General features: G+C 37.5%; 3 protein-coding genes across 5 annotated transcripts; 1 reads left to right on the forward strand and 2 right to left on the reverse strand.

The window, feature by feature from the left end:
- Positions 1-19,360: 19,360 nt before the first annotated feature.
- Positions 19,361-75,842, reverse strand: jakmip3 (Janus kinase and microtubule interacting protein 3). Its single transcript, XM_007896234.1, has 13 exons — positions 75,664-75,842; positions 57,537-57,780; positions 50,037-50,534; positions 35,716-35,943; positions 33,994-34,107; positions 29,177-29,323; positions 25,378-25,509; positions 22,916-22,975; positions 21,840-21,959; positions 21,278-21,406; positions 20,698-20,781; positions 19,641-19,703; positions 19,361-19,468 (listed from the first exon to the last, which is right to left on the reverse strand). The coding sequence occupies exons 2-13, from the start codon at positions 57,669-57,671 to the stop codon at positions 19,361-19,363; spliced, it is 1,818 nt and encodes a 605-aa protein (XP_007894425.1). The 5' UTR covers positions 57,672-57,780; positions 75,664-75,842.
- Positions 75,843-84,260: 8,418 nt separating this feature from the next.
- bnip3 (BCL2 interacting protein 3) lies at positions 84,261-99,890 on the forward strand. Its single transcript, XM_042336968.1, has 6 exons — positions 84,261-84,326; positions 94,711-94,891; positions 96,202-96,286; positions 96,676-96,782; positions 96,879-97,028; positions 98,481-99,890. The coding sequence occupies exons 1-6, from the start codon at positions 84,284-84,286 to the stop codon at positions 98,524-98,526; spliced, it is 612 nt and encodes a 203-aa protein (XP_042192902.1). The 5' UTR covers positions 84,261-84,283; the 3' UTR covers positions 98,527-99,890.
- Positions 99,891-110,391: 10,501 nt separating this feature from the next.
- On the reverse strand, positions 110,392-135,751 carry ppp2r2d (protein phosphatase 2, regulatory subunit B, delta). Of its 3 annotated transcripts, none has more exons than XM_042336887.1 (10): positions 135,727-135,751; positions 135,425-135,502; positions 119,569-119,666; positions 118,958-119,123; positions 118,184-118,296; positions 116,885-117,062; positions 116,319-116,483; positions 115,273-115,442; positions 115,048-115,139; positions 110,392-113,897 (listed from the first exon to the last, which is right to left on the reverse strand). In XM_042336887.1, the coding sequence occupies exons 1-10, from the start codon at positions 135,731-135,733 to the stop codon at positions 113,618-113,620; spliced, it is 1,347 nt and encodes a 448-aa protein (XP_042192821.1). In that variant the 5' UTR covers positions 135,734-135,751; the 3' UTR covers positions 110,392-113,617. The 3 variants fall into 3 exon arrangements, with proteins under 3 accessions (XP_042192821.1, XP_042192822.1, XP_007894401.2); XM_042336888.1 differs by lacking the exon at positions 135,727-135,751 and adding an exon at positions 125,225-125,285; XM_007896210.2 differs by lacking the exons at positions 135,425-135,502; positions 135,727-135,751 and adding an exon at positions 125,225-125,315.
- Between the last annotated feature and the right edge of the window lie 8,428 nt (positions 135,752-144,179).

A 144,179-nucleotide genomic window follows, 5' to 3' on the forward strand; every position in this document is an offset into this window, starting at 1 on the left:
AAGATCAAATAGTGGATTTGATTGTATTTGTTGTGTTAATTAATGGCATGCACTATGCAGGTTTTTGCATCTGCAACATGATGCATTTATAACATTGTACTCCCTGTGGATGGCAACCTGTTTTATATTGAGACTCTAAATTGGGTGCAAATGACATTGTAGTTAATGGATTACATGAAGCCTGCAGCTTCCGCAGCATGATACATTTAAAAAATAATGTCAGTAGGTGGCAGCATCGGCTCCAACAGCACCAAGCCATGAAGAAGCTCATGTGCAGTGAGTGGAATTGTCCAAAAGATAACATGCTATTGAAAACCTGCCCAGAGATTGGCCTTCACATTGGATGTCAACTGAATGTGAAGAGGATGATAATGAATCAAGTGCTCCGGGACGCCACCCTGCATGAGGGGCACTATATAAATGCAACTTATTGTTGTTGGATATAGTGGATTGGAGGTTAATGCAACAACAACTTGCCCTTACACAGCGCCCTCCATGCAGGGTAGCATCTCAGAGTGCTTAACAGTGTCGGAGCCTGACTTCGATCTGCGGGGGCAGAGGTGGTCATGTTCAAAGAGCAAGGTTTTCAGGCGGGACTTGAAAAAGGGAAGAGATGGGGCAAGGCAGAGGGATTGAGGAGAGTGTTCCAGAGTTTTGGGGCATAGTGGCTGAAAGCGCGACCTCTGATGGTGGGGCGGAGGGTGCGAGGGACGAGCAGGAGGCTGGTGCTAATCGAGAGGAAGCCCTGGGTGGTGGATTGGGGAGTGAAGAAGTCGGAGAGTTAGGGAGGTGCCAGAGAATGAAGGGATTTCAACACAGCTGAGTGTGAGGATCCTGAAGTCGATCTGTTCGGTGATGGGAAGCCAGTTGAGCCTGGCCAGAACTGGTGAGATGTGGGTATGGAGTTTGGTCCAGGTAAGTATGCGAGCGGCAGAGTTCCGAATAAGGAATATTCACCAAGAAGGCTCTTAGAGAAAGCCTAGTTGGGACAAGAGATTGACTCTTTCCAAACCTTGTGGAAACTATCCCCTTGTTTATCTCTCAATAACTTCAGGGTTCACCAGAAACAGTTCAAATAATGCATTTTGTATAATGTTTGAACAGCACTATTTTTGGTATTGTTCAAATCCCTGACTGTTCATCGCCTTGAGACACTCTCCCAACATGAAAGGCGCTATACAAGTGTAATTTTGTATTGTGTAGTGTAATACATTTGTTCTGTCTTTTGGTGTTTGTAGAATTTCAGAACAAAATGTACCTTGGGGGATTGAGTTTTGATGCACCGTGACCTTTTCATAAAAACAAGCGATTATGAATGGCACTGATTTTTCTTAAAAAAAGGGACAAACCAAAGATACTGGTGTCTTACATAACTATATTAAGAATTATTAAGTATATATAATAGCTCAAAATATGAAACTGTGAAATACATTCAGGTACAGAATATAGTGGAACATTTTGGTCTTTGACTTTAAATGTTAAGTTTCAATTAGTTTACAATGTTGGAGATACTCCTGGATATTATACTCTTTAATCTAGAAGACTGTCTAGCAAACTATGAATTGCACCAACTACTACAAAATTACATTTGTAAAGTGCCTTTCACGTCGGGAGGACGTCCCAAGAGATATTGTATTTTATATGCTCGTCAAAATCTATTGCAAATTCTTCACATGTCTGATCAATCATCACTAGATATGGATACACTAATGATATCAGTGTGCATTCAAATCTTCCAGATTGAATGGATATTACTAGCCAGAAAACTATAATCCTCAGCAGCTCATTGTCTTTTATAATTGTAATAGTATACTAATATTTATACTAATATAATACTAATACTAATAGTGACTAGCAATGTCACTATTGCATCAAAAGCAATGTTTATTTCAGAAAGACTATGAATTATAATTAACAATGTTGCTTGGTATTAGACATAGAGGTGTTTTTCCCTGTCTTCTACTTCCTCTGTCACACTGTCTGATTTGTTCCATCTTCAGTTATCTGTGTTGCTTAACACAGGTATAAATACCCAACTTTTCTGCCAATTTCTGAGCAGAAGAAGGCTTAGTAATTCAATGCTGCCTGATGCATGAATGGTCTTGTGATAGAGTCAGTAAAAACCCTGGGGATAATCACATTCAGTTCAACATACCCTGATGTGACCTCGGTGTAGTTTCTACAGGCTTATAGGATAAAATAAAGAACCTGTTTCTAAAGGTGCAATCCTATTAAAACATTTCCAGTAAATGCTCACTCACCCTTATTTCATCTAAAAAGCTTTTAAAATTCAGTGAATTAATTAAGTCCAGCACAAATGTATTTAGTACAGCGCAATGTTCATCAGTTCTGTGAAGCTCCAGAATCTGTGTCAGCCTATTATGTTTGATACTGAGAGAACACTAGGAATGAGGAGTTAGGCTGCAAGGAGAAAGAGAGAGACACACACACAAGGATGACCACATTTTACTAGAATGGAAAGTTGAGGTTGCAGCTGATTTTTCTGGATTGCTCAACCTTCCCTAATCTTCGAAAGAGCACAGTGTACTCCCCCTCCAGCAAGGAAATATGTAAGATTACTGGATTGAAAGGGAACATAGATGCATGAACAGTAATAAAACACCAGAAATTTAAGAAGTACTTGATAATAATAATAATCCTTGCATTTGATAAAGCGCCTTATCACGTCTTCGAGACGTCTCAAAGCGCTTCACAGAATATACTGTAAAGTGAATTGACTGTATATATTGTGGGCGAAATGTGGCAGCCAATTGCGCACATCAGTGTCCCACAAACAATTGTGGATTGAGTGACCAAATTATTATTATTATTTTTTTTGAAGGATTTATTACCCCCGTAAAAGCGATCCGCCAATCAACTAACAACCGTTTTCCTACTTACTAAACAGAGGCATGTGGAGTAAGGAAACTTGGCCAATGTTTGCCCCGTCAGAAATCAAACCCAGGTCTCTCACTTGTGAGGTACCAGAACTCCATAATTAATTACAAATAAATAAGAAGGACCACGTGCAGACTCTATCAACAGACCATAAAACAAATACATATTAAAAAANTATTTTACTTAATAGAATAATAATAATAATCCTGTATTTCTAGAGGCTAATCAAGCGCCATAGAAAAAAATTCGTAGAACACCAACCAGCCATGTAGGAAAAGATATTTTACCCTATATAACCAGGCACTTGTGTAATGCAATATGTGGAATACATTGGCACGTCACAATTTTTGATTTAAGGAGCAATTGCAGCTAAATCCTTTCAGTATTGGGCTGAATTCAAATTTTGGTGAATAGCATTCAGATCATTGCTTGCTTTTCATTTGTTTTCCTACTTATCCTCTATCTCACATCAGATTACAAACACTGGAAACTAAAATGCAAACGTTACAATCCAGATTCTTGGTGTGAGTTGCTCTTTTGGTTTGCAAATATTAGATTGAGAGATATGCAAAAGAGTCAATCGTCAATCCCTGAACCTTCAGTTTAAAATTAGCACATATTTGATCCCACAGTAACTAATGTGGAAATTCACCCTATTTCTCACTGAGATTATTTTGTAATGTATGTCTGCAGTAGATGACAGCATCCAGAGGGACAATTCAGTTACAAATTGTTGTTCATTAGTAGGTTATTATAGCAAAATAATCAAGCCAGAGATATAACATTTCATGAGTCTTAACTACCCCCATCTGGTCTTAACTGTGTCTGAAAGTTTTATTGTGGCTAGACAGCCCCAAAGAAAGAGAAATGCACAGTCTTTTGTGCATGTTTTGCTCTCACCAAAAGGTGAACTGTGCTCCTATGAAGATGTATTGATTTTATTTTCGCAATCATCAGTATTGGTAAGTTATGTTCTTCCAAGCCAGAACACAGCAGTTTTTATAATTGAATAAAACAGATCTGTTGAGCTCTGTGATCTATCAACATGTAATATCATTAGCTGAAAGATGTGCATTTCTCCTCTTTTTACAATTTATCTAATGTTCCCATTTCATGTTAACCTGTCTTCAGGACAGATAATCAATGAAACAACAATTTAGATTTTTCTGATTGCAGATTAGAAAACAATTTATTTCTACATGTTAGTTAAAGACATTCCTAAGGGGGGGAAAAACTCTGCTAGCATAGAATACAGCAATTTGTAATGGGATTTTTTAATAAGGAATATGAGTGGGGTTCATCATAGAATCACGAGTGGTTTGGATAAAGAAGGACCTTTGACTCATTTGATCTCAACCTTCCTGAACACCCACTTTACCATTCTCTCATTGGCCGAAGGGCCTTCTTCATCCAAACCTATCTTCCTGCCCCATATTATCTACTGCTTGAAGTAGCACTCTCTTTGCAAAGAGAAAACAGTCTCACATTTGCTGACTATTTCTGTCCTCTTATAATTTTCTTCTTAGCATCCAGACATTGATTTTTCAATGGTTAGGGCTTCAAAACAGGAACTTGTAACAGGATTTTTCTATAGCTGTATCTTAAACAGATTTGCTAACTGCAGCCTATTTTTATTCTGAGGCTTGCTTTTCCTTTATTGCCTGGCAGAGGCTTGAAAGCCTTGCAGAAAAAAAGAACCCAGCAAATCAAAAGGCTGTAGTCGCATGTAACATTTCAAAAAGCATTTTTCTTAGTAATATCAGAATTCTGTGAAAACGCCAGGAGGCTGTTTTAACTTTTGAAAGGAGTGTATAGAAACTAGCAATTAAGGGAACAATGTTCTTCAGAATGACAGGGCAAACTGATAGGTGAAGGTGTGATATTCCTGAGGGGAGGGAATATTATCACAGCAGGATCACATCTAACTCATTACATTTCCATCATACAAACCCCACTGTAGTTTGATTCCATACTTATGACAGAAACCCCACAAATAAATTCAGTGATTTATCTCATGGGTTTTTCTGGGATAATATTTGGTGCAAAATGGCTGTAATATTTGTTTACAGTTACTACACCTCACAGTAGAAAAATCCTGTGAAGTACTTTGAAATATATCAATGACATGATAAGGCACTATATTATGTGCAAGGCTTATTATTATAGTAACAGTGAAGCAAACCTGAGGGTCTCTCGCCACTGCGAGAAACTTGCTGTCTGTTCCCCTTTCATTTATTGTGTAGGCAATAAATGAGGGCTAGGAATAGATTGCAAAGAAATGTTCATGTGGTGACATGTTAAACTGTGGCAGTGCAGTTCGACAATCATCTGAGGTGCATTAAAGCAGTGAACACATTTTTGAAAGTTAATTGGAGATTCAATAGAGTTTGGTACTTCATTATGGCTACCACATTTTGGGTGGAGTTCCATGTTATACAGTGGTAGGAGGGACATTCTGATATTGGAGGCTTGCTGAGTGAAGAACAAACATGCGCTCTCTTTTAGGCATGACATCTATTGTGAGACATTCAATGAATATAACTCCAGGAGTACAATATCTGTATGTATTTTCGATTATTGTATTCACAACTCGCATTCAAACATGATTAACTGTACTGGAAGAGGCTAAAATTATAATAGAATGTCTGTGTTTTTATATCAAGTATATCACAAAATGTATTCTTGATTACAAAATATGTCTCAGCTATAAAACATGCTCAATGACCTTAAATTACCCAGGATGTAATGCAGTTAAAACATATTTAAAGATCAATAGCATATTTATCCAGTGAAATAGAATTACAGCAGAGATTGAAGGACGATAAATCTATTTTATGACCATTTATAATTTCATCTGCCAAGCAGTTATATGATAAAAAGATTAAGAAATTGATATAGTCTGTAATGTTTTCCTTGCAGAATCTTAATCTACAGAAACAGCTAAAACAAGTTACTAAACTGGAAGGTTTCATTGCAGAGGGAGAATGATACCTCTTACAAAATAGATTCCAAATTGTGAGAGTTATTTTACCCTCATTTTGCAAAATATTTTGAAGGTAAAATATTTTGAAAAACATCAGTTGTTGAATGCAGTTATCTTGACTGATATATGTATAAATCTTTTATAAAATATCTAAACTTCTTGTAGACAAAAGGGAGTGATAAGCTATGCTGTTATAAATAATACATTAAAAATGCAAGAGGAAATTGCACAGTTTGATGTGTTCATTAATATCATTGGTGCTAATTAACACATAAATTTAAATTGGCGACGACCTAATGCTAATTAACACATTGACTGACATCTCCTTGCATCCGCCTTACCACCAAAACGCTTCTCAATTGTTGCGTGAGAGAAGCCAACCTGTTAATGTATTAATTATCTTAAGGTTACTGTTGTCAATGCATGTATTAATGTGGGTGATAATTAATATGTCACAGGTTTCAGCTTTGTATATCAATCAATCAAATATTTATTTCTGTAATCTAATACACTTTTAATATGTTAATTCTATAATGTAGAAACAGGGTTTAGATGATTGTACGTGGATAATTTCCACAATTTTTATGTATGGACAGAGTAAATGGGGATGAGTGTTGACCTCAGGGTAACCTCTCCAATATGTTTCAATCTGTTAATGTCGTCTTCAGGGTATGTAATAGACTCTGTATTAGCTTTTGTTGGATTTCTTTTAGTCTGCAGCAGATTGATATGGTCAGTATCCATTCCTCTACCAAATCCTCATTATTTGCATCAGCTTCTCACTCTCATTCCTGTTCCTATTCTTGATGTTAGAAATAGAAACGAGTAACAATAAGAACAACAACTTGCATTTGTGTAGCGCTCTTCACATAATGTAATGGGTTGAAGAGTGTAAAAGTTGCATATTTAAAAAATAATTTAATTTTGTTTTTGTGTTTTCACATTTTTAGCATTATTGAATTGAGTTCTGAATGTATTTATAAATGGATTTCGCAAAAGGTTGGAAACCTATGGTGGACTGGGAGGCCTAGTAAAATAGATATCAAGGTTTTCTCTTTTCTTGAACTTGGATTCAAATCCAAAGCAATTTTGTGCTGGTCCAGCCTATTTCGATCTGAGTTGAGATTGCTTCATATCATTTCCTAAATGTCCCTAATAGAGACCAAAAGTAAAACACCAGGGCAAACCTAACTGAAATCACTCAGTATCTCAAAAATGTTACCAAATCTGATTTATCTTCCAAGGAAAGAGGTAGCTTTGTGTTGACCAGTGACAGGTAACAAATTTGAGGTATTTATGTCCTATTTCTGAAATTTACATTTTCTTCCTTCAGAATCATGCATAGCTTTATCTTACAAATTCACAACTTTTCATTTTTGAATTTAGCTCAAAATGGCAGAATTTTATGCAGAGCCTTTATATAACTTCTGAAGTCCATTTCCTTCGACCAGATGTCCTCGTCCATCTGTGTGAACTTTGTTAGAGGAATATCTGATGAACTGTCACAGTTTGCCTGCCAGTTTTAATCATATATATTTTCTAATATACTTGCTTCTGTGTAACAGAATGTCAGCATTTGATTTATTCATCTTTGTTCTGATTTGTGCTTCAGGGAGTGGAGCGACAAAAGTCTATCTATAGCTCTGCAATCTGAGATTTTAAATCTTCTTTCAATTCAAGAAGCTGCTTTCACCAATTTTATCCTGTTTTGGAGAGATCTGCAATCATTTTAGTCTTGTTTACCTCAATCAATCACATTTCAATCTTATATTTTAAAGGGAAAATAATAAAATTATTTTAAAAACAAAAAATTTCCCAGCTTCCCATATTCAAAATTATGGGTAATAATGCAATATACATACACCTTGACTGCATTAGGCAACTTTGTTAACTCACGGGAACTCCTGGATAACGCAAAGAACAGTCTATTTATGAATCAAGCTGATTGGTGGCAGGAAATCAGAGTAAAGAGAAGCAGAGAGAATGAGGCAATCTGGTAGGAACTAGGAACCACCATAGACTAGTTCAGGAAACCAGTTAGATTAATCAATTGTTAATAACAAGTGGAAGGTCTGTAAACCTGATGCTGCAATGAAAGCAGGTGAGAACTTTTGACAGTGCCATACAATGGATTGTTCAAAGAGGGTGGAAGTCAAGGAATATGAAGAGGGGGAGTGAGTGAAGAGGGTTCCTGAAGTGGATTGGAAATTGCCTAGATCCTGGGAAGTACCTTGAAGTGTGCTACAGGCATCAGTGTTAGAGACAATGTTATTGACATTGAACATACATGAGAAATGAAGTCAGCTTACTGTTTTTATTGTTTTTACTTCAATTTTGTTTTGCAAAGAATGTCTCTTCTGAGCTCCAGTCTTTCACTTGGGAATGTTCTAAGAAAGCGATCTGGTAGAAGTTTACCACAAAAGTGCAAGCCATTTACATTGCATTTCTCCTTCTGTTATCTCTAATAATAAAAAATAATTGTTACATTTGATATAGTGCCTTTCACATCTGGAAGACACCTCAAACACTTCCCAGGATTTATTGTAATGTGTAGTTACTGTGCGCTTTTTGTAAGCGAAAACAGCACAACAATGTCCCACAAACAACAGTCTATCTTGTACAACAATTGCCTTGTTATATTGACATAAAAAATCACTTTCCACAACACTGAAAACGATTGTGTCGCACTTGTCACTTCTGAAAAGAATCAGGGTTTTTAGAAAGGTTTTGATGAAGCTACTGGTTTTGTGTGCTTATATAAAACCAAGTTCAGGATGTTTACTTCAAATAGCTGCCTTAGGTTTAAGCAACAGTAATAATAGTCACTCAAATATATCACCAACATAAGTCGTGTCGTTTCATAGATGACAGAGTCTTAGCTGCAAGGACATGGTCTCCTCTATCTACTCTTAACACCTGAGCCCTGTTAGCCAAGCCTAGTTTAATGCCCCAACTAAGGCCAGTTAACTCAGCATGAAAAAGGCATTGAACGCAGGACCTTGTGATCTTTGCATCAGTATCACTCCATACAAAAGATTTAGCTAATGATCCATTTGCGGGATGTCATTTTACAGTTATTTTAAATCAGCAAGAAACTAAATTGAAGTGCAATCATGCTGAAGGAATACAGCGGAAATAGACATTTTTAAAAATCATTGAAGCATTTACACAGAACAAGCAAGAATAAATAAAAATGTGTATTAAAGTCTTGTGTGTGTGACTGTTGCATATGTTAATGCATGTCTGAGTTGTGGCTCAGATATAGCAGAAAGGAGGGGAGGAGAGAATATTTCACTATTCTGCCCTTGGTATGTTCCTAATTTTGGCAATATTATCAGGAAGGGTAGATGTCCCCCTGGGCTGTTCCAAGCTACATTGCTCGCACCAGTTTAAGCTTGATAATACGGCCAAACGAGAGGAGATTAAGTTGTGTTATCATGGGATGGAAGAGAGAAGTGGCAAGCACCTAAAATCACACACAAGAAATGAGGCAATGTAATATTTTTTAAAAAGGTTTAAAAAAAATCAAATGAATATGTAGGCCAGCAGGGGCTACTGATCTTTTTAATGGTAAAATAGAAAAAAGATTGCAATGCAGTTCTGAAAAATAAATGAAGTGAATCTTTACTCAATAAACAAACACATTAACTTAGTAGGAAAATGAATATTCTCTGAACTGATGCACATGATGGTTAAATATTAAAATGTGATTTGTGTCAGTAAAGAGTTTACAAATCCATAAGCCTCTTCCTTCACATCAGCATTTCATCCATGCTCCAGAGACAAAACTACAACTTGGAAAACAGAAAATAACACTGAACTTGTAATTTTCCCAATAATTGTAACAAATAATACAGTACATATTCTTTAACAAACTAACATTGTATTTCTTACCTGTTCCATATAAGGATGATTGTTTGCAAAATCCATCAAAGTTAAATATATCTCTATGACTCAATGATCTCACTGTAGTCCAATATCACTCAGTTTTTCTGTAATTCCTTACCAAAGGAATGCTTGGCACAACTTCTTGTCATTTGAATCCCGATAGAAATATCAATTTGTTTCTTTTCTTCCCTACGGTCAGTGTTTGAGTGTCAACCTCAGGGTCTCTGCAATTCATTTGTTTTCAAATGCTGAATTTTTCCTCTGAGTGTAATTTATCATGGTCCTGTATGGAAAATCTTTTTTTCGGTTGAGTTTTTGAAAAGGAAACTGTATAAGTTGGTTGGTTTTGTGACTGGTCACCTTGCCCATAACTGAGAACTTCACCACTGCAGTTTACCTCATTTTTCTCTCATTGGCAATACTTTTCTAACCTCTTTGTTGCCCCACAGTTTATGTGAAAAGCACCACTGGTCTTTGTTTGCATTTTTCTTTACTCTTGAACTATTTGCCAGTCTTCTGATGTTCTCACAGTGTTAAGTTTTGGTTTTCTGACTAAGCTGACGGCATCACTGGAAATTGTGGAATCACATGGTTCTTTCTTTGGAGAATGCAAAATGAATTTAGATCCCAATAGCCGACTGGAATCATTCCTTACAAGCGCTCAAAAAGTCTTCCAATTATACACTCAAATGCCTATGTTTGTACACGTTCCCAAATAATTTTGTTAATCTCAAATATTTTAAGTTGCTGCAACACAAATTCACTTTTTTGTGCCATCTCGGAGTTCAACATTTTGCTTGGGATTGCATCTGTTTTTGCTGGAGAGTGTTTTAGTTGTAAAGTTACCAATGTGGGCTGGGTAACCCACACGCTAACTATGTGTCTGGAGTGAAATGTACCTGGTTCTGATTCAGAACCCCTTCGGTTGATCGATACGAGTTTCTTCATTGATTCGGGAGACGTCTTGCCACCCACGTTTCACAATCTCTGGAAATACGGCAAATTCCAGACGTAAAGCATATGAAATAGAAATAAATCTGAAGTGGATATCATGCTTCTGTACAGAAGCAGTTGTCTTTGCCTCCTGCACAGCAGGAAAGTTTAAAGCCATTCCTTCCTTCATCCACGAACACATTGTACTGTTCTTTCACTACTTTGTGGATTCTTTCTTGTTTGGTGTCATCCTTGGAGTTTGATGTCACAAATCCTCAAGCTTTTGCTTGTTGACAATATGATTTTGTGCTGACATAAGTTCTCTGTGTGGCTATGGTTTCCTGTAGTGGTTTTATTAAATTTTTACAGAACATGTTTTTCAAAACAACGTTACGGTTCTCCAAGGTTTCTTTTGAATAATGAATTACTGCAAGGCAAGTTTGCCCAGTGGCTTCTGAACCCTGAACATTCTCCATGCATTTCATATTCTCAGAGAACTGTGAGGTTTTTCTTTATATACTTAATGTCTTGCTGCAGTATTGGGCTCTCTTGAAATAACTCTGTAATTTGATCATTTAATACAGTGCCTGGTTTTCTTTCCTTTCCTGCAGCCTGTGAAGAACAACCTCATTTTAAATGACTGTAGAATAATCAATTATAAAGAAGACAGGTCACATCACAGTAGCATCACTTAACTGGCATTTCTTTAAACTTCAGCTTGAATAACGACAAACTTTAAAAACAAAAGAAATGTTGGCAACAAAAACTAGCTGCTTTCTTTAAAATAAGCATTGACACGCAAGCTTCATATACAAGTTCCAAGGATAATAACTTCAACATTGTGCAAGCATTGTGTGCAAATTCCAATTCTAGCAAAGGTATGATCAAATGCATTCAAAATAAAGAAGATACCGATTTATCACTGGTGTCTATCAAGAACAAGTTGCCGAAAAGATAATTTTCCATCCCATTAGGATAAACACACAATGAAACGATTACTACTTTTCTTTTTTTTACAAGTGTTTACTTTTAAATGTTTTCAATACTATTTTTAAGAAAATCCTTAGTTGAAGAATTCTTGTCCATAACCCAGGAGACGTTTATTTAAATGAAGAGTAAGCAAGCACAGATATCCCAGTGACATCAGCCAGAGTGTATCCACCACGAGCTATTGATTTGTTTGCTGTCAGTGTGTTTGGGAATTGATTTGAAGACCTCTTTTTTAACACAGCAAAAACATGGTGGGACACAAAGAACAATTACACTCAAATCAATGCTCAGTAATGGATACTCTCCACAGAGTCATCCATGTTTGTTATCAATGTGTCACGTCTTCTTTATCGAAATGGAAGACTCCTGGGGTCTATAGCGAAGTGCTTCAATTAAGGGAAATGAAAGAAAACTCATGCACGATTTGCTCCCAAATTACACTGCTTAGACCGCTAAGTTTGTACAGACATAAAAAATGCAGTACGACTGCAGCACAAATTAGATATCTCATCAAGTGAACAAATCACCCAAATCAATATCCAGAAATATCTTCTCTTTTGATTCCCAGTCATGGTTATTTATTCTTTTCTATTTATTACAATATTTACGTGTACAATGCTCATAAATACAATGACTGTGGTTTTGGGAAGAGTTGGGAGTTAAGAGAAACTGCACATTCACCTCTGTGTCACTAATAATTAGTCAGCGAACAAAACAAAACCTAAAAATCACTAAAATTATTGTTTGTACATAGAAATGTCTTAGTCTGTCACACATTAATCAAGAACTTTTGCCTTGACTTGAAAGCATCGATAAATTAACAAGGCAATTATTACGAGCTTCAGCATTGTATACTAAAGTGAAGGTCTTTAAACGTTAGAGTTACAGTAACACCAAAGTAGATGATAAACAGTAAAGCACAGCATCATTCAATTTGTTTATTTTCCCACCCACCCCATTTACTTTTGTAAATTTCCCATGAAATTTCCTGATGTCCCATTTATGAAACCTATTCTGTCAAAGTAAGAAACCTTACCTTCTTTGTTGACTGCCTGGGAGTATTACGACCAAAGAATGAAAGCTAAAGAAAAAAATAAAAACAAAAACAAAAACTGAAAATGAACAGGAAAGGAAGAAATAGGGAAGAACAGACAGAAAACAAGAATTTAAGCGGTGTGAAGTGTGACAGAAGTAAAATAACTGAAAAAAAAGCCATCTGGTGTATCAAGCATAGAGAAAAAACAGCAACACACGTGAAGAGGACTAATTTATAATTTTATATTAAACTAGATCATGCAACATTTTTATACCAACTTTTACCAAAGAAACATTGATAGGATATTAAAAGATAAGCAGACACACTAGATTTGTCAAATACACTAACTTTATTTTCTAAAATCATAACTAAATAACTGCAGAATTGTTTCGCACTTCATATTCTATTTTACGAAAGTCACATTTTACTAAAATTAGCCAAATAAATTTTTAACCAAATATTGCATATAACATTAAAAAAATGAATCAATTGGAGTACTTTAGAATGTGCATTTTAAATAATTTGTATTACCTTTTCCTCAAGCTCTTTTATCTGTCTTCTCTGTGCTTCAATCTTTTCTTCTAATTCTTTGATTCTCTGTAAAATTGGAATCGGGATTGAAGTTAGAATGACCAATATTTTAATTATGTACATTTTCCTAATTTATAAGTCGACAAAGGTACAATTTGCTTATGGTGAAATGTTTTGGTGGTACATCCATAAGTCAGAAGAATAATCTCTAAATTCGACTAAAAAATGAATCTTGAATGAATCTAAAAAAATCTGAAATAAAACAGAAAAATGCTGCAATTTTACATGCGGATTGTCAGCAACTAAAAGGGGAGATAGGTTAAGGCTTCTGATGTGACCATTTTAAATAAGACGATTCATTTAACGTTTGATTTCAAATACTCATTTCAGTATTTTTCTTTAATTATCATGTTGTTTTCCTATTATTTATAGAAATGTTTTTTTAAAAAAGCCTGAACTCTAATATATGATTCTGATATAGCCATATAAGACTAAGACAAACAGAAATCCTGAGAGAATATGGTGGGACTGAAGGAAATCCGGTTTCCATAGCAACAACCACACTTGAGCAAGAAATGTAATTGGTCTCTTTATGGCACCTGGAGATTTTGCTAATTTAATTCCTTTACAATATACATTTTGCTCAATAGACACCTTTATTGCTCACCAGTTTTAGTTGGCAAATAGGTACCACTGGCAATTAGTTAAAACCCACTAAATTACAGGCTTATTCGTTTAATACCTTAGGCTCTGCAAGTAGACAGAAATCCTCAATTACCGACAATGCAAACCCAGTGAATCAACTGTGATCCCAGAATTAAGACCAAGCGGGTTTAATATGAATTGCTGTCGTCAAAACAAATCCGCAAACATTGAAGAGATTTTCAAATAGTACTGCACTGACTTTAAATTCGATAACTTTTTTTTAAAACTCACCACAATGCTGCTCTGTAAAGGATTATTCAATTGTACCTTAAATATGTAATATATTCATAGTCTGTAAAATTTATTGTAGTAAATATTTGGATTCGACCTTTATACAATATCTTAATATATCGAATCTGTACATAAAGGAACACATGTACACCAAAATATACTAATATACAGGTACTTGGGTGCATATAGCAGTTATTGTAAGTTTGCTGAAACTGTGGGGAATATGCCTAGGTCTTCTGGGCATTCACTGAGACCTGTGAACTCCAATTGCTGATGTCCTTATTTCTAATATTTCAGGAAAATTGTTGATTTGGCTCAGAGAAGAGAATCATTGCTGCTTGTAGTTAGGCAGCCTTGGAGTGAAAGGTTTGGAACATGATAATTGTGTTTTAGTGACCCAAAATAAAATATATTCTAGCCTTTTCAATATCCATGCCACAAGTATTAAACTAATGCCCAATGCTAAATTTATCTTGTTTGAGACAAGATCCTTTTGTCTGGTAAGGAATTAATAAGAGTATTGAAGTAGGTTACTAAATTGAGAGCTATGGTACTCTGGACAAATGCCTGACAAGCCCTCTGTGACACTGCCCTGCGTGAGGGGTGCTGTATAAATGCAAATTGTTGTTGTTGTTATTGTTGTAATGCATTAAGGGTAACAATCTTTCACCTGATGTGCATGGTGAACCAGTTCCTTTCTCTCTCTCATTATTTGAGCATCACGTTCTCGGAGTTCACTCAGCACCTGCCGCTTCCACTGTTCCACTGCCACTTTCAGCTTCTCCCTCTCCTCTTCAGATAGAAGTTCAGTCATCTTTGCACCAGCTTCTTGTTGCAAGGCATCATAGAGCATGGCTTCCAGCTCCAAAATCCGCTGTCATAAAAATTAACCTTCAAAATGTTCTTGTTTATTGCATCTTACAACCTACAGGTTTCTGAGTTTTTTTTCTTCAATCTAATGTTGGGAAATGTTATCTTAAAAAAAAGCCTGATTAAAGAACTCAAAGCGAAAGATTTTTAAGAGTCATTATAAAGTTAAATATATGGAATCTTATATAAAGCACATCAGTTCAAAGTCACATTGGTTTGTTTTTTGAATCCATTTTATTCAGGCACCCATTCACAAGTTTTTCATGAGATAGGACATGTTTTTAACAAATAAATTTAAGACTGGCTTTCAGCCATTTAGTCCATCTCGCCCCCTCCCTCCTCACTTGCAAAATCTGTCTCAACATTTACCTCTTTGATTGCACTTTCAATCATCTTTCCCCTCCCTACCCTTTTCGGTTCTGACTCTCCTCCACTCCTGATTTGGATGCCTAGCCAGTAATAATAATAATAATCCTTGCATTTGATATAGCGCTTTTCACGTCGGGAGGACGTCCCAAAGCGCTTCACAGAATATACTGTAAAGTGAATTGACTATATTTGTGGGCGAACGCGGCAGCCAATTGCACACAGCTGTGTCCCACAAACAGTCATGGATTGAAAATGACCAATTTATTATTGTTTTTTTTTGAGGGATTATTATTAGGCGTGTGGAGTTAGGAAACTTACCCAAGGTTTCGCCCTGCCTGGAATTGAACTCAGGTCTCTCGCTTGCAAAGCGAGTGCTCTAACCACTGAGCTACAGGACTCCACAGTAAAGTGCTTCTAGATGTCTCCTGATGTGAAAGGCATTATACAAATATGAATTGTATCAAAAAGGGAACATCATCAGAAAAAGGAATTTTACCTTGTGAGCTTGATCCATGGCCTGTTTCCTGTAGTCTAACTCTTCATCCAAGTAACCCTTCTGTTTACTGAAGAGTTCCTGAAAACAGAAGGATCAATGATAAATGGGAAATGAACAATGAACACATCAGTTTCGATATTGTTGATGTTTCTTGCGGGTACCTTTTCATTTTCCAGATCATTCATTTTTTGCTGCAGTGCAGATTCTGTCACTTCAATTTGTTGGAGCCACTACAGGTTGAAGGAAAATCAAAGAAATTTAATTAGAATTCAACAATTAACACTCATTTCTTTTTAATATTTAAACTGCCCAAGTACAGGGCTCCACGATCAATCTGCCTTCAAAACATGGTTTGCTCTTTGAATATCCATAAGGGCTTGCCTCAAATGGGTTTGTATAGTAACTTACATCATGAAAGATAATATTGTTACCTTTTCTGCCAGGGTTAACACTGTTCGGGCCTGAATAACAACCACTTGCTCCTCATTGGTCAAGTTCTATTAAGTAAATAAAATAAGTTTCAATTAAATGTATTTCACTATTTCCTTCATCTTTTTGAACATCACAGTGCTGTTTATTTTAATCCTAATTTTACCCCCTCTCCTGTTGAGACAACAATAGATGGCTACCACCCACCTTCAACTGTACTTCACCCGCTCCATCCTCGGTGGCCGTGCCTTCAGCCACTATGCCCGAGGCTCTGGAACTCCCTTCCTCACTCCCTTTGTCTCACCCCTTCTCTTCCTATTTTCAGGTCTCTGCTGAAGACCTTTCTTTTTAATCGGCCTTTGGTCACCTTCCCCCCGCTCCCCCTGGCTTGGCCCCGGGATCCGTCACTGTGAAGCGCTCTGAGACGCTTTCCGGCGTGGAGGGCGCTATATAAATCCAAGTTGTTGTTGTTGACTCAAATTTGTCATGTCTGAACTTGGAACTGGAACTAACTCAGCATGGGAATATGATCAAACTGGAAACCATCCTGATATCCTGCACCGCCTGTTCCAATACCAAGCCATAAATACCAGGATGGTTTCCGGTTTGATCGTATTCTTATGCTGAGTTAATTAATTTCAGTCAGAGTGGTGGATGGGAAGGGCACATTATTGACCTAACCAACCCTGGAATACAGTGGGGAGGAAATGTTCCAGTGATCCATGTTGGACATGCCTAATGTATGAAGACCAGACAAGGATAAGATTGTGTGTTCTCCATGGCTGAATAGATTGTTGACCTTCACTGCGTAAACTCGGAAATTACAAATGGCTACACTTGTTAGTTTTAAGGTTATTGATTCTCCAAGCCCAAACTGTGTGAAGCAGCAATAAATAGAGCAAACAGGATCCTAATCTACATTGCCAAAGAGGTTGTGCACAGATCCCCAGAAGTCACCTTCAAACTGTACAGTGCTCTGACCAGGGCACACCTGGCCACTGTGTACAGGTGATTATCTCAGCCCAAGAGGTAATGGAAAGTACAGTATTAAGACTGGTCCCCAGTTTTAGATAGTTGAGCTACTATGAAAGCTACAGCTCATCAATAGAGATATCTGAAAAGTGCACGAGTTTGTAAAATACTTAATGAGAGGCAAAAAAAGTTTTAGATTGGTCAAGGCAGCAGAGATGAGTGTCGAAAATGAACCCGTTTTGAAATTCATTGTATTCTTTTCTAAACGGGAACAATATAGCATAACACTTTTGGAAATTGATGCAAAAGAGTGTCCAAAGGCCCACCCGCCAATGGTGGGGCGGGCGAGGTGGGGTACGTGAAGCAGGCCGGAGCCTGCTGAGCGGAATTAGAGAGCAGATTGGTAGGGGGTTATTAGGTCGCAGAAGTAGGGGGAGCAAAACCATGAATGGCTTTGAAGCTCAGGACCAGGATCTTGAACTGTATCCTCTGTGTGATGGGAAGCCAGTGGAGTCGGACAAGGGTGGGGGTGAGAGGGTTGCTCAGCTTGGTGTGGGAGAGGACACTGTCTGCAGAGTTCTGGATGATCTGCAGCATATGGAGGGAACAGTTGGGGATGCCCACAAGCAGGGAGTTTGCAATAGTCAAGCCTGGATGTTATGAAAGCGTGTATGAGGGTCTCGGCGGCCTGTGGTGTGAGACGGTGGTGGAGCCGGGGGATGTTGTGGAGGTGGGGGAAGGCAGAGTGGATCATGGCACAGATGTGGGGTAGAAAGGATAGTTGAGAGTCAAACAAGGTGCCAAGGTTCCGGACTGACTCAGTGAGGTGGAGTGTGCATCCTTGGATGGTGATGCTGTCAGGGCCTGAGGTGTGGAGGTGTTGCTGGGAGACAATCAGGAGAGCCTCGGTCTTATTGACGGTCAACTGAAGAAAGTTAGCTCTCATCCAGGATGTGGTTACAATAGGCCTAAATATAGTGGTATTTCTTGCGCATAGCATGCAGGAAGTGACGTCAGTGGTGACCTAGCTCCTGGCTATTGTTTTGCTTGCATGTATTTGCACGAGCAATTAATGGGATCGGCCTGAAGTGCGGCTATAGCAAATTAACGATTATGCTACAAATAAATATTAGAAGTCCAACAGAATATACAGTATTGGTACTAGTTTGAGATTTACCCTGAGGTTACATAGTGACAGCTTTACAAACAGAACAGATACATGCATGATTAGAAAAGCAACATACACTTACGGCGTTATCTCCTAAAATATCCAGCTTTTTCATGAGATCTGCTACTGAAATGTCCTGACAAATCGGAAAGGGGGTAAAGGTTTGAAAGTTACCGTTTAATGAACATAATTAAACACAAGTAAGTAATACACTGTGCCCTTTATGAAACTTGGAGTTATGGACAATCACTTACTGTTACACCTTCTGCCTCACAGTAGACTTGAAGAGGACTCACACCCTCTGGGAATGGAATGTGATGAAAATTTATGGCCGGTGATCGTCGTTCACGCTCCTGAAATAAAAGCGATTGATTTTAGAAAAAAGGACTGAAGCTTTTTACTTATTTGCACATTAATCTTTGCTATTTCTTAATGACGTTCCTTAATAAGGAATCCTATTAGAAATTCCCACCCATCCACTGGTTGCAAACATAGATTGCTTTGGAATAAAGTTCTCTTTGGCTCTATGACTAGTTGTCAGAAGAAGTATCGTTTTTATAACTTTGATTGCTTACTGTTAAGAAATATTGCAAATAAGTCCCCATTGTGCACATTAACAATCTGTATTGTATATATTTAAAGTGTACAATATGAGTATTATGCAGCGATTTCCCACTGGAACTTTGTTTCTGCAGAATTTACATTCAGAGCAGAGATTCCCTACGTTGCTGATACCTGCATAAATTACTAACAGGTACCAGAAGGAATCCTTATAAATCACTGCTTATTAGTCTCCGATTTCCAGAAAATCTGGATTAGAATAGAATTACTATAAATAGAAATGAATTGGGATTTCCAGCTTTATCTTACTTCAAGTTCCAAAATACGAAATTCCAAAAGCTCATTTTGATCTTTGACGTCCTGTACGTCATGTCTAAGGCGGTTTTCTTCATTCTGCGTTTGTTGGATCTGTAAAATGAAACATAAAGTTTGGCCTTTGATGTTTATTCTGCTGTTTTAATAGGGTTACTTTGAAATTTGAATGATGGTGTCAGAAAACTGGAAAATCCTAAATAAAAAAAATAGTGGTAATATGATGTCTTTAAGTTCTATTTACCCTCAATTGTCTGAGAATCATTACCTTTTCTAGTAGCTCTTGATTCCGATGATATAATGCTTGTTTCTCCTCAATCCACTTCATGTCCTAAAAAAGCAAATGAGAATGAAGTCTTGAAAAGCTTTAATCTGATCTTCACATAAATATTACTTAATAGAGTGGTTTACAACCACATTTCTATGTAATTATAGACTGTTTGTGTACTGCTTTCAAGCATCAAAATATAACATTTACAATGGATTGTTCCATTATTCCTGATTTCTCTTTGCTTTCTGTTGCATGTCCTAGCTTCCTGATCCATTTTCTTGTCTTGATCCTCTCATCTTCCCTTGTCCACCTTCACATGTACTCTTCCCATTTTTACTGGCCTCTGAGAGAGTCAGAATTAGATTATTGATCATTGAGCAAAAATTGTAATTATAATACGGTCAAGGGAACAGCTTTTCTTTTTTTTCTAAAAACAATATAGCTGGTAATGTGATAAACACATTTGTCTTGATTACCCTGGCCTCAAATCAGTTAAGAGTTTGTAATTCCACCCTATTATGCCCAGGTGGATTGTAAATTATTACTATCTGTATCTGGACATTGCTCATACCTGATACTCATTATTGCACTGCGGGTAATTTAATAACATAGAAAAATCTGGCCAATGTCACATCAAGATGATATCAATCAAAAATCCAGCATTACTTCCATTCTAAAGATCAAATGCTCCAACAAATAATCAAATAATCAATTAGTGCTGGAGGCAATAGGAGACAACGTTAGCTGGATATAGAGAGGTTGCTGCCCAGATGGATGTCGATAATTAATAGAGTTACTTTCTTCTGTATTTTTAGCTTTATATTCTCCATTTTAAAGAACATAGGCTGAAAAATGGTTCTGAATGTGTTGAAGGGCTTGACCGCTGAAGATTATCATTGTCCTGTGCTTGAATGTGCCCAAGTCTATCTTTAATGCAAATCTTAGATAAGTTATTGCCCCACTACTACTGATAACATTATTGCACCAGAACAAGATTGATTCTCCACACCTTGAGTCTTTGGAGCCTGATGTATGTTACACATGTAATTATTACCTGGCCCTGTTCTGCAAGAGCCTTCTCCAAATCTTCAATCTTGGTTTGATATCTATGGTTTTCTACTTGTAGCTGTTCACGAGTCTAAAATGCAGGGAGGAAAAATAAAAGTAAATAATGTTTCTCCCTTCAATTAGCTTTTTACCTCCAAGCTGTCATTCTGGACTATAGGAGTAAATGTTCCCCCTAGAGAATTGCTTTATTGGTCTTACTGACAAGAGCAGCACTAAGAAGTTGTGGCAAGATAAATAACTAAAAGCCCAAACAATGAAAACGTTTAGAAAGCTTTCGTGATTATCGAAAGAAACAGATTTCACCAAAACCCGTTCATTTTCGTCTTTTAGGTAAAACGGTCAGATGAAAAAATGTAATATAGTAATTCTGACGATTGAACCAAATCTGTAACGCAATTTTCTAAGTTTCAAATAACACCACTGACATAGATTTAGAGTTTATGCTATGCTAGTTTGTGTGATATTCAAAATGCAGTAATTGATATTTGATTTAAAGAGAATAGAAAAGAGTGGTAAAGGACATCTTTCCTTCATTGTGATTATAAAGGGATTATTTCTAACCATACCTTGACTTCTCGTTCAGCATCTAAGGTTCCGCCAACTTGCTCCTGTAGCAAAGCATATGCCCTTTGTAAGGCCTGGTACTCCATGGTCAACTGGCGAAATCGCAGTTCAGTCTCCTCTTTCGCCATTCCCTAAATAGAGGAACCAGTGAATACATTCTACCAGCTCAGTTAAAGTACAGAATCTCACCTACAGTTTAACTGTATTTTTCCGAACACAGATTTAATACAATATTGTAAAAGGTTACTCAGAAGAGTGACTTGAGGCTGGCAGAGATGAATCATTTAAGAAACAGCTTGATGCCACAATGGGAAAATAGTAGGATAGCTGTTCTGTAAAAATGAGATAAAATGGACCAAAAGGCCTTCTTCATCCAATACTCTCTTATCTCTTAATAAGCTATGCCAATAAATGTACAATAAATCCAAAGTCTATAATGTAAGCTTAAATACACACTGTCCATCTCAATGGCGATTGAAATATTTTAAAAGACATCCTAATTGAATCGCGTAAAATTATACCAGAAAACCACTGTTTTCTGAATGCTATTGTTTTTTCTTTCACCTCATCCAGATCATCGTCGGGGGTGCACGGGGTCCTGTCAGTTTGGTACGAAATTGACGAACCATCAGAATCAACCGAGGTTTCTTCATCATATCCAAAAAATGTCTCCACAACTGGTTTCTGTGAGTATCAAAATAAGATGAATATATGTAAATATGTCTAAGAGAGAGTATCCATAAAGCCTTTGCAAATTCAAATTTCAAGGAAACAAAAACGCTGTTGCAGATAATGACCCTGAAATTTCTATTTAAAATATTTGAATTAAGATAATTTTCTACTACAACGTTAAGGACAACTGCCTGGAGTGATTTTTTTTCAGTACATCTAGGGGAATCTTGCTCTTCTCCTGAGATCCTCCTTGGTATAGAATACTGCAAACACTTGGACCAAATCATCTCCTAGTTATACTTGTGAATGTTTGTGAATACCATTATGTTTAACGTAGGACTTTATGGTTCAACAACTTTAGAATTGAGTTATAGATTGCCCTACAATTTTTATATTTTTTCCAAGGTGAGCAGCCATGATCCAGCTTGACTGTGGTCTTATGAATATGTCTGATTCTTTATTTACTACAAGTAGCACTGGAAAATGTAAGATTGTTGTAACACCATCAAATGAATTATTAACCGTAGCAGCATTTTTTAAAAAACAATATTATTTTCCAATTGAACTAAATACATTGCTCCCATATTTACCTATCTGACCATTTTATTGTTTTCATCTAAAAAGATCTACTCTTTCAACATTCCTCATTTGACGAATAGGATTGTATATTGTAAAGATAAAATATTAATGATCAATACCACTTTTTATCAAGCAAAAAAGGACCATGCATTTTACTCTCAAAATTATGGCATTTTAAAGTTAAAGTGTAATTCAAATGTAATTGAAACAGATGTCAGGATTATGTTTTAATGGATATATTTTGCTTCTTAATATATTTGTCTAAGAAGCCCAAGAATTTATTTTTAAGTTTGTCTTGTAAATTTAACTAAGTTGCTCACGATTGCTTTTTGTGTGGGTTGAATCATAATTACATCCATTACAAAGTAAACTGCTGCTTTTGGATTTACCTTGCTGGGCTTTGTAACTTTTTTCTTTGGTTTTCTGTAATGCAGAAGCTTGTCCCGATCCTATTATATAAACACATGAGAGGCTTTCAGAATTAAAATATTTGCAAAATGTTGTGTTGTAAAGTAAAATGGCTTTGGTATTAAGGAAGGAAGATTAGATATCACAAAGATTCAGATTTATTAACTGTCTTGCAATTCAACAGTGATCAATTTGCTAAGCTTATGTTTGCAGAAATGCTGAACCCATTGCGTTATAATTACTCGGGTTCTAGATAATGAGAGAGTCTATTTGAGTATGTCACAAAACACTTGATTTGCTCCAAAGCCAAATTAGCAATTAGATAGCAGATCTTCTGAAATATTGCATCAGCTTCTCATTCGCTTTGATTTCCATCAGTTTTGACACAGTTGGAAGCAGGAACACTGCTCTGTTCTTATTAAAGGTATGAATTTGATTATTTTTTGTGGATAAGCATGATAATTCAGATAGGATCATGCTAATTAAATAGGAAGAGCCAAAGAAGTAAACAGTTTGTTTGATATGGCTTTTGTGCATATTCTTTCCATTTGGCACACTTTTTTTTTGGAATTAGGTAGAGAATAGGTATGGTGGAGTTGTTACTCTTTGTGGGAACTTGATATCTGATTCTGGATTGCAGTTGACCTTTCAGCAAATAATAGGGTAGCATTTTACTCATCATTTTCATGGTAAAATACTGGGCTTACATTCACAATTAGAAACAAATTTTTACTACCCTTCCATCAGTCCTTGTGAGAGTCATTTAATTTGGGGCTGAACTTTGATTTGATCTTCTGCTGAGCTGATGATAGAATGTTGTTGTATAGGGACCTAGTGTGTTAATATTTCTCTCTTACAGTATTACTTGCTTGTTGATGGTCCAACCCACCTTTCATTAAATCACTCTCTAATTGAATCTCAATGGGTAGTTTCTTGGATATGATGTAGCGCCAAACTGCACTTAACAAGATTCATTTTGTTTCAACCCAGAGGTCAGATTATTTGGATCAAGGTGCCAGTGTCCGGTGGTAATTTCCTTGCCTAGACTGCTCCAATTAACTTGTCATGTGGGCAAAGCTCTTACTTATTATTGCTTCTAAAGTATTGCTTCTTGGTTATAGGCCAAATGATGGTCAGATATGTAGCATGATGCTTTAAGTGCTTTGAAGTGATTTAGAAGATATTGAACTTTTTTGGACTTTCAGTGTAGCAGCTGAATAGATCAATAGTAATTGCATAGTGGATGATCAAATTCTGCAAGTGGCCTTGGACACAGAGGCAAAATTGGCATTAACAGGAAATTCTGGATGGTACATAATAGCTGAAAGGTCACGCTCTCCCAAATTTGAAGCTACACGATTTGGATAGTTGCCTGTGAGAATACAGGGCAACTTTCAGCTTGTGTGCACGGTCCTCCCAAAATACCTTTGTGTATACTTTCCACATTAAGAGCATTTCCCTGGATAGCTAATCTGTCAGAAGCTGCAACATCAATATGATGATGTGCACTTCTAACTTCTTTTCAGGCAAATCAAATCTGGATTGCAATACTTACAATAACACTCTTGACATAGCCAGCTGTCTCCAATGCCTGATAAAAGTAAAGAATTGATGTAAGAATCACAAAGCATACAACTGGAATTGGACAAAAGATTGGTTGCAAATATTCAATTAGAAACTTGGGGAAGCATCATACTTTAATAGACTGGTTAAATGCTTATTGTGTTTTGTTGTGATACATTCCAACAGTTAAAAGATTGAAGTTGTATTCCAAAAAGTAATAAACAACGAGCCTCATTTTATCTTGTGTCTGTGTCTCTGTGTCATGTTAGCCTTTGTTAGGCTGAAATTGAACTTTTTCAAGTTTGTAAGCTTTTTTGGGGGGNTCAGCCAGGTGTCTGACACATGTGGAAATCTATTACGATGTTTAAGGGTATCCAAACCAAGATGAGAATTCCATGCATCCCACCTACACAATTCCAGAGGTAGATTGTTGGAATGGAATACAAACTCTCTCCCCGGAGGGATGCATCCTGACCTAATTTGCTACAGGAGCTAAGCCAAGGAGGCAGAGTGTCTGTTGGGGAACTGGGGTCAACTCTGGAACTCTCCCTCATTCCCTCCGCCTTGCCCTCTCTCTCCCCTTTTTCAAGTCCCACCTGAAAACCTTCCTCTTCGACTGTGTTTACAGCCACCTCTCCCCACCCTACTCTTCCCCCCGCCGCCCCCACCGGCTTGGAGTCACACTCCGCCAATGTTAATCGCTCTGAGACACTACCCTGTGTGGAGAGCGCTATATAAGTGCGCATTGTTGTTGTTGTTGCTAGAGTCTAACCAGCTAAATCAACATAGCTTGCCATTAATATTGTTGTCTGGCAAGCTTTTCTGTGGCTTGTCCAGCTAGGACCACCCTACCTGTTAACAGAAGGAAATAGTGCATTACCTTGCTGAGATCATCAATGATGCTTTGCTGTTCAATAAGTTGTAGGCGAAGAAATTCAATTTCTCTTGCTTCATGAGTCCGGTCAAGATCGTTTAAGGAGCTTGGCCGGCGTATGATTCCCACTCTTTCCTTCTATACAGAGATTGAAAACAATGTAGACTAAAATTAAACCAAATTTGAAAACGTTAGAAAATTTGTACAGTAACCATTCTCCATTGGGTATTAATGGCCGTTATAGTAAGAGAATTGTTTGCTTTTAAAAATCAAAATTAAATGTGTGACTTATTCATAAACCAAATCCTACTGAAAGGTCTATAAAGAAAATACACTACCAGGATGTGCTCAGTTTTTGGTCTACCCCAGGAACCCATGTAAGAAACGGAAGGATGGAGTCACTTGAAAACTAGATTGTTTCAAGGTACTGCATGCCACAACACAACAGGAACATTATTTAAATAGGAAGTACAAGATGATGGTGTTGGGCAAATTATTATAATTGGCCAGTTTCCTTCCTAATAGCCAGTATGGTTGAATTCCCCTATTTAGTGCTAATCTGTGATGAATTATGGACAGTTTTTATTATGGATCTGTGACCGCTGTGAACAGGGTTAAGAATGTGTCCTGCTAATGAGCGTTTCCAAAATTATAAATGGGTTTCAGTAAGAAAAACTGATTTATTTTTCAACTGCATTCAACTTTGAGCATTGCCAGAAGAACGGATTGGATTTTTTTAAATGCATTTTCCTTGGAGATTTTGCCTTAATTTTATTTTAATGTGTTTTAAATTCTGGTTTAAAAATTGAAATCTTTTGTTTGAAACAAATCCAAAATGTCTTGGGTTGTAACAGTTGGAAATATGGCAAGTGAACTGCTATATATAAATTTTGGAAGACCAGATACTGGAATAACCAGTTCAAATCTGACGTTTGATTTACAGTCAAATCTACTTAAAGGCAATTTAATTTAAATTTCTGGATTCACACAAAGGATTTTAAAAAGGGTTACTGTTCTCCAATTATTTGAGTGAAAATCAGCTTTATTTTTATGTGAGTCTCGGTATTCAAGGCATAAAAAAGATTAGCCCATATTCATAGGTAATGTGCCGTTAAATGGCTTCAATGACCCGTGAAAATTAGGCAGGACTAAAGTTTTGAATTTACTGAGCTAGTGAGAAACAAACAATTTCACTACTGCTGCTCACATCATTTGCCAGGGTGCATTTATTGTGCAAAGTTCTTTGTGATGGGGTAGAAGCTATTTTGTTGATGATAATGCAGCATACCTGATGCAACTGCTGATCAGCACAATCCTCCACTCTAACGTGGAGCATTTACAGTGCGTGAAATGAAAAGAAAAATTGCAATTATCTGACCCCAAATTATCCAATTAAAAAGACTGCAAAAAAGAAAAAGAAATGTTTTGCCTTTGAGATTTGTTGTTTGTGCTGCATTATTTAAGGCTATTGCTTCAATCCAAATACCCGTGTCAGAAAAAANTCAGTCTGTAGCCACATAAAAATGATAGATTTGATAATAAAACAGAGGCCTGAAATTTCACTCAGTCAGCCTGAAAATTTAAGATGGCACAAAATTGTGGAAAATTCTTAACTTCAATCTTCAGTTGGTTGCTGGGTGACTGCATGATTTTAAATTTTACGGCAAAATGGTTTTAAAAACTAAGATCAGGTGGAGGTTTGGGTCTCATAGGTTTTGGACAAAGTCAAATGTTTCAAATTAATGCACCAGTGAGCACAAAGGGCATGTATATGAATTTGATTCATTATAAAATGTTCTTTCGGTTGACAATCAAACTACGTCAGTCCTACAGCATACACAAAGTAAAACATGGGAATTCACTCACATGTCGTACTGTTTGTCTCCTGTATGTCTTAGCATCAGCTCCTGTAAATCTATGCTGTAAACAGGATAAATTGTCAGCCTAATGAAGGAACAGATATTTGAGAACAGGACAAGCAATGTTAGTGATGGAAGGGCTGGCATTATTTCTCCACCATTTTCAGAGATGCACAGTTGCTATATAAATAGCACACATTTCATTCAACTCCAAAAAGGGAAAATGTTCCATCCTGTATAAGCGTTTGTCAATTTTTTTTCAAAATTTAATCAAAAAAGTAGAGAGAAGGTTACAGCTTTAAGGAATAATATATATATTTTCCTGGTTCTGCATTGATTGTAGCTTTTTTAAAAAAATCAAACATGCCTTTTACATGTTACTTTGTCAAATTCTGTTTAAATAATGTTCCACAGACAACATACAACATGGCAACATTTTTATCTATAAATTATGTTCCACTAACCATGCCCAAAATGGGAAAAAATTAGTATCAATGAAGGGTGTATTGCTTCTCAATAAACATGCAGTATTTGCCTCCATATCATTAATCCTCTCTTGGTACCAAACATTAACAATCGGGTGCGGGGATGCTAAGGAAGCCACTGCCAGCATCAAAATAAGTTGAAAGCAAAATGTAATAAAAATGCTGAACACTATCACGTGATTTCAAGACTACAAAAATAGTTGGAATTCAGATTTCATTTATAAACTTCTTGATCGTCGCTCTTATCAATAAGTGATGAAGGATACTTCCACTTGTTCAATTATTCTTGAATTTTCCTTTTGACACATAAAACCACACAGTCGATTTCAAGAGTGATAATTGTCATGACAGCAATGAGTCTGGAATCACTTACATTAGTTAAATGCACATGCTAATGTTAGTTACAGTGAAGTTATTTATAGCCAACTCTTACCTTCTGCTGGCTAGTTATTAATAAGTAACTTATTCATCATCACTACAGTTATAATGCAAATCTTTCACTTGGATACCAAGACATTGATTCATGTACAATCTACACTACTTGCTTATAATTCCTGTTACACTGCCTGTGTAACAATATCATGGGAGGAATGTGAAAGTAGAGACATGTACTATCACCAGATTTCCAACAATAACTTAGTATATATTGATTACAATCTTGCTTAAACACCTAAAGAATATTTGTTATGCTCACAGAGATAACAGAAATTGTAATTAAATTTCAAATAGAAATTATTAATTAGTAGCTAGATTTTTTCTATAACAAAATATAACTAAATTTGCGTAGCGATTGAATATTTGTGCCATTATTTGTTGTATCTTAGTTCCATTGACAATGGGCAAACCAAAGCCCATAATACAATCAAACCTGTTCAAGCAACCACCTCCATTCAGCAATCACCCCTGTTAACAACTACATAGAGAGCGGGGACCCTCAAGCAAGGAGGAAAGGGGGAGGAAATTTAAGTGTGTTGTCCAAAGCCTAGTTCAACAAAAGGTTTTAATAGGAATTTGAAGGTGGGGAGAGAGAACCCAAGGTGAAGGGATTTTGGTAGAGAGTGGGGGCAAAGTGAATCGAGGCTCAGTCACTGATCGAGGGAAGGAGAAAGGGAGAAATGAGGCACAGACCAGAGTTAGAAGAGAAGAGCACAGGCAGGAGAATAGGGCTGGATGAGATTGCAGCTGTGTTCTAGAGCAGAAAAGATTTGCAAAAAGAAAAATAATCAGTGGTAGAAAAAATGAGGGCTATTTTAATTTGACTCGTCACCATTGACTAGTAAAAGAATAATCAGGCACAGGAAAGTAATCATACTCACCTACTCTTTCTCCCTTTTTGTCCGCATAGTAGGTAGCCAGCACTATATATCTGCTGCAAAATCCCAGCATTGCTGCAAAATCCCAGCATTGCTGCTTAGCTTAATTGCTGAAATATACAATGGAAGTGTTTCTGTGGCCACATACCATTTTTATGTTTTCTTGTGTAAGAAATTTGAGTTTGTTCTGCAACCGCCGTAGCGAGTGGCTCATTTCTTCGTTCTTCCTGCTGAGGCGTCTGTTTTTGTCCAAGAGTGGTTTATACTGACTCTCGGCTTCACGCAAGCGCTTGAGCTAAAAACAGAAATGTAGAATTGAAAGTAACTGAGCCAACCTTTCACACTATGGTGATCCTAGATAAAAGTCTCCTGACATGGAAAGATAGAGGTAATAACACATTTAACTCTTATTTCTCTGTGCTAAGGGTAACTTTTCAAGCCTGATTCATGTTTAAGTAAATGACAATTTTGATGTTACCTTATAAAATGGCCTAAATCTTTAATTATAATGCTTAGTCTCAGTATCAAGTACAGCAGTGCTTCAGGTTTAAAGGAATGAGCTACAAACAATGATTAGACAAACTAGATCTCTTATTCCTGAAAGGAGCCATCTCAGAGGGGACCTTATAGAAGTACATCACATATTAAACAGAATTGATAAAATAAACCAAGAACAGTGCTTTAGGATGCACCAAGACAGTAGATCAAGAGATTTAGAGTTGTAAAGGGCAATTTTAGGACAGACACTGGGAATTTTTTCTTTACTCAAACAGCAATTAATGACTGGTTGCCACAAAGGGCTGTTGAGGCCAGCAAACTGGATTCTTAAAAAAAATTGTTTGATGCTGTGATGTGAAGATGGTAGGGCAGGTGATCTTCATCCAATCAAATTTTAGGATAAACGTAACCCCTTGTATCATTTACTTCTGAGGTCATTTTTACTCAGTATAATTTTAAATTAGGAATGTAATATAATGTAAAGAGAGTAATGTGATTACAATGCCTTAAGAAAGATCAGATTAAACAGTGATTTGCAGTACTAATTTCCTCATTTCTTAGTTCACCATATTTCTGAACTAAGTACTAGGAATCTAAATCCACTTTATTTAAGATTCTGTTTGGAAGTCTATTCTATGTTCTGTATGATAAGCATGGGTAAAGTTCATTTTTCTAACTTCTTCCCACATTTTTATTAAACAACAACAACAAAACCCCTTTGATGTTCAATTTTGCTCAATTTTGCCTGACAGTTTGTAAGTATGCCAGGTTTAAATAAAATGATAACAGAAATTAGGTGAAATATTCAATTTCTAGCATTTTTCAATGACCTCATAGTTTATGCCAAACAGACTACAAAAGGGCCTGTATATCAGCCAGGGAAAGAACAGAGATCAAAGCTAAACAATAGCATTCTCATCTGGAACACTGGCATTCTTCCAACTCTACATTATTTAAACTCACTTGTCAAAGGCTTAAACAATGTGCAGAATTGCCCCTATTACTACTTAATGGGTTTCAACAGGCCTTAACAAGCTGAATTGCGTTTAATCAATCACTTGCACAGCATTCTGGTGACGGGATTGGCAGTAGCAATGAATTTGTTGTTGCTATTGAACCATTTTCTACTATTGTACTCAATTCTATATACAATGCATACAATATGTCGATTACAAGGAAATTGACAAGAAAATGGAGCATCAGCTGCTTAACCATTTGGCATTCTCTCTCCCCTTATCCTCCTTCCTTCCCTGCAATCTGTTCTAGCACGTCCGTTATATACATGCCCCTGTCGCTTTAAAATGAGTTTTGCAGAAAATGCTTCAGGATAACTTAAGAATAGCTAAACCAATATAATTAAATACCAGCATATATAAATAATTTGGCTGAATTTTCATGGGATTTATAAAGTGAAGTGTGACTAACTAATATTATAGATAGTCATTTATTGCTATGATTGCACTTGAAGCAACATGATGTAAATTGTCATAATCCTTGGAAAATACATTGTGTGATCGTCCAACTAATTTGGTTTTAGTGTCTGAATGAATGAAACCTTCTGGATTAACATTATAAGTAAATGTGTTTTGTGGTTTATTGCAGTGTTACAAGATGAATGTCGAACACTATCAACTCACCAGTGAAGCTTTAAGTGAGAGTATAATTCTGTTAGCAATGAAATAGTCTATTAATTCTACAGATATCAGCATTGTTGTTTTGGAGGTTTGTATTTTCTGCCCTGGTTATAAATTAGCCCATGGGGCTCTAGAGCTTCATACATTGTAATAAGATGAATGTGAGCAGGAATATCGCAAAACACAATATAAAATATAACATAAGGTGCACTAATGTGAATATTGGGTGAAGTTGTGGCTTAGTTGTGATGCTTACATGGTTAAATAATCTGCTGACATTCACTGTCAAGGCTCAAACATGGCAACTTGGTTCAGGTACGGGATACTGCCTAGCACCCATGGAAATCTCCCATTAGGAGGAAAAAGAAATCAGATGTTTTTAGGAAAGGAGGATGTGAAAAAATGGAAACTAAAAATGGGAAAATATCTTTAATCATTAAAAAAGGCATAGCCCATTAACCATACAAAAGGCAGCAGATGATAGAAAGGCTTACAATGAGAATGGTGTTTATCTTTAAAATTTATTTTCTACCGTTATCTGAAGTCTGCAACTAATTAATTTGTAAATCCATCAAATCAGCACATTTGCTGATGTGCTGTCTGACTATGTGTTCAAAATAAAATTTTAGTGTACTATTATCCTAATATACAATGCTATTATGTTGGTGTTGATGGTAAAGGAACCCAATTTAAACTGGATATACTATGTGAAAGGAGAGATTAGTCCATGATTACTGATATAGGTATTCTATGGGAACAGTCCATGTTTTTTTTGGAGATGGATGCTGTGAGATAAAACATTTTATACAGATATATTGTACTTAGTGCAGATATTAGATAAGTGAAAATTTGTTTCTGACACAATCACCACAGCTTGCATGGTTTCAGATATCATCTCCCAACAGAAACAGGTGTACAAGTGAAAATGGACATGTATTAGTGAGCTGTACATAAGGCCATAAGTTAGTAGATGAGAGTGAATTGTTAGCTTTTACCCAATAGGTCCTGGAAGTTGACAATACGTTGCAAATAACTCTTGGCATAACCTATTTAAGTATATCTATGTTCTTTCCAAGCCGGACATGAGAGTGAAAGGCTAACAAAACACTCCTATTGTTAACAAATGCTTTAATTAAGCCCCAAAATATGAGGTATTCATGGTATTCTGCAACAAAGCAGTGACAGAGGAAATCACACAGCCTTCTGGAGCGATATATTGGGAGAGGGTCAGAAAGGAGGGAAGAGAGTGGTGAAACAAACTCAATGCTACATTTTTTAAATTAAATCTCTCTTTGCCCCCCCCACCAAAAAAAAATATGCTGAGCTCCAGAATCTCTCGAGGATGGAGGTGAGAGAGGGTTTTTTTTAGGGAGGGAGCATGGAAAGGGAAAAGGTTATATGAAGGTGTGTGTGTGTGAGTGAGTGTGTCAGGAGGGAAGGAGTAGGAGAGAGGGTTATAATGAAGCCTGAGCCCTGCTCAGACTGACTAAGCACCAGGAGCCGAGAGAGAGAGAGATCCCAGCACAGTTCATGCATCGCACATGTGTCTGTCCGCCAATAATGCAATAACCGATTGACATTATATACCTCATATATACCTCATCGGAAAGGTCTTGCAAGGGGGAGTGTCATGGGCATATTTTTTGATGGGGGATCTCCTATCATTGATGAGCTACGACCTCATCACACATGTATGGCCGTTTGGCTTAAGGTGTACAAACAGTGTTTATGGCATATTAAATGGTTTGTGAGTGGTATCACTGAAATCTACATTCCATATTGGATTCCTCTGGTTGCAATCATAACTGCAACGGGTATAGTTAGTACTATATAATACTATATATATTGTGGAGTCATGTAGCTCAGTGTTTAGAGCACTCGCAAGCGAGAGAACTGGATTCGATTCCCAGCAGAGTGAAATGTTGGGTGAGTTTCTGTACTCCACATGCCTGTTTACCGAGGTGGATAGTCAATTGCTGGATTGCTTTTCTGGGAATAATAAATCCTTCAAAAAAGATAATAAATTGGTCATTTCAGTCCACGACTGTTTGTGGGACACTGCTGTGCGCAATTGTCTGCCACGTTACGCCCATAAAATATTCAGTCAATTTGCTTTATAGTATATTCTGTGTATCTACAGTGCTGTGAAGTGCTTTGGGATGTCTCGAAGACCTATTACGGGTCTATATCAAATACAAGGATTATTATTATATCATTATAATGCCTACTACTTTACTTTCATTTCTTATTCAAGCATACTTTTGAAAAGATTGGTACAAGGTGGTGGTTGTTGCATTACATACATTGTAAAGCACAGGAGGAGGAAAACAAAAGGTCCATTTGCATCATTTATGTGACAGAATTTGTTCTGCTGCCCAACTCATATTTGTATAAGGAAATAAAATGTGAACAAAATATTCTGAAATCCTTTTATGCAGGTCCACCCTCATAAAAATGAAATACAGGATAGGTTGCAATAGAAATATTCCTTTAGGGTTTCATCACATTGCAAGCTAAGTGCTTTATAGCTACTTAAAAGTGCTTTGGATGCAGAATTCATAAACTTCTACAGAGTTGAGGAAATGTCAGAACGATTTTATTGTGCATATATAATATACACAGTTTGTAAAACTTCTTAACATTCTTCATATAAGAGTTATGGTTACTGTTTCTGCCTCTGTTGATGCTAATCCTGGTACAAATACAGTATCATTAGACTTTCTGTAATAGAACCACCTGATTAACAAAAAATTTTATTTGTAAATACTTCAGTAAAGAAGATGCATCCATCAGGACAAAACGATAAACACGTGAAAAGATCAGCATTACTTACAAGTTCATTTCTTTCCTCGGACAGCAATGAATTACGATCCTCTAACTTCCTGATGATTGCACTTAATTCAGCGATTTTAAGCTGGAATCGACGTGTGTCTTTTTCATCAAGCTGCTGTTCCTAAAACAAAGATCAACTGCAGATAACTGGACATCAGTGTAAATATGTCTCTCTGCTGGACCAAGATCAAAGAGACTGAAGAGTTTGCCAAAATAATAGAATTTATTTTCCCCTCTACTGTAAAATGTAAACTATGCCCTTATGTGGCAGAATGAACAATGAACACATGAGACATAGAAAGACAATGCATAAATCACACATACACAGAAACATAATCTTAGCTTTGGCAATGTTCAGTGATTTCTACAGACAAACTTATTTCAGTTCACTTATTTATTCAAATGAAATGCTCAATATGTGAAATTATAGGGTTGAAGTGAACTAATTATGCGGTTACATTTATAAAGAACATAAATGTAGAGAAACTGCAGACAATATGGGGTTTGAACAAATTTGAGTTAATGTTACAAAATAATTGTCTTTGGCCAATTTACTCCCATCCTCTGCTCCTGCATGGCTTAGTGCTAAACAACACAGTGCCTTTACCACTAGACCATCGAGTGAACAAAATAACACTTTTAATACTTTCTCTACAACAACAGAAAGAAAATATTGAAATAAAGTATGTGTATTGGAAGAGCAATTCACTGCTTCACCAATGAACCAGTGGACTTTGTTGTTTATTGTAATTCACAGTGCTTGTTTGAATAGGTGCACTCAAATGCCAATTGTTTGCTATATTGCTATTAATTAGACACTGCAGCACACTAAGAAGGAAAACGCTACTGAGAACATGCCGATGAATGACTTTGCAAACTGGAAAACCTATTTAGAAAGTGCACAGATTCCTCATTCAACAGGTGCAGGAGAGGCTTTTGCATCATAGAAAAAGTACACTGTGCTTCCAGGACTTTTCATTCCATGTGCTAAGAAAACCAAGAACTAGTGCAAAAAGAATCTTGATGAGAGTCAACAATGGGAAAGGTTAATAACATATGCTTAAAACATGAGATCTGTTTTATAATTAAGCAGCAGTTTGTGCTATTAGCAAATTAAGAGAGAAGCATCAAAGTGACATAGTTACATATAATCCCAGCAGAAAACTATTAAAATACTGCCAATGGTTTATTGCTAATGTTTTAATAACTACAGAATCTCGCAAACTTGGTGGACTAACATTGCTGTCTAGGACTAGATTCCCTTGACTATTTTAGATGTTAGTCGGTGAAAGACATTTAAGCAAACCTGGGGCCTGGACGATATGCACCTAAATTCAGTACACATCTTTCCCACGTGTTTAACCAGGGCAGTGAGCCTTTCATGTATTTGAGTTTATCAGAAGAACAAGTAAACTATTTGAAAAGTCAGTGTCCTCAAAAAACAAGTATTAGAAATAGCCTCAACCTTACTATATAATCTATGGCAACTATAAATCCAATAGATATTTTCGGTAAATGCTTAAGTCACAAAATTACTTCTTTATTGAAACAGAACACATTTGGCTACAATGTAAATATATTTTTCTAAAAAAAGTTGTATTCAAAAATGCTTTAGTGTGATAATATTGCATAAGTATTAAAGAGTAAAGCAGAATGCATCAAAATGCCCCTCATCAAGATTTTGTTACAGAATTTGTTGAACAGACCGTGTGAAAGTGCTTACAGGGCTTCCTGAATGATCTGAGGCGTCTCCTGCACCACTTGCGCAAGGAAGTTCCCTTTTCGGGCTACTCAGATGTCGTTTTTCCCACGCTTCAGCCTCTTTGACCTGGGTAAGTTGTTCATCTAAAGCCTCTTTTTGGAGCTGGAGTCTCTGAGAATGCCCAGCCTGAACCCCCAGCTCTTTTTCCAGCACGTAGACTGCTCTGTCTTTTAATTTTATCTCATCCATCTACAATGAGAACAAAACACAATCACACATGCGTGCATTGTATGAAGTCGGTTGTTACTAGTCAATCCTTTTGTAACAGTAAGACTCCAGTCAAAGGAAGGAATACCTAATATTCAGATGTCACTGTTTTGTGTTGATGTGGACGGGTTATGTGAACGATGGCACCGCATTTGCATCTTCTGATGGTACTAATTCATAATTTGCATGTTCTTTTTGACCATCCCAAACCCTATCCTGACCAGCACTAATCTATATAACGGTAGCACCATTCACAGCACATTTATATCTTACAAGACATCATTGCAAATCAATACAAAATAGCAAACATTTGATGAGCAATAATGCAAAAAGTGCTCCCATGAGTTCACTTACCAGTTGAATCCTGTGTTCGATTCCTAACTAACAACAACAACAACATTCCATTTATAGAGCGCCTTTCACATCAGGAGGACGTCCCAAGGCGCTGTACAGTTGAGTCAGGACCCGAGCAAGGGAGAAATGGTCAGGGTGAGGGGAGGGAAGGGAGGGAGCGAGGAGGGGGTAGAGAGTCGAGAGGGGAGCTGAAGGCACGGTCAAAGAGAAAGGTCTTGAGACCGGCCTTGAAGGAGGAAAGGGAGGAAGCAGCGAAGGCACTGGGGGATAGAGTTCCAGAGCCTAGGGGCTGAGAGGCTGAAGGCCTGGCCACCAATGGTAGGGCGGTTGGGGCGGGGGATGTGGAGCAGACCGAAGCCAGAGGAACGGAGGGTACGGGCAGATAAGTAGGGGGATAGTAGGTCAGAGAGGTAGGAGGGAGCAAGGCCGTAAATGGCCTTGTAGGTGAGGATGAGGATCTTGAATTTGATCCTCTGGGGGATGGGAAGCCAGTGGAGGCGAGCGAGGGTGGGAGTGATGTGGTCACGAAGCCTGGTGCGGGACAGTACACGAGCTGCAGAGTTCTGAATGACCTGCAGCTTGTGGAGAGAGGTGCCGGGAAGGCCGGCGAGGAGAGAGTACCCATAGTCCAGTCTTGAGGTGATAAAGGCGTGGACCAGAGTTTAAGCAGCGTGAGGGGTGAGGCAGTGGCGTAGTCTGGCGATGTTCCAGAGGTGATGGAAGGCGTGGATATGAGAGAGAAAGGACAGCTCAGGGTCGAACAGAACACCGAGGTTCCTGACTGGCTTTGAGAGGTGGAGAGTGCAGCCTTGGATGTTGATGCTCTCAGCGCCAGAGGTGCGGAGGCGCTAACGTGAGCCAATCAGGAGGGCCTCAGTTTTACGCACGTTGAGCTGAAGAAAGTTGTCTCTCGTCCAGGACTCAACGTCAGACAGGCAGGCTGTCAGGGCATCGGTGGTCGTGGAGTTGAGGGTAGAGGAGGAAAGGTAGAGTTGGGTGTCATCCGCATACATGTGGAAGTTAACCCCATGTCTGCGGATGATGTCGCCAAGGGGGAGCATATAGAGGGTGAAGAGGAAGGGACCGAGGACAGAGCCTTGAGGGACACCGCACGAGACAGTGCGGGGGCTGGAGGGAAAGCCGTTCGTGGAAACAAAGTGAAGACGGTGGGAGAGGTACGACCTAAACCACTCAAGGACAGGGCCTTGAAGGTTGAGGTGGGAGGACAAGCGGTGGGGGAGGATAGCGTAGTCGACCGTATCGAATGCTGCCGATAGGTCGAGGAGGACGAGGAGGCAGAGGGAGCCCTGGTCGCAGATGGTCAGGATGTCATTGGTGACCTTGACCAGGGCAGTTTCTGTGCTATGGGCAGCATGGAAACCCGACTGAAGGGGTTTGAATAATGAATGGGTGGAGGGGAAAGAGCGCAGCTGGGAGGCGACAACTCTTTCAAGGACCTTGGACAGGAAGGGGAGGTTGGAGATGCATTGAGACGCATCAATGGAGGGTTTTTTCAAGGTGGGAATGACGGTGGCAGTTTTTAAGGGAATGGGAACAGAGCCAGAGGAGAAGGACAGGTTGACGATGTCTGTGATATGTGGGGCAAGGATATGGAGCTGGGAGATAAGGAGTGGAGTGGGGATGGGGTCAAGGGAGCAGGTGGTGGGCTTCAGGGATAGGATGAGTTTGGTGACAGAGGGTGGGGAAACGGGTACAAAAGTGTGTAAGGGAGGATGGGTAGGAATCGGAGTGTGGGAGAGACGTGATGGGGGGTGGGTGGAGGTTGGAGGGGAAGTGACCGCGGAGCGGATTCCCTTGATTTTGGATTCAAGGAAATCCAGCATCTCCTCACAGTGAAGGTTGGAGGAGATGACCTGCGCGGGGTGGCGGGGGGGACTGAGGAGTCGGGATGTGGTAGAAAACAGAAGCCTGGGGTTGTTCTGCGCCTCCAGGATGCATTTGTAGTTAACATTCTTCTTCTGTTATACTGTTATACAATGTCCATCTGTTTTTCCCTTTCCTCCTGTCTGGTTGACTTTTCCTCCTCTCTATCCTAGGAATGGTGATGTCAATTGTAGTACCCCAGCTAGTGCTTTAGGCAAGACCAATAACCCAGTGCAGACTACAATGGCTTAGTGTAGCTATATGGCTTAGTGCAGTATTAAACTGTGTTTTTACTCACTAAATCATTCCACAAAGTCTGTTAAATTACATTTTGGAAGGAACACTGACAAAATTGCTTGCTGCTACTACTTCAAATTCTCCCTCTTCATTATTCTTACTGATGCCAGATCAAACCTAGCAAATCTGGTAATTCCTCACTTCTCACCAGTACGATGCTGCAAGATTTCCTCCTTTACATCCTCATCAAACCTTTATAATAAATGCCTTTTGTTTCTGCAAAACCATCTTTCCTTTCACTATAAGATTTTCATAATAGTTTCTGAGGGGTAAGAATGCTGGAGTGCTAAATATTTATAAATATTATTGAATTATCCCGATGCTGCGATCTCTCTCAAGATTCCAGCCCTGTCCACGCATCCTAAAGCTGGATGTAATATGCAGCAATTTCGAATAGGACTCCTTAATAAGGAAACTGGATTTAGATTGTGCAACTCACAGGAACTTGGCTCCAATGCAATCTACTTTTGGGGCAGAGCTGCCATGCTCTGCCATGAAGTGCATTATGCTCTCTGGTTATCATTCATTCAAATGAAGGAATTCCCATTGGAAATAATCCATATTACACCCCATTTGTCACACTCAAGTTTTATTTGGAGTCCAGAAAGCAGCATTTGCAGCAAGGATACCAACCCCCCTTCCCACTCAGTTTATTGGAAAGTATTCCAATGAATCAAAGTGCTCCTTTCTCAATTCTGTCTGACAGAAGTTCTGTGTGTTAAAACCAATTCCCACTCACACCATTATACACGGCTCCTGTGAAGTATTTTCTTGCCAAGATTCAATTCAATCATTTCATATCCATTCATGAGACATTGTTGGGTGCAAATTGGCTGCCATGTTCGCCTTCAAAATACACAATCACTCTGTTTTACAGTGAAATCTGTGAAGCGCTTTGAGTTGTCTTGACCAAGTGATCAGGCGCTATATCAAATGCAAGGATTATAAATAAGATCGGAATATAAAAGGCAACTATTGTATCAATTTGTTTCATGCAGGAAAAAAATATGATTTGGAGCTTTTACATCAAATATGAAAGTAAAAAAATAGCATCATGACAAATTCATGTACTACTTAGTGTGATTGGAGTCCTATAAATAAAGAACAGTTAATGATGTATATTGTACATTGGCTAAATTGTACATTCTTGGGTGCAAGAAATAAGATATAATGTTGGAAAAAACATAACGTTAATATTAAAGAACGTTTCAGAACTTGAAGGTTATTTTAGATTATCATCCTGTTTTGAAGTATATTTTTGAATCAATCTTATCAATATCTGAGGATTCATATCAGCTGTTTCCATGTTATAGAATGAGGCAGTCACATCCTGATGACTTTATATCATCCTGCATGAACTTGATATAACATGTCTGTTCCACTAACTAAACATAGTGAATGAAATATTTTAATTTATCAGTCAATATCAATTAAAAAAAACGATCACCATTAGCTAGAATAATGCAACTTGCAATCTTCTGGTTCCACTCTAAAGCTTCAAGAAGTTTTCATCCATTGTGAATTCAATTACGTTATGACTTGCATTTGCTTTTTTTCTAATTTATTAAAAAAANTTAAAGTGCATTCTATGTCATAATGTTCTTAGATAGTACTATGAAGCGACTAGGGCACCCAAATTAACTGTTCCAAAGGATTGGAATAGATGACCAAGCAAATGCTTTGTACAAGCATGGAAATGTCCTTCAAGTTAAATCTCTTCCTATGACCAGAAGGAAAATGGGAATTTTTTACTTAGCTTCACCGTAATGGCTAACACAGGGCACACAAAATCTTGGCAGCACAATATTGGACAAATGCCATCAGGCTTATTCTGTATTAAAAGGAATAATAGGCTTAAATTTGTGAACACAGATGTGTTGCGCAAGTTTTTTTTTGCATTAATGGAGCTAGGCTTGGGGGATATGCAAATCCTAAACTGATCTAACAGAGTTAAAAGGTACAAAAAGGGAAACAGACATGTCTGTTCCATTCAATAGATTCTGTTTTCCCTTCATTGAATAATCTGTCCAAGAAGACTGTATTATGGATGAAGTTTAATTGATCCTTGTAGACCATGACCATCTGTTGTCCACCCAGTTTATTTAAGAATTCAGAAAAGAATGGGTCCAAATCACTTGAGTCCTCCCTAATTATTAGGGATTGCCTTCTGGAAGGCTGCATTATGATTTAGAAAAAAAATGTTTAGCATGTTTTAATAATAATAATAATCCTTGCATTTGATATAGCGCTTTTCACGTCGGGAGGACATCCCAAAGCGCTTCACAGAACACACTGTAAAGTGAATAGACTGTATATTTGTGGGCGAACGCGGCAGTCAATTGCGCACAGCAATGTCCTACAAACAGTCTTAGATTGAAAATGACCAATTTATTATTGTTTTTTGTTTTGGAGGGATTATTATTAGGCTCTGTGTGGAGTAAGGAAACTTGCCCAAGGTTTCGCTCTGACCTGCCTGGAATTGAACTCAGGTCTCTCACTTGCAAAGCGAGTGCTCTAACCGCTGAGCTACAGGACTCCATGTTAGCAATATATCACTATATAACTTGAACTTAAGCTTTGGAATAAGATGCAGCACAGGGAAAGTCAGGGAGATGGGCATCTGGGATATGAGGAGAGGCTGAGGAAACTAGAATTTTCCATATGAAAGGAGCTCAGGGCGATCTTTTGGCGGTACTCAGGAGGGTATAAATAAGATGAATCCTAATTATGTTTAATGTGGTCAGGCATCTAAAACAAATTGACCTCAGAAGAGGGAGCGTGAAGAGACAGTGCAGATTTACTTTGTTTAAGTGGAGAGCGGTGAATATTTTGAATCGTCTTCCCAGGGAGATGACTGAGGCAGATTGATTCAATAAACCCAAGAGCAATTAAGTAGGAGGAATAGTATTTGATAATTTATTATTTTTTGTATTTTTAAAAAATGTTGGTCACAACCAAATGATCTTTTCTTCAAAGATAACTGAATTCAACAATTTGCCAAATTCTGCACACTCTGAAACATTACAATGGAGCAAATCTAGGCTCAGGTGGAAGTTCTACTTGTAAATTGCGCAACAAAGTTCCCTTTAGCACTCCACTATTCTGAATGCTGTGCATTATACCCCATTATATCCCTTTATTTATAAACGTATATTATATATATACACATATGTAGAGAGAGAGAAATATGAAATATATAAACACAGTAGGCACCCCCATGATTTTGTCTCCAGTTGACAGTACCCATCCTTCCACCAAAAGGCTCAGAACATTTAAACTTCTAAAGTGAATTATTTTTGCTTTTGAAGGTCAAGTATATATTATTTTATGAAACCTTTAAATTATCTACAGGAAACCAAACAATTTTCATCACTGTCCCCCTCTTGGGCCAGATTAGAAAAACTAGCAATATTTCTTTGACAGAGCAGTCTAACAAAATCTTCATCACTCACTGACTTCAAGGACATGCTGTGGAAGCTATACTGCACATGTAAGGGAAATTTTGGAAATGTTCAAAAACATTTAAACTTCAACCTCTTCAAAATTGTACTAAAAATGCTTTTACTTCTTATAAAAATAGAATAAGATTGTGGGTTTAAGCCCCAAGTCAGTCCAAACTGATACTCCAATACAGTGTTGGAGGATTGCTACATTGTTGGAGGTGCCGTCCTTCGGAAGAGATCCTATCTGCCTTTTCAGGTGGATGTTAAAGATCCCATGGTAATAATAATAATCCTTGCATTTGATATAGCACCTTAACATGTCTTTCAAGATGTCTCAAACCGCTTCACAGAATATACTGTAAGGTGAATTGACTGTATATTTTGTGGGCGAAAGGCGGCAGCTAATTGTGCACAGCAGTGTCCCACAAACAGTTGCGGATTGAAGTGACCAATTTATTAATTATTATTATTATATGGCACTATTCAAAAAGAGTAAGGGTGTTTCTCCTGGTGTCCTGGCCAACAATCCTCCAAATAAAATTGGTTATTCACTTAATGTACAAATTGGTTGCCACATTTATCTGAAAAAATACAGTCACTCCACTTTACAGTTTATCCTGTGAAGCGCTTTGAGACAACTGGCGACATGATTAGGTACTCTATCAATTGCAAGGCTTATTATTATGATAAACCAGAAGATGGAAGTTCCTGTCACCTGAATCTGAAAATGATCACTTTTGGATGAGAGATTTGGATAAAAGGGACCTATCAGCGCATTTGATTCCATCCTTCAGGAGCACACGACTTGACCTCATGGCTGTGTGTAAATTGGCTGCCGTATTTGCTTACAAAATATACAGTCACTGCAGATTACAGTAAAAAAAATTACTGTGAAGTACTTTGAGACGTCCTCCCAAATGTGAAGGACGCTCTATCAAAAGCAAGGAATATTTTTACTATCTTCAAATCACTCCTGTATTGTTCTTGTTTAAAAAAATATATCCTGCTGGAGTTCATAGAGGCATTATATTGTTTTGCTCTGTTGTTCTGGTGGGAATGACTGTACTGTGCATTATTATTGTCTAGACAGTAAAACAAAATTGCTTTGGCACATTTCAACAACATGATAGGTGCTACACCACATACAAAGTATTATTATTATTAAATGAACAAGTTGCAAAATAGAAACATGTATCACAAATTGGGCAAAATAATACGGCTTTTTCATAGGTGTCAATCATACAGAGGGTTCATATATGATTGATAGCCATCGGTTATCTTTAAAGTTGTGATACGAGTCCAAATATCTTGAAACCCATGACATTTCAATCATTTTTAATACTGCATGAGTTCAACTTGACTCGTACCACTCAGTAATGCTTTGAAAATACCATTCTAACAATGAAAGCTCATGTTGTTAGATATTAGGAGTTGACCTTCATTATCTATCTTTCATTTACTGCCATTGATTTCTCAGACTAACTGAAAATTCAGAATAATTTAAAAGTGCTTTTTTTGTTGATGGACGGATGTATTCACAAGGTTAGACGATGTGTATCCTGTTGAGTTAATCCAACCTTTCAATTCACTGCTTGGCTCAATTGAGGTGACAAAGGACAGACTGAATTATTTCTGACTATTGAGAATCGTAGGTCAAGACAATTTGACTGCGTTTTAAATGTCCCCTAATTTGTTTCACAGTTGTTGTATTCTCTATGACCATTGAGTCAGAAATGCCACAAAACAACATTTTATTGCCTTGTTCTGAAGTGCATTCCAGTATGGTGAGGTAGAATTGATGCAAACCACTGGAATCAGAAGCATGTCAATGAAGACCTATTGCTCTGCCACAACTTGGGTGGGCTATTTAAGAAACAAGATTCCTTTAATTTTTATATACTCTCTTTAAAATCAATAATTTTTTTTACATTAAATATAAAACCAAGGGCAACAGAAACCTTGGTTCTCCAGCACTGAAATAAAAGTGTCAAGAATAGACAACAACAACTTGCATTTACATAGTGTCCCTCATGCAGGTAGCGTCCCAGAGCGCATGACAGTGGTGGAGCACAACCCTGAGCCAGGGGGAGGTGACTGTAGTCACAGTTGAAGAGGATAGTCTTCAGGTGCGATCTGAAGATGGGGAAGGAAGAGGCAAGGCCGAAGGATAGAGGAAGAGTGTTCCAGAGGGTTAGGGCATAGTGGCTGAATGTAGGCCACGAGGGGCATACAGGGCCTGAGTCATGTTGTTTAGCCACCCAATATACAAAGAAAAACTTATATAATTGAACAGAGCTTACTTTATGCCTTTGTTTGTAAAAACCTGAAAGATCCAAATACATTGAATATCCTGAGTGTCCATAGTGACAAGTAGAGAATAAGAATTACTTTAGTAAAACATAATTTGTATATATATGTATATGTATAATATACGGCTGATTAATAAATGTCAATGGTAACTATTCAGATCATTTTGGAATTTATATGAATTTTGAGTTCCTCACACAACCATCTAATCTGCAACTTGCTTAGGTAATGAAGGAATAATATATTTGATAACAATTACGCATCTTTTACCCAACACTTCAATGGAAGTAATTACGTATTATGGATTATAAACTGTAAAGCACATTATTTTTTGATGAGATCAATTATTAATTGCATTTAAAATTCATTTATTGAACTTTTTAATGTGAGATGTAAAACCAATTTTATATTTTAGTTCCTTTGTTTACTTTAATGCCCAGTTATAAAAACAATTATACCCATTATCAAGTCGTAGCAGAGAGAGGATCTCCTTCCACCCTGTTAATTCAAGTCTATCAATCTCTAAAAGTCAACAGCATAACTGATACACTGAAAATTCTGCACCACATTTCACTAGGGTTGTTGCGACTGTTTGTAGAACAGTAGATCTTGACCTTCAAACCAATTGCATTTGTGAACCTTTCTGAGAGAAACAAATCAAAATATGAACGTTAATAAAATGCAGATTTGGGAAATGCAAGGAATGGTGGATAAGATGCTAATATATTATCTACCTCATAAATACTTCATGAAGTTTGCTTCAGATAAAGGAAATACATAGTTTTGTATCATGCCACATTTGTTTTTTCCTACATTACCAAGATTATCTTTGACTTTACAGAATTCCTTTCTGAGCATATGTACTTTGATATTCAGTTTTAAAATTCATAAATATGGGCATTTATGAGGCTGTATCCAAAGATCTAATCTCAACAGCCGGTGAATGAACATGTTTCCACTCTGTCTCTATGGAAACACTTTAAGATGTTTTCCTATGTGACAGCATTATATGTATAAGTCTCAGTTATTATTGTTTCTCGACTATCTGGAAATATCACTTGCACTCTAACAAGAGGGAAAGTGGATGGCATACTCCACATTATTACATTACTGACCTTTGAATTTTGATCACTTTTCTGTCTCTCTTGTTGATCACAAGGAAACCAATAACCTTGATTGTTTTGAAGTAAAAACAAATAAAACGGATGTTTTGTTGACCACAGTAGTTCCTCTGTTAGACTGCAGATTTGGATGTGCTGGAGTTCCACAGAAGGTGGCACATGTTTGCATATAGGAAATGGCAACACACAAAAATACATTTGGTACTGTTTTGGTCTGAGGGTATTTTCTCTCTGTCTTTTTCCATGTGCCAGGTAGTATCACACTCAAGGGGACAATTGGTTGACCTGCAACCAACCCTGTTGTGAACCAGTCTGCTAGAGGGCGTATAATAGTGGCCTGAGGAGATTTCATTTACAATCTTGCTCTCAGTGGAAAAGGATTTGGCCTCAATTTGGAGAATGAGAACTCACTGCATATAGCAGTCCAAGCGCAAACTACAACAAGTGCTTAGGCCTCCAGCGCACTTTGGGATGCAGCACTTATGTACCTCATAGAAATGTAGGAATTTACAGCACAGAAGCAGGTAATTTGGTCCATCGTGTTTGCACCATCTCTCAAACAAGGTGCTCATTCAATCCCATGAACCTTCCTTATACCCTATATGTTATGTTTTGATATAAACCAATCCAAACTATAAATTATTTCAACAGATTAAAATTCAAGTACTCTATTTACAATTTGATCTAATGTGACAATTATACCAAATATTTGTTGTGCAGATTTGACAAGATTTTCATGCTTCTGTATTAAGTATGGTTTGTATCAGACCGAGGCTCTCCTGATTGGCTCCCGACAGCGCCTCCTCACCTCAGGCGCTGACACCATCACCATCCATGGTTGCAAACTCCACCTTGCTAAGCCAGCCCGGAACCTTTGGGTCTTATTTGACCCTCAACTATCCTTTCTACCCCACATCTGCGCCATAACCCGCTCTGCCTTTCCCCACCTCCGCAACATCGCCCGGCTCCGACACTGTCTCACACCGAGGCCGCCGAGACCCTCATACACGCCTTCTTTACATCGAGGCTTGACTATGCAAACTCACTGCTTGTTGGCCTCCCCAACTCCTCCCTCCACGGGCTGCAGGTCATCCAGAACTCTGCAGCCCGCATTTTCTCCTGCACTGGGCTCCGCGACCCTATCAGCCTCATCCTCGTCCAACTCCACTGGCTTCCCATCACACAGAGGATACAGTTCAAAATCCTGGTCCTCACCTTCAATGTCCTCCATGATCTTGCTCCCCCCTACCTCTGCGATCTCTTAACCCCCTACCACCCTGTTCGCTCCCTCTGCTCAGCGAGCTCCGGCCTACTTCACGTCCCCCGCCTTGCTCGCCCCACTATCGGTGGGCTGGCCTTCGACCACTGAGCACCCACCCTCTGGAACGCCATCCTGCAGTCTCTCCATCTCGCCCCCTCACCATCTTCAAGACCCCCTCAAGCCCCTCCTCTTTGACCGTGATTCCGATCTTCCTGCTTCCTCCCCTGCCCTCCACCACCCCGATCCTCATCTCGGGTCCGTAACTCTGTCTGTCCAGCACCTTGTGAAAGGCACTATACACATGTAATATTGTTGTTGTTATAAAATAGAGACTGATGCAGAGAAGCTTGTTGCACCCCAAACACACAGTGAATCATCACTCCGTTACAAGTACTAGTCTGACATTGGTACCTTCAGTTAACTGGGTTATGAAATCGGTTAATTCAGGTGATATCAATTACTAAGGTTGGGTGGACCTACAGCCTAGCAATTTTACATTGGGTTACAACAAAACAATACATTATTTTGTTTGAGCTAATGTAGTTTGCTGGCTTTTTCATTTTTAATCAAGATAAATCATCTTAGAAAAGATAACTCTTATTACATCTGCATCTAGTGCTCTGTGATAAGTTATTTCTTCAGCTTCCGAAACAGCAGGGATCACAGCCAGCTTGCCAGTTCACATGTTTTAATATAAGAATATCTATCCTGACATTTCACACAAAGCCTTGTTATGAAATGTCAGATTTTTCAAAATGTGAAATATAAATGTGCCCGCTTCCGTCCCTACCTCACAACCAACGCTGCCGAAACCCTCGTCCACACTTTTGTCACTTTCCTCCTCACTGGTCTCCCCAGCTCCGCCATACACAAAATCCAATTAATTCAAAAGTACGCCGCCCAGATACTAACCCACACAAAATTCCGTACCTCCTTCACACCAGTCCTCGCCAGGCTCCACTGGCTCCCAATTACCGAACGGATTGATTTTAAGATCCCCTCACTTGTTGTCAAATCCCTTCATGTTCTCGTAAATTATCCGATCTGCTTATCCCCCCTCATCACCTGCTGACTCCGCTCTACTGGCTTCGACCTCCTGTGTGTCCCTCGTCCCCTCCACTCCAGAATAGGTGTCCGTGCCTTCAGCCACTGCGCCCCGAAATTCTGGAACTCTCCTCCTCAATCCCTCTGCCTTGCACGATCCCTCCCCACTTTCAAATCCCGCCTGAAGACCTTCCTTTTTGATCGTGCTTATGGTAACTTCCTACCTCCCAGTTCCCCTCTCTCGGTGTCAGGCTCCACCACTGTCAAGCGCTCCAGCACGTTACCCCACGTGAAGAGCGCTATATAAATGCAAGCGGTTGTTGTATAACATTCAATTAGAGATAAATCAAAAAACATTGAAATTATCTTCCAGCAGTCTTTTATACAACTTTTCATTCTTATTGATCTTTGTCCTTAGGCCTAATGGAGTTTATTCAGCAGAAGTGAATTTTAAGGCATAACTGTACAGCGGATGTTATCTGTAATAAGCAATCCTATAAAAGGAATATTAATGATATATGAATGATTACTTTTGGTAACCAAGGTTGGTTGCCGGAGAAATGATAATCAATAGTAGTGAAACATTGTTCTTTAGCCCATTTGTAGTTGGCAATTTTCCAAATCACTTCCCTAATTCACAAACACATAGAGTTGTCATCAATTAACAAAAAAACAAGCACCAAAAGAAAGGTTGTAATATAGGAACCAGCTGCTCAAAAGACACTGTAAATCTACAGCAAACAGAACTCAGTCTTTTTTTGGCAAATACATACATCCTTTGGCAAATTCACCATGTATGCAGAGACATCCAATTCTATCTCTGCCTCCACCCTCAATTCTAGATTCACTGCTCCTCTGATGGATTGTCTGTCAGACATCAAGTTTTGGATGAGAGCCAGTTTCCTACTGTTGAATGTCGACAGTTTGATGCTCTACTACTCGTCTCTCATCAGAGCCTTCTCACCTCAGGCGCTGACAGCATCACTCTTCATGTTTGCAATCTCCTCCTCACAAAAGCCAGCACAGAACCTTGGAGTCACGTTTGACCCTCAACTATCCTTTAAACCCCACATCCGTACCATGATCCATTCTGCCTTCCCTCGCCTCCGCAACATTGCCTGCCTCCACTGCTGTCTCTCTCCTCAGACTTCTGAAACCTTCATTCACGTTTTCATTATGTCCAGGCATGACTTTACTTACTCCCTGCTCACCGAACTTCCCAAATTTTCCCTCCACAAGCTGCAGATTATTCAGAACTTTACAGCTCATGTCCTCTCCTGGACTAAGCTTCGTGAGCCGCTTATTCCCATCCTTGCCCAGCTTCACTGACTCCCCATCCACCAGAGGATCGAGTTCAACATCCTTGTTCTCACCTTAAAAGCTCCTACTTACCTCTGCAACCTATTGAAGCTTCACCAACTTGTTTGTTCCCTTCGCTCTGCAGAAACTGGTCTGCTCCGTACCGCCACCCTGACTCCTCCACTATCCTCCATCCTGGAGCCTCTCTGCCTCCCAACCTCCCTTGCCTCCTTCAAGGCCTGTCTAAAACATTTCCTTTTTGACTGTACCTTCGGTCACCTTCCCTCCTGGACATCCCTTGTCCTCCACCCTCTCTGATTCCAACCCGCAGTTCAGGTGCAAACCCCTCATTGTCCAGCGCCTTGGGACATCCTTCCGATGTGACAGGCACTGTATAAATGCAATTTGTTGTTGTTGTTTTTAATCGGCTGCTTACAGTAGTTCTTAGTTCGCAATTGCAATATAATATTGAGAAATCTAATGGGTTTCATCTCTTAGCAACGACTGGAGAGGTAACAGATCACATCTACCATGATTCCTGCTATGGGAATTCTGAAACATGTAGCACCTCAGTTTTGATATCAAACAGGAAAGGTATTTTTAAAAATAAATCTACAGTTGTGTGGGTATTATTTTCACCAATTTTCTCACCTCCACATTTCCCTGAAGACATATGACTCCTTTCTCTTTTTCCAGTGGTATGATTCCATAGTTGCTATCCAGTACCCTGCCCATTCGTGTGTATGTCTGCAAACTATTGGACTGTGGGTCCACATCAAATCCGAACCTAAATCTGCCCTCATTTGACATCCACACATGAGCCTTCCATCAATAGTAATAAGGCTGTCTACAGCACCTTATCTACTGTTCCAGCTGAGATCAGGTAACTCAGCACAGAATAGAAATGAAAACTAAACCTACAGGCCTGTATTGGCTTGTTGCTGCTCATATAGTTTCAAAGAGTTAAACTAGACTCAATAATTTATTCAGTAGGTTTAAATGCTACCTTTTTTTATTTAACTTTCTAGTCAGATACATTCTCAGGGTTAACAAATCAATACGTACCAGTCTCCGGATTTCCCTTTCACAGTCCCTCTTTATCCTGGAGATCTCTTCCTGGTGCAGGTGGTAAATACTTCTTATTTCTGCAGCTTTCATTTTGTCTGCATGGACAGCCTGGCTCAAAGCTTCTTCCACTTGTTTCTTGGCTCCCTTCTGTTCAGATAATTCCTGTTGCATTTTAATTTTCTCAACCTCAAACACCTTCCTAGCTTCTTCTTTAGCCTCAGTGTAAAGCATTGATTTCACTTTTTCAGCGGCCCCGTCCCTTAAGGCATTAACAAGTGCCTGAAGTCTCTGATTATCATTATCTTTAATTTTGATGACTCGGAGAAGCTCAGCTTCATGTTGCCTCAGCAGTGTCTCTCGGACAGCCTGCAGTTCCTTCATTTTCTCTTCGTGAAGCTTGGCCTTCAGTTCAGTCACGAGCACAGTGTGCTTGTGCTGTTCCTGCTCTTTGATCTGCTTTACTTCTTGATTTTTTTCACGTTCCAACTTGCTAACCTGAAGAACAGAACAGAATAATTCCCCATGTGCAGTTAGATTGACCGTTGGTGCTTGGAAATCCAAATTGGATAATTCAGTGCTTTGCTTCATTTTGCCATGTAAAATCTCAAACCTTAGCTTGTTTTGTTTGGTGGGGGGGGGGGGGAGGGGGGGCATATTCAGTTGCTCTCAATATGCAAGGAAATTTGATCACAAGTAAATAAAATGAAGACAGGAAAGTTAGTTTCAGTAAATACAATTAGAATAATACAGTTCATCCCTTTTCAAGAAAGACAGGCATTCCCGCTTTGCACTGTAATTTCTGGGAGTTTCTTTGTTGGAACTTTAACAGTAAGGAATGTATAAGGCCATTTTAAAAATACCTCTTTTAGAAAGGATCACTGGCATGTCCTGTTAAAACCTCCAAATTCACAGATCAGAGGTAAAAGGTAAAATATCTTGCAGAATAAGCAATGATTGCTACTCTGACCAACTGTGTTCTTTAGTTGATCCCTTGAAATAGAATTCTAACTAATACTTTACTATCAGATACTTTAGTATCTGCTTCACAGTATTAATGTACTGTATATAATGCCTATACTGTTGTGCTGGCTCCTTAATAACCACTTACAGTATGACTTATTCATACTTTTAGCACTTAATTTTCCTTACATACGAGACATGACCTTTTGAAACTACAGAAAGTGTTGCATATCTCCATCAATGCTGGAGGCCAGTTAATTCATTTTGTTTTTTCGAGTCAAGAGCTTGAACTTAAAAATCAGAGATTGAAGATCACTGACGAGTCATGTGTTCAAGATTTTCTTTCTATGCAGAATTAACTACAGAATGTTCTGCACTGTTTTGTAATCAAATCAATTTTTATTATCTGTATTTATTTATATGCCCATTTTGTTTAAATTTGATGTACGCCACTGCACAAATTTTACTGGTATTCCCTCTTATGATCTGTTCAGGATTGTAACTCCATTTTTTTCTAAATTTTAGTCATGAACTTCAATTACATTTGATCCTAGCAAAACTCTCTTGCAGCACATATGGTCTGTAGCATTTACACTACACTGGACCCAGAATCCAGCCATGTCAATGCCCAAGAGGCACTTCAATGCAGCAAAGCTGCATTCTGTTGCCTGGAGACAAAAATCATTGATTAAAGGTGGGCTTTACTGTGTCACATCAGGATCGCATATACACACACACACATATATATATATACACACACATCGCAGTGACTTGGGTCAGTCAGCAAGAAGCTAGCTAAACAAGGAAGCAATGTTCTAGAAGGACATCCAGTCAGCATTCTGTTACATTTTCCACCAGACTGCTTTCACTGATGCATTACATAAGTGTAAATTGAGGAAGTCTGACAAGACTTCATGTTAATATTTTGTTTTTAGAGTTTTTTTTGTATTTTTATATGCTCCTTCAGTCGCAGATTTTTATAACAAAATGCTACAGCCTCAGTATTTTTATGTTGACACAAGCACAAAATTGGGAACAAAATCACACACAATTATGTGCAAATACCCACAACCTGTCAAAGAGATTTGCAAGCATGTCTATAACTTGCTAAGGAGCACACGTGGAATGTATTCATGACACATGCAAACACACTTGTAACTCATGTTACATGTTAATCCCCATGTAATTTGCTATCAGGCCATGTGATACCACCTAAAATTTCTTAATGGTGCATTAAAAACTGTAACCTGTAATGGAACGTTTGAACATTCATGTAACATGTTACGCCACCTGTAATTTTGGAAGAAGAAGGTTGATTTGACATCCTCCTTCCAGAATTCTCAAACTAACGTCCTTACATTACAGCATCAAGCTGTTTCTTAAATGAGTACGGTGTCCTCATTTGGTAACACATTCCAGTTGTTAGCATACGTGTAATTTGTTATCATACCTGGAATTTGTAACTGGAAAATTAAAACATACCTGTGTCTTGGCAAGTGTTCACACCATGCAACCTAATAATAGAACATAACATCTACAATTTGCTGCTGATAGCCTTTTACAAATAAAAACAATTGCCATGGAACTTAATGGTAGATTCAAAAGCTCCCATGTGCAATGTCCACAACTTTACATTGATCAGTGCAATATCAGCACTGGAGGACAACTAGTAATTCAATCGGCATTGTGCACAGTAACACCTGTCAAAGTAACATTCCATGGTAACATCAATGAATAAATGTTTAGAGTGTTATTCAAATCTTTAAAAAGCACCATTGCTAATGAATATTTCAAAATGTCTGATCTTTTCGGAGAACCGCAGGTTTTAAGAACTGCAGTGACATTCTGCACCAAAATCAATTTGCTTCAGGATCTAAACGATTTTCCGATTTGATTCTTCATGCAAAATGAATTTCACTTTTTTAAGGGTGAAATTGTTAATGGTTTGCCATTGGTCAGAAATATACTATTCAGTTCTGCTTTAGAAGTATATGTGGTCTCAATCCATTCCTGCCTTAGGCAATATTATACAATTATAGCCATAACCTGATATGAACAGGACATGGTTTAAGATTTAATAACTTAAAACAAAAGCACTATTAAGTAATTAAGCCAACAATTTGTATCCAGAGCGGGCTTTAAACAAAAGAGATAAACTAATGGCCTGAAGTGATATCTTTAAATGAATGCAAACAGTGTAGAAAATAATTAATGGAAGCAGAAAGTTCACCCTGCATTATAGCTGCTGGGAACTAAGGTAATGAATCACATCAGATTTGCAGACATTATGTAGAAGAACCACTGTGATAATGGGGTGCAGAAAGCCCCTTTTGAAATTACTGCTAAAGGGTAGAAATAATAAAGGCCAGAAATAGAATAATGGAGCAAAACAGAGGAGGGAAATTCATGGTTAATGCATGTCAAATTGAGAAGAGCATTTTCTTGGATCAATAATAATGAAATGAGTGCTGGAGCAAACTGAATTCATAAAAAATTAATGTAGAGACATAGGACTGTAAAGGCTGGTGTTAGATCAAAGTGGTTACAAATATTCTAAGCAGAACCACTCCTCATGATGATTGATATACCTCCCAGTATACACTACCTCAGGAAGAAGTGCTGAACACTACAGCTCCTTCATTTTTTCCATCTGGTTAAATCTGCGAGAGGATGTATAAAAGGAAAATATTTCCAAATATACACTGCATTCAATAACATCCTGTAGGGCAAAATAAATGCTTTAGAGTAACATGAATGTTTATCTGAGAAATAGATTTATTCAAGAGAGGCCCCGTGCCAGAGGCAGGCACGTCCAAAAATCAACAAAGCAACAAAATCAAGAATAATCCAGACAGGACTCCATTATCATTGAATATGGACAGTTAGAAAGTGACCGTGATTGAGCCTGACAGAGGTTCACTGGTTACCCTCAAAGCTAAGGAATGTGTGTTAAAGGGAGTCTCATTTCTACCCAATCGTGTGTGTTGAACGAGTTTAGAAAAGAAGAGCCAATAAACAGGAAAATAGACTTAGTAGAAAATAAATAAGATTCCCTTCTTTGAAATGTTGTTCATCGGGATGCATTTATCGTCCATGAAGAATCTGCAATCTAGACTGATTCAGCTGTTCTGTGATCGGCCATCAAGATTGAAATTGAATAAGTTAAGTTTCTATTAACTAAAATTTATCTCTGTAATTTTCACTCAAATGTAATACAATAACAATAACCTCCATGTGTCAGGAACACATAGAGCAAGCAATAAGTCACTTTTATGCTTTGATTACATTTTTTAGCCTGTAACCCTCGCATTTAATCAGTCACTGAGCCATTTATTGTTTCATGACTGTTTCTTGAATTTATTTCTTGGCAACTGGACATTATCACTTAAATACCCAGAACAAATTGTACATTTGTTTGCAAAATATTTTAAATATATATCCAATTTACTCAGGCATGCATTTGTTTTGCATGCTGCAAGATCACTTTTTATAGATGTGGAAATACATTTCATATAATGTATGCTTTTCAGTTAAACTAAAAGTATTTGGTGAACTTCAGTCAATTGACACATAGACAAGAAGTCTATTTAAGCTAAGAAGATGCATGATTTTTTTGAATAGTATCTTTATACTATATATTTTTTCAGGTCTCAACACTTATCATTCCCTCTGTAATCCCAAACTCAGATATGTCAGCATATTACAGTCCTGATCGATTTTCCATGAGATGTGCTTGTGGCATTTTGCCAATAAAAACCATTCACATATATTTGGTTTAGTTACTGACTGCACACCTCTGACTTTGTGATATTATTTCGAATAAGTAGTGTTATATTTTACCAAAATGAGAATACAGCTGTTTTAATGAGGTGTAATAAGAATCCATGTTAAAATATTTAACAGGAATGTCATGGGATCTATCATTTTTGAAACAACTGTAGAGTAGCGTTGATAAAATTCAGGGAGGTGTTAGATTAATACTAAACCAAAATTCTAAAGCAAAGGTAACAAAACAGGATTGTTTTAAACACTGGCATCAGACAAGCTGCTTGTATATGTGGTCCCCTTGACATGTTTTCACATTTGTTTCCCAGGTGCATCTTATTTGCCACATTCTCCAGACAGATGGGACTGGTATTCCCACCAAGGCTATTCACAGCTATAGCTCAGTCTCTGCCTGGGGATTGAGAGGCATGAAAGAATAGAGTCGAAAAAGAAACATGTTCATACAGCAATTATTTTAACTCAGGAAAAGGTATTAATGCTACTCTTAAAGACACTGCCTGAAACAATTCACATAGCAACTAAGTTTACACTAAACAGCTTGAAATGTTATTTCATTTATTTTTAAATTTTATTAAAGAGCTGGAAGCGTGACCGGCTTTCTATCATAATAAACCTAACGCTATGTCTAATATCGTTTAAGCTTAAGTTTGTTATAATCAGCTGCATTAAGGTAGAGTTATACTTCAGCTAATGGCATTCTGAAATCAAGGAGTTAAATTTAAGATTAGGAATCAACATCTCTAAAACTGAATTCACACTGCACTTTCAACAAACCCACTTTGTTTAATCAGCACTCAAAGATAAGAATAAACAGGATCTGAACTGCAGGAAAATCTGGTAATAATAATGTTTGAATTGTTGTTTGAGTTTCAGTCCCCACCTCTTTCACAGGCAAACAAGTTCATTGTTCCTTCCTTTTCCCATCTATCACACAATCACTCTATGAGGGCTATATTTAATCACCATAGAGCTTCCATTAAATGGGAATGGCATCAATGAAGGTTAATGGTGCACAAAGCATGAAATTCTAATATTTCCATTTGCTTCATTGCTGAAGGAGGATTTATATTCTGTGGTGCAACAAGGAGGGAGGAGCAGTCACAGAAATCCTCATTAATGCAGAATTAGAAGTGCCAATGAAATTCAAATATCATTGAGCAGTGCTCGAGCTTCACCATGCAGTAAAGCCAGTTTAGATATTCTTTTTGTGATATTCCATTGCTTCTGTTCTAGGGTCTGTATTAGACCCATTATACCCATTATAATGTAGGTTTATTGGGACATTTGCTTGTTTTTTTCACCTGCAAGGCAAGCAGTCAAGAAGGGGAGTGTCACAATTTAAATAATTGTTTGTACAAGCCTCTCGTGGAGGAAGATCAAAACAGCAACTGTTTCGCTATCTGCACGGGCTTTCAACCATTCTATCCTGCTCTCTGGAACTCCGTCCTGAAGTCTCTCCAAGTTGCTTCTTCCCTACCTTCGTTCAAGGCACGTCTCAAAACATACCACTTAGACTGCACTTTCAGTCATCTCTTTCGGGCTCTCTACCAAACACAGCAAGGGTGAAAATTCTTCTTGCTGCTGAGTGTAGTGCCTTTGAGGATGTGGCTCAGAATTGAAAAAAAACACTGTCAAAGTTGCAGAAGGTAAAAAGAATATTTTACTCCACAGAAAGATCAGACCTCTGTTCCCAAGCTTCTGCCGTGGTGAAAGCCAGCATTTGGTAAAAAGGTACAGATATAGGACATATATACATCTGACCACTGATGTGCTTATGATATCTGAGATTGTGAGCCATATGGTATATGGCTATAGGAACCCACGACTATGGGCCACAGATATTATTCCACCAACAAAGCAGTGCCACTGTCTCTCATATATTCCTTTTTTTTTAAAACACAGAACTATGAAGTGTATTTCAAGAAAAGAATTAGTATCCTATCCACATGTAATAAAAAGCTGTCTATTCCTATTACTGGATAGGTGCATTAGCATGATTATAGACACATGATATAACACAAAATTTTCATCTTCATAGCTTCTATAAATTACTGTCATCTTGTTCGTAAAATGTTCACCTGCTATCATTTTGTGATTGCAATCAGTGGGCTCCATTAATCCCTGGAAGACCATTCCGTCTAGATGGTTGAGTAGGTCAGGAGGTTTTGTGCATATTAGACTCTATTCCCACCATGGTTCAAGAATACCACCACAATGTTAAATCTAAATGTTATCCTGTGTCTGAATACAAGAGCAATAAGAAGCTTGATATTTGCCTATTATGCCTCAGACAAAATTATTTAGTTTACCAAGTTCTTGGAACCCAGTGTGTTTCTGTGGGGGTAAGTATTGATGGTAAAACACCATTCAGCACCTCCAATATTCGACTTTGGATTGGTAAATGCATTATGGAGGTTGGGACCAAGTCTCCCAGACCAAGAAAGCCCCAGGTTCGATTCTAATCTGTGCTTAATTAGCTGAGCCTATCTGGGGATGCAGTGGATATGTTACAATTTACTTCAGCGTTCCTGTGCTCAAGAGAAGAATTTGCAGGTAGAGTCCCTCCTTATTTGCCACCCAATTATCCTTACTAAAAGTGCATGAGTGTATAATTCAAATCATGTTTGCTTTAGCTGCTCCCATCCTCCCGACGTGAAAGGCGCTATTACAAATGTAATTTTGTATTGTTTTGTAACTATAAACTGCAGTTTAATTTATCGTAAGAGATTAGAAAAAAGAAACAGTGCACACCTTACTCTTTTCTTGCTGAAGTTCGATTTGAATGTCAGTCAATTTGGCTCTGAGCTCTTCATTGGCAGCTTGTAAGGCAGCTAAAGCATCAGGCTTGTCTCCCTTAGCTCGTGCGCCAGCACCCTTCTTTGACATTGTGGGTTGCTGTGTTCCAGAGGGTGAAGACCCCAGGCAGAGAGAACTCTCCGTTCCGAAGCTGGAGACTTCTCTTTTCTTTTCCTTTCATCTACATTTTCATTTTCACCTTTGAAAGAGAAATAAATATTATTTATCCATTTGACGTAGATTTGAGATTGCCTCAAAGGAGAATTTAAATGGATCAGCAGTTCTCACTATACGCAATACAGACATTAATGCTGTGATTTTTTGTTAGAAAACAGAAGCTTTCATAATAGTGGAAATTTTCTGAACACAATAAATGATAGGATTGTCTCCAAATCCACTACTTTTACCTTCCCAATGCACTGATAGCAAAGCTTCAAGCGACAGCACTCACAGCTTCAAATGTGTTATATATTGTTTAATTTTTAATTCAGTTGTAGGTGTCTTTTCTTGGACTTTATTTGCAATATTAAAAGTTGACATCACAGCAAAATAAATATGATCCCTTGTCTTTAAGATTGATGTCTTTGCAGTTCACTTGTGGAAATGTAGAGGTTAATTTTACTCAGAATGAGCTTCCTCTCTTATATTTCCTGAAATTACCGTTGTCCCATTGTGCCAATATCCCCTGGGCAATGGGACTTTATTTGTAGTCACACTCTAATCCATTGATGCAAGAGAAATTGATCTGTTAATTTTGCACTATTTTCTATCTCCATTCCCATAACATAAGAATAGCAAATTCAAGACTGCTTTGACCACAATTTTGGTCTATTTGATAATTATCACATCATATGTCACATTTTTCCACCCAATATGTCCAATTACGTTCAGAGTATGCATACGACTTAAGGAAGCATAGAACATAGAGTCTTCGAATTAGAGTGTTTATATCAATGTCGGTATAAAAATGAAGGTGTTTCAAATTGACTTGTAACTGAGCTTCAAAGTTTTGCTTTCTCCATTTTATCAAACTGTTCAGTCAATAGCACTCAATCAGTCAACTTCTGATATAGTGCAGCATCTTATTCTAAGAACATATCTAAAAACTCTGAAACCTCAAGTTACCAGTCTCTCACTGGTAAACCCCTGTACAATATATTCAAGTGCCATTTATGATTCATTGCACCATGTAACATCATTCCTGTACACTGTGACAGATGCTTAGTCATAGCTGTACAGTAGTTAAGTTCCCAAACAGAATTTCAAAACGTAGCCTTGACTGCAATTCTTAATGGCTAGTCCTCATCAGCCAACTTCACTAGTTTTTGGTCGATTCTCAAGGTTAAATGCTACCATGCAATAAGGTACCTATAAGTACCTATGCAGTAAAGAAAAATGGACAGTCAATCCCATCTGGTGCAAGTGATGTCTTCTAGCTGATCTAGAAGGTACACAAATAGAAATTTGACAAAAAATGATAACTCAAAGTAGGGAGCCAGCCTCAAAGATATAAAGCATTTAAAGTTCAAGGCACTTCTTTGACTGCTAATTTAATAATCATGGGAGATTGCAGTGCTGCAATGTGCTGTGCCATTAACAGTTCCGTGACTTGAATACCATTAAAGAGGCTAGGTATTTCCATACAAGGAGGAGGTGAAGGACCCAGCAGCATTTGTATACCTTGTTCTCATACTGTCTCACGAGCAGTGTTGCAGAGGCTTGGGATCAATTTGACAAGATCACAAGATTAGTTTGGATAAAGAAGATCCTTCAGTTCATTTGATCTCATCCTTCCACTGTACCTACCCCATTGTTATTCCATCACAGAATCAAGCTTTTTTTTGAAAAAAGAGTCAGTATCCTGCTCTGAACCACCCTCCCTGAAACCCAATGAGTGAAGAAATACTTTCATATTTTCTGTCCTTTGCAACTCTACACGTATATACACTTGCCCTATTATCTTGGCGCAACCAACACTACGAGTTTGAGGTATTTAAGATAAAGGAGAGAAATAGCATTTGAAAATGTGAACAATAACAATTGTGGTTGTGAAATAAACAGTAATGAGTTATTTCTGGAAAACCAGCCATTGAAGTCTAATGTTTTGTAAAGTACCCACTGTATTACTTTATCCATTCTGAATCCTACGAGTCTGTGAGCTAATCAGCTGGATACCTGATTTTCTGCCATAACCAGAAAATCAATGGCCTGAAATTGATATTATGAACATTTCTGGAGAGTTTCCATTATTCCACTACAATCAGTTGAAAATTCACTGGAAAATCTATCTACTAGTAAAACCGATTCCTGAGGACAATTTAGTAAAATTAGATTTCTGTTAAGTATATTGTTTACAATTTTTCAATGGAAGAAAATTAACCCATTCAAAACTTGCCTTTATACTTTAAGGCTAGCAAGCTGCCCCCACCCTCCCATTTACATACAATCACTCAAATATTGATTTCTGATGCAAAAATGATGAGCTCTGTCTATAAACATTTGAAGAACTAGCAGAAATAGCCAATGATAAACAATTTAAGATTAGAGACCAATCAATAACATCTTGTTATCATAAAAATGATACATCTCAGAAAAAGACATAAGGCAAGGAAGTCCATTTTTACATAATATTTATACAAAAATCCATAACAGTCCTGTTAGAATTCCCACCAACTCAACTGAGTCTCAAATTAATAGTTTATTTATTATGAAGCATGAAGATCAACATTAATTCAATATGAATTGTTTGTTTCACTGAAGCGCACACATGGTGTTCTCCCCGGTAATGCACAAAAAATGTCCATTTGACTTAGCTTCCACTCCTCGTGGTGCTGACAAAGAATGGCTATAACAGAAGAGAACACTCCCTCCATCGCTAAAGCATTTTTGCACTTCTGCCAGGGTGTGGATTAAGGAGACTTGCTGGGGTGTGGTGTAAGGTTTCGCCCCACCCGGGAATCGAACCCAGGTCCTCTAATTTTCGAGGCGAGCGTGCTAACCACTACGCTATAGCACTCCACATATTCTATTTACGTTGCATTTCAAAGCATCTAGAGTTTGGCAAAATCTTAAATTTTGGAAGCCGTTTTTCCCTAAATTCTTTTTNAATTATTTTGGCGCTTGGTTCATTGGAGACGAAAATGCATATTAGAAAATTCGCTTTAAAGCTCCACCGTGTCTCGAATGTTATAACAACATTTGTATTAAAGAAACTAATTCCAATGTAAGTGGCTTTATATTGCTTTTTATTAATACACATTTTGTAATGTTTTACATGGAATGCTTTGGAATGCAAATCATTGGTTATGAATTTTGTATTCAGGTGCAGTCAGGTTCTCTTCACAACACTGTCCTCATCACAGTGAATATGGTGCAGTTGGGGGATGTGCAGGAGGTGGGATTCTGTAACAATTTACCATTCAATTCTCAGAGGGCTTTGTAATATTTTCTTCCACCAGAACTATGACTAATCAACATTACAACTGCTGAATTAATTCCAAGAATATTATGAATTCTACAGTTGTGGGGGCGCAGAAAATCTGTTTTGCTTATGTGTGAAGTTAAGGAATGTTTGTTAAATGCTTCAGGCTCTGCCATTATTCAAAGCATTATTATAACAGTAATAATTGGAAGTCATGGTTTGACAGAATGTTGCAGTGGATAAAGTAGCAGCCCCAAATCTAAGAGCTGAAATTCTAGCATTACCTACAGCTCTTTTGGCGAGGCATCATTACAATGGAGGAAATCCCATAGCCAAAGGCATTACACATAACACCAACCAGAACTTCATCCCAACATTTCAAAAGACTGCAAATTAGGTCATTCCAGGTGTGTTCTGTTGAAGAAAGAATTTACTTGAAATAATTTTTTTTTTCTATTTGCCTTGGATTCCTAAGCATTTTCATACAGTATTTTACATTTCCAGGATTCAGTATTTAATTTTTATCTTGTAATAGATCCCACCAACCGTCATGAAGCGAATAACCAATTAATCTGGAGAACAGTTGCTAGGACAGGGTTTGGGAACTCAAGGCCCACCAAGTATCCTGACCGAGGACCTCTCACTCGGGCCGTGCAAACTTCCTGCAGGGTAGCAAAGCCTCTGTCCCTCAAGGCCTTCACAAAAGGCTGCCCTAATACCTTGCACTGGAACCTGAGAACATGTCTTTCTCATACGCTCCTTGGGCTTCATAAATTTCCGACGTCCAATTAGACTTCCATAGCCTTTGCATGCAGTATGCTTCCTGGTTTTGCAGCCCCCAGAAATGAGTGTCACCTTACACTGAGATCTCAAAATCCCGACATGTGTCTTGATCCCACAACCTTCTGACCCAGAAGCTAGCATGCCACCAAGTAAGTCAGGCTCACATGACTAAGCTATGCTAGCAGTAGAGGTAGCTACTTAACAAGTATGCAATCCTGTTTTTTTTCTACATTTGTGTTTTCTCCTTAAACAACTAAATCTATTCCGAAACTGGAGTGAAGTTTCAGTTAAAAGTCACACAAATAGGACTTTTTTGATATAATGAAAGTGTCGAGGGTTTGACATGCAGGTTGACATCTTATTTATAGATTGGTTCCAGACTAACAACTACTTCAATTTATTTATGATGCCTGAAATATTTTTCTGAAATACCGATAGCAGCAATATTACATTTTTGACACGGCACTTTATGAAAAGATATATCACTTGGATTTAAGTTTAGATTGCTTCAGAATATACATTATCTTAAACGTGGTCCATGTCGCCTTCCAAATTTAAAATAAAATGGCTAACTAAAAGTTTTAAATTACTCGTTATTATCTACATGATGATTAAAAGAACACAGCAGTGAGATTATTTCTTCACCTTGTACTTTTTCATCTTGTTGTGATAGACTGGCAATAAAGAATGTAGTCCAATATTGCATTTCTCAAGTGATTTCAGTTTGATAAAATATGTACTGAGCATGGCTGAGCTAACAGATAGTTTACAGTTGTGACACTTTATAGCGATGAGTTTACATCTGACCAAGTAATGTATCCCTTCAAATGACACGCTCAATGAATGTCAACCAATCCTGGCTGCATTTCAAGCCCATGGAAGATTAGTACAGCAGTCAGAAAGTTTCACATTGCAGTCTCCTTTGTTGTGTGTTATGAGATTATTGGGGTCTAATAAAATAGTGATTTCTAATGGGATTCCTGAGTAAATAACCTGAGTGGGAACTCCTTTAGTCACTGGGAGTATATCACACAAACCAAAAGTAGAAACTCCAGTCCAAAAATGGATTGTGTTAAAATAGCATATTTTTAATTGGCGGATTTGAGTTAAAGAGTAACACAATATAATTTGATGACATTATTCCATCATTGAAAATATCTCATTTTGAGGAATAATAAAACAATAATAAAATAATAAAACAAAATGAAAGCATTGGGCAGCCATGTCATCTCCTCTCAGTTCAGAGAAAGCCTATTACAATTGTTAGTAAATGTGTGTGCAGTACAATTCTACTATTCAGCAAGCTGTGTCTCGCAATTCAATGTCCCGCTCAGTGCATTATTTTAGAATACAATGTCTTTTCCCACTAATCAATCATAGCTCTCTACATTCAAAAAGGGTTAAACAACCAAAGCCTGGTGACACAAGATGAGCTTCTTCAAATTTCTATGATAAATATATTGCCCCAAAGGTTTTCCTTTACAACCGACTCTGCGATATATCCTTTCCAAAATGCCTAGATCCGAACTAAATCTCACAGCACGGTCATTCTTTTCACACAGACACACATAAAATGATGTACGATTATGTCAACACGGCCTTTTGAGAACAAGGATTAGAACAGAGTCAACAGTCTCTGGTTCCTCGGGGGAATAGCAGGTTGCTTGGGTGCCTAATCAAAGCAGCTCTCCTTTCCGCTGGTAAGGTTTCTATCCTTGGCAGTGGCAATGACCATACATATTATTTCCACTTAAGTCACTGCTCTTCTTGCTTTCAAAACTAGACAAATCAAAATATCATTTTATAAATAGCACTTTATTTTCCACCAGCCTATTGTGCTGAAACTAGCGTTAATGTGGCAAAGGCACATTATATTTCACCCACAGATGCTGTTATTGAATATGAAAGATGTTCCATTTTCCAGCATTGACATTCATGAAGTTAATGAGGACACAAAAATGCAAGTAATAAGGAACCTCTAAGAATTAAATAATATAAAAAAAGTCTTTCAGTATTGTTGAGAAAACTATGAATCTTTTCATACACAGATAAAAATAAATTGTTTGATGTAAAATGCAAAGTTGTGTCATGTTTGCTTCTGGAAAAACATTTTTACAATCATTCAACCAAAGGGATTTGGTCATTCCAATTTACATAAGAAGGTGTAATTTCTTTGAGAAGGCATTAAACTAATCCTAATTGCTTTGAGATTTATGTATAAAAAGTCAACATTTCTTGGAACTAAGCAGAGATTAATGACTGTGCTGTTAGAATAGCTCCAGTGCTATACCCACAGCTTTAGTCAAAGGTGATATTTTCACAAGATTTGACCCATGAGCCATTAACACAATGAGAAAAGAAGAAAATTACAAATATTTATCATAGTAAAATTGACAAAACAGATTTGCAAATCCTGCTGAAGCAAAGAAAAATCTTTGGAAGCAATATAAAGGAAATTTAGTAGCACATAAATAAAAATTATTTCAGATTTCCACTGAGTAGTTAGTGAGTAACAAGAGGACATAAATGGAAGATTATCACCAGAAGAATAATGGGGAAAATTGGAAGGTTTTCTTTTACACAATACAGAATACCTTGTCACAAATAACTGTCAAAGTTAAATTTAAGAAAGGTCCTTCAGCATTCATAATGCAACCAGCGCTTGAGATATGGAAGGAAAAGTGTCATCTGTTCTTTTTGCAAAGAGTGGAGGGAGATTTACAAAATATCATGTGTTGCTATGAGCCATCCTTTTCAGCACTACGATCAAAAGGAGAAATGTAACAGGCATTTCTTAATGCAGGTTAGTATATGCCAGGGGCTGTTGAGAGAACCAGTAATTTCATGAAAGTGCAGCTTGAGCCACTTATTTTGCACAGTTCTTGTAAGATATCAAATTGAGGGAAATTATCAATCTAAGTATTACTTATCAGTCTTGTTCATTGTTACATACTTCGTAACAGTCTAGGCCAGGGAAACCTATCTTGCCTAACCATCAATGTATCCTTTAATGTATCTCTCTAAATCTAATGTTTTTAGTGGACAGGAACTTTTTGAAACCCTTTTTATTTTCTTGTTCCATCATCTGTTGTGGAATGTCTATCACCTTTTTTTTAAACTAGAAAAAAAGGACTCCTGGATTTCTTATGTTTTGGTTATCTTTCGTATAAAGATTAAATCGGAAAAAAACACATCTGAATCTAAATATTACAAACCCTTCATAATTCCTCTATCAAGTCTCTCCTCATTCTTTTCTTTTTGAGAAGGGCAGCTAATCTTTCCTCCAGGGAAGCCTATTGGTCAGGACCATTGACCCTGACTGGCCATATTTATGCTAATCCTTGCATTTGATGTAGCATTTCATCATGTCGTCGAGACATTTCAAACAATTTCACAGGATTTTTTTTAAACTGTGAAATGTAGTGACTGTGTCTTTGTAGGCATAATTGGGAACCCACAAGATATGCAGTCAATTCACTTAACAATATATTCTGTGAAGCGCTTTGAGACATCTCAAAGAGAGATAAGGCACCATATTATCATTATAACCACACTGAAATGTCCCAGAAACAGCAATTAAGTAAATTACCATTTTTTTCTTGGAATGCTGATAATCCTTGCAATAAAAAGGAAACAATTTCAAATCCTTTGCTTTATATGGCTCCTCTGTTAAAGAGGACACCATAAAAATCTTTGTTAGACTGGATTTCTAAAAAATGGTAATTTACTTCATGGCTGTTTCTGGGACATTTCAGCGTGCAAATTGGTTATAATAATAATAATCCTTGCGTTTGATATGGTGCATTATCACGTCTTTGAAACTGAAATCACTTGAGAACTGGATTTCTTGTTGTAATGAAGATCGATTGCATATTATTCAAATTAATGGCAACACAGAAATTCTCAAAGCAGCATTTCTTCCATAAGACCTTTACAATACAATACAAATATACATTTATAATAGCACCTTTCACATTGGTAGGATGGCCCAGCGCCTTGGGACGTCCTCCTGACGTGAAAGGCGCTTTATAAATGGAATCTTGTTGTTGTTGTTGTTGTTGTTAACAATTCTGGTTTGTCTAGAAGAGATAAAGAAGGAAATAAACCTATCATTATAGTTTTTATTCTGCTGAAAAATACTGCAGTTGGTATAGCATGAATAATAATAAGTAAATTACAGTACACTTAACAAAACACAAACTGTTTAATGTTTCCCAGAGCTGCCAATGCATGGCAGACTGTGCAGACTGTACTAACATGACACAGAATACTGGCATATCATAGCTTCAAATGGGAGAGAAGGCTAGTATTTGACCAGAAGGTTTAGGAAACTATTCAAAACAAGCTGGCAGCTTTAGGCCTTGTGATCTGCAAGGGTAGACATATGCAGTGGTTAGGCAGAATAGAACCATTATCCAGATGCTTTGCAGGAACTGTCTAGGCTAGCTTGTAGCCGGAGCAAGCACAGTGTTTCATTGGAATTTGCTATCTGTCCAGAGATTAATTTAGCTGTTTCACTCTGTTTAGTGAACATGCTATTATAGTCAAAACCAAAATGAATAATGATAATAATTTTGTCGCTCTGTTTCATTGATATTCAGGTGGTAAATCGTTAAACGTCATCGAAACAGACATTTTTAGACAACGCAGTAGGGTCTAATTATTTACCTGCTGCAGAAGTAAAACCCAATTTGTAGGTGTACATTACAAATTTTTCACTTGCCACAAATAAAATGTTGTCACAGGCATGGGATTTTCCATCTGCTAGTCACAATTCTGTTGGCTCAGTGTGAGTTAACACTTTGATATCCTACCCACCAAAGGGGAAAAAAATCTATTCTTTTTAAATAAGGTAAAGGATTTATACAAGACGTAAACTGATGATCGTGTTTGAGAACACTCAGGAAACAGATATGGAAAGAATGTGTTTTGTCACTCAAGAAAGTAAAAATACCGTAAATTTATATATATGCAATTTGTTGTTGTTGTACATTCAAATTTGCAAACAAAATTGATTTTGGAAAACAATAAATAGATACAAAGAGAAAAATTATAAAAGAAGAAGGAAGGCATATGAGTCTACGTGTAGTGTTTGGTTTATAAATCAGTTCCTCGGCAATTATGCAGACACAAACCATTAATTACCAACATTTTTGTTAAATAGTGTAAATCAATACAATTTGCTATCAAACTACATAGCTTCATATATTTCTGAATAAATGTGTCGATCTTAACCTGTCAATTGTGTCATTGTAAGCAAATATCAGTTTGGCAAAATCCACTTTCTCAAAACATCCAGATCTTGTAATTACTGTAGTACTAACGCCCTCCGAAGAAAATCTGTTTAAAACTCTTTTACGGCTTTAGGTACTATTGATTAGTGGCCCATTGACCTACTTTTGTTGTTACCTTTAATCTTATCTGATGTCTAAATATCAAATTCATGAATAATAACAGAATAACTGCTCCAGTCCACCTTAGAAGGATTGGCATATTGCGGGTATAAATGTACACTCTTGCAATGAAGTGGTAGAAAATAGCTGAATGACAGATACCTCAACCATGTTAAAAATTATGTGCATATAGATTAGGTCAGCATCAGCTTTTGCAGCACCAGATTTGTATACGAATCACAAGATCCACACGATGAAGTAGAATGCAATGGCATATTGTGTTGCCATGTCTGTATCTGATAGCATGTAGAATTTTATTTGATTCCAAACATCAAGTGCTAGAAAGATCCTTGTTTTAGTGGAGTTGAGAAAAAAAACAATTCACCCCAGGGTGTTTTTCATCTAGGTAAAGAGCAGCACTGACTGAGGACTGAGGCACCTGAGCAAACCTTTACTTGTGTTACCAAGCTTATTTTATGCACCCCCCAATGCAATAAAATGAAATCCAATGCAATCGGTGTTCTAACTAAATTTAGGGGCTTAAAAGATCCATGTAAATTAGTAATGATTCAATTTTTTTTTAAAAAGTCCCAATTTCGGCACAGAAGGTGTCTATTTGGCCCATTGTGTTTGCACATTTACTTCTAATTCACCCTTTTTTATTAATCCCACTTTCCAGCTCTTTCCCTATATACTTCCACTATTTTTACTGTTCAGTTGCTTTTCCAATTCAGCATTCAAATAATTCTATGGGTTCAAGCCTCAGATCAGGACTTTGAGCTCATAGACTATGCTGACATTCCAGTGCTATGTTGAGGGAACTGTCACCATCGGATGAGATGCTAAACCAAGGTCCCAAGTGCCTCTTCAGATGGTTATCAAAAGATCTAATTTCTTCTAAAATGCTACCTTTTAAAATAAACAAGTCATCTTAATTTACCTTTTATTCTTTGTCTATTGTCCAGATTTCCACCAACTTCTATTCCTAAATGGCTATTGAAGTTAAAGGTTCTGTTAGATGACATATGAATATATTAACATTGTGGTGCAGACAATTTGTTGACCTTTAAAGCAACTATAGCATTTAATTGCTTTAATTGTTAAAAACGTACCCAATTTCAGCACAGTTTGAATTGGAGATATACAATTCATCAATAACATTTAGCTTTCAACTCCTGATCCATTATTAATGTACATAAAATGCTGAACCGGAAATCCTTGGGAATAAACTGTACATTATTTCTTTATAGAGCTGCATTTGTGATAATCTAAAACGTTAATCCTCTTTTGTGAATGTTATCCTGCATTAAGTGATGAAATGAATTTCCAGCTGCAGGCAGCACAAGACCAACAAAACACCCATGTAAATATATAACCAATAGCAAATTCCAATTGATGATATTCTTTGAACTGCATGATTAGATTACAGTCTTATAATCATTGCTACGTATCCATTATGCTAAATGTTATATGCTCACAAATACTGGCAAACAAAAATGGATCATGCAGATGGATTGAATTCGGATTCACTATGCTTATAAGCATTCCAGTTAAGTATATGAAATTAATTTATCCCTGAATATTGTCTTTTAAGATAATATGCAATTACTTGAAACAAAGATGAGCATTAAATACAGGTCATATTGGATCTCTAAAAACAGAGTCAGTTATTTAAACAAGCAAAAGGGTAGAGGATATTTATGGTCATTGAAATTTATTTCTACACATCATAAAGAATGAAATGTGTACATCGTGAATGAAGTTGCTGTGTTATATCACACAGAAAATATTGTTTATAAGGATAACTAGGAAGCGCTCTGAGACACTACCCGGCGTGGAGGGCACTATATAAGTGCGAGTTGTTGTTGTAGGAAAATATGTTTTGTAAAGCAAAACGTTCAGCAACTTCCTTCCGCAGATTCAGGGGAAATCCTGAACATTACAATAGTTCTTTACCACTTATCAGTTTACAAGAGTAAAGTTGATGACAAACAATACAAATATAAAATTTAAATTGAGTTGACCAGTTTGTCGGCGTCTTGATAATTAACTAATCAGACAAAAGTAATATCAATAATATCCCTGCGATTGGATACAGCACCTTTCACAATGGAGGTATACCTCAAACAGCTTGAATTGATTTACTTGTAAATTGTAACTCTTTTATGCAGGCAAACAGAATAACCATTGTTTTTAAAAAGTACAATAACAGTGTCATTTTCGATCATTTCACAACTTAAAAACTGAAATATTCTTTTTTAGTCAACTATGAATTATGAAACATCAAAAAAACTTAAGAGTAAATTTTAATATTTTCAAAAATTCGGCACAGTATAAACATTTAAAAGATTGATCTTAATGGCAAGATTCGGAAAGGTCTAGACCTCTGAAGAGGCAAAAGTAGGAGATGACATTGGAAACAAAACCTCAACAGTGCCTGAAATTCTGTTTTGTCTGCATGCGTAAAAGCATCAACGCTGGCTTTTATTTCCTCTGCTTCATTTAAGATCATTCAAGGATTCATGCTCAATTACAGGTACTTTATTATCTTGTCATATGACAAGGTCTTACTATTTGATTCCCCGTGACTACAGTGGCAAAGAAAGTAAAGCAATAATTGTACACAAAATAAAACTGTTTGTTAATGTCCTGGATCTAACTAAATTAATACATATTGATCTCCGAACACCTATTTATAATGAAATGTTATAGAAAATAGTAACTCCTCAATTGAATCGAGGGAAGGTAGGCTTGCCTTTATTTTACAAATAGGTTGTATGATCACATTCATTCTTCGCAAATTTTATTGCAACCTCCCAAAGCAACACACCATAGTGATGGTCAAAATATTTCTCCTCTGGTAAGCTCAGAGTTTAAAATATTGGCTCCATGGCAAATCTTCACTTCTTTTTTCTGTACTTGCCACGCCACCTACACACAGAAATTTCCTGGTCTCTGGGATGGACTTTATTTTAAAAATCCCATTACGCATGGTCCATACACTTCATCTAGACAGTAATACTGCCAGTTTAAAAAGAGATTTCCAGTATATGATGGAAGCACAGAGAAAAGGAAATCCAACCAGATATTTAGATGGAATACTAAAATGTATACTAAAAAGGACTTCTACACAAAATGTTTGAAAGGAGAGTCCATGTAACACAATCACACGGCATCAGCAAACATGGTTGTGACAAAATATACATAACAGGTAATCATCGATTTTTACTGGTTACTAGATTCATACGGATGTATGAACCTAGTAGCCACTATTGCATCCAAGTCATAGCATTACACCTAACAAAACTAGGAGTTAACTTCCATTGGCACGTAATGGATTATTGAAAGTAATCCCAGAAAAATACTTGAGAATTCCCTCAAATAAACAGGATATGAGGGGATAGGTTCAGAGTTGTAAAGGGCAATTTAGACTAGGCTCCAGGAAGAATTTCTTTGCACAAAGGATCTTTAACAATTAGAATGGGTTACGAGGAAGGGTAACAGACACCAGAACATTTGGACACATTTAAGAAACAGTTTGGTGCCATGATGGAAGCAGGGTGATATTGGATGGATGAGAACAAATGGGCCAAAGATCATTGAATAAAATCTTCACCAGGTTAGATGGAAGGAAAAGAGAGGTGATTCCACATCAATGGAACATACCTGTCTTCAGCAAGCCACTCAGGCAACTTGGGAGCCTTCAAATCAATCTGACATAGAGTCAGTAAATAAAATGAAAGAGTCATGGGTAGCTCCAGGATACATTTATTTCATATTGTCACAGAACACTGAGCAAACAAAAGCTCCTGAGGCAGATGTCATTGAGGGAGTTGAACCTGCAATGACCACGTGTGCATATATATCACCTCTTACAGTATTTAGGATCTGTCACTCTTGAAAATACAATGCCGTATTTCCAACTGTTTCTGTAAAAGATGTACAAATCTTGTAACCATTACAAAGAGAGCCTCTGTAATCTGCTCATTATTGAAGCAAATAGATGCTTAGCTAGTGTTTGCTTTTCTGGCCGTTTGCAAAGTCCAGGGCCAAGCTCAACATTTCAGACAAGGAAAATTTTCATGCATAAGTGACATGCATATGTGGAACTCTATCTGGCTTGGGTACTCTTTTCCACACATGTCAGATAGCCAGCTGACCCCCATAAAAAGCTTGTAATGACTTCAGCAGGTGCCTGAGTTCAACCTGTGGCACTGATGTTCAAAGCAGTGATGATCTGCATAGCCACTGGCTATGGTACTCACAGGAGATTCACTGTGCATTTCTTCAGCACTGAGACAACTATTGTTTGTGACAGCTTGTCACGTAAGGTGCACCCTCCTGATGTACTGTTCCTCTGAAATGTCAAGGTATTTTTCCTCACCCTATACATTTGGTGTCTATACATTTGAGTGCTACCTCCTGAGCCAGACTGTCACCTAAAATACATCACTCAAAACAAGCTCATCATTAGTTCAGCTCCAGTAAAATATGGCATTTTATACAAATCCAAATGCATTGTAAAAATCAAACAATCTCATAATATTATCACATGAAAACGCTAAAGTTATGATAATTGGATTTAAGATTGTTTGCTTGCTTGGTGTGCAGGGGCCAACAGTCTCTAAATTAAACAACTTTTAGTTTTAAAGGGGCACTCTTGAAAAATTGTTTGGAATATCTATTTTCATGAAGGGATCTATTTATTTATTTATTTCCCATTAAATGTTTGTCAGAACCTCAGGAAACTGCCCTGGAAGTCTGTTTTCTTGTGACAGATTGAAAACCTAACTGTACCTCGTACTGGATGAATAAGGGTGGCATTATAGTGAAAGACAAAGTGGCAGTATCTAGATGTTGATGATGCACAGAATGAATGAATGAACTTTTTACATTTTCAAATGATTTATGAGGCCTCCATCATATTAAAGTGATTAACAAGCCTAAATGTAATTCCACCATCATGCTAGTGCTGTAACTACTACTGGAGAAACAACTTCACAGTACTAAATTCCTCCAAATTAATGAGACTTCAGAGAAATTGGTCTGAGACAATAAATCGATGTGCACCACCTATTTGAATATTCTGCATAAATCTGCTGGAATGATGTGTGAATACAGTAAAGTACACTGAAATTTATTGCCCAGTCTAACAGTAACTGTCAGCAAAAAACGGACCGGAAGCACAATAACCCTAAAAGTACATAAAACATGCCATGGCATGATGGCAACATTACAATCTAATCATGTAATTCAGATGTCAGATGTTAAATTTCACTCTTGCAATTTAGGATGTCACTTGAACCCCTCAATTAGATTACAGTCTTGTAGCCATTCCCAGAAATTCATCTTAAAGAAGCTGTACAACAGTATTTTCCTGGATCAGCCACTGAAATAGGTCCTAAAATAGCTCTTGGTTTAATTACATGCGCCGAAGCAGACTACTATTTGTTATAAGACTCCCAATGGCAAAAAAGAAGCAAATAGTGACCTGAAAATGGTGAGGAATTCCTATACTCTATATAGCGATGAACTGTTATAATTCTATAGATTGTCAAAAATAACATACTTTGGAGTGAGATCTGATGTTAAAACAGGTCTTAGGAAACAGATAACATGAATAAACTCTAGATTCCTCTCATGTCTAATGACAATGTTATCTTAGTTATTTAATGTGCTGTTATTGTTTCATACTACAGGTTGCCCTCATTTAAAATATACATTTGTACTGCAACAATTTTGTTACACTGATTTTACAACAACATGCATTTAGATGGTGCCCCTCGCGCAAAACAGCGTCCCAGAGCGCTTATGATTTTACCCTTGTATAGACGTGCAATTTTTTTCTGTATCTGGCAGCATAATTTTAACAACCAAATGCTTTATTCTCATAAAATAGCTTTAGCTATTATATGTCCTATAGGAGCACACCGCAAAACACCTGTTAAAATAGCACAATTTGGACACCGCATGTAATGCAATAAAACTATCATTTGTAAAATATGTGCACCCTAAATAAGTTTCTATTCACAAGATATTTGTACTGCATTAGATATTGAAGGCTTTAATTAAACTATCAGTTTGTTTCATTGTAAATCAACTGTAGTTTTACATTTGATGGATGGAATGCTGTAGTTTGGCATTTATCTTTACCAAATAGCCTTGGCAAAGCCACAAACTCTCAAAAATGGATTCCTAATCTCTAACAATGTATTTATTCATGATTAATTGTTCAGACCATGTCAAACGTCACAGCTTAGAGACTCCCAACAGATCAGAAAAGCCAGAAATAACCGCTCAGAAATCCACATTTTTTGCAGAAGTTTAAAAAAGGGGAAAAGAAAAGAATATTTAAATGGCACCTCATTCTGTTAATGCATTTGTACTATACAGAAACGAGGAATCCCAGAGATGGCACAGTGCAATTCACAGCAGCAACCAGCATTGTGAAGAGGCCCAGTATGTTAGCTGATGGGTCACTTGTGTAGCATACTGATATCCACCATGACTTGGCTGAAGTAAAGTAATGAGGCAGGAAAAACCCTTTAGCTGTAATACTGCCTAAAAGCCCAAAGGCATACGACACAGTTGATTTCCAGGATTTTTTTCTCTTGTTATTGACTTGTCTCTCATTAAACCGAATTGTGGAAATTCCAATATTGTTACCATGGCTACCAAAAATATCTGGAAAAAATAAGGCATCTTCTGAGAAAGCAACACAAGAGAATCCAGAAGGAATAAATTGAGTTGAAGAATATAACCTGTAAATTTTACCATATACCCCTGTTTGCTCTTGTTTAGGCCTCAAAATATAGATTAGATACCATATTTTGCTGATAGTCCAGATAACCGTGATATTGAGTGCTCCAAGACACTATATACGTGTAAGTTGTTGTTGTCATTGTTATCTACTACCTAGCTTTTCTGAAGTTCAGCACTTTTTGTAGCACAAGAGTCCGTGGAGGTATTTTACCTAGTATTCGTGTAGTGACGTGTCAAGCATACATGAGCGTCTGCCAGTCAAACACAAGTTTGACTTGTTTGCAACCCTTCAGTAAACATTAATAACAATTTCAAGGCCCCTTAATTACATCCTCGAAAAGGCCTCATTACAAAAGTGCATTATAGTGGTGGTTCAGTAATTCTATTCTGCATCACTTGACTCTCTGCTATTGTACAGGACAGATGCTCGCTAATTCATGAGGATCTATCTCCCTGCTACTCTCCCCCTTCCCAATTCAAACACCTACCATCTCTGAAGGTAGTTAAAAGCCGGCTGGATTTCATAACACATTCAGAACACTGCCACAATAGTACCATTATAGCTTTTATGCGCCACTGTGTGTGCACCACATAGTCATAAAATAAAATAATTTTCTGTTTGTGCCAATAAATACTTAAATCTACCACAGCAAGAAATCGACAAGCAGCAGAATGAGAACAGCAGCTCCCCACATGTGCACTGTGCCCCAGGACCATATGAAATGCATAAAATAAACAGTTTACCAGCCTTAAATATCTCATCGGATGGTAATTATTGGATAAAGCACAACAAGGTCCTCATTGAAGATGGATATATGATTATGTTCTGATGAACTGTGACATGTTTAAATGATCTATCAGAGTCTTAATGTCTCACCTTTCCAGGCTGCTGTCTGCATGTTAAACAGGGTCTGCACATAGAGGACCCTTACATCAATTAATAATACAATGAGCTTAGTGAGGTTAAATGACATTTACAGCCCACAAGAGAATGCTCCGTTGAAAAGGAAACTTCAATTTCAATGAACCAGACGTAAATTTTCACAGAGCAGGAGCTTACATACAGCTGTTTTCCTGCCCATATGTAGATTGAACGGATGCTAAAAGACAATGTAAAATTAAGCAGATCAGTCAAAACTAATGCCTGGTAAGGCACCAAGCAAAATGCATAAAATAATAAATTCCAGAGGAACGTGATACATTTTTGTTACCTTACCATTATTTTTTTATAGAAAAAAAAGGCCTACAGTAGTTCAGCTGTTTTTTTTTCCCCCCTTCAAGACACTGCAGGTGATTCTGCATCGATGCCACAAAGCAGTATTTTGCATCAGATAAATCTTTAGCACCGAATAAAATCACTAACCTCAAATGCACGATCCAAAGTGCAGTATACAGTGGGTCTGCTGTACGTGGTGGTACTCTAACATTTGAGGAGGTGCCATTTGCTATACGCACTGCTGTTCATCCTTCCAAACTGTAGATGATGCCTTGCAAACACATTTAAAAACGTTCTGCCTCGCACACAGGACAGCATCATCCAAACAGATTGATTTATCCTGATGCTGCACAAATTAAACCCAGACCTTCAAACCTTTTCAGTAAGAAAAATGCTAGAGAATATTAATGATTGATCCACCACCCCCCTTCCCCACCCCACACAGACACACACTCCCCAGCCCCTCTCTGCATAATTTTAAATGAATCAAAGAATAGATCTGCTTACCATGTGCACACACAAGTGAAGAATTAGACCAGCAGCGACAGACTGAGGATGTATTTCACACACACACACACACACACACACACACAGAAGCTGCAGCTTCCTCAGTGATTCACTTGGAGCTGTGCTCCCTCCTGGGAGAATGAGCTCATTCGCAGTCGCCTCTCATCCATTGAGGGTGTCACTGCAGATCGTAGTTGCTTCTGTAGCCACGTCATCGCAGGGGCTCAGTTGCAATGCCATAAGCCACAGCATCCCAAGCCTCATTGGTATCCAGAGTGGGATATGCTTCTCACACGTCTGCAGCACCAGGGCAAGCAGGACCCAAGACATGGGCTTTCCAATGAGAGACTTTCCAGGAGCAGTTTGCTGGCAGATTCGAATCACTACCCCATTTCTTGCATTCAGAGCCTTTTTAATCCGCTTGAGAAAACAGAATGAAGCAGATGGGCGAGGATAGCTGTGTTGCCATGGCACACTCTCTGCGGATAGCTTTTTCATTCAGCACAATATTATCTTTTCCAAAAGCAGGATTATGTCCCAAAAAAGAATGCGTAACAGCAAAGTGCTAGATTGGCGCAGAGAGAGAGAGAGAGACTTAACTGCATTTCACTGGTTTGCCTTCAGAATGGCTACAGCAAATGTCTATAAGTCATCCTTCCAGATGTTTCCCTTGCACGAGTGTGCAGTGTAGGAGTGTGGACGGGTCATCAGTGATAAGGGTGTAATTACAAATGTTCCCAATGTAATTAGTTAATTAAGTGAAAATTATACGAATTGTATCCAAAGTGATAGCAATCTTCTCAGGTCCCTGCAAGCACAGCAAGTGCACAGCTTCCTGCTGTTCTGAAAGGAGTCAAGGATAAGAAGGATCCAGGATTGTGACTCGGGGAGCAATAGGAGAGGTTTGGAAGAACTTCTGCTGTCAAAGGCTTGTCAGAGTGAGCCAGGGGGTGGCTGGTATTTACGTCAATCTGCAGAATCAATCAAGACACAATAACACAATGCAGACTTCTAAAATTCTATTGAATATGAATAAGCCTGACTCAGAGGCAAGAGTGCTACCAACTGAGCTAGGCCGATACCTAACTTCACAGTACTGTTCATTGCCTTAAAGCAAATAGAATTTATACAAATACATGCAGTTCACTCAAGGCAAATCTGCACAATTTTTGTGCAGTAGTGTCTTACTTATAATAATAATACTGATGATAATCATTTCATTTGATATAGTGCCTCATCATTCTTTGAGATGTCTCAAAGCCCTTCACAGAATATACTGTAAAGTGAATATTTTGTGGGCAAAATGCTTGTCCATACTTGAAACCAAACTGTATCCTCTACCATAGTATACTTACACATAGGTGCTCATTTTCGTCTTTTACTGCGAGCCTTTCATCAATATAACCCCTGGAGGACAGAAAGGAATAGCCTACTCCCAAACTCGCCACAAGGATGGAATCATTTTTAATGTCAAGAAAAATCCCTTATTGCTCAAAAGACTCTAGAAGCAATAAAGTGACGAACAACAATGTAGAGTTCAATGCAGAACATGTGGCTCTTTTACTTCAGTCTGACTGGAAGCTAATCATTTTTGCACAAGTTCTTTAACTAAACAGTTGGTTCTTCTGCTACACATTTCTGCCATGATACAGTCTTATGTCCTATGTTATTTGCTCTTCCTTCTCTGTTCCCAGCGTTGAATTTTCATTACAAATAATAATTTATGAAGGTTTCTTGAAAAATTGTTTTGCCCAAAAAAATATTGTTCAGGCATTGTATTCCTGCCAAATTAATCTTCAGATCACTGAATATATTCTTGTTTAACATAAATAGCTGCAAGCCTTAAACAATTTCCCTTTGACCCACCCAGCAAAATGAATGACTAGATAGGCTGACTTGCTATTGATAAATGATGGAGTGGCAAGATTGTGCTGTGCAATTTATATATTAACATCTACTGTGGTAGAAGATACAGTTCAAGAATACAAAGGTCTGATCATTTCCTGTTTTTTNCAAACAGAATAATCCTTGGAATAGGATATTTAGAAATGTTTTGTACATTGGTCAACGCATAAGCCAGTCATTGACTATTACTGTAACTGACCAGCAGTTTTATGGATAAAATAACTGTTGCCCTTTTGAATAATTCTGCTGTTCGCATACATAGTAGTTGGCATTTTAATGGAAATGCCGGATGAGTAAACGTGCTCACTTCTCAGAAGGCAAATTATTTTACCATTTACATTTCAAATGATGGATTCAATGCACAAGCAGTATAGGGTGAGCTTAACATAAGTGGATGAAAAAATGTGACTGAAAGACCTCGAATTTTAAACGGCACAGAGTGTTTGGAGCTGATTGATTCTGCACCATTTACTATCTGTGTGGTGATAGAGTTTTGCTGAATTCTAGCCTTCATTTCTGTGTCAGAACTATTCTTTGCACCAGAATGAATCATAATTTGTAACCAAAAAACTTCCAGTTTTATTTGAATATGTGTACATAATGAAAACTTATCATAATCTTTCCTACTATCTTTTGCATTTTGGCTGCAAAAGGTTCTTTGGTTCATTCAATCTCATCCTTCCAAAACACCCACCCTATTGTCTCCTTAATCACATAATTTAGCTGCTTTTTAAATGAATCCAATGTCCTGGCCTCAGCAACCTTCCTGGCAACCTGTTACAGTCATTAATTAACCCCTGAGGTGAAGTACAAATGAAGATTATTACAATGAAGCCAAATTCTCTTAATTAGGATACCTGTTCATAATTTTATCTACCTGGACTCTTGTAGCTTAGTGGTTAGAGCACTCACCTTGCAAGCGAGAGGACCAGGGTTTGATTCCTTGACAGGGCGAAACATTGGGCAAGTTTCCTTACTCCATATGCCTCTGTTCACCTAGCAGTAAGTACGAACCCGGTGTTAATCAATTGGGAATTGCTTTTCTGGGGCTAATAAGCCCTTCAAAAAACATTTTGCTTTACTTTCATTCCACATTTTCAGATTTTTGTACAATTGCTCAAAATTAAAAAGTTCACTTGTTTTCACAGTCAGTGATTCCACAAAACACTGCCAACACCTATTTGTCAGTTGCATTTTTCCATTTTCCATCATCCTTTCTTGTTGTTCTATTTTGCATTAGAAATTAGATTTTGTTTTCAATGCAACACTAATATTTATTTTAAATATGGTTTATTTTGATGACTGTTTGTATTCAACAGATGAGAAATGTCTCTTTGTATTTTCCAACATCATCTCTAACCTGGGAACAGCACAACCTATAATCTTATTCTTATACATTGCACCATTGCAAATGTTCCTATTTCCACAAGAAACATTTGTGTGGTCTATCTGAGGAAGATTGACAGAATATGAGTAATTCTGTGGTTTGCATCCCCTGAAATCTAAATCTGTTTCATGTTGATCTTAGGCAGAAACAAAGAGAGGAGACTTTTATCCTACAGTCAGGGTTTAATTTAACTTTCAACAGTGAAAAGATTATTGACCCACTTATGTCTTTTGCCCACAAAATATACAGTCAATTCACTTTACAGTATATTCTGTAAAGCATTTTGAGACATCTCAAACACATGATAAGGTGCTATGCCAAATGCAAGGATTATTATGATTATTAGGTCCCTTTAAAAATCATTGTAACTAGTCTGGTGCCCATGTCATTGCTACTTAATTGATCTGTAGATAAATAAGTAAGCATTAAACTTATTGGTTGAATGAAGATTCCTGCTACTTGAAATATAGAGTTTACCGTTTAAAGAAACTATTGTTTCAGGTTGTTTTGACTAAACAGATGTGAATATTCAACAGTCCTTGACATAGCGTAACTGATGCTTAAGAATTGTGCCTGTTGAAAAAGCTATTTAAAACATCTCTTTTTAGCACACCTGTCACTATAAGGTTTATCTGGTTTTGAAAATATGTCCCTTTTTAAGGTAGGTTGTTGCAGGTCTATGAATTATTGTATCTGGGTAATATTTGCAACTGAATCAAGATTCCAAAACTGTAGTCCAAATATGAGATACAGTATTTGCAAAACTGTTTTGAAGTGAACCCCCAGTGTCATCATGATTAGACTATATTTGTTCCTACATTACTGGTCTTGCAAAAGTAATGCTCTATTTCCATCTGTAACTGAAACTTCAGGTATCAGATCAGAAGTCCAAACATTTTCATGCTCTTAGCCTTAAGACCATTGTCTTCAGGATTGTGTAGCGTTTTGAAAACAATCTTAAATTCAGTCATACTTTGGAAGGCTTTTTTTTGCTGTTCTTTATATTTATACAACATTATAATTCATTACTATAAATACTCAGGCCTAAAAGTAGGTGTTAGAACATACATTTCAGGCAAAAAAGAGATCTAAATTAAAATCATATCATAATATAAAGTTTTGGGATCATAACTGTTACATTTGTTATCACCCCCCCCTCCCCCCCCCCCCCCCCCCCCCCCCACCCCGTGCATTCTAGTTAATCTGCTATATGCTGTGGAAGAGGTACCAGTTATGCAGAAAATCAATTTTCAGGGATATAACACCTGCCCCCTGGAAGAATACATGGAAGAGCTCTGAAAATGAGAGGCTGTGAAATCAATGTCATCATGGCTCTGTTGACTCTTTCTGCAATAACATTCAATTGCTGGTGCATTTTGCCCCTCTCAATATTTTTTCAACCTTGCTTGAATCTCAATTGTTACTTTTTTTAAAGTTTTTTTTAGGCTTTCGTGCTCAGGTAAGGAATGTGTTTAGCTATTCCAAGGATTCATCAATCAATATGATCCTTTTGTGTAACCAATTAGGGTCATGTTCTATAAGGATCAAAGGATGACTAAGATAAATTATAGATTCCCCTTGCATGAATGCTATCGCGCTAAAGTTATGGAAAGTCTACAGTGCAGTTTGCATACAGTTAAAATATGGTAAGAGTTTAACAAGTGTGAAGTTGTTTTTTTATGGCAATCTAATGGTGGTTAATCATTGATAATTAATTGCGCTTCAGTTTAATTTTACGAAATTGGGGAATTTGAATTATTTTTTACATATACAAATATACATTTATACAGCGACTTTGTGTCAGGCAGACATCCCAAGGTCCTGGCTTGGCACCTGAGCCAGGGGTGGGAACTGATGGGGTGGGGAGGCGAAAGATGATCTAAAGAGATAGGTCTTCAGACTGACTGATACTAAGGAACAACCTCCAATCATTAGAATTTGTTTGCCCAAATGACATAATTTTTGAGCTAAGTTTTTCCTGTAAGAGTATTAAATGCTTCTGTTCTGACTAGGCCAACAGAAACTGGACAGTTTATTGCAAGTGCCCCACCTGGTGGCATAATATGATTGCGTAGCAATATGTCATTGTGAGGCTGCATCAGTTTACAGAACAATTTCTGAGTGGAATTGTTTTGATTCTTTATCTAGAGACACTTAATTTAACAAATTGCCCACAGCCCCGGGTCCATGGTTTCAGTATAAATTTGTCTACTCTCCTGATTGTAGATGGCTTCTAACCATGAGCCCTGAAGTAGATGTCATTTTCCCTTCAGAGAAAAAGATACAAGAGAACATTTCATTTCAGCGAGACATTGTACCCTGGACTTCTCTGAAACCATTTCAGTGCCAATTGCATTCTTCTCAGCAGAATAAATGAGACGGCTGGAGTTTTCATGATACTAAGTTTACATGATCTATTTTCATGTTTTTAATGTTACTGCACATTTTGTTCACCCTAAATATTTATTTGTGGTAGTAAACGGATTAAAGAGGATGTCTTATCACCAGTATTACCATCCAAAAATCATATCATAAACAAGAATCCTGAAAACGAGAGCGACTAATCTTGAATATCTGGATTTAAATCCACCATAAAATGAAAAGATAAAATTCTCCTCTAAATCATACGGTTTTACTGCTTGGTTTAATTTTTTTACGGTGAATATTTTCCATAAACATGGGATTTTGTTGCCAAGTGGACTGTATAAATCTGGCTTGAGTAATAAGATTTAGAAGTCAATCAAACTGAAAGACCTTCTGTTGAGACACTTTGAAGAGATGCTTACAGCAGCATTGTGATTCACCCCACTATAGTTTCAACCCATTTGGTGCAAATCAATTCTGCTTCTGCATCTAAGTTTATGTTCAATGGAATATTGTAGTATCAAAAAGTCTGGATTATTAAAAACTCACCTGGTTCTTTCTTAAATTAAAATGTTACTAGACACAGACTTAGTTGTACATGCACAGAAATGTGTTTAATAGTATTGATCAACGTGATTAAGAGTGGGCAGTATAACGTAGGCTGGTTGCCCCACATTTACTCTATTTCTGGAAACAATATTGCTATTCTTCCAGCAATATAAACGGTGGCATAAATGAAATGAACTTGACCCAATTCCGACTGCTCACCCATTCACAGCACAGAAATTGACACCAATAACAATATATTGATAATTTTACACTGAGATACTGATGATGATTAATTAGTGTAGGAAATAGAAATGCTAACAATGCTATAATGAATCTTGTTTGGTAGAGAAAATATGGAGTAAGTTTCCTTACTCCACACGCCTAATAATAATCCCTCCAAAACCAAAACAATAATAAATTGGTCCTTTTCAATCTACGACTGTTTGTGGGACATTGCTGTGTGCAATTGGCTGCCGCGTTCGCCCACAAATATACAGTCAATTCACTTTACAGTGTGATCTGTGAAGCGCTTTGGGACGTCCTCCCGACGTGAAAAGCGCTATATCAAATGCAAGGATCATTATTATTATTAATGCACTTCTATGATTCAAATGAAAAACTATTCAGAAAAACTCTTAAGAGTTTTTTTATGGTGTTGCTTGAACCCTTTGGGTTATTATTTGTAACTATATGTTCCATATCATATGATTCATTATTAATAATAATAATCCTTGCATTTGATATATTCTATATCACTGTTCTACTGACATTCTGAAACTTTTATTGCAACTTTGCCCTCAGTAGTTTATAAAGTCAGCAGAAATTTCCTTCATTAATCAGTAATTTTGCTAGTGTAACAGATTGTAACTTTTTTTCTCATTGATGATCGATATCAGGACCTTCAAAGGCCTTTATGGCCTTGGGTGCAAACTCTTATACCTCACTGTGAAACACATTTAAGATTTGATACTTATTGGTGACACAGAGAGTGCTTATATAAAACTGAGATTACATTGTTTATATTAACACTGGATTTTCTCACGAAAAACATTTTCTTTTGAAAATAAACAATTCCAAGGATTAGTTCTGATTGAGAGCCCTGGGTCATAACCAAGGCCCATTGAGCAGCATATAGTAAAGTTACATTGAAGTTAATAAGATCAGATACTGGCGTGGGGGATGGGGGGGAGGAGGGGACATTTACAGTTATTAAAGTATGAAGAGACAAAAAGGGAAAGGTGTCAGTTCATGTCATCACATCGGTGGAGGGACAGTCGGGGGCAATGGATGACATTCAGAGACAATGGTGACAATCCAGACAAAGTGGGTGACAGTTGTTGACAGGAATGGTGATCTATTGACATATGACTTTTATATACGGCTCTTCATATCATTGCTCAAAGTGGCTGTTATGGTGTCTCGAGCTATAGGGGTGGAACTAATTCCAGTTGCGAGAGAAATACATCCAGATTCTACCTGGTTAATATAACATAATATATAAAAGAACAAAGTTATGTCGTGCCAAGTTTGGGTCAATATAGTTCAGGAGGAAAGAGCGAGCGAATTCGAGTTCACCTGTTATCAGATTCGGAGAATTGGTTGGGAGTTAGTTAACCCTTGACAGCCTTGCACCCTTTAACCTCTCCATCCACATTTCCTTTTAACTGAAAGATTGGGAATCGTCTTCAAACTGAAAATGGCCCGATCGTAACATCTGAAATGGTTACTGGTGGGAACGCAACAATAACAATAACAATAACAATAACAATCCTTGCATTTGATATAGCGCCTTATCACGTCGCGCGGGTTAAGAGTCCCGGATCGCTGGACAGTGACATTGGGTGGAGTCCGACCCCACCCCCCACTCCCCACCACCACCCACCACTCCCTGAAGTGTAGACTGTACATTATGTGGACCACACACCAGTAAAATACATGTCAGCTAAAAGCTGTGCTAAATGGGGGGGGTGGAGGCCTGTCAGGTATCACCCCCTCCCCACCCCTCCCCCCCCCCCCCCACACACACACACACACACACACACACGGGATCAGCCCCAATCTGCACAGTCAGTGCTGAGAGCCCACACGTCAGTTCGGGGGCGGCTCCGGGGATCCGGCGATCCATTGGTCGCCGCTGCGCCCAAAACACACTGATGTCACTCTGTTTAGGTGCTGGAGAGTGAGGTGTGGAACCGGAGCAAAGGCACAGACAGGAGGAGGAGGAGGTGGGGGGAGGAGGAGGAGGTGGAGGTGGTGGCAGAGCCCGGGGGTGAAGACAGCACCAACAGCCCCCACCCCCACCCACACCCACCCACCCAACCCCACCCTGAACAAAGCGAGCAGGACAGGCACTGAGCAGAAAAGCCAGGCCACCCCCACCCACCCACCCACACCCACCACCCACCACCCACCGCCATGAGCGAGCAACGACAGAGCCATCAGGAGGAGAGTTTGCAGGGTAAGGGGCTGCTGCTCTGGTACCCCCCCCCCCCCCCCCCCTCCCCTCCCCCCCACCCCCTGTGTGTGCGTCTCTGCTTTAGTTATTTTGCTGCTGGTTTATTGTTGTGGGTGTTTGTTTTTAACTCCCCCCCCACCCCCCACCCCCCCACCCCCCCCACCCTCCTCCTCCCACAAAAATAATAATAATAATCCATTGCCCCCCCTCCCCCCTCCCCTCCCTCCCCCTCCACATATAATCAATCCCCAGTGAGTTGTTTTCGTCGCTGCGCAATTCAGTGATTTTCTGGGTCAGTTGTGTAATGAAAAGTCCGCAGTTCTTCCGCTTGTTGTCTATGTGTGTGTCTTTGCTGCGGGTTTTGCTGAGCAAGTGGGTTTAACAGGTTTATCATGTTACCCCCCCCCCTCTCTCTCTATATATATATGTGTATTAATATAATAAATCCACTCGATGGTGAATCTGGTTATTAATTCTCCGCACTTTTGGGCGGTCGAAGCGGATTCGAGACGCTTTTGTGAGGTCTGCGTCCATAAAGGTTGACGGGGACGGCAGAGCTGCCCATTGCCCTGTCAGAACCCCCCAAACCGCAGTCGTCGTCTTTTTGTTTCTCGCGTTTATTCATTAACCGGTTTAGTCGCCGCCGTCCGAAACCCTGAAAACAACTCACCTCGACCACGTTAGGGTCAACCGGTTTGCTTTCAGGAGCCGTCGATACCCAGCTTTAGGGCGGTCATCACAAAGCCAACCAATTGCACACTGTCCAACCCGGCAAACATGGCCCCAAACAAATCAATAGCCTACAATGATGCATTCATTGAAATCACGACTCTTCTGAACCCGTCTCTCTTCAGAAAGCCCTGTCGGTTTGTGTGTATTGTTTCATCGATGCTCAGCTATTGTGAGTATAATTTCCTGGCTTTATTGAGATGCCCTAACGTTATGTCCCACTCCATGGGGTCTCTGGTTTCCATGTCTTGTTTGGACCCTGCTTTCCTACTCCCAGGTACAGGGCTCCCTGCTCATGTCCAGCCTCAGTGACCTTGGCAGGTGTAGCTCCCAACTTTTTGTGTGGAGACAAGATCCCATCTTTTCAATCAAGATGGTGACGACACTTCCTAAACCTCAGGCACTGTTACCTGCTGGGTGATGCAAAAATCTGGGGAACCTTGCCTGGAATGTGTCATTGCCACCAAGTGTCCAGCTGCGCATGGAGTGAATACTGGTTTATCAGTCCATTTCAGAACGCCCTCCCCACCTAAAAACAAAGGAAAGAGGAACTCAGACAGATTCTATATATCACTCCTCCTGGCTGTTTACAGCAATGGTTGTTTCTCTTCGATCGTGCCTTTGGTCTCCCTCCCACCTCTCTACCTTCCTTTCACCCCTACACTCCTCCCCCATGCTTGGGCCCCGACACCTGACTGTTCAGCACTTTGGAACATCCTGCTGACGTGAAAGGCGCTCTATAAATGTAATGTTGTTGTTGTTCTCACTGAAGATTCTCATTTGAAAGACAGCCTTGCTAACTACCCAACTCTCTGTGTACCTATTTAATCTTTATAAGAACTGTGTGTGGCATTACATGGTCGATGATTCATGTAGATCTGTAATACGATTGCTACTTAACCTAATCAATGGACTTTTGAACGGTTACATGTGCCATGAATTATTCTGAATTTACATTTTGTTGACAACTGTACAAACAGCTAAGAATTGAAAGAAATTAATTGAACAGTTGTTACTCAATGTATCTGTCACATCTAATAAGGTGATATGGTAATATGTATTTTTCTTATGTCATTTTGTTTGGCTCTTTGTATATTGTTTCTGTTGGGAAATGTGTAATTAATTTGATATGTTAAAATAAAGAAGAGTGGGGAAGACGCAATGCATAAGAGAACAGACTTAGTCAGGTTTTCAACACAGCTTTCTTATTGAATGGTTAATAATACTAATAATCCTTACATTTGATGAAGCGCCTTATCACGTCTTCTAGACGTCTCAAAGCTCTTCACAGAATGTACTGTAAAGTGAATTGATGTATATTTTGTGGGCGAAGAAGAATGCCCAGGGAATGGAGGGACAGTTAGCATCCAGCAGGGGTGTTTGCCTTCTCACATATGTAGAGATTGGTCAAGGGCAGAGAAATACCAGGAAGTGAATTAAAAAAATATAATACAACCTTTCAGATGATAGTTTTAAAGTGTGTGGGTTTTATTGTTTATAATGTTGCAATTCCCAGCTTGAACTTGTAACTTTGCTATTCACTCCATTTTTTTTAACGAAATGAATGTTGTCAGTGACCACTGCACCTCTAAATGGCAATTTGTTATTATATTGATGTGGATACGGTAATGTGACTTAAGATCGTCAATGGCACAAAGAACATGCCATTGTGATAGCATGTGTCATCATCTAGTTGTGTGATGAAAGATTTGACACAATTACTAAATAATAGCGATCTTTGCATTTGACATAACGTCTGTAAACATGAACTGTCTTCTACTGCTTTACAGGGACTCGCTGTCCAGTGTATTGCCTAGGTATTTATAGGCAAGTACATTATTTGTAAACTGATATTGCATCTGTTTTGTTTATATTTTCCTCCCCCTACTGCCACTTAACTAACAATGTTCAATGTTACAATACCATACAACAAAAGCAGTATGTTTAAACCTGCATTTGCTGACTGCATTCAGAGTTTTAGTTGAAGTATATTCTGTTTGTATAGATTCCTGTGGTTAAAAATTAAAGTCATTGCTGTTTTTGATGATTCATGCTAAAGTTTGCATGAAATTATTTTATGCTCTGAAAGTACCTTGTGAGTTCACCATTGCATATTTGTTGATTACAAATCTTGTTGATTAAAAATGATACGTACAAATTTTGGGTATGTTTGTATGTTGGAAGGAAAGATGTACACTTAAGCCCTCAATGGCCAACTTGTTTAATTTACTTTGTATCTTGGCAGTTGATTAGGAAGGAAGCACCATTATTATTAACAGACATGGAAAGATATTTTGGTCAAACTGTTTACTGCTTTGGCTAGAGAGTGCTTAAAAATATATTATGGGAGGGGACTGCAATTAAGGATGTAGAAGATAATAATCCTTATTTGATATAGAGACTTAACATATTATCAAAGTATCAGAAACAGCTTCACAGGATTTACTGTTAAGGGCATTGACTTTGTATTTGCGGGTAAACGCAGCATCCAGTTTGCCCAAAGCATTGCCTCCCACAAACAGCCATGAAGTGAGTGATCGTTGTATCTGGGAGATTGTTGACTAGATGCATGTCAGTGACACATTCCATATTGTAGTCCTGGGTAACTATTTCATCCAGAAGCTTCCAGGTTTTCTATTTATAGTGTTCAGTAGATAAGAACAGAAACAAATTCCTCCAAAATACACAGTCGTTACACTTTGCAGTAAATCATGTGAAGCACCTTGAAACATCCTCCTAACGTGAAAGGCACAATGTCAAATGTATGGATTTGTATTATTATTTTCATGTTCATGGTTGCAATAGGTCAGTAAATGCCTATGGAACGTCCTCCCGAAGTGAAAGATGCTATACAAATGTAATTTTGTGGTTGTAAACTGGATGAAAGTGAGGAACATGTCTGAACATGATCTGGCGGATAGTAATGTCATAAAAGATGTCAAAGCCCTGTAGCTCAGTGGTTAGAGCACTCGCTTTGCAAGCGAGACACCTGGGTTGAATTCCAGGCAGAGGGCGAAACCTTGGGCAAGTTTCCTTACTTCACACACCTAATAATAATCCCTCCAAAAAAACAAAAACAATAATAAATTGGTCATTTTCAATCCACGACTGTTTGTGGGACACTGCTGTGCGCAATTGGCTGCCGCGTTTCGCCCACAAATATACAGTCAATTCACTTTACAGCATATTCTGTGAAACGCTTTGAGACGTCTAGAAGACGTGAAAAGCGCTATATCAAATGCAAGGATTATTATTATATTTTAAAGCCCCAAAATAGTTTGGTGGTTGGAACAGAGTGACCATTTCAAATTGATTAGTTCAGGTCATTTGTTCCCTGGTTGATATGGGAACATTTATTTATTGTTTAGCATTGGGACTTTTAGTAGGCTGCACTGGAAAGGGTCACAGCTGCTGAGATATACAGCCACAGACTTGTGCTTTTTCCATATAAGGAACTGAAATAGTTCTTTATGAATTGGATCTCATGTGCTGAATATATAAATATAGTTTGCATGGGGGGGTGGGGGAGGAGGAGGAAGCTTGAGAGAGAAAAACAAAGCACTACCACGTATTACACTGCACAATTGCTGGTATGATATGCTTGAGCATGTGATTGGGGGGGGAAAAATATCAACCTATTAAGCAAGGAGGGTACAGATGGTAAGGCTGTGTGTGTGTGTGTTAAGGCTTCTTTGTTTCAGATGAGGGATTCCCTTATCTGCAGTGTATACCTTTAAGTTAATGATTATCCTGTATTTGTAGAGCAGTAAACAAAGGCCAAAAATTAGCCATTTGCCAATTTTCATTAAAACAATTCGTATACTGTATTCTCATTTTGCAGAACATACTTTTTAAAATGAACACAATGTTTACGATTAGGCCAATTCACGTTTAAAACCTTTGGCCTTATTTTGCCTACAGATCAACAGGAAAATCAGATAGGATTGTGAGCTTATCATGTCTGTCATTGTCCTGTTTGCTACTCAGCATCACACAGCAGATGGGCAAAAGTGTGAACCTTCATTTTGTTCTTTCTGAACAAATACAAATATTGAACTTGGCAATTAATATACCAGGAGTTTTCATTCGCACAATGCCAATGTGCTGCTTTCATAGCTCCAAGCAGAGCTAGCAGTGCCAGTCTTGTCGTGCATTTTGCTTAGTGACCCAGAGTGTGTTAGATTTCATTTCAATTGAAAAACATTTAAGATTACTTGTATTTAAAATATTGTATTCATTCTTCGATTTTTTTGTACGTACCAATACTTTATGTACTTTTCGTGCTCTATGTTTTGCATTATGGATGCATATGTAATAGCATTTTTTTTAAATTAATAAAGAAAAACATTAAAGAAGAAATCGTTTATACTTCTACGTCCAGTAACTACCCGATCCAGTAATCAAGATCATTAAACTTGTGGCTATTTGTGTGACCTTGCTATGCACAAATTTGCTGCCATATTTGGCTACAAATACACAGATAATTGACAGCAATTATCTGTAAAGATGTCAGAGGCATTTCAATGTTACAGGTTCAATATCAACCTGATATAGGTTGATATTGAACATGTTGGGACAGCCTCCCGACGTGAAAGACACTTTACACATGTAATTTTTTTTTTGTTGTTGTATCATATGCAAGAATTATAGTATCAAGTTCATTTTTGAATGAGTCTAGTGACCTCCAGCATCCTTCCCAGTAATCTGTTCCATTTGTTTATTATTATTCCTATAAATAAATTCTTTCTGCCATCTGTCCTAAACTTCCCCTTCACAACTTGAAACCTCTTGAACTATTGCCTTTGCATATCTGACAATATAGTTTGGGCTTTATTTCTTTTATTCCTATTAAGGATCTTAAGGTTCGCATCTGATAAATATTCTTTTGAGGCTGAAAAGGCCTTATTCAATCATTCTTCAAATTTGATGTAAAGTGGAGTGACTGTGGGTGAACACGGTCAGCTGGCTGCGTACAGCAATGTCCCACAAACAGCCTTGGAGCAAGTGACCCATTTTATTTGGTGGATTGTTGGCCAGGACACCAGGAGAAACTCCCTTCTCTTTTCGAATTGTGCCATGGGATCTTTAACATCCATCTGGATGGGGTCTTGGTTTAAAGTCTCATCCGAAAGATGGATTTGGCTGTATACTTCCTCCAATTAGTGAATATAAGGATTTATTATAATAATCCTTGCATTTGATACAACGCCTTATCTCATCGTCAAGACGACTTAAAGCACTTCACAGAATTGTTATTGTGCAGTGTAGTGAGGGCCTGAAGTTGCCATTAGAATTGCTAGCATGTTTGTGCCACTTCATAGTGTACCAGCTTAACTCACTAAACAAAATCCCTCCTTAAACAGGTATTTGACGAAGTGCTGCTTAAATAATATTATCCTTGCATTTGATAGAGCGCCTTATCATGTCTTCGAGAAGTCTCAGAGCGCTTCACAGAATATACTGTAAAGTGAATTGACTATATATTTTGTGGGCGAAACGCTACAGCCAACAGTGTCTCACAAACAGTTGTGGATTGAGTGACCATATTATTTTTTAAGGGATTATTACCCTCCAAAAAGCGATCTGCCAATCAACTAACAACCGGGTTCCTATTTACTGCTAGATAAACAGAGGCATAATAATAATAATCCTTGCATTTGATATAGCGCTTTTCACGTCAGGAGGATGTCCCAAAGCGCTTCACAGAACACACTGTAAAGTGAATTGACTGTATATTTGTGGGCGAACGCGGCAGCCAATTGCGCACAGCAATGACCCACAAACAGTCGTAGATTGAAAATGACCAAGTTATTATTGTTTTTGGTTTTTGGAGGGATTATTATTAGGTGTGTGGAGTAAGGAAACTTGCCCAAGGTTTCGCTCTGCCTGGAATTGAACTCAGGTCTCTCACTCACAAAGCGAGTGCTCTAACCACTGAGCTACAGGACTCCACAAATGTCGAGTAAGGAAACTTGACCAACGTTTCGTCCTGCCTGGGAATCAAACTCAGATCCTCTCGCTTGCGAGGCGAGTGCTCTAACCTCTGAGCTACAGGACTCCACACCATGCCATGTTCTGTGCCCACCAAATTCAAGCAGATTCTGGTCCAATCATTGTGCTGACATTGTGGGTGGTGGGGTAGGAAGAGTGGACCAGTCAGTAACTATTGATTGCCCTTGACCACAACTTTTGAAACTGGATAATTACCAACAGCAATCATGTGGCGAATCAAAAACATTTCAGACTTGAGGCAACAAAACAAATCACACACTAGGATCCACCAAGAGCAAGTATTGACACAGCTGCGTATGGTCTTGTTGGTGAAAGCAAAATCAATCTTTTAATCTGGGAAAAAGTGTACAGTGGCTGTGACTGTATGTGTTTGAAAGAGAGTTAAACAAAGGGTTCTTTGGGTGGCCAAGATCTAAGCGATTGTGTCCAAGGATGTTCCCTTGTGCTTGTTATTTTTCTTAAGTGTTGCAACAGTTTTGCTTGGGATTGATTGATCTTTATAAATGAAGTACTGTAACTTCTTCTGATCCAAGTCTTTCTGTTTTGTTTCCGAAAATCTCCCAAATACAATTGGTCACTCACTCACATGGCTGTTTATGGGACATTGCTGCGCGTGACTAGCTGCTATGTTCGTGCACAAATACTCTCTCTCTACTTTACAGTACTTCCTGATTACAAACTCTTTTCAGCCTTACGAGCATGATAGGACCTGTGAATCTGTCAGAAGACCTGTCAGAGTCTCTGGCACAGACCTTCAGCTGACTAGAAATGTGAACAAACTGGAAATGTTAACAATGTTTGCAATAATACAATGCAAATTAAGTGTTTGATGTATCTAAACATGAGATTTGTAGGTAAGGCTTTGTTTTCGCTGTATGGATTAAAACAAACCGACTCCAATAGAGATTCCGATCATCTTGGCACACAAGGACTGCTATTCTGCCAACCTTAATTTTGTTGAAGTATTGTGATGTTGTCCTTGAAGGGGTTATCATGACGATGAATGTTTAATGAACCATTTCCTAACACCCCTTCACCAATTGTTGGTGTCACAATAACATTTAAAATCTGGAGGAAAACTACACAAAAAATCTTCTAGCAATTATAGATGCCTTCCCCCTTATATAGGAACTTGTTTAGATGAAAAATTTGAGGCAAATTATCAAGTACTATTAAGATTGTTTAGTAATTGTAGCAGCAGAATCCATATTGTATTAATGGGAGCTTGCCCCTGCTATTGCCTTGTGGCACAGAACTATATCAGTGTTGATGGGAGGGAAGATAACATTTTCAACAGGAAATATGCTAACTGAATGTCAGGAGATAGAGTGCTATAGTGAGGTGATGCCAGCATAATATTCAAATGTACTTGTCTCTGCAGCTCTTGTGTCTACTCAGGTATCTAAACTGATGTAATAAAATAATAGAATTGCTGAAACACACTGCATTTTGTGATGAGCGAATAATAATGCTAATCTTTGCATTTTGATCATAATACCTTGTCAATCATTTCAAAGTATTTCTTCACATGATGTAATTGGGACTGCAGCCAAGTTTTGAAAATGTTAACTGAGTAAAAGTGTTAGTTTACATAACCAATCTTTGTGGATTTGCTCATTTTATTTAGATGTCAGACATTCAAACACATTCAAATACATTGTTCAGATGAAAACAGGAAATGACTTAGCTGTACTACTTATTTTAGACAGGCTTTCTCTGGTACTTCAAGTGACACTCAAAATCAGTGTTTACCTTTTTACAGCAGTAGGTGGCGGACTTGCATAGGGAAAAAGTTTTTTTGCTTTGCAAAATGATTGTACAGTCCATTTTATGAGTGAAGTAGATGACGACATAACATTTTGTATGTGTAGTGATCCAAATCTAGATGTGTACCTTTAGTGTGAACAAACACTGACATATTGTGAACTATTGTAAAGAAAGTCTGAAGATGACCAGCAAAGGGGCAAGATATTCCGCTTGTGACTTTAATGATACTTGTTTTAAATTGTATAAGTACACAGAGACAAAGTCACTATGTTTGGTAGCAAACAAAATATCGGCTCAAATGGATCAAGAACATGTACAGGGACATGTCAATAAGCATTAGTCATGTTTGTAGAGTTTTGGACTGGGTAAAGCCAGGCAAATATAATTCTGCATTTGGAATGTTTGCTTCCATAGAAATGTTAATTGTGAGAAGGTTTCCGATTCATGAATCTACACATCTAAAATAAGTAGTACAGCTTAGTCATTTACTGTTTTGCTGAAAACTGATCAGTTACGGTTATTGGTTTAACTTGACAGAAATCAGGGAATTTCCTGCTATGTAGTTTATAGGAGTAAGATAAGGCTAGAAAAAACCCAATTACAATCTTCGTCAAACATTTATGCTGATGCAGGGCTAGAATTGTTGCCAAGTAAAATAAATGATGCAAATAAAATTTACCCAAAGAGCTTTGATAATGTTTGTGAAGTAGCATCTCGAGTTACTGCACCATTGATGTCCCCAGAATAGATCTGGCTTCAACTTTGGTTATTTTGTTTCACCTCTCACTGAAACAAGGGTTTTATTCTCTTCTCTAAATGTAACAAATCTTTCCACGGGCAGTTATAATGGAATTTTCTATTATAATCACACATTGCAAAATTTGCTGCACGTAACAAATGGAGCAGAATAACCCCTAAGTTGTTTTAATAAAGAAAGCCGCAGGACTGGCTTTAGTAATGATTGCTATTGAAGTTTTATTACAGGACCTTTCAGACCATGGTTTTGTGAGCTGACACAGTTTTTGCTGTATTCTATAACCATGGAGTTCTATGGTTCTAAGCTTTGTTGTTTGATAGTGCCCATAGTGCACAGCAGTGGGACATTGCAAGTAAAAATGAGGAGAGAGATCAGAGAATATTGCGGCTTACTTATCTGGGGATGGAGGCGTTCATCAAACTTGCCTCTGGGCTGCAACCAACTGTAATTGTCTTGTACAAAAGAATAAAGATATATTTGCAGTCTCAACATGACATATTCAGAGAGTTGTACACAAAGACAGAAACAGCTGGTTGCATGTCCTGCACAAGGCTATGTGTTATACAATAACTTTGTGCTAAGAGTCTGAAGCTAAAGACAGACTGTCTGGTTAGCTGAAATGAGAAACCAGTTCTTAGTAATCACTGAGCATTGCTCATAAAGAAATCTAATCTGCTGTTACATTAACCATACTTGGTCTATAGTAAACTCCTGATAACTTGACCCTGTTTTAACTTGTTGCAACCACTTAAGTCACCATACAGCCAATATCCTGGCCACACTTATTTATGTATTTATACATATGCCTAACTCGCCACTCCGGATAACTCGTCACTGAGCCCTTTCCCCTTAGGGTGATGAGTTATCAGGAGTTTACTGTACATTATGGAATTCTGCACAGTAGGGTGGGATAAAGAATTCAACTACGAGCCAGATTGCACAATGGTTGACGATGCAGGAAGCAAGAATGGGATTTAGCAACAACAACGTTATTTCTATCAGAGATGTTCAGATCAAGCATTAATCTTTTCTCTTTCAGCCTTTTTTTGTCTGTTTTCTCTTTAGATTTGCACTTTTTTTATATATCTGCGGATCTGACTGTTTTGCTTCTCATCCACTCAGGATCCTGGGTCGAGTTGCACTACAGCAGCAACGGTAACAATGGGAGCAGTACACAGAACGGAGGGCATGAGCAGATCCCAGCATCCACCTCGATCCTGAATGGTGAAATGGAAAAGATACTGCTTGATGCACAGCATGAATCAGGACGAACTAGCTCCAGAGGAAGCTCTCACTGTGACAGGTACTTGCAAAATGTAGTTGAGTTGCAAGAAACCGTACAGAGGATTAATTCTCTTTTTAAGCACTTGTGGTTGCAGAGAATGACATGGTCCAGCCATCCTCGGTCTTCAGCAGAATCTTCTGGGAAGTTTTGAGCAGCTTGGCTGAAAGTTCCACCAGGTCTTGACCTATAATACCATTTTGTTTTAATTTAAGGTCACGCAGAACTGTGGAAAATGCTAAAATTCAGTTTTAGTTAGTCGTTACCTCATATACAGTGTTGCCATCCTTCTTAATTCACCCGATTCCCAGCTGTAGCTTGCAGTTACATGGGCAATGTTAGGTCAGAGCTCACTATGGGTCAATTATAAAAATAATTTGTTCAAGTTTCATTCGCAAACAAGAGATTTTTTTTGGAGCGACTTCCTGGAATTAATGACTCTGCACTATTGTGGAATGTGTTTGTCTTTGGTTTCATGTGCACAAGGAGTCCTCCTTAGTCAGGACTCTATGCATCAGACAGCTTTATACAGACTTCTGATGCTGGGAGCAAGATATATTTATGGGTTTGGTGTATCTGATCCAGAAATAATGATTCTGACATTGTTTGCTCTGGATAAACCTGGATAAACTCTCTATTGTTTAGTTCATAGCTACGTAAATTATTTTCTCATCACTTTAAGATCTACATGAGCTATAATTTTATGGTACAGTGAAGGTGTGGATTGCATAATCACATACCTTGTAATTCACCACATGATTAAGGTCTTGATTTTAGTAGGAGTTGAACACGGAAACAATAAGGTGAAGAGAAGCGTTAATCCTGAAAGAGAATGAGAGTGAAGCTCGAGTCGTTGTGGCTGTTATCTACAATTTAAAAAAAAATCATAGCCTTATGTTTACTCTGCCATTGTTCTAATGCAATCTCAGTGAAACAGAAACAAGGTGATGTCAGTGGAGCTAAAATTACGCCCATGATGAGAAGATTTTACGGTTTTGATATCAGTGAACAGCAATATGGTTACAAGGAGCACAGGGTATTATAAAGGAATTTTTCTTTTTAGTGTTAAGCAGAACTGCGAGCAGATTAAGGGCTCACTATGCAGTTTGATCTGAGTCCAGGGTCCCCATTAGTAGTTTTAAACCACGCAGGACAGTTTATCTTTGCATAGTTTCATATTGCAGGACCCAATACATCATATTTAAAGTAGTTTCAAAATCTGTTTGGTTGCTCTAATTAAACTGGTCAAATTCTGTTCCAATATCTACCTGTAAAATATCTACATTGTTTCAAGACACTTTCTAATGGTTTCCCTTGGTTCTTTGATACAGCCCTCCCCGCTCCTTGACTCCTCAACAACCTTGTCGTGGTTCAGATGTGGACGTGCAGAGCAATGGAGAAAAAAACAGTTCGCAAGTAAGAAGAATTACTGAAAAATTGTTGTGTTTAGACAAGACATAGTTGACCTTGTTTCTCTTAAGAACTGTATTTCAGTGGAGATGGAGTGCTTGAAATTTCATTTAAGGGTCTAAAATCTGAAGCCGTTCTCTTAACTGCACCTTCTGGTTTGTGGATATTGAATCATGAATTTTGCATTCCAATATCGGTAACCAGGCGTTGAGGTTAGCGACTTGAATAGAGTTTGCACATATAACATTTGAACCACTTGTGAGGTCAGTAAACTGACAGTTACGTTTTTTAAATCTTTATTTTGAACGGGGATCATTCTGTTGGAACTGTTTTAATTAATTGACGTTGCATATTCCTGCTGGAGAATATTTGACAAATTTGTTTCCTCTGATTAGTCTGAAGAAGATTATCTTGAGAGAAGACGAGAAGTTGAAAACATGATGAAGAAAAATGCTGACTGGATATGGGATTGGTCAAGCAGACCTGAAAACATCCCCCCTAAGTAAGTACAGACTTTGCTTATCATCTAGACTAGAGTTAGCCATTTTGCTTTCTATTGATCAGTGCCGCATCAGCTAAGTGTTTTCTTTTGAAACAGGGAATTCCAGTTTAAACACCGTAAACGTTCTGCCACTTTGAGTATAAGGAATACAGGAGTCATGAAGAAAGGTGGTATTTTCTCAGCTGAATTTCTGAAAGTCTTTCTGCCGTCCCTTCTTATCTCCCACATACTGGCTGTGGGTTTGGGGTAAGTGATGACTAAACTATATATGATGACTGCACTGTCTTTTCAGAAAAATAATTATTTAAACATTGTTACGTTATTAAATGTTCCGGGACGCTACCCTGCATGAAGGGAGCTATACAAATGCAAGTTGTTATTGTTAGATTACTGTTGAATTAGTCAGCTGAGTTAACAAAAATAAATGGAGTGATAATTTCAAACTTTTCAATTCATATGTGAAAAGTTTCTGTTTTTGCAAAGGACAGTTGGATGTATGAGCAACTTCATCTTAGTTACATTTTAACTTATTTACAAATATTCAAGGTTCACACCTGCACACCAAGGGGATTCTGTCAGCATTGGTTACCTTTCTACTGAACCCTTTGAGAAGGAAAAAAGCCTCTCTCTACCACATCTCTCAAATAATACATGAGATTTATTTGAAATTTCCATCTTTCTTCAAATGCCCTTTGATATGTATGTCTGTATGTCTTTGTTTTGTTCTGTGCCTGGCAACATCCACAGTATGCTCTTCACCATGTGATGTCAGGAAAAATATATTATGGTGCAAAACACTTTGGGATAGATTGTATTTCTTTCTTGCATTAGGTCCTCAAAGTAAACATGTTTTAAGAGGTGCAGTCTATTTTTTTTTCTTTTTTTGGTGTAGCATTTTGAAGGGAAAAAGTGTAATTAACAAAAAACTAATTCATGAGATGATGTATACATTTACTTCATTCTCCCCCCAAAAGTCTCAAAAACACTTTTTAGTGATTACACATCTTTATGACTGAAGAAGTGGCTCCCATTAAATTTTGTGTTTATACAGTCCTTCCTATCTAGACGAATCTATCCGAATTAATCTACCATTCAATTGTATGAATACTAAATTTGGTCTGTTTTTGGTGAATTTGGATGAGGGGATGATATTGGCCAAGACACCAGGAGAACTCCCTGCTCATCTTTGAAATAGTATCTTGGGATCTTTAACTTCTAAATTGAGCAGACAGGACTCAGTTTAGCAACTCAATCAAAGGATGGCACCTCAAACAATGCAGCATTCCCTCAATATCACACAGAGTGTCAGTGTAGATTATGAACTCAAACCATGATGTGGAGCTCTAACCCAGAGAGGTGGTGTTGCAGTCAAAGAGAATTAACCTACATAAGTGATTTGTACAAGTATTTTGAAATGTTGTCATCAAAAGCTTAACTTGTGCTTCTGTAGCTCCTTTCACATAGGATAACGTGTCAAAGTGCTTTACAGAGATAGGCAGGAACATATGTCAATATACATAAGTACAAAGCCATACAATGCTGTATCTGAGTTACCAAGTTAGAGTTGTTATTAAAATACTCTATCTAATATTCTAGATTAAAATATTAAAAGCAACCTTTAGTTATGCGATCGTAACTTGTGCTAAAATGAATTGGTTCTAAACTGTATTTCTTTTAACAAAAGATTCTTCTTTTTAGAATTTATATAGGCAGACGCATTAGCACCCCATCTAGTACTGTCTGAAGGAACGTCGTTGGACACATACAGGTACAGCATTCAGCGGGTCCTGTGAAGAATTCTTTGAGAGGCAGCCACAGGCTATAGTATTGGTCTATATTCCGGTAGATGCTGTTTTATTGTTTAATTATAACACTAGAGAGTATGTCATAGTTGTTCACCTGCTGCCTCCTTGAAAAATGTATTGAATAAACTCAAAAACATTTGCATGTAGCACAGCCCTGAGGCAGAACAGGATTTGATTTCACAGAAATCTTTTCATAAAGGAATGAACTGTGGTGCTGTGGATTTAATATTCCTAATGTATAATATAAAAGCTGACCTGTTTGATTTAAGAGCCAGCAGTATAGCATATTTTCACAATATCTCAAAAGTATTGTAGAAGGTGGACAAACTTAATTCATTTTAATTAATGGATTTGTGTGCACTGCTCACATTGGTTTATAAAACTAACAAATTAACTGCTAAATAAAAATGTGATTGTTTGAGATTTGTATTTGCTACCAAAGCAAAAATACACAAAATTATGAATAGCAAGAATCAACAAAGCAAGAAGTGTATTGTTTATTTTGTCATTGCTAATGTGACAATAGTCAAATATGTACAACCAAAGGTTTATGTGATTAAACGAATAACATTGTAATCTTGTTCAGAATTCAGTACCACAGATTTGAGTTTTTACATCTCTTATGGAAATGTTATAAAACAGAGCATGATAGATGTTTTTGAGAAAGATAACTTTTTTAAAGGGAGAAGAATGGCTTTTAAATCAATTTCCCCTACAAAACAATCTGTAACTAACAATTGCAAAGGTTTTGCTTCCAGATTTATAAATATTGAGAATTGCACTGCCTTAAGCATAAGTCAGATTTCAATATGCAGAACATGCATAATATGCACTTTTCCGTGACTGCACTGGATTTCAATGATGAACTGTCTCCGTGATAAACCACAAGAAAGCAATACATCCAAGACTTGACTGCATTTGTTTTAATGTACTTGATTATATATGAATATTTAAAAATAAATTAGCCCAATTTATGTGTACCTTATATTGCTGAAATGCTTGTTTAGAAATGGTCTTCATCTAAGAAGCCAAGTTAGAACAGATGTTTCATGCAGTTGTTAAAAGTCTGAGAGCCGACTTGTGTAATAGTGTCAAATTTTGCTGTATGCTTCGTGTTTGCAATCAGAATCAAACTGTTTAATTTGTTTTGAAAATCTGTGAAGTAAAAATTAAAGTCTTGTATTATCATTAAATTCCATATGGTGGATCCTCTTGATGTTCTTAATCATTATCTATGCATTACGTTCTAGGTGTGCTATAGGAACTTTAAAATAAATGCTGTACATACAGTCTTTATAATCTACTTCTTTGAAAGGGACTTATTGCTGAGTGTACATTTGCCTTGTTGACACTGTTCCCTTTTGCTAATGATACAACTGCCACAGACTGGCGAGCTCTCCGTGTGATAAGCAGACAGTGACTAATCATCGAAAGCGGCTCTGGACAGAATTGGACAGCGCAGATAAATTGTACATTAACTTCAGCACAGAGAACAGAAGATTCTTGAAAAAACATTCTTCAAACAACTTCACCATGAGAATTCCCACCCATGTGTTAATTCTAAAAACTTCCTCCAGTTCTAAAAATGCAAGAGCATTACCTAGTAGTTATTATTTGATTTACACTGGAGCACAACAACAACAACAAGATTCCATTTATAGAGCGCCTTTCACGTCGGGAGGATGTCACAAATGATAACAATGCCTAGAAAACTGGTGTGAATCTTCAAGAAAGCTCATCAGTCTTATTTGTATCTGTTTGTAGCTTCAATGATCCACAAAAGCTACAGAGACATTTGAACTCTTGCTTTTAGACTCAATTCCAAAACTGCACCAATGATTAATTTGGATAGGAATGCCTTTGCATGTCAGATTTTATCCATGGAGGTTCAGAAAACATATCCAGGTGTTCAGTACAAGATCATGATTGGAGCACAAAAATTAACTCCTTGAAGTGGTCCTGCATGATTTTGCACAAAACCCAAAAGCCACAGCACCTAATTTACTCTTCTGTCACAAAGTATATATACACGGAATAGCATCAGTGCAGCTTCACACACCTATCTTCTTTATGAATAATCAGACAGAATCATCATCTGGTGTTCTTTAATCAAGTACATTTATTGGAACTTTGTGATGGACATTCAGAGAGTGGTGACAAAGTGATTGAAAGCTCACCCACACTGATCGTGATGTAGAGCTGGCAGGGACATGAAGGAGGCTTGTATTTGCTGACCGGAGGGAGCGGTCAGGGTAGTAGGTCACAGAGGTCGGGTGGGTGAGGCCATGGAAGCATTTGAAAGTGAGGATTTGGTCCACTTCAATTTGATCCACAGGGAGACAGGGAGCCAAGTGAGAGTGAGGATGATGGGCTTGTAGAGTTTGGTGTGTAATGGGGCCTGGGCTATAAACTGAAGGTCTTACCTGATTTCCCCCTATTTCAACTCGATTTGATAAGATAACATATTTCAGATACAAAATGAAAGTTTGTGAAATCTGATATTTATGACTAAAAGTGATTGACAATTGTAGCCAAATTCATTAGGAGGGAGAGGCTCTGAACTGCCAATTTGGATGCTGGCCCCCCAAATTAAATAGTATGTCTTGAATAGTCAAAATTTATATTTATTTATTTAAAATACTTTGTTGATTGACTGGGAGCTGAACTGAATCTTTATGGAGCTGCTTTAGGACACCACAGTTGAAAAGTCATATTGTCATTTCACTATCAAAACCCTGTGGCCCTCTTTGAATTCAGTAAAATAAAGTTCAGCAGAACTTAACTGTGGCTGTATCATGATGGGATGCACAAGGTCAGTGTTAGAAAATACATACTTTTGAAGTGCTTAATTTTCCAAATGCCGTTTTCTGGCATTTTCTTTGAAGAAGGATCAGGGAGAAAGAACCATCAAACCAGTGTGTGAATTGGTTTCTACTGCTGAAAGGACTAGACTGGGGGCAATAATGTAATTTCTTGCATGGCTGGCCACAGCTCAGAGGAACATTGAAGGGTAATGTACACAAGCTATTTTTGTATGAGCTAAATTAACCTTTCGCTTGCTGGGCAAAGGGCCAAAGAGGCAAGGCGGTTTCTATTTTTTATCTCAGCTGTAGATCAAATAAACTGTACAAGAGCTGTCTGAATGTCTCCTCCAGAATTTTTTTTATAAAACACTGATTAAATGCGTCACAGAACCAAGTCAATAATGAACGATTCTTCTATATTTAAATCACAATGTTACCAGGAGTCAAACTAAGCAAACGTTCATGTCTAGATCTTAAGCAAAGGTGAAGTTCCATGTTAACTGATCTGCGTTCAACTGAGGACAATGGTATCTCATGTGAAGGATCAAAGCAATTATAGCAATTACAGGAGAGTTATGTGTTAAAAGCTGGAGATGTTATTTGGCAAATGTAAATACTGTACAGTACCATGCAGACTGCTAAATTCAGCTCATGAAAGTTTTTTTNGCATAATTATATATTTCACAATTACCCCCTGTGATTCATCAAATTAAACTTTGTAAAAGAGTACATACAAACCTGAACAAGGGCTGTCTCTGTGATTGGAAGAGAAATATTTACAATGGCCACCAGATGGAGCATTTTTTAGAACAAATGTTACATTTTGGAATTGTAATTTTAAAGTTCTTGGATCATTAAATGGAAATATAAACAGATGGCTCTGAATAGCAGCAGATTTTGTATGGAAATAATGGCAGTTATCATTGCAGGCTTGAAACCCACTAATATTTCGCCCACAAATATACAGTCAATTCACTTTACAGTATATTCTGTTAAGCGCTTTGAGACGTCTAGAAGACGTGAAAATCGCTATATCAAATGCAAGGATTATTATTATCTTTATTATTATTTGAAAAGAGAAGTGTATTTCTCCCAGTGAACTGGCCAATGATCCTTGCCAAAAATAAAATATGATGGGAATGCAGCCAATTCATTCATAGCTGTTTGTGGGACATTGCTGTTCGCAAATTGGCCGTTGTGTTCGCCCTCAAAATTTCCACACAGTCACACCACTTTATGGTATATTCCTGTGAAGCCATTTGAGATGTCTCGATGATGCAATAAGGCGCCATATGAAATGCGAATTTATTATTATTTATAATGGACTAATTATATAGGACTAATATGAGTCCTAAAATGCCTTATTTTGGAAACGCCTTTGCAAGATTACGTGTATCCTCCCATTAATACTTTTGGATTGACTGTGTATTTTGTGGTGACACACGGCAGCCAGTTTGCACTCAGCAATATCCCACACACAGACATGGTGTGAGTGACCAATTTTATTTGGAGGATTTGTCAGTCAGCACAGCAGGAGAAACTCCCTTTTCTTTTCGAATAGTGCCAAGAGATCTTTAACCTGAATAGGCAGATCGGACTTTGCTTTAACATCTCATCCAAAGCACAGTTGTCACATGACTTCACATGGTACACTATCTTCTCTTGTGTGCTCTTACAACTGCCGGATGGGCCTATGTGGGTCAAATGTTCAATTATGTTCAAATGCATACAGGTGCCTTTAATTATACAATTAACTACCAATGAAATTACTTTTTCAATGGCTAATTTAATAATTAAAGGCACCTTATGCCTTTGCATTTGAATCTGGTTATCCCATGGGCTATCAGCCCACCTTTATTTTATATCCCTTAATCCCATCTATCAACATCCATAATCTCAAATTTTTCAGTTGACTGATACAGACCGACCAAGTCTTACATTGCCTGTTCAGTTTTCTTTTCAGTTTACAGATGTACAAGGGTAAAATAGGAATTACATTAATATTACTAATACAGCTTCCTTTGGAACATCTGTGAAGTAACTTTGAAAACCTCAAACACTCAAACCACAAATTGTTCAGTACCGTCTGCACTGAAATGCTTTGTAAATATTATACATCAGAAATGCTTCAACTTTTGGCATTGGGGATCAAAAGAAAGAACAGTTTCTTTGATACTGTAGTTTATGATTGAGCTGAAGGATATCACATCTTTAATGATTTGGATGCAAGGCATGTTTTGTTAAAAATAAATGTGTATTGTTTTATTATTGGACCAACAAATCGATTCTCACTCAAAATATTGCTGCATCAAAAAGGTGGTGTCTCTTGTTTATTGTGCCGATTATAATTTATAACTCAATTTAGGATATAAGCCATATTATTTTGAATGTGAATTCAATTCTAGCCCCATCCCACTGACTCCCCATGAAAGGAGATTTAATTAAAAAAATGAGGTACCTAATATTTTTAAAATAATTTACTACATTTTAATTTGACACTTGAGCAAAATTATTAGACTTACATGTGTTTTTTTCAATGCTGTCTGATATATAACCATAAACCATGTAGCTTAGTGGTTACACCCACAAGCAAGAGGACCTGGGTTTGATTCCCTGGCAGGGCGAAAAGTTGGGCAAGTTTCCTTACTCTCTGTGGCTCTTGTTTAGCTATCAATACCTAACAGTAAGTAGAAACCTAATTGATAGTTGATTGGGGATAATAATCCCTTCAAAAATGAATAAAAAAGTAATAAATAATTTGGTCACTCAATCCATAACTCTTTGTGGGACACTGCTGTGTATAATTAGCTGCCACATTTTGCCCACAAAATATACGATCAATTCACTTTACAGTATTTTCTGTGAAGCGCTTTGCGATATAAGGTGCTATATCAAATTCAGGAATTATTATTATTATAATCTATCAAAATATAATGATGGCGTTTTAGATCATGAGCTAAATTTGTGGTTCCTTGTGCCAGCAATGGCATTTTGTTATGCCAGATATTTAAAATGCAAAGGTTACATATCATAACTACCGTAAGAACCATCAAGGAGTCTGGCATTATGCCTGGCTCCTACGTCACATGCAATTCTCAGTACTATATACAAGTGATAGTTGTCGGTTTATTCAGATATGCCAGTAAAACATTGCTTTCTCATTTCAATAAACCCCTTATGAATTTTACATAAATCAATTTTGTTCCGCGGAAATGCTCGCTGTCAACACAAAAAAGGTGAATGCTGCAATGGCGTGACTTTGCAAATTTAGATTTTGCAGATCTGCATTTTCTAAAGGCCGACCTAGAGTCCCTTTGAAATAATAGTCCATAATCTTTAGTATTGTACCTTTTCACGTTGGGGGGATGTCCTAAAGCACTTCATGAGATATACTGTAAGGAATAATCATTCCCTTCATTCACCAACAAAATATACAGTAAAATTATTTTTTTGAAGTGCAAAAGTATGGTAATTTTTGCTGAAAATTCTTTCAGCATTGAGAAAATGAAATGTATTTATACTAAGATATTCCATACACCTGGAGCAAAGAAGGCAGTTAAATAGTACAGCATGATTTAAGGTTTATTTAATATGCTGCTGAAAATATTTTTTAAAAATTATGTTTCAGAGATAGCTTGAAGTTTAGGGAGTTTTTTTTAAAGTGCAAAGGTATTAAACTGAGTCACACTGAAATTATCATGTTTTATTTAATTGAGATAATTATTTGGGGAGGACAAGTTTGCAGGGCTATGGGAGAGAACGGAGGAGCAGGATTCATTAGGACAGCTGTTTTCAAAGAGCCGGTACAGACACTATGGGTCGAATGGCCTCCTTCTGTGCTGTATAATTCTATGATTCTACGATTTAATTTACAAAAGGTAAATACCAATTTGTGCAAATAAAAATTCTACAAGCCACAGTTCACCTTCCGCAAACATAACGTTTAGGAACACTGGAGCAAAGATGCTCTCCTTACACTGCTGTTGTTTGCTTTTGTGATATATATATGAATATGCCAGTTACATCATGGATCTACTTATCACATTTAACGATGTGACAACAGGACACTTAGGGTTAGGTGGGAAGGGAGAATACAAAGCAGATATTTCAATCCCCATTATCTGAGCTGAAGAATACTACACTGAAGACAAGAAGCCACAAAATTATGTTCAATGTTAATTCAATTCATTTAAAAAGTAGACAGTAATTACTATGCGATAATTCTATAAACAGTATCAACACAGAAGAATTCCAATAATAATTTTACTCATTTGATTTAAAAATAGGTTAAGACATGATTGGGTTCCCAAGAGTCAAATATCTGGCTAACCCTCACTTGTCAAGGTTCAGGGTGAATAATGCCAAGTTGGGTAAGGTTAATCGGTTTGCACTGATGCTAAATCGGTAACCATATAGTAGGTTGCTATTTTTGAATTCCTGATACTGGTCCATTTATTTATTAGGGTTTGGATGAGTTCCAGAACAATTGAAAGGAGGAACACTAGTCATTAATAGGGTTAGATTCAGTTTCTTCTTTAGAGAAGATAACATTTTCTATTTCCCACTCGGGTTGGAGGCTACAACTGGACCTGATGAGGCAGAATACTAAAATCGTTTTGAGACGCCAAGCATTTGATCAGATTCCACATTAATAAAACGTTGATTACATAGGACATTTCCGCAAATGGGACAAATGGCATTTACATTTTATGAATACAGATGTTGACAGTATCATTCTCCTGTTGCCTGATTTTTGCAACTTGTTTAGATGTCCACTTTGGATAATGTTGCAGCTCAAGCTGTCATTCTATTTATATTAGCCTTGCTGGTAAGTGTTAGCAAGCTATTCAAGCAGAAGCATTAGCACAGCCAAAGCTACCCTGGACCACTTCATGAACACATGTTCACATATCCAGCAAGGGGCCCTGGATACCAATCAGGAATGCAGACCCTGTCTGATCTCTTGGGATGCTTTAATTTGCCCTTACAGATACCCTAGCTGAGATCAGATAATAAAACATTAAACACAGACCAGATATGTTTTTACCCTCAGCGTCTTCCTGGAAAACTTTGCTGAGCCACCAAAAAAGTTCCAAGTTAAATAACCAGTGTTAGCCCTATTGGGTCAAGTTCCCTTTATTCTGTCCCTGGAATGCATTTTAATTCCAATTTGCCCACAAAATACACAGTCATTCCACTTCACAGTAAATCCTGTGAAGCGCTTTGGGATGTCCTCCTGACGTGAAAGGCGCTGTACCAAATGTAAGGATTGTGAATAATAAAAATAATATTAATATTATCAGAAAATAATACATTACTGTACTACACTGGTGATTGATTTTGACATTTCATTCAACAGCCATCCTTATTACTTCAAAGCAAATGACAATTTAATTCTAATCTTTAGCAAAAATGACAATTTTTGTTGTGTTTTTGGGATGCTACTTTGGATATACAGCTACTAGAAACTGGCTAACGATGTTCCAAATTATTCAGTACTGTGACAGTTTTACACCCAAAAGAAAGAGCATATTGTCATCTGATTGGTCTAGACTAGATTTAAACATTGGTCGAAGGTATTCTTTTACATTCCTTACCAAAATCAATGTTTGCAATAGGAAGATTAAAACAGAAAATATGAATGTATGATATATCATGTACATAGGTTTAGGACCGGTGAAACATAACTCTTATATTTATGCCTGACAATACCAATGTGTGTCTTCCTAATATATATCCTGCTTCCCCCGCCTCCCAAGAATTTTAGTTATACAAGTTCATTCTGAAAAACATGTACTACTACTTCCACTATTCACTCACAATTTCCATTCTTTTCTGAGTAATTGTGTTTATTCATCTCAACAGTTGGTCTACAGATATGGCTTCCTCTGACCGCTATACAGGAAACCATAAGCCGTTACAGAAAACATTGAAAACATTTTAACTTTAGGAACAAGAGAAAAAAACTCAAATAAAAAAGCCAAATTAACTTTCTTGGCTGCTTGAACAGACTAAATTGACTAGGTGGTGTGCAACTTTGGTAGTTTGTTTGACCCCGAGTTGAATTTCAAACCCCACATCCATTGCTAAGATTTCACATCTGACAAGCACGGGTTTGAACTCTCACCAGGTACCAAGAACTCCGTGAGCTTCCTCAGGATGACACAGCTCAGGATGAAATGCGTGAGAGCATTGCCACTATCTCCCTGTCCGCAGCTCGGACACACATCCCTTCCCATTGAGTGATGGTTCCACCAGTTGGAGATGCAGAACTTAAGCAGCAGTTACTTACCCCTCTGCAAGCCAATCAAGGTGGATTCCAGTTGCTGGATGTACAAACGCATGTTCAAGCACTCAAACTCCACGTTGCGCTTTCCAGCAGCTGTCACCTCAAGCTTCAGTTTCCTCATCAGCTATGTGGCAGACATCTGCCTTTAGCACAGTGGGAAGCCCTTTACAGGACAGCATGCGAGATGCCAGCTACCTTGATGTTCAAGGTCCAAGACCGATGCTGTGCACCAGGCTTACTCAGCGCTTAATCTCCACTTTTTGCCACAATCAAGTTCTAAGATCCACCACGATGCTTAAGAGTATCCAAACCCAAGCTGAGATTTCCATCCATTAAACCTACACATGGAAATCCCAGAGATGCATTATTGGAATGGAATGCACACTCTCCCTGGAGGGACACATCCTGTTACCTAATTTGGGAAAGTACTAGGTGCAGGTTGGCCAAGAGCCAAAGCTTGGGGACCCCAAAGTGAGTGTTGGGGTAACTGCTGGAGTCTTAACCAGCTGAAACTGCATAGCTTGCTGTCCAGCAAATTTTCCCACTGCTGGTCCAGCTAGGACTATCTGACCTTTGGCTTGCAGGGTTAAGAGAAGATAATACAATTGCAGTGACTGCACTGGCAGCACGGCATTATATACCATTAAACTAGAAAGCCTCTACTATGTCCCACTTGCCAAATTATAACTTCAAATCATTTTTCATTTAGGTTGGCAGCAACGGAAAATGTTGATTCAGTCCCGTCCCCTAGCATCCTACAAATTTCACTTCTTGATATTTAAATCAATACATCTATTGGAATCACTATAAAGTATACAAGTTATTCCCCAGTGCTAGAGGATTATTTGGTTTCCTAATTAATTTGGCCCTCTTGGTTTATGATTATTGCAACTGCATCCAGTTGAGTTTAAAATTTCAAATGGCCCATAGCATTTAGGAAAACAATTAATTATGCTGTTGGAAAAGATGCATTAAGAGATATTTAACAGAAAACTCAGAACTTCTGCTCCAAAGCGATTTAATACTGCAAAACTGAATTTTAACCGTTTGATGATTATGGTAGTTATTCTGCAAAATATGAATGTCAAAAACATAGATCCAATATTATTTACACATAATCTCAAAGAGCATTTCAATCAAGCTTAAATACCAGAATTTACTATCAATTTAGTAATTATAATGAATTGCAACAGATAAATCAATTTTAATTATCCTCTCTTCCTCTTCAAATATTTACCATTTCTTGTCTTTAATATGTGCATTTCCTTACATTTCTCTACATTAAAACCCATTTGGTCACTCCTTGGTCCATCTGCTGAAATGGACCACATCTGGAATGCTGTTTAGAGCATAGAGTACTCTAATGCAGAGGTGTGTAATGCACAAGTCCTAAATGTACAGGTCCCAAAATAACACCCTTCTTCTCTAGCAGAAAGCTACTATAGTATTCAAGCTATAGCGCTCTGGTCAGGCTGTATCTAGAGTACTGCATGTAGTTCTGGTCACTGTGATTCAAGGAGATACCCAGGCCCCAGCAACAGTGAAGGGAAATGAGGATGATCTGATATGAAGTATAGAAGATCAAGCAACCATTAGACAAGCTATGGCTCTTCAGTTTTGAGAAAAGATATCTCTATAGCTCTGTAGAGGTAAGGCGAAATACATCTCTAGGAAATTGCAAGAAACCAGGTCTAGTGGTTTGTGAATCAGATTTTTTTTAGAGTTAGGATAAGCATGATCAAATTTTCAAGTTGAAAGCAAAGTCAACATGAAGTAACAAAGTCTAAAATTACAACAAAGAACAGGAATAAATTTGGAGGCACATTTTTTAAGGATAATCTGAGACCCATCATAGGGTCTATTCCTACCATTTACAGATGAAGATAATTGGAAGCCTTTTGATATTTATTGCTAAGTGAAAAATACATTAGCATTCATATAATCCGGAAACTGGGTCTGCCAGCGATTTTAAGAAACAACAAATGACATCTTGCAACTGATCTTAAAGAAACCAAATCTGACATGAACCGTAGGTAGGCCATGTTCCAATAGACCTTTCCAGTTACTAATTTTTCTCCTCCCCCCNTCCTAAAGATGATGGTTCACATTGAAATGTTGATTCAAAATGCCAGCTGCTTTTGTAGTGTTCATTCTTTAAGCATGAAAGTCAGACCGCTCCTGACCTGACTAGACATACCCTCCCTTCCACCAGCCCTGGTCAGACACTATCTATGGAGTGGTGTCCTGTAGCTTAGTGGTGAGAACACTCACCTCGCAAGCAAGAGAACTGGACTTGATTCCTGGGCAGGGCAAAACTACAAAGCAAGGATCCTTACTCCATATACCTGTTTACCTAGCAGTAAGTAGGAACCTGGTTGTTCATCGATTGGCAGATCGCTTTCCAGGGGTAATAAACTGTTCAAAAAAATTGGTCACTTAATCCACGAGTGTTTGTGGGACACTGCTGTGCACAATTGGCTGGCACGTTTCACCCACAAAATACACAGTCACTATACAGTATATCCTGTGAAGCACTTTGAGTCGCTATATCAAATACAAGGATTACTATAAGGCTTTTTAGCAAGTTCAGGTTCGGCATCAGAAGTTGGGAATTCTGGCTGACCTTATTGCTCTTGATAGCCCAAGGGCACTGAAATCAATTATAAGGTCAACAATAGCACAAACTAAAGATCAAACATAGGCACATCAGTCTGTTTGGAGCAGCTTTATATTGGAACGTGCATTTACCAACTGAAGCAAAAGATGAACACTTCTTCTAAAGGAAAAAAATTGCTGGTATACAGTACGCAGTGAGCCATTCATTAAGTGCCAGTCAAACAGTGTTACTCACTAATTTGTCAAGAGCAATAATCCCACTGTTGCATTTCAGCCAAATCACAGGAATGCACCATTTAATTTCATTTATTTCACTTTAGCAGTTGAGACTGGGCATTTGCACTGCGGAGGGTGGGGGAGAATTACAGATCCAATTTGAATTAAATATAGGTCTGCTGAGAACCAGATGAGGAGGTGGGCCTCACATGAAATTCACTACAATAATGAATGGACAATAGACCGTTTGTAATGGTTTAGATAAAGTATATCAATTTGGGTCAATCATTATCCAGCATTTAATGGACATCCATTTTCGAACGGGGGTGGGGAGGGGGGAGGCAAAGGGACATTAACTAAGGGACATTAAGGTCCAACTGTTGCATAACTTTCAGCTCCCAAATTTAGATGAACTAATTCAGCAGAGTATGACTCAATTTCCCACTCATCAGTGGCTTTTTTTTAAAAAAAAACTGAACGTAGTAACTTTAACTATCTTTAAAGCATGAGCATCCGTTCTAATTTAATTAAAACATTTAAATCAAACAGCACAGAATGAATTAAATAATCTTATAGCAAGATGTAATTTTTTTTTTGCTCGTCTTTACATCCCCAAAGAATATGTATGTAAACTTGGATAAAGTGAAGCATTCATAGCAGATTAAACGGATATTAATTGGTATATTAACTGGTCCTACAGTAAAGTTTGCTCCAAGATTTTAATCAGTTAGACAAAAGAACAAATATTAAGATAATTCATTATTATTATGTAGTAGTGATTGACAGGATGAAGAGAATATCAGTCTTCTCATATTTCACAAATATGAAACTCCCGATTTTAATTCCATCCTGAACTGTGAATCATTATTCCCACAAAAAAATTACCAGTCATTAAAAAGGATCATTTACTTAGAACCTTATTGACCATATACATCTTAGTCTAAACAGATTTTATACAATTAAAATTTATTAAATAATTATGGTTAAAAAAACAAAAAGGCACATGCAATACTACTGAATTTTAGCACATCTGAACATGTTTTGGCACCAGGTCAAACCTAATGTTCAAAACTGCTAAAATTGAAATCGAAGGCATTATTACAACTCATTTACATTTATAATACAATGTCCTACTTAGAATTTTGAAACAAACATTCAATAAATTAGAACAGATTAGAAACTGAGGAAGTCTCAACTAACTCAAGGGCAGTAAATTCTTTGCTACATTGATTTTCTGCAGTTGTCTGCAGACCTCATGCAAAATACTGTAAAACCCCAAATAATTTTCTGAATTTCAATAACTTGTCAAATTCAAATTGAAATGAACATCTTTCATGACCAAACATTATGTCTGTGCAAAAGGTAAACCTTTTATCTTTTTTTTCTTACTTACTGAAATAAATTATATTTAATATTGAAATAGCCCTGGCACAAAAATATTGCAATGAGTTTTGAACAAACTCCCTTTACTGTGGCTAAATGAAATAATCATGCAACAATATGTTACATCACAAGTATTCATGTTAAGTTTTGTAGGATAAGAAAATGAAAGTTACTACGTTCAGTGATAAAAAGGACTTCACGCTGATTGATCAGCACTGGTTTCTGCAAAATAAATCTCTCACCTCTACTCCCTTTCGGAAGGGAAAATCATTACCATCAAACTTGAACAGAGGTGCAAATCCGCAAGTCAATTATCAAAATGTGCTTTTTGAGGGGAACAGAACAACTGCTGATCATTTTGTAAACAGTACCTCAAAAAGATGAAATGAAAATTCAGAAGCTTTGTCCCCACCCAAGCATCTCCACGTAAACCCTGCTCACCAGCTGGATTCTCACATGAAGATATGTAGGGGAGGAAGAGTAGAAATAAATGGAAACATTTCTTGGCTTTTCAAATCCAAAGAAACCCTTACCCCATTCCAGAGAAAATTAAGTCTGTTGCTGGGTAAATCTGAACAAATGTCAGAAATCTATCCTTGGTTAAATCCATAAATAGGAATACTTGTATTGTAGCATATTTGTTAAATACAAAGAATTTAAAACATAGGACATGACATTTCTACACTGCAATAAATGGGGTACAGAAGACCATAATAGGAAGTTCTCAGCAACAACAAAAAAAAATCAAACAGAGCCATTTGCAGGAAGTGTAAGACAACTTATTTAACTCCGCAGCTCTTATTCGAATTGGTTCCCCTGACAAATTAATATTTCTCAAGAATAGGACTATAAAAATATAATTTTTCCAGAATAATGCATGTATTAGTTGATTTTTCATATGTCATCTATATGTGAAACACTTGGTGCAAATGAAATCTAACTTCTAGTATGATACAGTATAGTATGTCACTTTTTCCATGGTCCAGAAAAGTGCCTATAACATGCAAGATTATCCAGGTCAAACAGTCATTTGAAACTAAGCTTTCAGTACATATTGCAAAAAGAATCACAAAACCGCAATACATATCTTAGATTTAAAAACACATTTCTTTATGATTTTCGTTATTTTATTAAGTGTTTTTTACACCAGATGGTGTGGTTATAGATACAGTCAGTGAGTAAATGTTATTATACAGGAAATACCACATGTCCACTGACCCAACTCAAGACCCATTATTAAAGTGTTCCAGCTCAGAACACCTGAGCCGAAGAGGAGACCAGAGGAGGAATGTTTACAGGCATCATCAAGCACAAGTCATGTTCAGAAAGGCCAAAAAAAATTACAGTAAGGAGAGAATACACGGACATTAATGGTTTTCCTTGTGTTCCACTTTTGGTCTTTTACCTTGAAGGAAAGCTCAGACGTGATTAAAAACAAATCAATATTAGAGAAGCTGGCCTTTATGTGAGGTATACTGTCCTTAGTCTGCTGCTGATGGGCTTCTCATGTCTGGAGAATTTGCCATGGAAAAGAATGTCCTGACTGAAGGCAGAAATTCACCACAATAATGAATGGACAGGCCAGTGTTTCTCCTATAGCTGTACAAGGAGGTATGTGCATCAAATTTATTAATTTGGGAGGACAATACAATTTCTTCCTTTAATGAAAAATGGCTAGGCTTAACTATGCAAGAATGAATCTTGTCTTAAAATAGGCCAATTTTAATTTACTTTGTCCTGGAATATATACAAGTTGTTGGTTGCAGCAACAGCTATGATGTTCTCTTTAGGGTGCCAAGCTGTGTGTAGGATCTTCTTGTTGAAGTCCAGACTGTCAACACTAATTTCATCTTTCTTCCTTTTTCCACCTGTGCAAACCTTCCGTGGTTTCAAGATGGCACGTGGTTTACTGCTTTCTCGGGATGCTTCAAGTGTGATGTCCCGCTTGGTGTTTCTATCAAACATCCGGAAGAAGTTGTTGTATGAGCCAGTCATGATAGCACTGTTAAAGAATCCAAAATACATGTTAGTTCAGGTCACATTCCTAATTTGTGCACTCATTTAGCCAATGCCAGCAGCCATCCAGAAGTTGAGCAATGTCTTTCATGTAGGAACACTGCATATGATAAAACGTAGGGACAAATCAAAGTATTATGGAGAGATGTTATCCATTGTGTTTACATTACCATCCTATCTCCTAACTCGACAGCATGTATTATAACCACGATTAAAAAGTACACAATTAATAAAGACAGACTTCAAGCTTGGAATCAAATATTCTGCTGGAACAGAACTCCCAGTCTCTCAACTTAACCCAACAGAACAGCTGTGACGTTAAACAATTGACTCTGTAAATTCGCGGAAGCAATCCTTTGCATTGCAACTGTGCATCAGTTCCCACTTGATTTTGCACACAAGTAATTGCAATCTATAATGGTTAAATACATTTACTCTGTAATGAAGCTTCCATTGTTGATTGGAAAATTGCCTTGAAAAAGACATTCATTTTATATGACTTCCTGTAATATAAAAGAGCCAATACTGTAAATAAAATTATACTTTATGTCCATAACCTGTTGCAAACATTTTATAGCAATGTAATCCATTATTTGGAGGATTTATAGACTATAAAAATACTGTTAATTATAGTTCATTTAACCGAAGGAAACGTTTGAATGGTTTCACTTTAGTTCCTTCAACGATCCGTTTCTACCACTCTGGTAACAGAATAGGTATTTTGTTACCCCAGTAATGAAATATATATGGAACCTGAAAATAAAAGTATTATCTAAACATGTTGGTACACTGTTTACAGTTGTATCATTTCAAGGCTTGAATGACAAGTTTATTCAAAGCTTATCAGAACTATTAAATACTAATTGATACTGGAACATACCAGATCTTTGGGGCAATCACTTTTACACAGCTGACACTGTGATACAAACAGTTTTATACCTATTGTCAGGGAACCTGGCAGGCAAACCAGTTTGGTGTCAAAAGTGTTAAATCGCCTTGCAAGCTAAAATAGTGCATTCCAAGTCAGCTTTTATTTTATTTACAAGTGTAAGAACTACAAAGAATTTTGAGTTTTTAAGATGCCATGTTTAAAATTGCATTGCAAAAGCACCTTTGAGAGATACAAAACAAATTACCTGTCAGAACCATTCCAGCAGCATTCAAACTTATCAAAGATGCAGTCATTCTCATATAAGGAACACAATTTGCTTCGAAGGTATTCATGTACCTGGAAAAGATTAAAAATAGATTGAAGAATGTTTTGAGGAACAGATAACTGTACGTTTTCCTAAAATTCAAATAAATTATAAATTAAATATAAGGCAATACCAATTCTATGATGCATTTATGAGGTAACTTGCCTGGTATGTTTCTACTGGTCTTGTTTCCATATTCACATCCCACACCTTAACAGACAGGTAGTCTCTTGTCATCATATACCGACCATTGTGGCTGAACTTCACATCTGAAATTGAGGAGATAATTTCAGAGAAAAACGATCTGCTGCTTGGATCTTCTGGTTCCTCAAAAACTAGGAAGAAAAAGGGCAAAAATCTGTTATTAGCCTGTAGGCAGAGAGTATCTTACCGAAAAAAGCAGTTGAAAAAGTGTCAAAAAACTTGATTCTTGCAGACAACAACTCCCACCAGCTATGAATGCATTATGTTTGGCCAGGTCACGTGCTCAATTTTAAGTAAAGAATGTTTATACAACACTTATCTGTTAAAACACGTCACTAGTACAATTACAAAAAATGGCAGGAAGTTCTATATTCTTTTGGTAAGAGTAGCACTTGGGGGAATAAATATTGAAATTTTTAAGGCTTCCCACTTCTTAAATGAATTGAAGTTGTGTTGCAATTTAACAGAAAATTTCAACTTTACTCTGCTGCCTGTCAAAAAGGATTCTCTAGAACATATGCATTTATTAGTTCAAATGCCGGACTGATTCTGAAGATTTAAGGTGCATTAAGTATTTAAGTATAAAGCTATAACCATAATCTGTCACTCATTTCAATCTGTCGTATTTAATTCTGAAATATTAAAATGATTACACAACAGCTATTTCTGGGATAAAAAAATCCTTTTACAGTATATCCTGTGAAGTACTTTGAGACGTCAGAAAGGCGTGATAAGGCGCCATCAAATACAAGGTGAAAATTATTAAAACAATCATAAGCAAAAATAGACTTGATGCTGCAGCTGAAAGAAAAAGTGGCAAATGGAGGGATACATCTCAACTGATTGCATAAGCACTGAAACAAGTATAGGAATTCAGTGAAACATGCTGAAGATTTTTTAAAAAAAGATTACCACTGCAACTATGAAAGACTGGACTGATCTGTTTCAATTTAAAAACCAGGAGCAACACTTCAATCAATTTATGCATCATACTAGACAATACTTACACTTTGAATGTTTGTCACAAAGAGCACCAGCACGCATGTCACAAAGCCTTATGGTTCCCTTACTACTACTGTAGGCAAAAACATTGCACTGATGTGGATGACATTCTGCTGCTGTAATAACTTCTGTCAACTCTTCCATGTTGGCAGGTTTAATATCTACAATGTCTTAAACAAGGCTTGTTAAGGAAAAGCAAAATTTACAACTTAACAGATAATATTTAAAATACTTTTTTACAAAAGCAATACACACATCAAAATTTTATGAAGCCATTCAAATGCATCTTCAATCTTTAACGGTGTGCCAATACATAGACCAGATGGAGATATAGGAAAACGACAAAAAATTAATATAGCATAATGAATTACCACTGCAAGAACTGCTCAATCACCCAACATATCAGAAACAGAATACGGAGTACAAAAAAGCATGTTAAAAACTTCTGAGAATGAGAAAAATTAATCGTTGGTACACCAACATAAAATAATATTGCAATAATAGTACTCTGAATAAAGACTTTTGTGTACAAAATTATTTTACTAGAGTCGTAAACATTAAAAAAGGATACTAAAACTTCTATCTGTGATTTCTAAATGCCATAGGTTAATTCTAAGGTCGTCTGCTGAAAGATAGGTTTCATAGTCGCTATTTACTGAAATTGAGTTAATATGATAGGTGTGTGCATTTGCAAATATCCTTCGGGGGCTTGCTTCTACCATCAAGTCCATAGGCTTCAACACTGGCACCTATTAAATAAAAGAAAAATGTTTTAAGAATTGAGTGGCTAATTCCGAAATAGTTTAAGGTTTCCCAGTAAGTAAATTTACCAGGCATAAAATCAAAATTCATTGAAAGTTCCAGTCTGCACACATTAATTGTAATAACACTTGCATTTGATATAGTGCTTTTCATGTCTTTTAGATGTCTCAAAGCACTTCACAGAATATACTGTAAAGTGAATTGACTGTATATTTGTGGGTTAAACACGGTAGCCCATTGCGAACTACAGTGTCCAACAAACATTCGTGGATTGAAGTGTCCAATTTTTTTTATTATGTTTTTTTTCCCCAAGCGATTATTATCAGGCGTGTGAAGTAAGGAAACTTGCCCAAGGTTTCGCCCTGCCGGGAATCGAACCCAGGTCTCTCGTTTGCGAGGTGAGTGCTCTAACCACTGAGCTACGGGACTCCAATCATTAACATGATAAGATGTTCCACTTTTTAAAAAATCTTAATTTAATCATAAAATTATATAATTTCTCACTTTCATATTTTCTTCAAATATCTTTCACAAGTTATGACTGTCACTGTTTCACCACTTGAAATACTGATCACGGTTAATTAACATCTTGTTAGAGCAAGTTGATGAGATACAGTAACGATACTCCAAATGTGGTCATTTCGAAGGGTGTTGAGTTTGGTGCAACCTTAACCCCTACTAAAATGCTTTACATTGAGCAAATGTCTTAAAACTATAATATGAATAAAACTGCCTTAATTCTGTCAGATTACTGTAAAATAAATGAACATATATTTAACTAAGAATCTTATAATCTTATGATGATTTAAAGAAAATACTGGATCAGCACCAATTTCTATAGCACTATTTTGGTTTCTAAACCTTTTCAACAGAAGTCAATTCGAATTGAGTCAGCAAGATTGAAAATTCAATTTGTTTGTGGGTGTGTTAAGAGATTAAACATAACTACCTATTTCTAAGAAAAAAATAGCTTCTAGCCAAGAAAAACTTCAGTTGATGTACAGCTATTATCTTAAAATAAAGTTTGAAACTACAAATACCACAATACCTAAATAATTGGATAGAACACTAATCACAGCAGAAACCATATTGAATATATTTTGCATACCCGTAGTGTTGTAATTCTGACAGGATCCCTAAATCTTCCATCCTCTTCCTTCAAATTATAACCCTCTGCCCTTTTGTCTCTTTCGCTGATCTTCCATAATTTAATAGTTTTATCTGTGAGTTACAAGATAAAATACACCATTAATATTCTTTCCAATCACATATCCCAAGAGCAGATGTAATTGAATGGTTTGAAGAGAACAAGAACAAGTGAAGAAAAGTGAAACAAGAACAATATGCCTCTTTTATTCCACAGAAATGATGCAAGTTTGTTCGGATTAACGCTGTGAAACCAGATTTATAATACAGCCAATTGCAGATTGCAAGAATATCTCCAGAACCCAAGATTTACCATTCTTTAGTGTTGCTTACATCAGAAACCACATCAAATCATCCCAAAACATATACACTACAATATAAAATTACATTTGTAAAATGTCTTTCACATCGGGAGGATGTCCTAAGACGCTACGAGATCTTGGGAGCAATTTGTTCTTCTATAGAAATCATTTGTAATTCTTTAATAATTCTCAACTTTCCTTTCTGCTTTCCACTGGTAAGACCATATGGGATGATTAGATATAATATGAGAAATTAGGAATTACTCCAACAATATAAATTAATATTATGTTGGTTATTGTACAATGCACTGAATTAATACTTTTTTTCATGAACACCAGATTGTCCTGAAAACCAAATCTGATTATACTAAATATTACCATCTTAAATTGTATTCCTATTTACAAACATTTATGTATCAATATATACAACTCACCATTTGTAGAGAGTAAGAAATGAGCAGCATTCTGTTGGGGTAACCACCTAATTTTATTAATTTTTTCCTCAATTTCTAGACTTTTCAAGTAGTCAAACTCTGGTTCATGACTCTGAAAGGTACTGTAAACATTGTATTCACCTCTGTGGTGAGGTCTATTTTTACTCTGTGAAAAGAGTAAAAGTCAACATGAAACACACTCATGCCAAACTCAGTTTCCTGAGATCACCAGAAATCACAATACAACAAAAATCTTTTAAAAAGTCTTAATATACAAGTGAAATTAAACTTAAAATATTAAAGTTTCCTATTTAGACCGTGACTAGTTGTATAAAAATTACAAGTTTATCCTTTCTGAAGGGCTTTGATTACCTACTGAGCTTCAGGAAACTAAAATTCCTCAACGGCATTATACATTTGTGATACTCCTTGTGCTCTCTATTAAACCTCTATCTAGAAAAGGATAGAATAGAAAAAGATGAAAATTAAACTCAAGTCTAACCTATTAATACAAAATTTCTTCAGTCTTAACCCCAACAATGAACTTGCACAGGTTTGCTATTTACATTTCTTTGAAGGAATTTTTTCAACATTTGGTGCACATTACCAACCTCTTGCTCCCGTTGAAATATTACGACTCTGCCACCCTTATCTCCAGTTGCTAGTAGGTCTCCAGAGTAGTTGAATTCAACAGTTGAAATTATATCAGCTATAATAAGAGATAAGAAATCATTAGCCCATGAAAACAAAATCCTCAACATTTGAGACGGTTGCTTTTGCAGGTTTATGCTCAATCTTAAATTATCAGCATCTCAAACAATTCTTAGTTACATGTACATTTTACAATTTTGAGAATGTGCAATCAATGTGCATGGTCCTGTAAATATAGAACCAATGTTGCATTAAACACATATTTTAAGCACATTCCTTAAATTATTCCCATTAGTCACCTAGGAAATTCAACCACCACCAATGTAATCTGGTGTTAACTCATTACAAAGACTTTTCCTATTCATGAAATGTATACAATTAGTAAGATGTAAACACTATTGTAAACATTTAAAGCAGTAATGTGATACAAATACAAAAATATGAAAGTGCCCCTTAATGTTTAAAGTTCTAGCAGTAAACTACTAGTAAGGTTCTAGTTGTGTTTCAACCAAATGCTGTCAGTGATTAAAGGCAAATACCAAAATGTATTGATATGGCCTGATCATTAAAACTGATATTTTCATTTTAAGACTACACCAATAATTCTCAGTAATATTCTGTAGTCATGATACTAATCCATTACTACCAGCAGTAAGCCTATTAATTTTGATATTAATGTAACAATTCTCAGTAATAGTTAATATTATTGCGTGCCTGATATTTTCAAAGTTCAAAACTGCAGCAGTTTGATTTGTAAGAATTCATTCTTCAAGTATGATTAAAAATAATTTACACACTACTATATTTTTGGATATTACTAAATTCACTACACTGGATTTTAAGAAGAATGAAATACATTCCAATCATACTTTTTAAGCAGCAACACAAAATTACATTTGTAAAGCGTCTTTCACGCCAGGAGGACGTCCCAAGGCGCTGAACAGTCAGGGAGGACCCGAGGGGGGTGGGGTTGGGATCAGGGAGGGTGGAGTGGCCGAAGGCACGGTCGAAAAGGAGGGCATGAGGCGTGCCTTGAAGGAGGCAAGGGAGCGAGCGAGGTGAAGGGAATATAGGATGGTGTTCCAGAGGGTGGGGGCAGAGAGGCTGAAGACCTGACCACCGATGGTGGGGTGGACTGGGTGGGAGGCATGGAGTAGGCCGGAGCAGACAGGACAATAAGGGGTTAGGAGGTCAGAGAGGTAGGAGGGGGCAAGGCCATGGAGGGCTTTGAAGGCGAGGACAAGAATTTTGAACTCGATCCTCTGAGGGATGGGGAGCCAGTGGAGTCGGGCGAGGGTGGGTGCAATGGGGTCACAGAGCCTGGTGCGGGAGAGGACATGAGCTGCAGACTTCTGGATGATCTGCAGTTTGTGGAGGGAAGAGTTGGGAAGGCTGACAAGCAGGGCATTGGCATAGTCACACCCCAGTCCTTGCCAAACTGCACTGGCTGCCTGTCCCAGAGGATCGACTTCAAGATCCTTATCCTTGTCTTCAAATCCCTCCACTCCTCTGCACCCCCTAACTCTCTGAACTCCTCTCTCCCCACAACAGTGCCTGTTGCCTTCGCTCCACCGGGTCTGGCCTCCTCCTTGTCCCCTGAATCCTCCGCTCCACCATCGGCGGCCGTGCCTTCAGCCATTACACCCCGAGGCTCTGGAACTCCCTTCGCCTCGCCCCCTCTCTTCCTATTTTCAGGTCTCGGCTGAAGATCTTTCTTTTCGACCGCGCCTTTGGTCACTTTCCTCCCCTTCCCCCTGGCTCGGCCCCTGGATCTGTTACTGTGAAGCGCTCTGAGATGTCATCCGGCGTGGAGGGCGCTATATAAATCCAAGTTGTTGTTTGTAATGAAGGCATGTTTGAGGGTTTTGACGACCTGAGGGGTGAGGCTGTGGTGGAATTGGACAATGTTGCGTAGGTGGGGGAAGGCAGGGCGGGTCATGGCACAGATATGAGGGAGAAAGTAGTTGAGGGTTGAACAAGACACTCGCCTAGGTTCCTGACTGGCTTGGTGAGGTGGAGTTTACATCTGTGGATGCTGATGCCTGAGGTGGCAATCTCAAAATGATGGATTGATTTAGCAGTGGCTCAACTGTAATTGTAATATTCAAGAATAAATGTTTCCCCAATGGGCCAGTGGGCAAATGAATGAGGCCAAACTTGGGCTTAATCAACCAATGTGATTCTCAGCGTAACACCCCTCCACATAATCTTCGAATAATTGTTCTTAAATTATCTTCTCTGCATCCAGAATTCAATTCAGGTGCTTTCTCTAAGATTACAGGCTTTCTGAATCCCTACACAAATGGAAGATTCTCAAATATGATCCATCACTCATGCAGACAAGCTATGGTCTTTTTCAGTCTTCCATCAGCAGTGAAGTTTGCAGTTAAACTCTGACAGGACCCACTCTTTTGCAGCAAAGACCATCACAAAATCATATTTTCTCCAGTTGCGTCTGCAAACAGTTGCAAATACTGTACAGCCCTTCATTTGATTACTGGCAACTGAAGATATTATTGGTGCACTTAGTTAGCAGCCACACCTGTAAATGCAGCTCTGAAAGGTAAATAATATAGTGGTCCTGGCTCTGAAGGATTGAATAGTTTCTGAATTTGATTAATAGCTATAAATTATCTTCAGTGAAATCGCTTTTTCAACAGATAAATATGGTATTAGTCTTCAGATGGTTTATTTCCCCCCCCATTTAAAAGTAATGCAATCAGAAAGGAAAAAATACTTGCCATGCAATTAAAATTGCTGGAGAAACCATAGTGTTACCACTGCAGCTGAACAGCAATGAAAATCAAGCAGAACATTTAGCCATGTGCCCTTTGCCATACAAGCTCAATTTGCAAAAATAAAATGACCATGCCAACACATTTTTCATAAAAATAGTTTAACAGACCTATGCAACATTCCTCTTAAAGCAAACTCATTCATTTAAGTCTATTGAACCCAGTTGAGACCGACTAACAAAAGGCTAATACTGTAATTATTTTCATTGCAGAAATCCAGCCTTACTGTGACATTCAAAGCTTTGCAGATTCATTCATTAATATTCAGTGCTATTTCACTTAGCTAAATAAACAGGCAGAAGCTACTAAATACAAATACGTGCTATGTTAGCTGAGTTTGGATATTAAAGTTACCTTTATACAAGGACTTTTTGAACAACCCCAAAGTTGGACATGAATGAAAATCCTTCTCTTGCTTAAAGGGACTCCAGTTTCAGTTATAAAACTTGCAGAAGCAGTTCATAAGATGTCAGTTTTGGAGTGTCTATTCCCTTCTCCAGAAGTTTGGCAAAAGCCAAGGCACTGGGGACCACAAACTGCTGTAATTAAATGCTGGTAAAACTGTACTGCATACATACAAGGTTTTCACGGTTCTCAAGATCCAAGTGGGAATGAATCCAACCTCCGGTAAACAGTCTACATGACAAAGTCACTTTGATGAGCCAGAAGGTTGGTAAATTACAAGTGCCCTGGAAGATGCAGTCTTGCCTGGCTTTGGCATCAGAATACTAAGTATATCACATAAAATGGATATGGCATTGTTTTCCTTTTGCTTAGCATATCATCACCACGCAAGGCAGCTCAACCCCAGAGATATTGTTTACCTGGTTGCACCTTCCCTCCAAAGTTTTGTCACAGGTTAGTCAAATAACTGAGAAGCACGGGGTTCAGTCCTGTTGGTACATTGGTGATCAAGAAATCCTCCTGAGTGGTGATGAGCATTAGCAGTATTTACTTACTGCTTTGCATATCAACCAATGCAATCATGAATTTGGAATACAAAAGGGCACATATGGAAACCAACATTCTAGGTAATGACTTCCAGGAGTCATAATCAGGATGATACCATGTGAAGGAGGTTTTAGAAATCCAAGTTATTTTGCAATCCCAAGCATCAACATTTCCTCAAAACATCTGAGATATATTTCAGTCCTATGACTTACCTTCAAGCAGAGTTGCTCTTCAATAATAATAGTACTAACTAGATCTGCTCATTTTCAAAGCAGCAGATCATGTATGTAAAGCAAATAGAGAGCTAATTAAATCAGCTTTCATTGGGAGTGGTGATGGAGTTTACAGATCAAGAATATAAAAGTACTGGACTGTCTCCACAAAAACTATTAAAATAGAAGTACTCCTGCCAACAATAAACCACATTTCTACAGTTAAAGTGTTTTAAAAAAAACTTTATATTTGCAATAACAAGACATTGACATTTAAATTATCCTGTGATCAAAAATACCCTGGATGTTTACCCATAACTAGCTTTCTCAGACCTTCCCTCAAAAGCAAGTCATTGGTGTTTCAATTATCTGTAGCATGCTAATGCATCATACATGCCAAATCAGTTAATTTATTGTAGGAGCGAAATTGAATCAGAAAAAGTCAGTCTAACATTTCAGATGGGACAATTCCTCAGAACCCATGTCAAACTAGACATCTCAGCTGCTGATTAGCCAATCTTCTATCCATTTCTTGTACATAGTTTTTCTTTTTTATTTGAGAAACCCATTGATTAAAAAAATCTATTGCACTGAAGATTGAATTGGAAAAGTAAAGAAATCAAATCTCATTCAAATCCAAGTATGAAGTGCTGTTTGCCTAAAAAATTGAAAAACTATGGTATTTATTTTCTTCAATGTGGCAAAGGTCATTTCAGACTAGCTGTGTGCTAACCCTACTAAATCTACAGGTGGCCAGAGGCTACAGGCAAATTACTGAACAGTCCTATTGAGACACTGTTGCTTTATTTATCAATATACCTGCAATCTTAATTGTTGTACAGTACCAATGGGTACCTTCAAATTTACCTTGTGCTGCTATTCTGAAAAGTAAACAAGAAATCACCATCAACAGGCGACTCTTCTCTGTGACTCCAAAGCGGCAAAAATGCCAGTTATTTCTGAAAAGAGTACTTTCAACCTAGAGACTAGTATGCGCCCTCCCAAACATCAGACACATTTGAGCAATTATTTTGTACTTAAAAATGAAGATAACTTTCACTGATGGTTCGGCGAAATTCATGTTTTAGCATAAACTGCTATGCAATTCTTACTACAATAACACAAGACATGATAATGAGCCAAAAATTTTATCCTGAGAGATTCATATGAAAGATCATAAATGACTAAATCCAGATTCTGCAATCCTGAAATCAATTTTAAAAATTGTCAAAATGGCAGTTAAAAATAAGCCCCCAAATTGAGATGAATTTCTTGGCTATGGAAAGAAATTCCAATACAGCAAAATTAAGATCCACTATCAAACAATTTCTGCTGTTGCAAGTATATAAGTGTAGAGATGCCTTGGGAAAAAAATAACTGTCCTTAGGGGAAAAAACTACTAAACAAACAAATGTTAATTTTAAATAAAGCAAGCATTAATCCATTTGAATCTGGGCTTTAACATCGCAGTGCAATGCAGTTCTCTTCTGCAAGTTTTCTCTTAGAGATCCAATTATTTATAAAAAAAATAAATACAAGGAGGAATCATGCTGCAGAACCCATGGGAACTAAAGCAGAAATCGTAACCTCAGCCAAATCTGAGTTTTCAAGATGCTAACATACAGTTTGGAATCTTCAATTTATGTTCCATACTGTACCTTGATCAAAGGATGACGTTGACATCAGTGAATTAGTACCAGAGGTAGAAGTCTTAAACACCTGAGAGAAATTGCAAGGAAAGCATTTCATCTTCTGCAGTATGCAAATGCAGCTTTAAATTTCTCATTTGTCACCTCCACAGTCCAAATCACTGAATAAATGCCCGCCTTGTAAGATTTTCTTTTGCTAAATGCAATCCAGACATCTAGGTAACGTACAACAGTTAAATATTTCAGTCGAGAAAGAACAGGCATGACGAGGGTGGACGCTGCATTTACAGCATAATAGTGCAGGACCCATATGCTATTCCCAAGACGCTGCTAAAATGGGGGAGGGGGGTGGGGTGCACTGCATGAAAACTAAGCTATCTAAATCATTGCCAATAATTTAAAATCCAAAAATTTATGCAGCTATCAATGGAAGCACGGTTTCTTGATTCTCCTAGGATATCAAATTATGTCACTCAGAAATTACTACTCTCTCAATTTGGCCCAAAAAATCTGAAACAAAATCAAACCTTAGTGCTGCTTTCTGTGAGTGCTGATGTTTAAACACTGCTTTCCCCAGTTCAAATCAGCAATACGATCCAGCACCTCAGACGGATGCGGCTACAAATCAGAAAGGCAGCCAATCAAGTGAAACTAAGGATTATCCATATTCATCTGCTCTTTCTGATATACTGCATCATGTTTTCTGTGAGGAAATCTCAAGCCAATTCATATTTAATAAACAACCGTTGATTAAACTACCATTCACCCAAACTCAAATGTTCTTGCAATTTATTTAGCAAATGTAAAGATGACCAATAAATCAGTTTTGATATTTCCCATTAGGTTTATTATACATTGCTACAGTTGTACTTCCAACATTTAGGCTGAAATAATTAAGACTATTTACACAATACATTGTTTTACTTTAATTCCCTTCCCAAATGCTTTCCCAAGCCTGAAGTCAGTGATTATTGGAAAAGCTCCGACAATAGTTCATATGATGTGTTTTAAAATTTTAAAGAACACCCCATGCCAGCAACACTGTATTCATTTTTTAAATTTTTTTTTTGCAACCCTACATCTTACATTCACATAACTATCACATTTAACAAAATATAGATTTCAACATACTACAACGGAAAAGGGCATTTCTGTATGACAATATTGCTCCCAGGAGTGGCAAGACACAAGTATTTATTGGTTCACATGGTAATTCCTCAATCTCAAATGTGCTATCCAGGTAGAAAGATAACCAGGAAATTAGAACCAGTGAATGATCAGTTTCACACCCCTTTTGCCACCAAGTTCTAACTGATATCTGTCTTTACCCTCAATATTTTTCATTAAACAGCTTCCATTTACACACAAACACACAAAATGCCATTCATTACACTCAAGATACAGCAGGGAACAATAAAAATACATTCGTTATCCTCATTTCCACCAATGTACTTATTTTTTCTACCAACTGCTTGATCAGTCACCCTGGCATTGCATAATTTTAATGCTCTAATGAAACATCTGACTCTTAAGTTTTTATTGGCCAGTTAAATTGGATTTAAGACAATGAAAGTCATTTTAAAAAAAAGCATCCAAAATACTTTAAGGACTATATTTAACCAAACAATTCTGAAGTTGAATCGAATTACTGTTAGTATTTTTGTCTGGGTTAGTTTGTGACCTGAAAGTGTACAGTACAGATTGGTCCAGACTCGAGTCATGGAGATCCTGCAAATACTCCAAGGATCAAAGCAGATGGAATGTTCGAAGGGGGTACTTCCGTTTCATAGAAGACACATTTCCCTATTGCGAAAATTCCTTGCATTTAAAGCATCGCTGCATTCTCAGCTGCTAAGATGCTCCACTGACATGTGTTATGGGGAGAAGGCAAGTGTGTTCTGAAGTACTTTCATTTTAATAAGAGCAGGAATTTTAGACAAATCTTAAATTCAATCCAGACCAATCAACAATGGAGAGGGAGTGCAGTACTAGCAAAAATTCAGTCATACCCTTACGACTTAATTTTTTGCCAGTATTCTCTAAACATTCCACCTGTATAAAAAATTCTTCTACATATAAACTCGTACAAGTCGTATCAGTTGGGACCATAACATTTCATTTAATTTACAACAGCAACAAATTACACTTGCGTAGCACCCTTCACGTTGCAAAGGCGTCCCAGGGCATTGGAGTAAGAGTAGTAAGAGAGCAAGAGTACTTACGTGAAATAAGAGTTGTGCACAAGTTGGATTTTATCCAGCTAACACAACAAATACAATGAATGTTCAATGAATGGCATGGACTCTTACAACAAACTTTTAACACTGTAACTGGATTATTTCACGTATTGAAATTTACCATGATTAGTGCTTAAATGTATGCGGTACTTCGTCAATGCAGTGGTAGATCCGGTTGTGGCAATACGAGTTAGGAGATTATTTCATTAGGTTTACATTATTTGGGATCAAGAAACCATTACAATTTAGCAGTTACAGACATAAAATACGACTAGTGCAAAAGAATCGAAGTAGTGTTTAGCAGGAAAATGAATGGGACTTGGGTGCATGCCCAACCTAGGTGATTATACAACATAACTTGTATTTATGCAAGTTAACCTGTACTAGTCATAAAACGAAACTCCTTATGGTAAAATTCCTCAAATTTCTCGGCTTGTAACTGAGCCACCAATCATTAGAAATAGTCTTTCCCTATTTTCCTTCCAAACCATTCAAAACTTTGACAGTGTATTAAACTCGCTTTAACTTTCTTAGCTCCAGCAAAATAGTTCCAGTTTTTAAATGCCTGAGGTGACCATTCATTATCAGATTATTCCTAAAATAGTATTTTCAAAATAAACCATCTTCTGAAAAGACATCTCTTAAATACTTTTTCAAATTACAACTTCTGTTTTATTGGAAATCTTATACTTTTTATGGAGATGTTTAACATTAGCTTATGGGAATTAGTGCACCAGTATGAGTAAATACTGTAGAGTTGGTTGCTAGATATTAATAGAAGAATAATTATGCTAGAATTAGGCAAATATTATTCCCTGGAGTATTTATTTTAAGAAAGAGATCAATGGTTCAAGATGTGAAATATTTTGAATAAATGCTCTTCCTTCAGTATGATTATAAATAAATAAGGATCATTTTTAGAAGGAACCACGGTATATGGGAAAGAGTGGAAATGTGCAATTGCAACATTTTTATTGCATAATTATTGAATCAGCTTTCTGTACATCCTTGTATTCACTCAATCATATGGACCCTAACAAAACTAAGAATGCAGATAGCTAATTTACCCATAGTATTAATTAGAGTTTCAAACGAATGAAACAATCACCACGTATAAAAATACATCAGAAATGAGAAAAATGGGTTGCTAGTTTACATATTTAAATGTGTAGTTTGTGCACTAAATTGAAAACAAAGCACACATTTAAAACTTGACATCTCATATCCTGCAGCGAAGTTCTGCTTTCTAGGAAGGTTGCAAATCGTAAAGGAATGAAATTTCAGCAGAATGTGATGCCCAGTGACCGACACTGAGCACCATTTCTATACATTATTCATTGGGTTAAAATAAACAATAGTTGTTTTTGGTACTGGCAACTGGTGAAGCTGTGAATTTATCAAATAAAATGTTAAAGACATCTGAATCAATAGGGAACATCCACTAAATGTGACTTGAGCAATCAGGAGAATCAAAAATGCACAGAAAATTAGCAAAAATCTGAATTAACAAAATAAAATTGGAAGGTAGATTAATTCATATTTTATTCACATTCTTGTATCTCAGTCAGTACTAAAGTGGAACATTACACTGTATATTGGATTGCAACATGCTGTAGGTTGCAATTGTTGGTAGAAAGTAGCAACAATCACATGGAACGAATTTTACTTTCATAAAACACCAAGTAAATCATTTATCCTTTTCTACATCAGAGATTAATTTACTCAACTAAGCTACGGTCAGGCTTCAGGGACTACCAATTAATAGATAGCATTCATTCAATACTTTCTGGTTTGATGCATACAAACGCGTCATTTTGTTATATCCATGATGCAATCAAGTAAATTTTCCAAGACTTGGCATTCAATTGTCCCAAAGTCATTCAAATCTTATTTTCAACCAAATAAAATTTAAGAAAGCATATTTCTGTCCAAAATGGATGGCAGGAGCCAAGAAAAAGAAAACAGGCTAATAAATATTTTGAAGGCATTATCTTGGAAGAGTGTATACTAGAGATAAGATTGAATTGTAACAAATAAAACTGGGCAGACAGAAAATTGAAAAGAAGCGAGAAGTGCATTGAATGAGTAGAAATGTTTTAAGTCAACTTTACACACATATGGATGACTGCAGGTACTGACTCCTGATGTTTATTGCATAGAATTGGCCAATTTTGTTAAGATATTTAAAACATAAGGTCATGAATAAATTAAATAATAAAATATTGAAATCGAAATCTAGAAGGGTAAAGGGATTTTATCCAAAAATATTTAATGCTTCCAGGCCATAATATTTTCCATTCTCAACAACATCAAACCACATGGTCAATCTAACACCCAACACTATTCCCAAGATTCTCAACACCTTTAGAAAAAGAATCTTACATCATAGTTTGACATCTGGCAATGAGACTTCAGATGCTTACATTTTTCGTAAACTAACCAAAGCACGTACATTTATATTTTGATGATTATAGTTTAGGGCAGCCTCAGAGAGATTTACATAAGTTGATAGATTCCATAATTCAACAGCTGTAAATATTTAGGTTGTATACAAAATAAGAATCAAACATGTCTCAATGCAAATTGCACAGCATTATGTTCTACTGCTCAAATCAGCAATGGCCACTTTTAATTTCATTTTAATTTAAGTAAAATTAATTAAATTTTAATTTAAAATTAATTAAATTAAAGAGTTCAAATCAAACAATGCATAGTATTTGAGATTTCATCACTTTTGTTTTTGGGGTATTACTATTAGTGAACATTAGTAAACTACCATCAGTTTGAAATTGATTGAATGATACGTCAGCATATTTGATAATATTCTTATCAACCCACGACTAAATAATCATTTCATTTGATATAGCATCTCTCGATGTAAAACAACAACAAAATTACATTTGTATAGCGCCTTTCACATCGGGAGGACGTCCCAAAGATACAACAGAACTTTGTACAGCAGTAAATGACTGAATCATATATTCTGCTTGCACCGTAAGAATGGAAGATGAGCCATTGAAGCCTTCCAATGTCTTGTAAAATCTTAAATCCCCCAGTGCATACAAAATAGTGTCATTTGAATTACCTGATGTTAAGATAGTATTGTAGTATAAATGATATTTCAACAGGAATGCATTATTATGTTCATTTCAAACTCAAAAAACCTAATCAATTCAAAGTATCACAAACAAAAGAGCCTCATAATACTGTGCCAAATGTAACTCTGGATCCTTTTAAACGCATATTAGTAGTACATCACCGGTATGTAAAATGTTACTCAAATCTTTCTAGGACTAATGTTGGTACTCCACATTTTGAAACTTCAAGTTCTGTTATATTATTGCAGTCCCTTGTTGTTGCCAATCAAGAAGCTGAAGGGATACTTAAGTTTTGTAATGCTACTTATTTTGTTGCGTTACTTCATCTGCAAAAGTCTTATTTATACTTCATCAGTAGTAGTGCTTCAGAACATAGCATCTACCAGCTAGCATCTATTCAGTTTTTCTTTTTTTCCTCACCGGCATGATATAATCCTACTAGGGAATATAAAATAACAATAAACATATTCTGAGAAATCACAAGTGTACACAGATTGTGACAAGTGTTCCGGCTTGGCAAGTCCAAACCTGAAACTTGGGTGAGGTACTGGAGGTGCCCGATATATCAAACCACAGCAAGAAACAGTGTCTTCAAGAGAGGACAGAAAATCAGAAGCAAACCTTTGTATCAGAATTCTAGTTAGTTGAAAATCGACCTTTTGCTATATAAAGACAGATAATAGGTTCAACTGCATTTTTCCTTAATATTCAAACAGCCCAAGGATCTTGTTGCATGGCTGTAAAAGCCATATTAACATGCAGAAATATTAAAATGCGAGCAGGTTAAAGTGTGCCTCTACCTTTTTTTATATAAATAAAAGGTATTTCTTGTTCAAAGTCCTGGTAACCAACACACCACAATCATTTAATCTTTTAGTACAAATGTCACTACTTATCAACTAGGTAGCATAGATAAGGGGCTGACATCCACCACCATGGCAGATGTTGGAAGCCAGGACTAAAAAGTAAAACTTTACAAAATACTCTGAAGTGATTTCAATATTACCCTTTTAGTTTAGGATTCAGGTCAGATTTGTAAACTGCTTGAAGATGTAATGATCATCAACTTAATAGTTAGGATTATTACTTTGTGTCCTCTAGAGTATATTTTATGCATAGGAACATTAATCTGGATGGCTACTTTAAAAGAACAAAGATTACCATTGAAACACAACATTTCCAGCAAGTGACCAGAACACTAAATACTCAAAAATAATTTAGTAGTGCATGGATTTGATCACATTTTGTGAATGACATAAACTGTTTTTAAATGACCATTATAGAACTGAATCTCAGGTATGGAATTCAAAGCTAAAACCTGTACAGCAGTGCAACTATGTAGAACAGATTGTTATTTGACACCAGCTATTTATTCTACATCCAACTGTGTCCTAAACAACTGGTCACCTTAGTTTGACTTTCATTTTAATATCAAACCTTGTCACAATTTTTAAAAAAATCAAAATACCACAAAAGTTCTGTCACTGATTCGCACTTCACACAGTAGGGTTATGCTAATATGTTCGGCTTCCCATAAGTAATTTTCAATTAAACTATGTGAATGCAATATATTGTATAATGAAGTTAAATTCTATGAAACAAAACATCTATTTTGCTTTAATTCATCCTTGTCCCGATGGCAGATTGCATAAAGAGAGACCACCCAAAGCTTTTAAAAAAGTTTTCTTTTTAAAAAAAACATGAAGATTGGACAGTGCACTTACCAAGTTTCAGCAAAATTGAGGCATTATAGAGTTCATAAACTACAAAATTATATTACACTTACAGCCCATAACATTCCTAAATGTTCTTTCCAATACAGTATATATCTGTTCATAAAATCCACAAGCTTTCCATCTTTGAATTTCACTGACACATTACACCTATATTACCACTACCATTGATCATAAAGGAAACCTTTTTCTAACTGTATATTTAAGAATTCAAATACTTGTAAATCGATTGCATATTTTGATTGTATATTGTTTCCAGGAGAGTACCTTGGTATAATTATAATAATCCTTATTAAGAACCTCCACAAATTCCATCTGTTTGTTGTTAGGACAGCAAGGTATCTGGGACTCCATCAACACAACGATTTATACAGCCCCTTTCATATAGGATAAAGTCTAGAGTGCGGCAATCTCCAAATGACTAGGAGTCTGTTCAACACTTAATGCCATTGAACAAAATATGCTTGATGAACTATTATCTCTTTTAGGATATCAAATATACTGTTTATCATCCTTTTTTCTCAAAATAATAATCCTGGGATTTGATTGTTGTGCCCGTCAGGAATGCAAGGTCAGAATGATGTCTTGAAGCACTCTACAGGATGTGCTGTAAAATGTATTTTTAGGTGAACATGGCAGCCAATTAGTGCACAACAATGATTTGCAAACAGCCTTGAAGTGAATGGTCAATTTTATTTGGGGGCTTGTAAAAAATTTCAAATGCTATTTTTAGTTCTTAATACACAATTGCAGGAGTTGCTTGCATTACACTAATTTGATAATTTCCAAGTTACAAATGTTAATTTTTTTTAAACCGGTGAATCAATTATTTTTAGCGCAATCCAGAGTAGATCAAACGGTAGTTTAAAGCTTAATTCATGCTACTAGAAGCAATCAAACATTTCAGGAGAAGAATGAAAAGGGATTTTGATTTGTTGTTCCCAACTGCTGTTGAAGAGAGCTGTTGAAGAGAGTGTGACAAAGAGTGAAGAGCAAAACTCAATTAATTGATGTTGAACACTGGGTAGCTTTTAATAGTATTAAAGGGGCAAGATTGAGATCAGCTCTTCAGCAAATGTCTTGGTAAACTACCCCAGAACATTTATGGTACCACTTTTGAGTAGAGGCCAAATAGCTTCACACCACCTGCATTTACATTGGAGCAGTACATCAGATTTCTGACTTAAACCACCTGTTCAATGCGATCTCAGAAGGCAGCACCAGTGCAAATTGTACAGCTTTTTTTTTCTTGTAGCAAGTATAAATATAGGTCAAATAGACATAAATAATTACATCATTTCCGTTTGTAGTCAAGATGGTAGGTATAGCTTTTGCACAGAGTTAAAATGAGCAATACATGAACAGAAATATTCTAGGTTCAACAACTGTCGAGTCCACTGATCTCAGACACGTGGAAATACGAGTCCCGCAATCGGTCTTTGCAAATCCAAATGAGAGAATTCAATGAGTGTTCCACCTGATTGCTAACCAGTGATCCATGCTAGAACGTGCACAGATTTTTGATGTCATTAAGGCATGAAATTAACAAAATAACGTTCCAAAATAACAGTGATCCAGAAGCTAAGGGATATTAAAAATTTCTGTATTCCAAATGTTAGTATACATTGATAGCATACTTTACCAATAATATAATAATAATCCTTGCATTTTAATAATGATCCTTGTATTTGATATCGGACCTTATCATGGTTTCAAGACATCTTAAAACACTTCACCGAATTTACTGTTAAATGGAGTGACTGTATATTTGTCAGCCAGCCAATTTGTGCACAGCAAAGTCCCACAAACAGACCAATTTTGTTGGCCAGGACACTTGTGGAGAACCTGTTGTTTTCTTCCGAACAGATCTTTAACGTCCAAAAGCAGACAGTTTTAACGACTCATTCAAAGGACATCACCTCCAACAATGCAGCACACCCCAGCACTGCATTGGAGTGTCAGCATAAAACGCATGGGGCTTGGAACCCATAATAATTTATGCTTTTTTATGATGACCTTCGGGATCAGCTGCGAGAATGCTACCAACTGAGCCAGACTGACATACTTATGCATGACAACCAGTCGAGTGCAGGGCAATGTAATACTACTTTAAACTTAAAACAAAGCCCCTGACATTTTCAAAATACAATTGTTCACCCACAGATTTCTTGAAGAAATTCTGATACCAGATGTAAACATTACCCCAATGCAGTGCAGTTATTAGTAGAATGGTCTCATAATATTTGGAATCAAAATGCCTAAATTGGACTAAAGTATTGGGATCTATAAAACAAGTTTTATGTTCCTATTAATAGAACGGACTCCACTTTCATAATATTTGGGATCAAAACGCCTAAATTGGACGAAAGTATTGGAATCACTGAAACAATACCCAACCACGAGTATGTCAGTGTCTTTAAATATCTTCCATTTAAAAGCCATTTCGAGAAATCTATTGCAGCAATCTCACAAATGTAAACACTAAGAGCAACTAATGCAGAGCACATTAGGTTTCTTCACCAGGTCCCTCTCACTGGAGGGAGTTACTGGTTGGTGGATGGTGAAGCGGAGGGATGCTTTACGAGTCATTACCATTGAATGACAACTTTTGTTTTCATACTGTTTTCTTTAAAAAAATAGTGAAACGCTAAAAGTGAAAAGAAACTCTGATGTTCTCGTGCAATCGATTAAGAGAGTGAACACAGGCCTCCTTGAAGATGAAGTTGAAGGGAAGAAAGGAAAATAAAGTTTCTTATCCTTGGTTCAATAACAACTTTCAAGAGAGAAGTGGACAGATATTGGGGGAGGATACATTTTTCGCAAGGCCACGGGGAGAGCGCGGGGGGAGTGGGATTGATTTGGACAGCTCTTTCAAGAGCGGGCACGGACAGGATGGACCGAATGGCCTCCTTCTGTGCTGTAACGTTCCAACGATGCCCCCCAAATGATTTCAGGTACAGGAAGCAATTCTTCCTCCTCCTCCTCCTCCTCCAACCCGTCCCCTTCCTTCTCTCAAGCAGCAGATAGGTACAAGCAGCTGACCTCTGACAGCCCAGCCGGATGGTGATGTGTGTGTGTGTGTGAGGGAGGAGGTGTGTGTGAGGAGGAGGGGGTGAGGAGGGAGAGAGAGAAGCGCCTCACCTTCCGCCACATCCTCATCGATGGCACCTTTCACCTGCGAGAAGCACCACTGCAAGTCGTTCCCGCCACCTCCGACCCCTGCAGAATAAATAAGAGAATAATAATGAAAAGGCGCGAGGGAGAGAGTCCATACACACACACACACATATATATATATATATATAAATGAGGAGGGGGATTACTCCTCCCCTCCTCCCCTCCCTCCCCCCTTCCCTCATTCTGGGACGAGGCGACATTTAACAGATCCCCGGCTCGGGCTCGGGCTCAGACTGACAAACCCGGGCCGGTGGCTTTTCTCTTACCCGCCATGGCTTTTTTTTCCGCTTTTTTTTTTCTGTCTGTGTGTGTGTATATATATATATATATGTGTGTGTGTGTGTGCGTTATTTTTTCTCTATCTTTCTCTCTCTCTCTCTCCTCCACCACCTCCTTCTCCTCCTCCTCCTCCCAGGTTATGAGTTAAGGGTGCGAGCTTTCCCGGGAGAAGGGAGCGGCGAGGCCTTGGCTCAGGCGGGGCTGCGGTGCGAGGGGCCTGGGGGCCGGGGCTGGGCCGCTGCTGCTGGTGGTGGTGGTGATGGTGGTGGAGAGACTCAGAGGTGGCGGCGCCGTCCGCGGCTTTTCAAAATGGCGCACATCGCCAGACGTCATCGGCTGGACATCGCTTTGAGCGGCGCGCGCAGCCCCTTCCGGCTCTTAAAGCGACACCCCACCCACCCACTCACTCACTCAACTCAACTCAACTCAACTCACCCAATCAATCAATCAATCAATCAACCAACCAACCAACCAGGTGGTGTGTGTGTGAGTGTGTGTGAGGGAAGGAGGGAGGGGTAGGGAAGGGAGCCACGTGCGCAATAGACAATTCACGTCACACCTTCGGTCTCCCGTCCACGCAATTTAAACACGCACACGCATACGCACACGCACGCACGCACACGGAAGCTTAAAGAGCGACCCTTTCAGTCCCATTGACTTGCCCTTTCCCACCCCTCTCCCCCCGCCATTCACGGCAAACCCTTGCCAGACTCCGTTGGCTCCCGATCACCAAACCGATCGATTTCCGCATCCTCCTCTCGCTCGTTTTCAAATCCCTTCGTGCCCTCGTGCCCTCGCACCTCCCTATTCTATCCAACCTGCTTACCACCAGTCATCCCCCAACCCCCACCCCCCACTCCACCACCGCACTCCACCACCCGCTGGCTCCGACCTCCTGTTTATCCCATGTCCCATCCATTTCACCATCGGTGGCGGTACCTTCAGCTACTACGCCCTGAATCTCTGGAATTCTCTCCGTTAATTCTTCTGCCTCACCCTCTCCACCTTCAAATCTCGTCTAAAGACTTTCCTTTTTGATCATGCTTACGGTCATCTCACGAGCCCTCTCCCACTGGTTCGTTATCAGACTCTGCCAATGTGAAGTGCTCCTGGACGCTACCCCACACGCAGGGCGCTATATAAATGCAAGTTGTTGTTATATACCTCATCCCAGCATTTTGGGGCAACAACTTGCATTTATATAGAACCCCACACACAGAGTAGTGTCCCAGAGAGCTTGACAGTGGCGAAGCAGGCCTCCGAGCTGGGGGAGGTGACCATAGGCATGGTTGAAGAGGAAGGTCTTCAGACTGATCTGAAGATAGGAAAGGAAAGGGCAGGCGGAGGAATAGAGGAAGACCATTCCAGAGTTTTGGGGCATAGTGGATGAAAGCGCGGCCAACGATGGTGGAACGGAGGGCATGTGGGACATGCAGGAGGCTGGCGCCAGTTAAACGGAGGCAGGGGGTTGTGTGTTGGGAATTAAGCAAGTAGGTGAGATAGGGAGGTCCCGGGGCATGAAGGGACATCTTCTCGATGTGAAAGGTGCTATATAAATGTAATTTGTTGTTGCATATATGTAATTTACATGTCAAGTGCTCTGAGATGCTACCCTGGATGAAGCGTGCTGTATCAATTCAAGTTGTTGTTGTATGTGGTTCCATTAATAACAATAATAATAATCAGTTATCTGGTCAGATGACATAGTGTGTGAGGGGCACTGAGGCAGATCTCAATGGAGAAATGTAGAGAAGTGAAGGAAGCAGGCTGGTCCAAAGGAAATGTTTTATTCCTGTAGGAAAATAGAAGAAAAAAAACAGATTTACTTGAATGCAATACATCAATTTTCTGGCAATGCCATGAATCACATTATGGATTGTGATTTTAACCAAAGCTAATGTATCATCTAAGGAATGAGACAATACAGTACAACATTATATGGGTCAATGAACACAAATAGTAACATAATAATCCTTGCATTTCATATAGCGCCTTATTACGTCTTCGAGACATCTCAAAGTGCCTCACAGAATATCCTGTAAAGTGAATTGACTGTATATTTTACTGGTGAAACAAAATAAGCATTTAGAAATTAACTAAGGTTAATTATAATACTTCTTGTCAACCAATTAATCATTTTGATAAAGGTATTTCCCAATGCAAGTGTGCTTGTAAAATTTCTATTCAACCCACCAAAAGTAATTCCTCTGGTACATAAATTATAATAATCCTGGCATTTCTCCCCTCATGGCTCTAGTAATGTTTTGAATAACCTCAATATTTTCCTAAACAATCTAGCACTGCTTGTGTAAATCTTTTGCCTACATATCTCTTTTAAGTATAGTTTCAGCAATTCCCTTTGATTTCCTCCAACGCTACTTTGTTAACTTATTGTGTCACAAAGTGCAGTTGCCTTAACAATATGCACTTATAATGGAAATAATGTATCCATTTTACTGCACTAAGCAGCAAGAATAATATTTTATCTGTGGTATTGGTTTACCTGATATATATACACCATTGAATACTTGATATAGTTTTATGATGTTTCCCCGTAACAACTTTTATTTATTTATTGAAGATGTTACGTGTATGTTTTTCAGTCTTGTTGCTCTTTTCTAAACTTTTGTTTTTTGTCTGATGACCAATACTGGGCACAGCACTCTAGGTGTTATCTATCCAGAAAATTGTAAAGCCTTGGCATAACTTGGAAGACTTATGCTGCATTCTACTCTTCTGTCTAACATTCTGTTAGCTTTAATAATTGCTTCATCACATTTTCTGAACATTGAAAGTGACTAATCTGCTATTACTTCCAGGTTCCTTTTTAAACCTCCTTGCTAATTCGATTTATTATATACTTATGTGCCACATTTTTTTCTACTTATACATACTACCTTACATTTTCAGTGTTAAATTTAATTTGCAATGCATCTACTCAAATGCATAATTGATCTAAATCTTTTTGATTTAGATCAATTAGTCCGCAGCATTCTCTGTCTCTATTGCTTCTTGTGTCGCAGCAAATTTGACCAGTCTACACTCGATTTTGGTATCTAGAGGAGTCATGTAGATTGAGAACAATAAGGGTCAAACCACTGATCTTTGTGGCACTGCAGTTTGACATCAATTCTCTCATGATTACTCAGAGTTTTCTATTTTTAAACAGTTTTTTATGTATAGTCTTATATTCTGCTCTAGTTCCAATGGCTTTTTAGTTTAATTAGACTTTAATTGTGAAACGTTGTCAAAAGGTTCTGAAAGTAATGTGACTGCATAATTTTATTCCTTAAGATTATCAATGGAATGCATTCACATAATCTCATGAAGTCCCACATCTAAGAGATGCAATCAGCCATTGAAATCTACTTAATGTTTGCCTCTGTATTGAGTATACTGTGATGCTTTGAAACTTCTTCCTCCAAAAATGCTCAATGTTTCTGATGAATTGAATTAAAGTGGCTGTAGAACTGACAGTCTTAACAATGTGGTATCCAGCAGTTCAGGCTGATCATCAGAATCACTGCACACAGTAATATTTTGGTGTCTTGTGGCAGTTTAACCTCAGAAAAAGTTGCCCAAATGTTTGTTTTAAAATGTTTACTCTCTTATAGCTAGAAGTGGAGCTATTATAACCAAAGGACAGCATTAACCAATGATTATATATTATTATCTTAGTCTAGGATGACACACCAATGCAGTTTTGGGGGTATGCTCCACAGTCGGAGGCACTATTAAACGTTCTTTAAAGTCTTGAGGTTTGAATAAAGGCTGATAAAGAAGCCATGGAATTAAAATCAATCTGATTTTATTTCAACTCCGAATGGAGGTCTTGTCTATTGAATCGCTGTGGGAATGGTAAGTTTAGCATTTAACATTTTATAATGTTATAAAATATATGGATAAAATAAATGTCCAAAATAATAAGCCCCAAATAAAAGATAAAATAATGAAAATGGAAAAATGAGAGACCAAAAATAATTTGAAACAAAGATCTTTTCAAAACATAAGATTTTTTACTTTGCAAAAGAAGTTTATTTTAATAGTATGAGATTAATTTCACATTGATAAAGCTAGTCTTAACATTTGAGTAACCTTATTATTTTAATATGGGGGCTTCTTTAGAGACACCGTGAGGAGTTAAAAATGTGGTCAGCCAAGAGTCTGAAACTCCTTGGATCAGCTGACAGTTTTAAGAGCAACGAGCTGGTTAAATCACACTTTGTTTTCGAAAGCAGAAGAGGCAATTAGAACCAGACATTTACTATCAAACTATTATTACTCATACCTCTTTTCCAGTTAATGATTAATGTGATAACATTACTGACAGGTTAAAAAAANGCAAAATAACTTTAGGAATTTCCAGCAAAACAACTAAATACAAAGTTGAATCCTTAGTAGAAAATAAAAGTTCACAAAGTGACCTTTTTTTCCCATTGCCACAAGCTGTTGTTTGCTTTCTGCTCTAAGAAGCAATTGTGTAAGTACATGCCCTGTGATTTTATTAGTCACTGAATTTGGATTCAGTAAGAATCAATGTTTTAAGACTATAACTACTGTTAGCCACCAGTGAACCTAATTTATTTTTATCTTATCTATTTCAAAACATGTGTAGAGCCAAGATGACCTGCAAGCGCACTTATGTTTACAGTTTTAGCAATACACGACTCAGAAATACATGGAACAAAATCCTTAATTAGGAAGATATGCTAAAGTATTATGGAATGTGCATGCATCTCAATACAGTATCCGCACCATCGATCACAGCTGGTTCCCTTGGTAACCCAACAATGGCATAAAATAGTGGTTTTTGTTTAGCTTCATGGAACCATACAAAATGCTATGCCCTCCCAAACAAGACATCAGTGATCTACTCCTTTGTGTAGTGAGAGATGGTTGACTGATAAGATTTCTGTGTAATCCCAAGAGCCAGGAACATAGAAGTGGGTTTCTGTCATGATTTAGACAGCTGTTGGTAATGCGGATGCAATTACAGAATGAGATTTCGAATCACTCTCTAGTACTGTGAGATTATATTTACAGTACCTCATGGAGATTTTCAGCTGAGTAAATCTCTTCAGGCATTTTCTTTCAGGAAGAGTCAAAAAATAGATTCTTAGCCAGTGCATTTTGTTTTTGATGGAACAAATCCTTCCAGATTTGCTTTTGAAATGTATCATTTGCATGTATCTGTGAAAAATAAAGACTGTTTCTTGAAGACTTTTATAGCCTGTTGCTTTGGTCAATATCCAATTGGATTAACGGATGTCATGTTTAACTTAATCCATGAAGACATTGATACCAAATGCAGAATCTAGACATATTGGGCCATATTATAATTTTTATTTTTTTATTTGTCTAAAACAACGGAAACGGGAGATTCACGGTTTGTTAGTAAGTGGCTATCAGGTAAAATATTGTAATGGAATGTTGACCATCCCGGTCCCAAGGGACATATGTCTACTGTACATAAACACCCTCAAATGTTGAAAACTGGCTCAACTGAGATGCAAAAATTAGATACTTAGGGACTTTTGAAGATTAAAAGATTATGGTGATGCAATTGACAGGGAGACATTCCTCTGAAAATATGTTTGCATGACATGGCTCACAATGGCACAAAATAGAATGCCTTTTTAAAGTATTTACACTCATTTGTGTCCAAATTTAGTTTATTCTGCAGGCAGTGCTACATTGCCACACTGACAACTGCACAGTTCACAGTTGCTGCAACAACTAAAATAGCAGGAAGTTCACTTTAGGAGGCCTTGCCAACCTGATGCAAAACTTGTGACATACAGCAAAGTCAAAATACAATAAGCAGAAAGGGAGGTTTTATTAACTAATAGCTGAAGTTCCAGTCAGTGTTGAGTTCCGTATACTTGCCGATGATTTTAATGAGGAACGTAAATTCATATTGAACTGGGAAGCCCAGAAAGGACTAGAAAAGTGGTGTGTGTTGTATTTGCTCATTACCAAAGTATGAGCTCGTCTAATGAATAGCATGCACCTTCAGCCATGACCAGAGGGGAAAAAGTTTCTTATATTGAGGATTTTATGTTAATTGTGTCTGCCATGTTAAAGATCCACTTTGAATGATATTTATATTTATTCAAGCATGCCAGGTGAAATTACTGATCTAAATCCATTCCTTTTCTTATTTTCAGAGGTTATACACAGATTAAAGGGCTAACAAGGATCAGATGTTTAATCTCTAATGTTTAATCTCTAAAGAGAAACTCTGAAAAAGCTAGGAATGCAGTAGTATATTTGTGGATGTAATTTTTTTTCGAAGCTTTACTGGCTGGACTTTCAGTTTTACAGTTTGATAGTTTGTAACAAGTCAAAAAAAATCTCAATTATGGTGTCTATGCATCTTTTTAAAAGTTTGGCTTAATCATGGTAAGCAATTAATATATGTAAATCTGCAACCACAAAAAAAATTATGTCTGCTACAGAAACTAATGAATAAAAAAATGTTATAATAAGTTCTATGTGATCCAATGTTTTTTTTATTGAACACAAGGATGATCATTGCACATTGCTTTCAATGAGACATGCATTATAAAAGAAACTCTGTGCCCACAACACCACTCTCTGTATGAGCTATTCACAATGAAGCATTGTACTTTCATGGTGTCAAAATATTAAACAATATGAGACAGAAAGACTCTAAATGAAAAATAATTACCCAAAACTGGTTTATCCCTTTGTTTTACATATACAATTTGTAAGTAAAAGTGCGTTTCAAAGATAGTGAACAATTGGAATATTGCTCTTAGTTATCTCATGTTAATTATCCTCGAACATTGGTGTGTTTTCAAGCTGTGAAGCACAATTGCTATCAATAACACTTGTCACAGATGAATGCTATTTTTAAACATATTTGCTTTGGTGTATATGGAACCCAGAAATTAGCATTTTTGTCTAGCAGTGTGTAATGACTGGAGAGAAAGTTTGAGTGTGTGAGAAAACAATGCAAGTGTACGGTGTTTGTAGAGAGGTCAAGTGTGGAGCACTGAAATAGTGAATATATGAGGAATAGGTAGAGGTCAAGAAAAAAGAATGGGTGAAGAGAGAAACAAAATGTTACAAGAGCAAGAGTAAGTGGAATGAGATGAATTGACACAGACAGACAAACAAAGGAAAATGAAGAAAAGGTGGGGCTAAATAAATGTGAAGGGATTTGGAATATGCAGCTGAAAGAATGGAGAGAATCAACGAGTGTGATAGAAAGTGGTAGATGGAGAGAAAAGTGTATCAATAGTGAACACAAGAGATCTGAGGTCAAAGCAGAACGCATTGAAAATTTGCAGCACGGCATATTAATTGAGAGAAAAATAGATTAATCATCAAATATGTATCAGTGTATGAAAACAATGTGGCTAGCAATTCCGATTCCGTAGCCTTTGTATTCAGCTTTTATTGTTAAAATCAAACAGATATCCTTGCTTGGATAATTATTCCATTTGGGAAAGAGGTTTATTCACTTATGCAACACTTTTGAAATTGGAGATTGAAGCTTCTAAAATAAAATAAGGAATCAAAGTAATCTTCCCATTTCCTCCAATGAATCTGAGTACTAAACCCTAGCCAAAATTATGAGGATAAAAAACACACAGAATGCTGAATTTTTAACTCTGGCTTGAACATTATCCAAATGCATAACCACAAGATGGCAGCAACAATTATGTCAGTGCCAATAGCAGACCAGCCAGCAGGGATTCCTCCCATTCAGCTCTTGTTAACTCTGCAAGATGAAACCCTAATAGGGATGATGGTCCTGCCAGAGAGGCAGCAGGAAGCTTGCCAGACAGCATTCTCAATGGCAAACTGTAGCAAATGGCAAACTAAAACTGTAGCTGATTAAACTCCAGCAGAATGAATACAGTGGCTGTGGCTCTCAGTCCCCTTTGTCTAATACTTTCTGGAATTATGTCAGTGGGGTGCAACCCTCCAGGAAGAGAGTGCACATTCCTTTCAGGAGTTCTGTAGCTCAGTAGTTAGAGCACTGGCCTCACAAGTGAGAGACCTCGGTTGATTCCCGTCAGGGCGAAACCTTGGGCAAGTTTCCGTACTCCACATGCCTGATAATAATCCCTCAAGTAAAAAAAACAATAATAATTTGGTCACTCAAGCCCTGACAGTCTGTGGAATAACTTTACAGTATATTTTGTGAAGTGCTTTGAGATGTTTAAAAGACGTGAAAAGTGCTATATCGAATGCAATGATTGTTATTATTAACACGCAGGGAAATATCCATGTGTAAGTAGAATACATAAATGGAACAGTCATTCTGCTTTGGTGAAGAGAGAATTTGGTTCGGTATTGCTTTTGGTTATAAAAGATAGATGACTCAGAGAAAGTAAAGAGAATATTTGAATGAATCCTGTAAATATTTACAAGAGCTAATGTAAGAGCACAACAGTCTGTCTTTGAG

Source organism: Callorhinchus milii, unplaced genomic scaffold (assembly GCF_018977255.1).
Source record: "Callorhinchus milii isolate IMCB2004 unplaced genomic scaffold, IMCB_Cmil_1.0 Scaffold7, whole genome shotgun sequence".
Taxonomy (NCBI): domain Eukaryota; kingdom Metazoa; phylum Chordata; class Chondrichthyes; order Chimaeriformes; family Callorhinchidae; genus Callorhinchus; species Callorhinchus milii.

Coding starts and splice junctions, on each gene's coding strand:
- jakmip3 (XM_007896234.1), bottom strand. CDS start 57,671: ATGTCAAAGAAGGGTGCTGGCGCACGAGCTAAGGGAGACAAGCCTGAT. Junction 21,407..21,839: donor CCGACGATGATCTGGATGAG/GTGAAAGAAAAA, acceptor TCCTCTATTTAG/GGAATGGCGAAAGAGGAGAC. Junction 19,469..19,640: donor ATCAAGAGCTACTAGAAAAG/GTAATGATTCTC, acceptor TTCATTTTACAG/ATCCAACAAACGCAGAATGA.
- bnip3 (XM_042336968.1), top strand. CDS start 84,284: ATGAGCGAGCAACGACAGAGCCATCAGGAGGAGAGTTTGCAGG. Junction 84,327..94,710: donor TCAGGAGGAGAGTTTGCAGG/GTAAGGGGCTGC, acceptor TCATCCACTCAG/GATCCTGGGTCGAGTTGCAC. Junction 96,783..96,878: donor CCTGAAAACATCCCCCCTAA/GTAAGTACAGAC, acceptor CTTTTGAAACAG/GGAATTCCAGTTTAAACACC.
- ppp2r2d (XM_007896210.2), bottom strand. CDS start 125,315: ATGAAATGCTTTCCTTGCAATTTCTCTCAGGTGTTTAAGACTTCTACC. Junction 117,063..118,183: donor TCAGAATTACAACACTACGG/GTATGCAAAATA, acceptor TTTATTTAATAG/GTGCCAGTGTTGAAGCCTAT. Junction 115,443..116,318: donor TTGTGACAAACATTCAAAGT/GTAAGTATTGTC, acceptor TTTTCTTCCTAG/TTTTTGAGGAACCAGAAGAT.